Raw genomic sequence first — 107,794 nt, 5'->3', positions numbered from 1 at the left:
TTTATTGAATTCTGATATTCATGCTTGAATAGAGAGTTAGGTGCACTGTACTGCTCTGTGTGTGAGAGTTATATTTGAGAAAGACATGTGCTAGTTTATCTCTCCTCAACAGCAGACGAGCACAAACACAACAGCTTTTTCCCAAAGTCTGTCTTTGCCAAAACCAGCGCTCTGAGCTGCCAACTCACCCTCTTGTCTGCACAAACAAAACCCAAACCATTTACCTTTCATTCTTCAATAACAAAACAGAAACATGTTGGCTGAATCAAATCGAATCTTAGACCTAAAACTATTTGATAACTCACTGTTCTCAGTTTGATATATAGACTTGAGATCTCAAGTTGAATAGTGTAGTTCTTTTTATATCTTGCAACAGATGTTCTCAGATTTACAACTACAATTTTTGAAATCAGCAAGAGATGCCATTTTTTGATGTCAAAAACACCTTTTAGAAGTTAATTTCAAGTAGGGTAGTGCATAAAAGTAAGCTTTAATCAATGTACATTGTGCAATAGACTTTTCTTTGTGCATAGCACCAAATCCATGTTACACCCGTTGCTGATTTGCTTGCAGCAGGTATGACCAGATAACAGTTTTTTTTTTTGATAGGTGACAGTGTATTGAATGAGAAATGGGTAACCCTTGCTGTTGTACAAAGGAATTCTATCACAGTGCCAATTAGGCCAGCCCCAAACAGGAGCTCACTGCCGTACATTCGATGCCACATTAATAAAACATGGCCTCTGCTCTGTGCTTCGCTAGCTGGCTAATTGGCAAATTAGAAAGTGAGATGTGTTAAACGTGAGCACACTGCTTTCGCCTGAGACAGAGCCCCCTCACGCATACACATGCATACACACACACAAAGACATCTTCTCTGTCTGTTGTTTAATGTAGGTTGTGGCCTCTCCCATGATTTAGGCCTCATACTCTAGTTCAGGTCTGTAGGGACATAGTGTGTTCTTAGTATTTAACACTTCTACACTCACTCTCACTCTCTCTCTCTTACTTTTGCTTGCTCCCTTTTATCAGGGGTTGCCACAGTGGAGTAATCCGCATTTTGTTATAAAACAAAAACATTTTAACACACACGCACACACACATATTTAGTATTACTAATTTACTTAAATCTTTTATATTTCTAGTTATTTCTAGATATTTGGGATAATTTTACAAAAAAAAAGCAAAAAATCTTTCATCCATACCAAGGAGGCAATTTATTTTTTTTCAAAAACAGCAATGCTGTGAATATTATTACAATTTAAAATAACTTTTCTGTTTTGATATATTTTAAAATGTTACTTATTCCTGTGATAGTAAAGCCATTACTCTAGTCAGTGTCACATGATCCTTAGAAATTATTCACATTTTCTGATTAGCTATTATTTAAAATATAAATCTTATGTAGCATTATAAATGTCTTCACCAGTCAATTTAATGTCCCCTTTCTGAATGAAAGGTGTTAATAAAAAAAAAAAAAAAAATAATAATAATAATAATAATAATATATATATATATATATATATATATATATATATATATATATACACACACACACACATTATTTGCGTCTGTGGTCTAGTGAGGTGTCTGAGGTTGCGGTCACATTTCTTTAAAGAACCCTGCTGACCTCTAGTGGAGAAAATTATAACATACTCAATGCATTTCACGTTAATTAAAAATATTAATGGAAACATCAAAGCCCTCATGGTTTTAATTACTTTCCAGTAACTGTGTAATATGTTAAATAATTTACGCTGTGAGCCTGTGATGATTTTCAGAACGTGGATATGTTCTTCACCTTCCGCTACGTGCTTCTGTCCTCTGTGACCGTGGTGTTCTTGGCAAACCTTTTCATGTTGCTGCCCTTACGTTTCCTGGAGCACGTGTATGCCAAGCCCCTGAGAACACACTAGACCACGAGGCTTCATGTGCCAAACTCCTAGATATCCCGAAACGGGGCAGCCAACCTGGCAGCGCTGTCGATCAGCAAGCCCCACTCGAGATGAGAGGACAGCAGAAGGTTCCAAGACTTCTGTCAGAGATGTCCAGTTCTCTCTGAGAGCGCAGCGGTCTGCATGCAGTATGTGCATTGCCAATGTTTTCAAAATGGTGTGGTTGGGTATAGTTTTGTACATTCTGAATGTCATTTTGAATTGGAAAAGTATGTTTATTTTTCTGAGCCTGTTTTCTGTTTTTTGCAGTCTTGTAATATTAAATGTAGTGTATTTTTACTGCTGAAAATAATGAATACATCTTAATAATAATAATAATAATGTATTTTATTTGTAAAGCACTTTTCATATTTAAAAACAATCCCAAAGTGCTACACATAAACAAAATTAAAAACCGGAAAGAACACTTAAAAAGTTAGCAAAAAGTAAAAAAATGCTTGTTTAAAAAGAAATGTTTTTAGTTCTTTCTTAAAAGAGTCTATGGCTTGAGAAGCCCTTAGGTTTTCTGGAAGGGAATTCCACAGACGCGGTGCGGCTGAGCAGAAGGCTCGATCCCTCATAGTGCGGAGCTTAGTTCTGGATGGTTGAAGAAGGGCTTTGTTTCCAGAACGGAGGTTGCACCCAACTTTGCAACCTAAAAATCTTATTTTTATGTCAGACTTCTAATTTGTTAATTTCTTTAATTAGTGGTGTTTGCTAAGGAAAGTATTAACATTAGAGGTTTTTCCCCCTGTGACCGGAGTTAATGGGTCAAACTCAGTCACCAGTTTGTGATTCATGGATGACAACTTTAACATTTCTGATGTAAGGACGAAAGATTAATTTGCCAATCCAGCATCACTTTATTACTATTGCTTATATTTGGGGGTATTTTTTAATTTTTACACTTTTAACTATTAAACTTTAAGTTGAATAGTTAAGTGTTTTTTCAACTTATTTTAATGTATCATATAAATGGGCAGGAATAGGGTAATGTTTTTGACATATAAAAGTCAGTATAACTGACTTCAGTTATAATCAGTCCATATTTTCAGCCCCTTTGCTGCACAAAATCACATTCTAATACCCCAGTCCATTAACTGGTTATCCAAAAACTCAAATTTCACTTATTCACAGATAAAACCAGACCAATTTCATTTTCTTGGTCCTATATTGACATGCTATTTTTGGAATTATGGAAGCAGTCTCACCCTCCACTACCACAAAGACACAGAGAGCAAAGTTGGGTGGTCCAACAAAGCTTAAAGCTGCGCAAGTTGATTATTTTGTTCGTAACAAGGTGAATACTCTGTATGGGCTCTTTGTTGCCTCGGATGTTTACTTTCATTTTCATAAATTTCTCTTGGAGGCAAACTTCACAGGCGAAGATGGAGGTCATTATTTCTTATTATTTTCATAGGAGTGTTGTACATGTGTGCTGCGATCCTTACAGCATGAGGGCCATAAATAACAAGCTCCAAACTGGATTTAAAACATGTTCGCTGCAGTTTCACCTGCTAAGAAGTCATAAGCAGCTGATCAAATGTGTGTGACATGACAATAACAGTCCAGAGTAGAATCTGGGAGAAAGCAAAAGCAGCCAACTTAGTTTTTGTGGTCATGCAGAAAAACTTGCAATATCCGGGAACTCATCCCAAATACTCATATATCCGGAGGTTCTTACACACGGAGAGATTGTGGGAATGTGAGCAAGAAGTGCAGTGAAATTCCAACCAGTGCAATGACAGAGAATCTAATGAATCAAATCCAATCCTATTAGCCCACATCGCAACACTGAGGGCTTTCTGCTTGCTGATCAGTGAAGATCTACCAGAGCTTTTGAAACACTACCGGATGGATGGATGGGTACATAAAATGGTTTGTTTAATCAGACCAACGGATCACAGACACATTAAACGATGTCTATGTGTTCAATATAATAAATACAAAATTGACAGTGACCTTGAAACTAAAATCAATGTGTTCATGGAAGGTTTCCAAAAGAAAATCCGTCAGAAGTCATGTAAATACGCTCACATTTATGATCATTAATGTTTTAGTTATCAAATAAAGGACAACAGAAATAAGGAAGCTCAGAGTCAGTGGCAAAGAGGAAGTTGCATAGCGGCCGCAAGTGGTTGAATAGGCCATTACAATTACAATTCGCACTGTAAATCAATTAACACGTGACTTATTTCTGTTTCCTTTCCACTTCTTCCTGTCTTTCTCTCTGTCATTTCCCCTTATACCTTCTTGTTGTCCATACTGGTAGTGACACTCTTCAGGGAGTGGGAAAAACGGCAGAACAAAGCATCGGAGGGAGCAGGGCTCATTGGGAGTCTGAGCTGGAGGATTTGTAAAGCAGCCAGCTGGACATACAAAGAGAGTAAGAACGAGAGAGAGAGAGAGAGAGAGAGAGAGAGAAAGCAAAAGAGAGATGCAGAGCCTGAGAGATGTAAGCACAACCCAGGATATGGGTGTAGGTGCTGGCGAGGCTCATGAGAGAGGGGGAGGGACAAGGAGGGGAATGGGGTGAACACTAGACCCTGTTTTGTGATCCACTCATGCAAAACTTTTGCCCTCACATCCCTGGCCTTTTATTCTCCAGCTCTGAGCTCTGCATGCCCACTCTTCACCCTTAACACCCCCATCTCCGACCTTGAGAATTTTAAAATCTAATAGGTGTTGGGAAATGTTACTTGTATCAATTGTTCCATTTTGAAATCTGTAAAGGATTCCTAAAAATAATGTTGCAGGCATCAAATCCCTTTTGGTTTGGTTGTCATTGGAAGCAAAATGTTTTGGGTCATTAATGGGTGTGGGGTCGGGTGAGGTCAAATGTGGGTGCTAAACTGGAAGTCAAACAAAATGAAATGACTAGATTTTGCAGGAAATTAAAATATTAGGAATGCGTTTTGTGGATGTGCAAATTCAACTGCAAATGGACTGGAAAAAAAAATTCCAGTTGAAAGATAAAGACATTTGAATATTAGTATTCAAATTAGCATATTTATAATGTTTTATATTTTTTAAATAATTTAATAATTATTTAAAATTTTATTGACACCAAGAGTGAATATTTTTGGAAACATAAGTGGCAAACAAGTTTTTGATTTGAAAAATTTCATTCCAGTTGACCTATTTAGACCAGGAGGAAAAAAAAAATTGTTAATTTTTAATTCAATTTTATTTTAATAGGGTTTGAATATCGGCAGCTAACATTTTCCTGACTTCCTGTTTTGTTTTGTTTCAAATCAAACCAAGAGCAAATATTTGTTAGGAAAGATGGCAGCAAATAATTTTTTTTTTATTATTATTATTTTTTTTTACTGTATTCATCCATCAACAGACCAAGATTTTTTGAAAGGCTTTTCTTTTTGCCCAATAAAACTCACAGGCCATGATATAAGCTTTTTTTGTGCTTTGATTCAAGTATAATCATTCCCTACATATCCAGTATCCTATCTTTATTTATTATGGCATAAGAGTCTTGTTAAGTGTTAAGTGTTAAGACTGCTCTCCTCTGCTCGGAAGAATGTCGGGACCGCTCCGATCTCAAATCTGGGATATCCAACATGTTGGATTTATTTGGCCCGATTTCTTCTCGTGTGTGGTGTCCCCCGAGGACAAACAATCACGCAGCCTGTGGACTGTGGCGTGTAGCCAATCAGAAAGCGAGGTGACGAGGAAGTGATAGTACCGGGAAACAAAATCAAAACAGCCGGCGTATATAATATAACAAATACAAATAAAGTCGATGGGCATAACTACATCCACAACTGCAGTCCACCAGAGTACATGGAAACGAATATATGAACGTTTATTTCAACGGTTATTAATCTGTGTAGTACGTAACAACATTTCTATGAGATAAAACAACAACTTATCTCCATATTATGATATAGCAAGTATAGTCCATGCTCGCGTTGTCTCAACCTCTTTGACCATCACCTTTTCTTATGTTTTTTTTTTCCGTTAAAAACAAAGCACAAACTATGGCCAATGCATCCTCTTTGTTCGCCATGATTGTTTACTCTAAAGTCACGTTTGATCTCGAGGGATTTTGCGAGATTTCCCGTCTTACCTGGGAATGCTCGGGAGATAAATCGGTTCGTGTGTGATGTGTTGATATTGCCGTGTGGCTGCACCCCACACACGGAACGACCAAAACTGTTAGACCCGTGATTTTTTATCGCTGTGTGTGGGGTCTCTCATATTTGGAAAATCGTCCGACAATTTTAAAATCGTCCTGTGTGAACCAGGCCTTAGGAAGATTAGTGTGTTCTATGGGATCAGAATCCCGCCAAATGTATCACAGTCACAGATCGAAAAATAATAAGCATAAATCAAATATTTAAAAACACATGTAAAATAATAACGTACAAAACCGAAAAACAAGTGAAATTTTTTTTAGATAACAAACTGAGCAGTCATGGATCAAAAAATAAGCATAAATCAAAAATGTAAACACGTTTAAATTATATTGCACAAAACTGAACTGAAATTTTTTCCGGTTTTGTGCGTTATTATTTTACACGTGTTTTTAAGTATTTGATTTATGCTTATTATTTTTCGATCTGTGACTGCAATACATTTGGCGGGATTCTAATCCCATAGTATTCTCCATCCTCCTGAGTTGAAGATTAAAGCACAGTTTAAGGGTCAGCTTGAGCGTGAATAGCCCTTTGCAAATCCACCCTGAACCCCATGGAGGGCTGAAGCATGGCCCTTTTTGGGTCCTCACCAGGGTTGCTCAACCTGCAACCTGGCAGTGGGTACAGTGAAAAGAGAGCACTGAACGAACAAGTGACTAATGTTTGAAACCCAAGGTCACGGCTTGCAATATGGGTGATCTGTGAAATCTAAAATAGTAAATTTGTTTAAAAAAATGTGTCCTCATAGAATACATTGCTCAATTCTCGGAAGAAGCTGAACGAAAGTCAATGGGGTACACTTCACAATTAAGTAAATATGTTTTATGTTTATTTCTAGGCATTTTTTTTTCTTCTGTAGAACACGAAAGGTGAGTTTTGATGAATATTCTAGCAATTCTTTACAATATAATAAAAGTGAAAGGGGCTATCGATCTTTAAAATAACAAAAAAGCATCATAAATGTAGAATAAAAAAAGACTTCTCTGTATTAAAAAGTCTTCTGAAGTCATACGACAGCTTTGTCAAAGGAACAAATTAAAATGAAAAAATCATTATTACCTGAAATCTCTCCTTGACACATTCATGAGGTTAGTAGTGATGTTTAATGAATGAATTAATCATTCTTGAGAAAATTATATTTTAAATGAATTTACTGGCCTGATCCACAAAACTGGTCTGAATGTTGCATTCACAAATTCAACTGATGGAATGATCTGGTTACACCAGTTAAATAATTGATTATTAATCAATGACAACTTAAGTTCTGGTCTGTTTCACACACAAATCTATTGCATGTCATCAAAATATCTTATATAGAGAGCACAAGCTGTCTAATCCACTTTTTTGATACCTTAATCAGAGACTGAAGATACAATTTTCACAGAAATGGGTCCACACTGGTATTTGTGTAAAAGCAATGTGATTGTATATCAGAGGTAATATTTCCATAACCCATATCTCTGCCTGTGGCTTACAGTCTTAAATGAATTGGTAGGTTTGTAGAATTAAACCCCAATCAGGTCAGGTCTGTTAACTCAGCATGTTTCCTGTGTTCTTCTGTGCTTAAGCAGCAGGACTGGTGAGTGGAACACAAGACCAGACTGCAAGAGACAAATTGCTTTCTCGGTCCCATTTAATTCAGCCTCTGTGATGAGTGGGACACATACTGTGCAAGCAAAAGGTACAAATTTCTCCCTTTCTGCTTTTTGCTTTGTGAACGGTGAAAAAACTTTGTACGTATAAGAACCAAAAAAGAAGAAAAGAAAAGAAAAGCCCTGTGTTTTTCCTCCTCAGTAATCAAATTCAACCAGGTTTCTGTTGACTGATAATTGAAATGTTTAAGGGTGAAAATTTAAATGATCTCCACTTCGAGCGAAATGTCTTCACTTCGACAAATGAGAACGTTCCAGTTACATAAGTGATTCGGTCCACTCTCCTCTCCTCTCAGTGTAAAACAAGAAATTGTGTTGTGAAAGTGTGAATCCCACCCCAAGACAAAAGCCATCCTTCTCATGGCCGACAAGCAGCTAAAGCCATTGGAGAAGTTCTGTTTTGTTTGAAAACACTCCCTCTCTCATGCTTTTGAGAGAGTAGCTTGATGCAGAAATGAAGGGTGTCTACTCTTCCTTTTGTGGTAAAGACCAGTAGCAGTCAGGCAATGCATTTTCAGCCATTTGATGTTTTAAAGGGCAAAAGTGTTTGTTATTCTGAAGGATTTGATCAGTCGAATAGCAGACACTTGATTCATGGAACTGATCCCTTTCGGTATGGGAGATCCCCTTCAGTCCCCTCCACGTTCACTCCCGGGCCTTGTTTTCTGTCTTCGGGACGTGCAGAACGAATTACACAGATGTTGTTAGAGGAGACAGTCCCCATTCCTCTCCTCCTCTCCTGCGCTCCCAGCATGGAGCCTGAAACTTGTTTTTCAATCAGTTTCCACCAACTTCTTTCCAAAAAGAGAAAAGTGAGGCAAGAAAGAGGAGGGAGAGAGTGGAGGGAGTGCTAAATAAAAGAGGGAGGCAAAGTAAATACAAAGCATTGGTGGAATATAAAGAAAAAAACATTCTTTATAACAATCTCCTGATAATTTAGCACCAAAAGGACTGTGGGGAGAAGGGTGGATCGGTCTTAACCGCATTTGGGATGGTGTAGTGAAGGGTGCCGAGCCAGAGGAGAGGAGCTTTAAGCTGAAGATGCAGGTGTCAGCATGGCTTCTTTTGGTGGCATGGCTCTGTACCTGGACTGAAGCGGCTCGCCGGTGCCAATGCCAGTGTGTATGCCCACCTGAGGAGCAGATGGCACAGAGATCAGGGAAGTCAGAGGGGAAAGGGAACCTTCGCCATCGCCTGACGCATCAACGGGCATCACACAGGGACAGGGCCCATCGCAGGAAAGGTAAAACTAATGGATTTTTAGAGAAAGTTGCACTTTTAGGAAACTAAGTGGTGTAAAATTAATAATACAAATAGTATTTGCCTTTCAAATAAAGATTTTGCAAATATATGTATATATTTATGTTAAATCTATAAACTTGTGATAAAAGTTTGTCATTTTTATTCAGGACCCAATGGTGATTTTATTCAGATTTTATTATTAACCTAATGGCTTCGGCAGCCGATTTTGGGCGTATCAGCATGAGGTCCAAAGCATGAAATCAGAAAGACAGTGATTACTTGTTAAGTCTTTTTCAAGTCATTATTTTCACATGTGGACACTCTTGATTTAATTTGTATGGGAAGTGTGACAGTACCATACTGCATTCAGTTTGCAAGACTTTTTGAAGTTTTACTGTTTAAAAAAAACTTTCATTGGTGTAGTTTATAATATATTTGACCATTTAGTGAATAACTTTTGAAAACTGTAGAGAAATGATAACAGGGAAAAGGTTGCCGTTAAACCCATTTCCTCTTCCTCTGCTATTCTTGGTATAGTTTTTTTTTTGTTGTTCATTGTTGTATTTATTTGTAATAAACACCTGAATTAAACTCTAAAATCTATCAATCTATCTATATATACATATAGTTAAAACATAAATATCAAATATATATTAAAACCCTTTTTTTGAGCAGACCACTTGTTACTTATTAAAAGTATGCTTTATTCCTTTAGTCCTTTTTAGAATATAAATAAAATTACGCTCAAACACAGACATCGTTAAGGAATTCAAAAAGACTTGTTTATGAGTAAAACGTGTAGAAAAGTTACTCTAGGTGCTAAATCAGCCTGGAGATCTTTTGCGGTGCAGCTTTAATTCTGTGTTGTGGTATGCAGCCCCATAGTCCCTCAACATGTTTTGTTAGTCTCTGAATGCTGGTGATCCACAGGCCATCAAGGCACTGCTCTCTGGATCAATATATGTGTCCATCAGTGTGGCCTGCTCTTTTAGGCCACACAATGAACAGTTCTCTAAACAGCACTTTATTTATATGTGCCTTTCGAGAAAATGAACTGCCGCCACCTCTGCTTTTCTCTCCTATCCTTTTCTTTTTTGCTTTCGGTTTTCTCCTCTCTCTGTCTGACCCCCTTAGTGACCGTATTTACACATATAGTAATTGGAAGGAGCAAGTGTTGCTCCTCAGTATGGTAGCAGCTGTGCTTAACTTTCACCTTTTGTTGCCTCTTAATTTTTTTTCTTATATTTTGGTTGTATTATTTAAGAAACATGAATCTACAGCACAAGTATGTGATTTAATGGGAAAAGTTTCTTAAATCAGTTTCTTGAAACTACTGGTTCATGTCAGTATTAACAAATTTTTGTGGGATAATTTCATGCTGATTTTAAAGGGTCAGGATGGTTAGCAATAGCATCAGTTTGTATTCAGATATAATAGAGCAATTTGTGCAGATTACAAAATAAGTTTTTCTTGGCCGTGAGGTCTAATGCTTTCCTGCTTCTGTATGCTGTCATCACAAACATTTAATAGAGGTCTTAGCTCACACATTAAATTACTAGCTCAACTAATAGTGAAATCATACATGACCACCACCACCACCCTCCTGAAGTGACGACAAGAGTTGTCTAGAAGTTTCACTATGTAAAAAGTGTATGTAGAACAGAAGAAAAAACAAACCTCCTCGGTGTAACATACTGTAGGCCTGTGTGCAAATGTAACAAACACGATTTGGCCCAAAGTAGCCTACTATGTTTATACTACGTCGTCTTGAATTCAAAACAACACCTAAACAGAGGGCAAACGCACTACTCCGGGGGAACTTTATGTGTAGTCTCACATGTGTAGTTTACCTCACCAAATTGTTGGAGTCATTAGGTGGCACTGGCTCGTCCGTAAATCCGCTCGCCTCCAGTCATCATGTCATCATCATCATCATCATCATCATCAGCTCCTGCTGCTGCTGCTCCAGTCAGTCAGTCAGTCACTCACCGGGGCGGGCCTCAGTCCGGATGGCGCTCTGTTCAACACTCATACTAACTAAAACAACAGAGACATGACTGTGAAACCTGGAGATTTCAACTGAAATACCATTCCGTTATATAACCTAGAAACCTATTCATTGTCGTCGCGGATTTGTAACGCAGATAGTCTGACAAAAAAGCGATGCGTTTGTTTGTTTTCATAGACTGAATTCTACATCACACGTAAAATGAGATACTTTATCAAGCTTTTTTGGGTTTTGGGGATTATTTATAATGTTGAAGGTAAGTACAAAGTATATATATTCTTTTAAATGTAGAAACTAAATGTTTCAATCTAGAAACGATTCGTTTTATTTACTGGTTTTGATGCAATAATAACTAAATTAGAAATTGGATTGGATTATTTTTATATTATTATTGCGATGATAGTGGTATTTATTTATTTTTTTTGTGTGTGTTTGTGATTTAAATTATCACATTTAATTAAATTTTCTAGCGTTAAATGCGATCTATGCGTTCTCTCAAGAATAGATGTAAAAGATTTTTTATGCAAACAGTAACTTTATCTTTGAACCCCTTCATCGTTAACATTTCATTCTTTAACTCAAAAATTTGATACATACGTTAAAGGTATATGGTACGTTAAAACACCGCCTTTTAGAAATTTTATTTTGTGAAATTATGTTTCCAGAAGCCATCATAGACTGACATAAGCCTGTTTATAATCTAATGCAGAATCCATCTTTATGCACAAAACTATTAAGTTTCTCAAGACCCCATGTAGTATTTCACAATATACTGTGGAAAGTGCAGCTTTACTTTCTTCTTCTTCTTCTTCTTCTTCTTCTTCTTTTTTCTTGCAAACTTACAATGTTTTCCCCCAAATACAGTGAAAATGACATAGCAGGACTGTTTCTCTTGATTTCCTCTCTTTCAGGAAACCACCACATCGGAAACAATAGAAACTTTTAATAGCAGAACACATTTCTGCCAAGAATGAGATTCTGCTGAGATTCTCTATTGTGATCTTCACCCTATTACCTCCTCTTTTCATGCATCACGAAGACGTGCATTATTTCAGTTTGTTAAACAACATAATTGGAGTTTTACAGATTAAAGTTCCCCTAAATCCAATAGACAACAAGGACTTGTTATAAGACCAAACCAATTTTTTTTTAGTTTGTTAGTTTGTTTGTTTCAACGATAACATCTCATGCACATGTGATTGCCATGTTTTGGCTCGAGAGTACAAAGAGACAATGTAGTACACTGAAAGTGGGTCAATAATAGCAGAGGGCCATTCCCGCACTTGGTGCACAGGTGACGGATGTCCTGTTTGTTGGTCTATGACTTTGTTTGTGAGTGCTGGGCATTTGTTCCTCTCATAGTGGGAAAAACAGCCCCCCACTGCTTCCGTTCCATACAGGAAATGTGTTTCCTTTACTCATCCCAGGGTCATCTAGCCAAAATAATTTTCATTTCGGTTCTCCAGGTTCCAGGCCCATTTCAGATAGTGGTCTGCCTCGTATCATCCGCCATCCATCTGATGTGGTGGTCCGGGTGGGCAGTCCAGCCACGCTGTCCTGCAGGGCAGAGGGCAACCCTAAGCCCACCATCCAGTGGCTTAAAAATGGTCAACCACTTGATACGGACAAGATGGACGCGCATTCACAGCCTGTTGTTTTATCAGAAGGAAGTTTGTTCTTCTTCAGCGTCGTCCCTGGCCGAAAGAGTCAATCCCATGAAGCGGTATACGCCTGCGTGGCTCGCAACAGTGCTGGGGTCGTGACTAGCAGAAATGCCTCTCTTCATATAGCAGGTTTGATTCATGAGAAAGTGTGATCTTTTCTAATATTAAAGAGATAATTCACCTGAAAATGAAAATTCTCATTATTTACTCAAATGTTGTTCAGAACCTGGATGACTTACATTCTTCTGTGGATCATATAAGAACATATTTTAAAGAGCATTGTCAATACAGTGAAAGTCAGTAGGGTCTTGATGGTCAGTTGCCATCTAAACTCACCTGTTTTAGATCGACAGGCCTTGAAAACAACGAGTAATCCATCAAGACCTACTGGATGAGGATGAGGAAGCTTATTAAGATGATTCATGAGATTACTGGAGATCAGATGTCAAAGTTTGCCTTCCAGCCCGAAACAAACAGAGCACTAATTGAGCTCTGACAGCATGCTGTGTTTGTAGCCCAAATAGATTCCTCAGCTGGCTCGTTTCCATTCCACTGGATTGGAGCAGGACCAGATTGAGACATTAAATCAATGAAATAGCATTTTGCTTATACCGATTTAACTGCTAGATAATTTGAGACACCAACAAGCTATGTCAAGAGAGTTGACAAAAGACTTTGATTACTAAAGCAAAAGGGCCTTTTTGAGAAAAAGATAAGACATTCCTTCTCTGAAATGTAGCGACTGACCATTAGCATTTAAACTACCTTAAACTAAGATTTTTTTTTAAATAAATAATACAATTCAATTATTTTTTATATATACTTTAAAATGTATTTTACTCCTTTGATGGCAGAGCTGAATTCTCAGCATCATTACTCCTGTCTTCAGTGTCACATGATCGTTCAGAAATCATTCTAATATGATTATTTGGTGCTTCTTATTATTATCAATGTTGAAAACAGTTGTGCCTCTTAATAATTTTGTGTAAACTATGATATAGCATTTAATTATAAATATAAATATTTTGTAACATAAATGTCTTCTCTGTCACTTTTGATAAATTTACCAGACCCTTGCTTAATAAAAGTTCTTTCTAAAATAAAAATCTTACTGACCACAAACATTTGAACAGTAGTGTATATTAAGTTTTGAAACACACTATATGTATAGAGAGAGAACCCAACATATATATATGTTTTATTTAGCTAGTTATTATTCACTCATTCCACCCGCCTGTGTGATTTTTCAGCTCTGCGAGAAGAGTTCCGTGTGCAGCCCAGTGACGTGGAAGTAGCGATTGGCGAGGTGGCTGTGATGAACTGCAGACCACCTGTTGGATATCCTGAGCCCAACGTAACCTGGAGGAAAGACGGGACCCTAATCAACAGCAGCAATGAACATTACACTGTGAGTGCAAAATATACTCTAATAAGATTCTGTTTTCTTATTTAATGGGTTTGATTTATCAGTTAAAGTCTTCTCCATGAGAACTCGTCCCTGTGTATGTCTGTAGAAGGCAGTATAACACAGAAAGTGAATAGAGAGCTAGACCTGAACAGATAGACTGAACAGTGTTTTGTGTGCCTGGATTCTGTGTATCTGTTTGTATAGGAGCTGAATGGTAAACTGATCATTGCTCCAGCCCAGAAGAATGACTCTGGAGTTTACAGCTGTATAGCCTCAAACACAGCTGGAGTGAGAGAGAGTCGTGCGGCTCGGCTGTCTGCATTAGGTGAGACTATCATTGCTCTGAAAGATTAGGAATAACTCATGCATTTTGACTCATACATCTGACCTTCTTCCTCAGCTATGCCAGTGTTATTACGTAAACCAGAGGATGTTTCAGTGCAGCTTGGAGCGTCTGCACAGTTTTTCTGTAAGGCTGATGGAGACCCAATTCCTTCTGTAGAGTGGAGCCGAGAAAAAGGACCTTTACCCAGTGGCAGGTCAGATGCATGCACAGACCCTTCATAATAACCATCACAGTGATGCTCATTGTACATCATGTTTTAATAATATAGAATCAGTATAGTAATATAGACCCACTGCAGTACCTAAAAAGAACCTCCAGGGGTTTGCAGCCCCCTAAGTAAAAATCCCAGATGCATAAGGATTGTGAGATTCCTTATAATTTACATTCTTAATCTTACATCGCAATTGCATTTGCCAGATATTTAATCAACCCCGACCACAGTCTGCAAATCCACTATGTGATGGCGCAGGACGCGGGCAGCTACACCTGCACTGCGGAAAATAAGCTCGGGGTGTCTGTGGCCAGTGCACAGCTTCTTGTAGAGGGTAAGAATGCATGTAATCAGTCAATTAACAGCACTTAAACAACTTCCCAGCATGCCATTTGTATCCCACTCACCTTGTTTAGATAAGTGATGTCTTATGTGATGGCTAATATATGTAACAGATGCAGGAATCACCAGCCTGAGAGACTTACACAAGGAGCTGTCTGCCTTACGCGTGAGCCTGGAGAACGTCACAGTTATGAGTACCGCCTCCAACATGTCTCAAGTTACGTGGAGGGTAATACAGTTCAGTCACCACACTTTAAATAACTGTGTTTTCTTAAGTAACATTTTAAGATGGCATCACAAGTGTTCTGTTGTCTTTCTGTTTGTAGTTGCAGTCGTCTGTGTCACAGCCTCATTATCTTGAAGGCTTTGAGGTGCTGTATCGCTCTCTCCTGCCGGCCAGCTCAGACTGGACAGTTCAAAGGGTTCCTCAGCCTGGCCTTCACACACACGTGGGACCTCTGAAGCGAGGCTACAAGTACGAGTTCAAAGTCCGACCTTACGGCAGCAGCTTGTATGGCAGGGATAGCAACACCAGACACTTACGAGTGCCAGAGATAGGTGAGAATATAAATGACCTTATTCATATACAGTACCATGGCATTTGCAGGGTACTCCTAAGTACTTCAGTCGAGGGGTGGTATTGTTAACTAAGAGACTTTAAAATTGTATAAATTGTATTAACCCCAAACAATTGGAGTAAAACCAAACTGTAACCATGTGCCTGGTTCACAGTCCCCAGTGCACCACCTCAGGATGTGTCCATATCAATGCCCACTGACAGTAATGACACAGTGCACCTCAGCTGGGAGCCTCCGCCTCATGATGCTCACAATGGAATCATTCAGGGATATCAGGTATTATAGCGTAAAGACACTCGTTGTGAAACAATGCTAATATTGCCCTGAGAGGCATTCTCTCCAGTAGATATGGAGGAATTTTTAAGAGAAAAGTTTTTTTTCTCTAGTTCCAAAATATCAATTTAATTTTAGTTTAATGAAAATTCATGTTTAATCAAAAGAAGCCTGGAAGCAGTTAAATAATTCCTATTTTCAGCCTAAGACACTTCTAGACTGTCTGATCACATAGAAATTACATGACCCTGCCAAAATCAACCATTTCAGATCGGTTGACTGCTACAAAAAAATACACTGTTTCTAGTATGCCACAGTAGAGTCCTGCATGGGTCTGTATTTGGAGATCGGCGCCCACCCGTACCCGCAAAGTTCAGCACCAGATCTGACCGGTCACCCGTGATAATATAAAATCGTCCACAGTCCCAGGTTTAAGTTGCGTTCTCCATTCTTGAATTACAGATCCAGCTGTGGAAAAGTCTCTCTCTCTCTCCGCAGTGGCGGTGATGTGATGGGTCAAATGTCATATCGTTGTTGCATTTGTGTACAAATATTGCACATATTTTTCATCTGCGCTACTACCCGCCCGCAAGGAGTTAGTTATCCACCCTCATCCCCACCCGTGAATTTTAGGAATGTCAAAATCCACCCGTTTCAGCCACTTTTATGCGGGTATCCGCGTGTACCTGACCCGTTGCAGGACTCTATTCCACAGTTTAGTTTCGGATCACAAAACTGATGCATATTTTCCACTAATTTATTTGTTGCTATCTATATAAGCATTAGCAGAGACTGCTGCACCATTACATTTTGAGTTCCCACTTCAGTCTATTGTTGTGATAACATATTGACATGAAATCACATAAAATTCAAATATACATACATATATATGTAATATGTAGCAGCCTGCTTGATTTTACTAAGCTGTTCTACTTTGTGACAGGTGTGGTGTGTGGAGACTGAGGAACAGAATACTTTTAACTGGACAGTGGACAGTGGAACACACAGTATTGAGATCAGCACACTGCAGCCTGGCAAGCTGTTCTGGGCCACGGTGGCTGCCGTTAACGGGGCAGGAGTGGGGGTCCAGAGCGATCCATACAAACTGCTCATAGGTTAGTGAAGAAAACACTAAGGTATGAAACAATAATTTTAAAGTGTAATCTACCGGTACTCGATATGTTATTTTGTCGCTCTTTCTTTCCCAGAGTCGAGGCTGGAGGCGACACCTTATCAGACAGGCATACTCAGTATGTCTCACTTCCTTGCTGTGATTAAAAAGCCGGTAATCATTGGCAGCGTTGGCATCCTCCTGTGTGTTTTGATGATTACTGCCGTGTTTTTGTACAGGAGACATGTCAGACCCACCAACCTGAGAGGCAAACGCTCAGGTAATCTATAATAAAGTCTTGATTTATTTTTGTTTATCTATACACACATAATCATAATTTTCACTTTTTTATTTGTAGGCTTATATGGACTTGAAATTGAAGATCACATCATCAAACACAGGTAAAAATGTAGATGTTTGATTTAAAAAGACAATAATGGAAGCATTGTTCAGTGATAATACTATTGAAATTTGAAATATACCACAGTGCTGCATGATAACCATGTTCATATACAATTGTAAAAAAAAAAAAACATTTTTCCACGACACATTTCCAAAAAGTACACTAAATGTTGATTTTAATATATGGACCAGCTAGTAACTATGGAATCTAATTTCTATAGAAGCTCATCTCTTTATTTCACATGAGAAAAAAGCCATGCTTTGATAAAACTAACTTATGAGATAAAAAAAATCTAAATGATGACATACCAAGTTGCAGTTATGAGATAGTCTCCTTATAGTACATTTTAAATAATAATAATTTATTGTATCATAATTATGACAATATCTCATTTGTCAATTTACTTTTTATCTCATAATTTCAACAATTCATCATTTTTACTGTTTATCTCAAAATAGTAATTTACCGAAGCATTATTTTTTTTCTTATGTAATACTATACTTGTTAAATAGGCTTCCATGAGTAATTGCGACACCATCCTTATAATGTCATTTCTAGAATGGCAGCACCAGACTCTCCGTGGATCTCTGGAGGCTGGAGGCCAGATTCCAGCAGTGAGCCCAAGCAGGGCCTTTGGACCCCGAGTCAAGAGAACTCTGGCTTGCGGAGGACCAGTAAGTCATGATTTTAGTTAATATACATAGTCATAACCTTCTCACGAGTTTCAAACCTCACCTACTATTCTTTTTTTCCTCTCGTCATCTCTCTTGATGACAGATATGTCCGTAGAACCTTAAAAAAATGCCTGTCACCCCTGACGTCATGACTCTGCGGAGTCCTCTTCAACTCTAATTACCGTTGACATCTTGGCGCATTATGCAAATCAGTCTGTGTTTTTTACCCCCCTACTGACAGCTCTGCCCATTATGGCTAAAAAGGACACCAACCATGTACGGTCAGCCGTACCGATTGTACCAGACAATTGTGGCGTCTATGGCACCTTTTATATGGATCTTACCGGCAAGGAACTGCAGACATTTAATAGTCCAGGACGCGGTCCTAGAATGCCCCACAGCAAATCTCCGCTGCATAACTCCGAAACTGTTCGAATCACTGAACCCATCGTCAAAACTGCTGTTGTGAGGGAAGTGCAGGCATTGCCATGGAGACGTGTCCTCCCTGCCCAGCCCAGCATGGGAGTTCTGAAGGAATCATGGGAGAAAAATTACAAGCGTGGTGAGACATTCATTCATTCAGCGAGTTATTTGCATTTATTTTGTCCAGCACTAACACAATTTGTCTACTTTCAGAGCTGCATGCTGTAAAAAGTGCCCCACTAATGCCTGCTAGTCTGGCAGTGTGCAGTGCATCGAGTAACCATCAGCAAAGATTCAATCAGCACCCTGCAGGTTCAAACATTAGCATGTCCAAATTCTGTTATACAATCTATTTATTTAATCTGTTCAAAGCTGGTCTACATTCCATTAGGTGGTGTATCGGAGCCTGTGAAGCCGCTGAGTTCTTCACGTATCCTGCACTACTCTGCCTCTCTGCAACTGGTGGACATGTTACCCAGCCCTCCATCTCTTCCTGTGGAGGACAACTACAGCCTCAGCTCAGAGGACGAGTGAGAATCACATTATACCCAAAGCAAAATTTAAATCTTCAATGATTTTATTGCTCATTTATAACCCAGCAGAACTTTATAATAAGGTTAAATTGGTTAACTTTAGATAATGCATTATATATCTTTAAGTCACAATGAATTAAAGTTAAATGGATAGTTCACCCAAAATGAAAATTTGGTTATCTATTTACCTATGCCCAAACCTCAAAGACTTACTTACTACATAACAGAAGATGTTTTGAAAAATGTCTCTGGGTTTATTTTGTGTGTGTTAGGTGGGGGGGTATTTTTAGCCTATGAAGGTCAATGGGTTCCAGTATTCCAACATTCATTCTTTATCATTTTGAAGAAGTCATACAGATATGGAATGACATGAGGGCGAGTAAATAAATGATGACGGAATTTACATTTTTGGGTGAACTTTAAATGTTACTTTATAACTTTATAAAATACTGCATTTTAACATTTCAAATGATATAAATCGCTGTTTTGGTTACATAAAGTAATGAAACTTTACTGTAAAGTAGTGCCGTTATGTGGTTTAAAGGTATCGCCTCTGTGCCATGTTTCCCTTAAAGTAGAAGAAATAAAACTAAGCACAAATGAGACAATCATTGACATGCTAAAAGAGCTATAAAAAAATGTGGGAAACAAAATTCTTATGATTTGGTCTGGAAAGAGTTTGATGTAAGACTTTTGCAGGTGTCAAGGGAAATCAGAGCACAGTATTTGACATCTGAATCTATAAAGGAGACATGAGATCACTAGGGTCTTTCTCTGAGCAGAAACTTCTAAGAAGCTATAAATTCATCTATTTGCTATCCATTTGATCTCATAGCTATCTAGGAGAAACCATTAAAGATAAGAAAGTGATCTCATTTGTGATTTTTCTTCCCTGTAGGCAACAGTATTCAGCAGAACGCTTTGAAGTTTTAGGTTCCTGTTTATCAGAGTTCAGTTCCTTCTCAGTGCACAGAAACAAACTAGAACTTTAGATTGTCTTTCTTTTCAAGGCGGCTTCTTAAACGGTCATAAACTTCAGTTTCACCATTGTCATAGCAGGATGCGAGTAGTGGAAAATCGCTACTGCCACAGAGCTCAAGATTTGTGTCCATTTCTCATTATATTTGTCATTATACCATGAGAAGAGAGAAGTCTACTTTTGTCTCTCTACTCCAATTTAGTTTGTAGCTCAATTTTGTATTCTCGTCTATGGTTGAACTACTGATGGCAGATGGAATATTCTGATGATGCTTTTCTGGACTTTGACAGTGTTATTTACTTGGTAGTCTATGGGACAGTCTCAAGATTCCCGGTTTTTAGCCAAAATATCTTAAATTGTGTTCCGAAGATGAACAAAGCTTTTATGGGTTTCCTTTTGGGGTGGAGTATCCCTTTAAATGAAGGCCACAAATGAATAAAAAATGAAGCTGAATTAGTAAACCATGGGCATGACTTGCTAACAAGTGATCAAATGAATAAATCATGGGATGTCCTCTGCAGGGCTCCATAGTAAAGTTATTTTCATTAGAAATGCAGCAGACATAAACAATTAGCCTGCTAGCTTAGCAAAAACTCTACACATACAGTATGTTCAATTATACTAGAAAAGCTTATAATTGAACATTTAGGTTGGGTAAAGGTTTAAACTTACAGGTTAAATGTGTAACATTATGCTACGCTAATATGCTGATCGATTAGCATGCAGAAGTAAGATAACTAAAAAATATGAGAATTGTTTAATAACTTAGCAAATACCTTGCACATATGTTCAATTATACAATAAAACCTAATAATTTAACATTTGCCTGTGTTGAAGGCTGCTACGGTATGCTAAGCTAATATGCTAAGCAGTTATCATGCAAAACGAAACTAATCAGAAAGGTTAAGGTAAAAGGTAGGTAAAATCTATAAGTTTTATACTATTATAACAGCAGACGTAGCAATGCCAGAAATACTAGGTGTAGTATGTTAGTATGAGTGATATGCTAGTATTTAGTCACTGGTTAGAAAGGAAACATGATTATGATATGCCCATCTATATCTGATCCCCCAGGTCTACCAGATCCACCAAATTGACAGTTGACATCGGCTCTCTGCAGTCTGTGTGTACGGCATCTGGGCTCCAGGGTCCCGCTACGGCCACAACAGGCTGTCCAAGCCACCACAGTCCAGCCCAGCCAAGCCCGACCTTCAGCCACCTTTCCTCTGCCTCCTTATGTCTTTCCAATGATGACTACCAGGACACCACGCTCAGTACTCAGGGCCACACTCAATACATGGAGACCAGCCTCAAACCACAGGGGCAGAGGTAAAAGAACATCTGAAAGAGCATTTATCTGAAGAAACTATCAAGCCAAGGGCTAATTTTGATGTCTCCCAACAGTACGTCCCATCAAAGTTCTCCTTCAATGCCCCATCCGTTCTCTCCCACGCCCACATTTGGTTACATCTGTGGGCCTGCGGAACGGGAGATGGATGTAGAGCGGGAGTCTCAGCCAGTCGGCCTCAGGAGAGCTACCCTGAGGAGCACGCAATCAACTTGCTGTAGCGAATGGGAGGGTTCGTTGTGGAACGGCTGGGGTTCAGTGTCAGAGAGCAACATGACAAGCGCTCGAACGAGTATCATCAGCTGTTCTGACTACTCGTTCATAAACGATGCAAATTTTGCCCGCATCCTGGCTATGACAGCCGAATCCACGAGCGGTACTTTATCAGGCAAGATACAAACTCTCTTCAACCTCTGTAGAATTAGGTTGTTGTACTGTATTTTATTGTCTCCACATAATTCAAGTACTAAGCTGGTCAACAGCAAGTACAGATGTAGTTTTCAGATACGTCCACTAGGTGGAACAATCTGCTCATGCTATATAGAGTTTCATGGCTTTATCAGCAAGTCCACACAGATTCAGAGTTAGTTGACATGTAGTTGCAAAGCTACTTACAGTAAGTAGAATGTCTAAAGTGTATGCAGTGTAAATCTATAAAAAAAATATTTGCATAGTCATCAAAAAGTATTGTTTAAATATCTGCTTTCAATTTAGCTCATTTAAAATGATTCATAATTTTGTGTATACAGTGCAACCAAAGTATTTGGTCACTTAAAAATGTCTGAATATCACTGCATTAAATAAAGCGTCAAAGCAAGTGGCTTTTATTCTAAAGAAAGACAACACAAGCAAAAGATGTTGCTAGGTTTTAAATGAAAAATTAGGATTTTAAACACTTTCAGCTTGTCAAATCTTAATGGAACATGTTCGTAGTTAATGTGATAAATTACACCTAATTGTTATCTAATGTATTAACATTCAGACTATTTAAAATGGCACTTAAGTAGCTTGTTGCATAACTAGAGGGGTGAACTGTATTTGGGATGAGAAGTTTCATTGTCAAATCAGATTCACGAGGCACTGCAGCATTACTCTTCCCAATGAGACAGTGAAAAATAGCAGCGCTACTTTGGTACAATGAGAAATAAAGGGATTTGAGAGCCTGCCTGCAAATTGTCTGAGCTCCCCCATCATCCTCTCTGAAGTTTCAGCAAATCAATCATGGCTTTCAAAAGAGAAACCTACTGGGATTTTCCTCTTTCCATTTGCTGATTGTTTCCCCCTTTCTCTCGCTCCCTGTCTGTCTTTCAATCTCTGTGAATGCATCAGGTTATATGACTAGTACATTGTAACTGATGAGTTCAGCACCATTGTGCATTATCATTGAGTGTTATAATGGTAAAATTGACTTGTACGTCTTTATACGCGCTAACAGAATGCTTTTCTTTGTGTATTTTATACCTATGTGCACGCATATGCATTCATCTGCCTTGATTTCCTTTGTGATGTGTATGTGATCGTGCATTTTCTGCAGATTCCTCCCCGCCTGCATCCCCCCTGAGTGTTCTGTTCCCCCCTCGAGATTGTTTTGGAGAGGTGGAGCCGCTGCCTGTGTGGGACTGGAGCACAGCGTGGGTGGAGGAGTTGGAGGCCCGGTTAAAAGCCTCCAACAAGGCCAGAATCACTGCTACATCTAGCCGACACTCAGGGATTGAGCGCTGGAGAGGACATCTGGAAACCCCCTCGCACCGATGATCGACTTGCACATGCCTAGGGGTCGTTTATGGACTACATTTCCCTGTATTCCTCAGGGCAACCCCCATTTCTTGTAGTTTTGATGGGCTTGGGTATGTAGCAAGGTTAAATATAAGAACACACTGCTGCAATGTACAGTAGGTGCAGTTGAGTTGTACCACACTATAATAAAGACTATTGTACAGGATGTTCATATTGGCATTCAACGAAATGTAAATAAAGCAATTTTATTTAATAATACTCCACTTACAATTTTACAAAATCATATATGCTTTTATACGACAAGGAAAAATACACAAGAAATATTATACAAGATGCTTTAGTATTTTACAATTATTTTTAAAATTATTTTATAATTTAAATCTTAATTTACTTAAAATAATAGTTAATTTTGCATATAAATCAGAATGTAATTTAACTAAATGTTAGCAATTTTAGACCAATTTTTTAAAAACAAAAAGTAATTTTTATTGTTGATTGTTTTTTGTTTTTTACGTACATCAAATATTTCTCACAATTGCTGTACTAATAAAAAGTTTCATTTTAATGACTTTTATTTTTACTAAATGCCTTTTTTAAAAGTTAATAAAAAGATCATAAGTGGATATTTCATCACAAGTATCTGCCTCTCAGATTACTATGACATATGTTTGTGTTTGTTGCTTGTGTGTCCGACTGTTTTGTAGTTAAGGGAGCACAAGAGGTCTGTCAAGAGAACATGTACGGCCCTCCAGATCACTAATCCTCACCGCAAGCCAGCAGAACCAAATCAGACAACCCTAGACACCCGCTGGACACACACACACACACACACACTCACAGAAAACACAAGTGACCATGGCATGACTGCAGAGGGATTATCGCTTGTCCCCTTCTCTCTCTCCCTACAGCCATATGCTTGGCATAAAAACACACCTCCCCCATTACACACTTTTATGCGTGTGCACACAAACACACTGTTCAGATCTACAGGCTTGAATTAGTCAATGGCCAAAAAGGCATCTTTTTATAGCCTGCTGGTAATCTTTTGACCCAGTTTGCCATGCAAGAGCACACTAAAACGGTACCAAGTTTTGCTTCTCTCTTGCTTGGTTTATTTCATTCATTTGTCACAGCAGAACACCCCACATTTGTCTGCAAGGATTATTTTGCATGAAACAATTCTTTCTTATAAAATGATTAGGTTTTTAGAAGTTTTTCTTATTAAAATCCTTGCCGATAAGTGATTGAGATCAAATATTTAACTAAATTTGTGCTTTACCTTAATCCACCACGTAAAAACAGTCACATCTGTGAGATACGAATTCACAATTTTGAGAAATAATGCTGCAAATACAAGAATCTGTCACAATTGTGAGAAATAAAGTACCAATTCTGATATAAAGTTACAGGAAATTCACAAATGTTAGATATAAACTGCCAAATATGAGAAATAAAATTGCAGTTGAGAGATATAAAGCTGCAAATACAATAAATATCAACAAACTTGAGAAACCGTGTCAACAATGAGATATAAAGTTGCAACTGTGAGATCTAAAACTGCAAATAAAGTCAGAATTGTGTATAATGCATTTGCAATTATGAGATAAAAAGTTGCAATTGTGAGATTTAAAGTTAAAAATACAAGAAATTAAGTTGAAACTGAGAAATAGTTGGTTTTAGGACAGTTTTGGACACAATTGTGACAGTCAACTGAAAGTTTCAGTTGTGAGATAGAAAGTCACAAGTGCTAGATATTTAAAACATGCCGTTATGAGAAAAAGAGGCCACTGTAAGACATAACTAAAAATGTTCTATTATTATTACTACTGCTATTGTCATCTTGTAAGGTGGAAAAAGGCTTTTTTTTTTTATTACGACTGATGACCCCAAAAAGTAATCATAAAAATCTGTTCAGCAATCTGCATTATAAGAATTATCAGTTTGCACCACAAAATGTTACTGGACGAGTTCTGCACCAAACTTTAATACTTAATGTTAGGGGTTTGTTCAAATGTCAAACCCTAAGTGAAAGCAACAGCAATGACTTGGCAAGTAACATTAACAATTCACTTGCCAGGGAAATTTAAAACCAAACGTCATTGTATCCAAATTTCTGTCAGAACATTTCTAAGTTCTGTCAGCCCCAAATGTTTCCAGGAATAATTAGCACATGGGACCAATTTCCAAGGTAATGCATTGCGGCTCTAAATGATTGGCTAGATTGAAATTAATTTCCAACACCTGAGTCATCATCTCTCTCGTCTGCATCCATCAACACACTAAATGAAAATGAAAGCCCCTGTTTGGAGCGGCATCCAGTCAGGTGGGCTTACCCGAGGTCCTGTGCCCAGTTAGAGGTTCAGAGGCGGGTGTGTGTGGAGATGAGAAATTGCAGAGTGTTTTGCACAGGCCCCATGGGATCGAGCCTTCTGTTGGCCTTCACTGACCCAGATCTGCCCCGAGAAAGATTAAACTCAAGGGTCCTTCTGTTCCCTAAAGCCTACGCTCCACAGGCAGGGTACACAAATCCAAGCTAGTTCGACTGGAGCTGTGGAGAGAAAAGAAAAGGCATTTATGTGCAATTGGTCTAGAATTGCAGAGATTACACCAAACAGTTGACTGCGTATTCAAGAACCTCTCACGGGCCGATGGTTCGGTTTATCTCAGAGGTGCAAACATTGCTCACTTACCACATAAATGAGTCCTCTTACCTAACTAACAGCTCGACAGCTGCGAGGCTGTAAACACTAATATCATTCTTTTCTCATCTCTAAAGAGCATTCAGCCGTTTTAACCCAGAGTTTGTCGTAAAACATCTTGACATTGATTTCAAAGCCAAATGCCAAAGCCGCGGTTTTACTAGCTTGTTTGAACATTGTCCTCTTGTTTTTAATGTGCCAATTGCATGCACTTTGCATACATTAAATGAACAATGAGGTTGAAGGCATCCATCTCAGGGTTCTGTAATTAACATGGAAATGGGAGAATGGTATTTTGACTGCGATCTGCTCCCCTCTGGCCCTCCTGGGCGTATCTCCACTGACACAAAGCTAATGAATGAGCTAGTGATTTATGGGGAATGGGTCTCCACTTAAGGAACAGTGCAAGTCTTGACTACTTGGTCTGAATTCTAAGGAGACTTTCAAAGGTGAAAGCTCAGGTGATCTCTGTACCCCCTACCTCTCTCAAGAAATTGCTCCTTCCATGTGATCCACCTCTAGGATTGATTCATATTGAAAATGATAATCATGAGAAGAACCTTCGACTAGCTGCTCAAAGCTTAAATCATATTGTTTATGTTATGGTTATGTTGACAAGAGTGGAACATGTTCTTGGATCAACAGCCTTGTTAAAAAGGGGTGTTTGGTTCCAACTTGCTCCAACACCTGCCTGGAATGTTCTAGTAATTATACAGACCTTGATTAGATGGTTCAGGTTTGTTTATGTAAGGTTGGAGCCAAACTCTACAGGAAGCTGGACACACCAGGGTTATTATTATTTATTTATTTTTAATGTCCTGGCTCTGCCAAGATTTATAATGGAAGTGAAAGAGTGTTATTTTTCAATAGTCCAAAAGAAGCCAACTAAAGTGCATCCATCCATCATAAAAAAATGTCTTACACAGCACCATTGGATTCATCTGAAATAAGTCATATGCTCCTATGATGCCTTGAGGGTGAGTAACTCATGGTGTAATTACAATTTTGGGTGACCTATCCCTTAACGTTTTAAACTGTTTTATCACCATACAAAGGGTACATCAATGTAGTTCAAATACAGAACGAATGACTCTTGTGAGCCGGTTCTTTGTAGTGAATCAAATACATACAAATGCAGCTAGTGTAGTATGATTCACACATTAAAGGGATCATATGATGTCGCTAAAAACATTATTTTGCGTATCTGGTGTAATGAAATGTGTTTAAGGTAAAAAAAAAAACATAATTTTTCCACATAATGTAAATTATGGTTGCTCCTCTATGCCCCACCTTTCTGAAACGTATCAATTTTTACCGAGCTCATTGTTCTTAAAAGCAAGGTGTATGGCGATTGGCCAGCTACTGTATCTAGCGCATTGTGATTGGCTGAATACCTGAAGCATGTGATGGAAATGTTACGCCCATAAAGATTCCCGGTGTGATGAGACAAAACCAATAAAACCCTTTACCAACAAGGTATTTGCAGCATGCAGTGGGTACATAATTACTGATTATAATTTTTACACTTTGTGTTGCATCGTGCCGCGAAAAAATTATAACCATGTCTGCATTTGTGTTTGAAGAAATGACAAACAAGCGCTAAACTCACGTTTGAATCATTATTGGCAAATCCTTTAAATATGAACACGTACTTACAGGCTGTGACTCAAAATTATTTGTCAGAACATCAGCATTGTAGCCTACTCTCCCAGAAAACAGTCCTTGTCCTCTGTAAAATGTGCTGCACACAACTGAATAATGTTGGCTGAACTGTTCTTGAACAGTTGTAAATACAACTTAACTGCTGATTTCTAGTTGTGTCCTCCTTTGAAAGACCACACAAAGCAGCTTCGCTTTCACAACGGAGCAACAATACTACAGCAAGAATAAAAGTTAAGCCTTCTTTCTTTGCGTGAACATTTGGGCAGTGTTACGCAAAACTTCCCACACAGTGAAAATAAACTAAGAAACTCAGCAAATGTATTTTATTTATACAAAACAACAAGGACTACCAAAAAGTTAGTCAAAGAAACATAATTTTGGTTTTTAGAATGAAATACATTTCCTCACAATCTCCAAAACACACTCCTTAAAAAAGACAAGTACAATCGTTCACAACAGTCGTCAAATGACAAACTCTCTTGGCTTTGAAAAGAAAGTGGGGGGGTGGAACACATTCTCTGGTGACCGCAACGACGGGGATCCACAGACGGAGACGAGACGGGCAGACAGAAGCGTCCTCGGCTCAGTTAGGTCATGAGGCTGGCTGTCTAGCTGGCTGGTCAAACAACACATATTGTGCTTTCTATTATTTTATTTTTTTGTTGTTGTTCTCCAACACAACGCGAGTGCAATATTATTATGCTTTGAAATGCTGCTGTATACATTTCTACAAGAGGTTGGCACATTCAGACATGAACTCATCTATAATATCAGAGCTTTTAACATGATTTCATTTCTTCTTTCATGTATAAATACAATATACTCTTCTTTCCTGGCATATGGACCCCATGTAAAAAGCTTCCGCGGATGATTATTTACAGTAACAGCATGATGAAAAATGCCCCCTTGAAGGTCATAAATAACAATAATAATAATTAATAACATAATCAAAAGTCCCAGAATCACGCTCTGACATCTGTACACACGCGAGTGTACACCACTTCTCTTCGGTTCTTCTCTTCAGCTTCCGAACGAAAACGGAGGGATGTCCAAGTCAAACTTCCGGTGTCTCACAGCCTTCTCTTATCTCGTCTCCTGGAAGAGAAGAAAAAAAAAATATTATAGGCTAAAATATACCTTTCACTGGTAACCAGTGGTTTTAACTGGTCATTTAGACTGGTCAACCAGCTTAGCTGTTCTATTCAGCAGATAATGGTGGTCTCTCTCAGGACAAAAGAAAGGCTTTTCGGTTTGGGATGTCTATGGACGACTTAATGCAGCAGGGAGTGTCCATCATGTGACGTGACAAGATCTGAGGACACAGAATAAAGGCGATCTCAGAGGCAGACCTCTTCTCCCCTCTCGCCGTCAAGCACCTATTCACACTCTCTGTCCGACTGGAAAGATAACGCTAACCACCGTGACAGGACGGGGTAACCCGAAACTCTCTCCCCGGGGAACATATAGCCCTCTTTTATGTGGTCTGCCTTTTATGTTCCAGAGGGAGTAACCTGAGAGGGGGGTCAGACATCTGAAGAGATTCTTCAGCCCATATGGAGTGACCTTAGATGTGCGTAACCCAGTTCCCATCAATCCTTACTGATCAAAACTTATAATAGATCAATTCAAATCTATTGAGAAAACAAGTCTTAATGTAGTGTGCTATTTTCATAAATGAGCAATTAAATAACCAGTAAATAATAGACATGCATATTAAATAGAAAATATGACTCTTGTTTTAAGGATTATTAGATGTTTTTATGATTTAGTGAGTAGGAAAATGGTTTTGTACAGTGTGAGAAAAGTTACTCGGTCTTACATCGTTTCTCTTCCTGCCCGTTCCGTGCCCTCGTGATCCTGTTGACCCCCGTGATGATGAACTTCCTGTTGTGGAGCAATTGCTGGACATCTGACCCCGAGACAGGAAGTTGGGCTTGTTGTAAGGAACTAAATCATCCTCTGCTGTGAGCCACATGAACAAAGCCATAATGTTAGGGTTCAAAAGTGTATTGATACAATATAACTTTTATTAACTTTAAAATAGAAAGCAAGAAGAAGAAAAAAACACACACAAACACACCCGAACTGGAAAAAAATAATACATAAAAAATTATATATAAAAAAGAAAGCCAGCTAATTTAATTATAGATATATATATATATATTTTTTTTTTTTTTTTTAATATAAATACACATTTTTTATAGGCTATACAATGTAAAGAAATAACTGTGCTTTTAAGAGACAAAAAAAAAAAAAAAATATTAAAACAGCATTTAAAATGAGATTGTCAGGTGCTCCCTAACCATCTATCCGTCTATGAGAAGAGTTTTTCCGATTGGGTGTGCTCTGTTCTCTTCTCTCCATGGAGGAATGGGAGCTGCCCACTCTCTCGAGGGACGTCCGCCCACATTCGAATCCCCCTGCTTGAGCACAGTCGTCCTCATCCTCAGGAGGCGGCTCTGGTGGAGGGGGCAGATCTGCAGACATGTGACCAGCATGTTAAGTATGCGGGAGCAGGATAAATGATCAACTAACTTCAGTCAGTAACTCACCGCCTTGCAGTATATCTCTCCGGTATTGAGCGCTCTTGGTCGTTTTCTTCTTCACCTTGGACTTCTGCCCAGGAGGAGTGTGGTCTGCAGAGAGCCTCGCTCGACCTACAAGGGTGGATGAAATACGATGAAGCGTCTAAAACAATTGTAGCTAATCTAGAAGTTGCTTTAGGTAGAAAATGTGGATTTAAGATTGCTGGGAGCAAGAAAATGGCATTTTACTTCTTTTAGAGTAGCAAAACGTCTCTGGCACATTTATATAGAGAACAGAAACACACCTGGCGTGGTGTTGCTGATGTTCTCTACACTTTGGGCAGCTCCTTGGCTCAGGTCCTGTTTATGTGCTGAACGGTGTGGCACAGTGTTGTCAGGGCACTCCTGATTGGCTGACAGGTTTGGGTTGGACTGGGTTAGAGGAGGGCTTGGTGCTCGCGGAACAGGCACTGCTCCACAAGGCAACCGTCTGTCCATAACAAATATGTTCGGTCAGTTAGAACAACGTTTGACAGCATGAAATACAATCAGAAAATGACATTACATCTAACTGAAATGCACCCATTCAAAGGATCTCATTGTTTTAACCCAGAGCTGCGGCCAACAAGGCACACGAACACCATTATATGACCTCAAATTAAATGAAAAACGTAGTAAACCAAGATCAGCACTTTGTAAAAGTAAATTATCTTTCTAAACTTGGTGCAACTGCAGTCTAGCAGGAAGCTTAATGAGAGTCTCAATATTTGCTCTGTGCTGTGATAATCTACAAATACAGGATAAATTATTCATAAAACATGTTTTCTCCTGCAAGAACAAATAATAACACTACACATTCTCCTAAGAGAATGAAAACAAAGCATCTATTCTATTGATGCAGAGAACTGAAATGCAGGAGAGTAGTTTCCTGACAGATGAAGGATCGCTCATATTAAGTATTTTAAAGTGAACATCACCTCGAGAATAAAGCAAATGTCATTTATGCTGCATCTCAAATTTGTTTTGAAATGCACCATAAAGTTTAGAACGAGCACAAGTTGTTGACACATGCACAACTCAAGCTGTCAACAAATTAAAATGAAATAAACTGAAATGCTGACCTGACAAAAAATATACAAATACACAGAATAATGTGCAATAGTATTTGAAGGTTTATGCGTCTCACCGTGCTATCTGTGGCTGTTCGAGCTGATGTAGGCGGGGTATATCGAGGCAGTGGCCATCGTCTCTGGGAGATGGGGTTAAGGTGGCAGTGGACTGGTGGCTGTAGGACGTGGTGGGGGAAGAAGCCTCTCCTCTAGGAGGAGGAGCGGGACCATCCTCCATCACACCGTCCATGAGGTAAGTCCTGTCCGGGAGAGGAGGACACCACTCTTCCTCATCGGACCTGAGTGAGGAAAAAAGATGCAATATTATTTACAGGTCCATAAATAAAGTGCAGCCCTAAAAGATGACTTATGCTTAAACACACTGAAAACATAAAATCTGCCAGAGCACATTCTCTACCCACCATTTCTCTATTATTATAAATAACATCAACTTTTCTTATCACTCGCTTGCCCTTCTCACTTAGAGTGGGAGAATAAGTGACTTTGTTTCTGCTCAATATCTAAATCACCTCATTTTTAGCATAAGGTTAAGTAACTCCAGAACCTCTGCTAAATCAATCACAGCACACTCATTATGATCGCCTGCTGCAGTAATCACCAGGTCAATGCAACCGGTGGCATATCGATTCCTGCTGCTGTTGTGTCAAATGAGACAGGCTGGCCTCCAGATAACCATGTACGTGATCTCTTAGCTCTCGCGGGTCCAATCCATACAAAAGTGATGGAAAAGAAGTTAAATGCAGTGGCATTTTGAGTGACACTGACTCACTGTTATGCCTTGGGCACTTTGAGGAGAAACCGCTGAGCTCAATGACACCTATGCGGCTGCTTGGTGTTTCTGTTGCGTTCTTGAGCCTCGATGAGCTGAAGGGTGAGTTGTTAAAATTATAGTCATAATGCAGTGACAGAGACAATGTTCTTGCCTTAAGGCTGCCACAAAGGTTAACCTAATGAGCCACTAGTTCATCACACTTTTGAGGACTAGTGATGAAAATTCAGTCTGGCTGTCTGTGTTGCACTGCTTGCTTGTGCCTTGAACGACGTCTAATGCTCAGAAGAAGGAACTTGAGAAGCGCTGTACCTTTCACTGGCTAATGCGGTTACTGCTGGGGGCTGTGTCAAGGTTATCGGATTCACAGACCTTCACTGTGAGTCAGGGCTGGTTAACCGTTGCGGCTAATGTGACTCAGCCCCCGTTAGTGCCGCGCAAAGGCAGCTATTGGGCTGAAGTGGCAGCAGAAAGTAATAAGAGCATCTCTACCTGTCAGAGCCCACAGCTGGGGCATTCTGCGGCTACTGCTGACCGCACGCTTCACTAACAATGAACTAATGTGATACAGACCAGGAAAAGAAAACATAATTCAGTCACGCCGTCACGAGGAAACAGGCCAGATTCAAGTGTAGCATATCGCTAACTTTGTTAGCCTCCATATACGGCCTTGTCAACAGCTATCAAACTGCTCTGGCCTTGTGAATACTGAGACTCTTCCTAGAACAATCAACAAAACTTTGTCCAGAAGGCTAAGAGAGGCCATGTTCCCAGCTAGCTAGCATGCTGCAAATTGGTAAAAGATGTCATCATGTAGACATGGTAAATAATGAAGTTAAAAACTAAAATGAACTCCTGGTGTATAAGAGCTTGAAGTGAAATTTGACATTTGTTTTGTCTGCCAAAGTCCTGACTGGAACACTCTCTGGGCAGCTATTTCCTTCTAGCTCAAAAAAAATTAATTGAATAGAGACTGAAAGTTTGTCTCAAGATTGTTTAAATAACGTCACATCGCCATTAGTATTAAAATTGTAGATTTTAGTTTAAAAAATGCTACAAAAGCTGGCACAGCACTGAAATGAACCTCTAGCCTTCTAGTGAACTTTACCTCATGTCTTGGATTAGTTCATCTTCATCTTCCTCTTCACACTCGTCCAGTTCTCCAGAGAGAGGTGGTGGCGGCAAAGCATCCATCCAGTTGAGAGATGGCATTTTCACTGGCTTCCCCATCAACTTCTGCTTTGGTTGTTTTACTGTAGAAAGCAATTTTTATGTAATAAAATTTCTAAAACTGTAAATTAAAGCGGAATAAAAATATAAAAAACAATAACTATGACAAAAGCACATAAAACGACTAAAATGTAAATGAAAACTGAAAATGTAAAAAAACAAAAGCTATTTCAAAATATTAGACAGTACTGTAATAATATATAAATAATTCTAAAGTAACACTGTTATTCAGCCAAGCACAACATTCATATTAAGACTGAAATGATACAGATAAGACCGAAATGATACCGTTATCAGTCTTGGAGCGGTCTGGCTGGGCATACTGAGCGTTGGAGGTTCCAGGCTGAGTCATCCAGTGGCTGCCATCTTGTTCAGGGCTGCAGGGCGCCTGGTTGGTGAAAGGCATGATGGGAGTGCTGGCGTAGGGAGTGGCATGCTGAGAGTACTGAGCAGAGAAACTGTGCAGGTCCTCACTGGTGGGGTCAATGGTGCTGTAGATGGGGCCTTCGTTGGAGTCTGTGCTGTACTTGTCATTTTGGTTGAGGTAATTAGAGATCCCCGCCTCTGAGGAAGCGATGGTAAATAAATTAGGGTTTAATTAATGACACTGTGTGCTGTGGAAACAGTGTTAAATGAATTGAACAGTACGGCCAGTGGTGCTGTTCTATAAAAGCAAGTCTTACCATTATAGTATCTCTCTGGGGTATCATTTTTAGATGTACAGCAGTTCACTGAGTCTTTTCCGTTGTGTACGAGATTGGTAGTTGGCCATGAATCAGCCAGCCATGGGTAATTTCCCATGTTAGCACCCAGCATACCAGGCCTACATATCCAGAGATATCCAAAAATATTAATAACTATAGAAGGAAATAAATTCAATGTATTTACACTGTGAATTGAAGCTTAAGAACCTAAAAGTGCCATTTACCTTCCATTAAGTCCAGAACATTCTCCATGTGGAAAACCAACTGAAAGAGATGAACAAATATATATATACACATTACAACTGATCCTCAGGCAAACATAATAAAGCTAAATGTGAGTGTTGTTATTGTTATCTAAAATGATCTTCATTAACCAAAATAAAGATGAAAATCTAATATATGTGACCCTGGACCACAAAACCAGTCTTAAGTGTCAATTTTCAGAAATTAGTGAATAAATAAGATTTCCAATGATGTATGGTTCTAAAAATCTTAATACTGAGAAAATCACCTTTGAAAGTGTCCAAATAAAGGCATATTACTAATCAAAAATAAGGTTTTGATATATTTACGGTAGGACATATACAAACTATCCTCATGGAACATGATCTTTACTTATATATAATCCTAATGATTATATATACAATATTTAAAAAAAAAAGGAAATTAGAAATGCTGCCCCCTGAAATAAAATAAGCTTTGGTACTAAAATTACTAAAACTAAAATAAAAATACATTTCAGCTAAGAAAAATATTAGTAAAACAAAAAATGACAAAAATGACAAAAGCACATAAAATTACAAAAATGCAAACTAAAATGAAACTGAAAATATACAAATAAAAACAAATACAATACATGAAAAAATAAAACAATAAAAGCATATAAAATAATTTCTAAATCATCATTTAATGTCAAATGTAATTTGGTGTAATAAGTGCACACGTACCTGCAGGTGTGTATGCAAATGATGCTGTGTAATGGCTGAGCTCTTTTCTCTTCTTCCGTCTGCAATAAATCCACACACTGAATCCCATAAGGATTACCCAGCATGCCCCGCCAATGCCTGCGATGAAGGCAGGCTGCTTCACTACGTCTGAGATCTGCTCAGCCAGACTTACATTCTCGTCAGATTCGCTGCCTCCACCTGTGACTGTAGGCTGCTCTGCGGGCAATTCTGAAAACGAGAGAAAGAGAGAGAAAAAGAGAGCAAAGACAGATCAAAGTGTTACTCAGACAGATGTCTTAACAGGACTCAGCTTATTGGAAATAATTAAGCAATTTAGTCTCATAGCAGGACTTTAAAAAGCAATCAAAGAGAATTTAAACAATTTTTGGTACTTTTACTCCACAAGTCCATCACTCCACTCTTTAATTCTTTCAGTTTAATAGTCACTGCTGGGTTTTTTTAGCAAGCACTCACTGATAAGCACAGGTACAGGCTGGCTGTGTGTGCCCACTCCTGCACTGGTTACTGCCGCCACCTCCACCTGGTACAAAACACCGGGCAGAAGCCCCTTTAACAAAGTGGTCAGCACGTTCCCGTCCACAGTCTGATTGATGTGGTAGCGCGTCTGAGAGTCGTTACCTAGACACCAAATCTGAAAAGAGATAAGACTTAGGTCTGAACCTAAAAACTCCTGGTCATTGGACCTGTAAAATGTACATATGCAAAAAAAAAAAAAAAAAACACATTGACCTTCATTGTATTTTTGTCAATGTTTTACAATAGAAGTCAATGGGAACTAAAACTGTTTGGTTACCAACATTATTCAAAATAATGGGGCATAAGAAGTTTTGTTTCTGTTCTCTGAGTTTTACAATCTAATATATACCTTATACTCTTGGATGACTCCGTTTTGCATCTCAGTGGGGGGAGGCTGCCATGATACACTGATGCTTGAGCTGTTGCTGAGCTTGACTGTTGCCACGGTTACAGCACGAGGGGGGGCATTGGGAACTGGAAGAGAATTCAATTAAAATTACATTTTGAAAAGCGAGTAACCACATTAGCCCTCGCCATAATTTTATTTGCCTGAATGAAGCGATTCATCTTCATGTTATGAACAACAGAACAGAACCGAGTCAGGTTGGGCTGAATGAAGTGCATCAAATGGAAACTGAAAGAGCTGTAGATTTCTCACCCTCCTCTGGCGTGCGGAACATCAGCGGGCGGCTGTCCATGCCCTGGAACTCGTTAAAGTAGGGTCGTATTTTAATCTCGTACTCCGTGCCTTTGAGCAGGTTAGCGATGACAGCGCTACGCTCCGTCGCAGCTTTCACTTCCTGCTGGGACCAGGAGCCACCGGCAGGACGATAAAGCAAACGATAACCCTGAATGTACTGAGACTGACGATCGACCTGACAGATGGAAAGAGGGAGACCGAGACAGAGAGGTGAGATAAGGTGAGCCGGCAGGAGAATCGAGGTGCTGATTTGGAGCGCAGATATGAGCGGCACTCACATTCCAGCTGATCTTCACGCTGGATGCCGTCAACAACGCTGGTTCGTGAAGCTGCACAGCCATCTCTCCCAGCTCCCTCTGCACCTGTCGATGGTCCACACCTTGACCTGTAGGACTCACATCTGCAACAGAACACAAAATATTAACATCTTTAAACTATACAAATGTAGAATATATCATGAAAATGACCAAAACCACCAAATAATAAGTCATAGTATATAGATACACCGTATTTTCCGGACTATAAGTCACACTTTTTTTCATAGTTTGGCTGGTCCTGCGACTTATAGTCAGGTGCGACTTATCAAAATGAATTTGACATGAACCAAGAGAAATCATTACCGTCTCCAGCCGCGAGAGGGCGCTCTATGCTGCTCAGTTCTCCTGTAGCCTACACTGAGCAGCATAGAGCGCCCTCTCATGGCTGTAGACGGTAATGATTTCTCTTGGTTCTTGGTTCTAAATAAATGTGACTTATAGTCCAGTTCAACTTATATATGTTTTTTTCCTCATCATGACGTATTTTTGGACTGATGCGACTTATACTCAGGTGCGACTTATAGTCCGAAAAATACGAGATATATATATCGTATTTTTCGGACTATAAGTCGAAAATAAAATAAATCAAAATAAAATTCATTTTATATATATGTATATATATATATATATATATATATATATATATATATATATATATATATATATATATATAATGAATTTTATTTTGATTAATGATAATTAAGTAAATAGTTTTGACATTATTGATTTATGTATGGTGACTATTTATTGTGAAAAATGAATGCAATATGTTAAAACATTTCTTTAAAAACCTTTTTAAAAATGTATTTTAATTGTAACGTTTATATATCATAGTGTTTTGTTGTTTCGATTTCATTTTTGTTGATTCTAATTCAAATAAAAACATATAAAACAAAATATAGATCTTTTGCATTTGGTGTAAAATATATTTTATGTTTAAGCCCAATCCACACTGAATGCAATTGATTAATATGTAATATTTTAAAACGGGCACAATTTATTTGGCTTTCCACCTGTAATTTGATCGTATACTGTACTTACACAATATAATTTGTATTACACGTTCACACATTTTTTAAGATCTCTATTTCAAAAGGTCGTAATATTGATTGGTCCCCTGCGTACAGACCTTGTGTGCGAACAGGCTCTGAGATGGGGCTGGGGTCACTCAGGCCATAAGCATTGAGCGCTCGCACAATGAACAGGTAAATGGTATTCGGAGACAGTCCAGTGACCGTGTGCTTCTCCAATTTCACAAGATCTGCAACCGTCTGCCATGTACTTCCTGCTGATTGGCTGAAAAAAATAGATTTAAAGATTATATTGCTACATTAAATTATTCATGATATTTACATAAACATCAATTACATATGTGTTTATTTATGTCTTACAGTATCAAAACCAGCAGATTAATACAGCTGAATCTGAATAAAACATCAATACACCAATGTTTTGTCCTACGTTTGTCCTGAAGCTGTTGTATGGCATTAGAGAGAGGAGGGTTTAGCAGCAAAGTCAGTGTCATAGATGTTTATCTGCGCTCTTTTGATTGTCATTACACGTGTCTGTTTAATGACCCGGCTCTTCTGTGATGCTATTCTTGTACTCTTTGGCTTGACAGTGCATGGCGTGACTAGAAAAAAGATCTCAGTGGTGATAGATTTATTTATGGCACAGACTAGGCTAGTCATAATGCAGTCAAAGCACTGTATGTAATGGATTCTGAACTGAGAGTTTATTAAATATCAACCGAAAACATCGGCTGATTCTGTACTGGGATACATTTCAGCTTCAATTTAAGAACATACAGCTTTTTATTTACATCCAGGTCATGCCTAAACATACAAGAATCCCAGCTTAACTTAAAGAGAACCAGGAGAGCTACTTAGAAGTGGCGTACAGGTGGGCAAGACATCTGTCTGTGCCAGAAGGCTTTGAGATATTCCTCTTCACTTGTCTGTGGTTAACCATCACCCTTGTTTAGAGCAGCGGTCACGTGCGGCATGTTCAAGGTTTATTTCCCCCCCGTGGCAACTCCTGCCACAGACACAAAGCCAATAAAAGCCCGACCTGCACAATTAGGCCAAGCCATAAATGCTGGGAACCTCGTAAATATTCCTTCAGCGCCCCACCGATAGGAGCGATAAATCCAAGGTCACTTTGTTATCAGCTTAGATGGAAGAAAGGCTGAGGCATAGGCGATTCCTTTTTCTCCAGCTTGACCGTGTTTGCGCTTCTGCATGCACATAAAAGTGCGTACATTCTAAAATTGGGCTGAAACATAAACCTGTTTTTTTTTTCTGTATTGAGGTGTCATAATTTTAAACCCAAAAGCCTAAATCCTTCTCATCTGCAATCTCCGTTCTTTTCCATCCCTCATTTGTTCTCCACCACCCTCCTACCTCCCTTTCCAAGCGTTCCGTGTTCCACAGCACCTCAGGGTAGGAAATTTTACAGCAAACGCCTCTTTCAGTCCCACAGCACTCTATAAAGAATCAATTATAAAGATGTGGGGCCATGCTAACTGTTACCCAGGGGGGCAAGGGAGAGGACAGAGACACAGTGTGTGTATATGAAATACAGAAATAATGAAAATATGTCTCCACTGCTGAATAGCTGGTTTGCTGTCAGCCCTTCCTTCTAAGAACTGCAGGACCTTGGATCTGTAATTAGAGGTAGCCCCATTTCAGGCAGCTTACAAGTGTCTGTGTGGACTACATTTGAATTCATAAGCAAATCATACAGAGACCCTCAGCTTTCAGATCGAGCACACTTCTCAAGCTGACTTTGTATGAAGAAAAAAAAAAAAAACATCAAAACAGCTGGCTAATTTCTAATACCCAGGACATAGAAATATGATCCCCTTATGAGGGACCCTGTTTGAAAATGATAAAAGCCTTTTTTTACGAATGGCAAACCCATTTATATTGTGTGAGATTATACTAATTAAACAGTTGGCCTTTTGCTAATATAAAAGCAAATCGCTACGAAATAGTTTCCATGTTTTACTGACAAAATTTGAGGGCATGCATTTTTCTTGTTCATTGTATAAAAGAAAAAAAAAAGTTCCTATTAGAGCTGCCAAGAGAATAAAATAAGTACAATTAATCTCATTACTTCCACCAAGTCTTTAGAAAGTACAATTAAATTCAGAAAACATGTTTAAATTGACTGAATTAAACATTAAATTAACATACTGAATGTAAGTGAGCCTGCTAGATGCAAGATAGAAAAAATGGCCTTCATCAAATAACTGCAAACAAGTTAAACACACACACACACACACACACACACGCACACACGCACACACGCACACACACACACATATATATATATATATATATATATATATATATATATATATATACATAAAATATGAAATATTTATATTCAATTTTACTAAGAAAACTTCTTATTCTGACACCTTGTCCTTTATTGTGATTAACCAGGTTCACCAAGCACATTTATAAAAACTAAATTGAAATAAAACAGTTCAGAAATAGTGATGACCATGAACTCATAACTGCCCACTAACTTAGCCTGCCCTAAACTATGCCAATATGCAGAGGTCAGCCAATCAAAACCATTTACATAACAGGCAGTTGCAAGCCACTTAATAAGAGGGTGGAAAATGGTCACGTAAAGCTAGTTAACTAAACTGGCACAAACTTATATGTGTAAAATCATTCAATAATTCAGAAAACTATAAATAAGCCAGAGTTCTCCAGTCTGTGTCTGAAATTCAGTTGTAGAACACCAACAGAGTTTCTATTAATTTAGATCTCTCTGGCAGTAGGCTGCCGCCTGAGGGAAGTGATTCATGTAGCAGGCAGGATGTGGGATGTAAGTGCAGCATGTAGTTGCCCTCGCATGACTGTGAGGAGCAGTAGAGCGGGGGAAAGGGGTCAGGGACGGGGCAGCCACTCGGTGGTATTACCCTCTCTGTCACGGCTGAGCAGCGACGCTAAGACAGTGACGGGGAATTAATAAAAAAAAAAGAATAGACCCCTGTAGTAGCCTCTGGCAAGAAACAATATTATCTTGGGTAGGAAGGAAAACAAACAAGAGGGGACCAGAATGGAGATGCATAAAGTGTGCGCTAACTCACCTGAAAGCCTCAATGATGTAAGAGGTCACAGCCGCTCCGCCTTCATGTGCGTTTGGTTGCCAGGTCAGGGTCACACTGTTACGGGTCACATCAGTAACGACGGGCTTCTGGGGTGGCCCGGGCAGCTGGTAGGGCTCTGAAACCGGGGGTAGAGAGAGACCGCCACTCTCTGTAAAGATAAGATTAGGATATTAGCATGCCGTCTTCATATTGGTCCGAGTTATCACGAGTTACGGTTCTGTTTGCTGAATCTATCAGAAAACTGTTTGCTGTTTCCCTATTAGTCTAAATTTATAGGACATTATAACAGGAATCAATACTGAACAGGACATTTCTGATCTCAGGTCAGCACTTCTACATATGCTGACATCTGGCAAATGGACACGTACAGTATATCTGCCGAGCAAACTCGCAACAAAAGTGGCTTCCTCAGCTGATTGTAGCAGTTTAAAGAGGATATGATGCGGTTTGTCATAGATGAGGCCACATGAAGGTGATGATAGAGCACTTGAAAAAAACTGTGTGTGTGTTTTTTTTACCTTTTACTGTGAGTACACCACTCCAGCTCGTCTCTCCGCTCAAACTGGAGGCAACACAGGTGTAGGCCCCGGAGTCCGTTTCCTAGCAACAGCAGGTTCAGGGTCAGCGTTTGTACGGATATACTCGAGCACAATGCATTGCCTCACTCCACTTGGAGCATGGAAATCTTGACAAATGAGCACAAATTCCTCAAAATTGCCTATTATTTCGCAATAGTACAGGATCAACGGTAATTACTATTGAAGCTAGCGACAGGAAGAAAATAATGTGCTGCTGTGAAACCTAGCGAGCTGCATATGTTGGCATATTTCTACAGCATCACAGGCATATACCTAATGCAGAGACAAAATAATGACTTCTATTACAGGCGAACTATAAACTGTATCTTTCACAGAGAATGACGAATAAATGTTATCATTATCAACGCTGAAAATAGTTGTGTTTCTTAATTTTGTGGAAACCGAGACCGAGAACGTTCCAAAGACCTGGATTTATTTGAAATAGAAAACGTTATAAATGTCTTGGTTGCACTTTATTTTACAGTACGTGTACTTACATGTACTTAAAGTGTACTTACAGTGTATTTATGTAAGAAAGTTCTGGTAATACAAGGTAACTACAATGGGGTAGGGTTAGGTTTAGGGGTAGGTTCAGGGTTAGTACCTAGTTATTACATAGTTATTGTTATTACTATAATAAGTACATAGTATGTGCATGAGAAACAGGACTGTAAAATAAAGTGCTACCAATGTCTTTAAAGTGACTTTTTATCAACGTAATGCATCCAATGCTGAAAAGAAATGGTAGTGTATGCTAATAACATTAGACTAAAATCAATATGCAACTGCCTAACCCTTTAAACAATTGAAAAAAGCAAACCAGGCTGGACAGTTTAATCGGATGAATCCATCAGAGTTTGAGATTGTTTTCAATGTGGGAATTCAAGTAATTTTTTATCTTTCAGTTCGATTAAAGATATTTATGTGTATCATTTGCGCTAGCGCTAGCATGGGTGTATTGGACGTGCAGTAAGAAAAAGCAAATATAAAGACAAATTGGCGCACGGTGGGGAGGGCAAGGGGTATTACATTTTTACCAAAGGGCCGAGGGGAGAAGTCAGGCAGAAATTGCTTACGACAGTGAGAGATGTAGCAAAGCTCTTCTCTATCTATCTCTCCGTGACAGCGATCTAATAGTGCTGACAGCTCAGGGGCATCAATGACACGTCTGAGGATTTGACTCATCGGTGATGCACACATACATTCACACACCATGACCTCGAATTACTGTCGGCTTCCTTGTGATGTGTCTGTTTTGTCTTTAATCTAGTTTTTCATGTAGAGACTAGAATAATGCATGTTAGCATGAATTAAACAGCAGCTGTCGTAAACAGTAGATATTAGAGGAAAAGCCGGAAAACGTGTTGTCTGAAACTCAATCCACGTACTGAAGAGTAGCTTTATATCCTCAGGCAGTACAGGAGTGTGTTGAGAGCGTTATTTGGTCACTTATGAATCTCTCCTGGGAGGAGGAGGAGAGCAAACACAAGGTGTAGAAACTGTTTTCTCTGTGACCTTTTGCTCTTTTGAGTGGATAACCTCATTGGTTAGACCTCTGCTGTGCTGGCTAGTCATTGGTGGAAAACTGGAAGAGCTGAGAGAGGTAAGCAACTGGGGATCGACTGATTAATCATGGATGGCAGCTCTGGGCTCAGCGCTAAACACACTCAAAAATGAATGAGTGGAAAAAGAAATCAGGAGAGAAATACTTGAGTACTAGTTAGTAAGGATTGTGAAAGATTTATTCTTTTGAGTCAGAACTTTTAATGAGCTGGATGATTCAACATTAGTTGACTCAATTAACAATTTTGTGAAATGTGAACTGAATCAACTGAACAATTTGTCATGTATCAAGTATCACTATTTTCATGAACTCTTATAAAAGTGATACGCAATTGTTGCGATTGTTAACTAAAACCAGAAGTATATATGTATATATATATAATTAAATAGTTGGTTTAAAACAAAATCTAAATATTAGATAATAAACTTAAAAATAAAACCCAACCTTACCTGAAAGAAGAACTTAAGTTAAAGTACTAAAATGACTGAACTAAAACTGAAATAAAAATAAGTTAATATGAAAAAGAAATTAAGAAAAAAGAAAACTGACAAAAGCACGTAAAATTACTAAACCAAATTTAAAATAGAAATGGGAAAAAAAACTAAAGCAAATAAAAGTTTGTAAAATTGTAAATAGCATAAAAATAATAAACAAAAAACACTGGCTACTCAGGCAAAGCTATCACGACTTCATAAGACTTGAAATATAGTACACAACTCATATGATATGCTTTCATGGTTTTTCTTTTGTCATTTTGCAGCTTGAAAGCCCCATCCTCATTCACTTTTCACTATACAAAAAGTACTGGCCCAGGATATTCTTCAAAAATTCAGCCATACCATACAGCTTTGGAACAATGTACTGGAGAAAAAAATAATCACTGAATTTTGTGCTGAACTATTCCAAGCTATTACTTTTTCTCTGACTAAAACACACTCATTCTTTTTTTTCATTCTCCTGGCACAGATGAGAGCAGGCAGTTTCTGGTGATTTTCCCAGTATAATGGCACCCCTTCACAGCGCTCTCCCTTTCTCTCTCCTTCCCTCACACACTACCATCTGTGCAAACCCCAGTGTCCGTGCCCCCTTGTGCTCTCCCATCATGCCGGGGTAATCGTGAACTAAAGGGGGCCAACAGAAGCACCAAACCAGAGAAGACAGGGCCAACACCAGAGCCAAAGATGCCCATCTAAACAAAGCATGCAATGCTTAACAGGCCAAATAAACAAAACTCAACACAAAAGCCTAAATTCTAACTGATAAAGGAGGGTGCTACTTAAATGGGCACAATTTTTTGGCACTAGCTGTCCACAAAGCCACTGTACTGAATATCAAGGGTACATTTAAAGTTTTGCAAAAAATTGCAGAGGGTACAGGGTTGCTGAGAGGAGCACATAAACATTGCTAGACTCCCCACCTTATTCTATATCCCAGAATTTGTATTTAATTAAGGCACAAGTGACTGTCAATCATTCCAGGGCACGATCAATTAACACATCAGGCCTGTTCACATCGGTGGCACAACCTCAGGTAAAACCTGCAATCTCACACACCCCTGAGGCCTTGAGGAATGGATTTCATTAGGCTAGCATGCACTAACACTAACGACAGCACACGCTCTCATTACAATCATAATTACCAGTTTGATCACAGTGCACAACTCACTCATGAGCGGCTGGGTCACCCCAAAACCATCCACGGAGCAAGTATTAAAATCGATCTGCTAATTAAGCCTGCCTGTTTGCTGTAAACTCAATTGCGTGTTTTATCCCCAAGCCACTGATCCGATAGTAGTAATGACATTTTACAGCAATCATCTGTGTCTAAACGTCACATCGGCGTGTCTGAAAATGCACAGCAAGGGAAATTTGTTCATATGGATTATAGTATAATAGCATATGGTGTCTGTCAAGGAAGAGAGACAACATGCAAAGAAGAAGGGCTTGATAAAAAAAAACAAAAAACATATTACATATATTAATATCCATTAGGGATTAGCATTTTGGAAAATAAAAGCGATAGATTCTAAAAAACAAACCCTTATTAGCACACTTAAAAACTATCTTGACTGAAGTACCTGCAGGGATGTGATTTGTAAAGTGCCGTTTTCCATTAGGCTAATGCGCCCGTCGCTGCCCAGGATTCTCTGGCCGTCGCGCTCCCATTGGATGCTCGGAAGAGGGTTGCCCATCACATGGCACTGCAATTGGGCGGAGGTGCCTGGAACGAGCGTCTGGTTGGCCGGTCCTTGGCGGATGATGGGAGGGATCCGGTCGGATGGGGCTAAAGATGAAGAGAATGAGAGAGGCATGGGCCACAAGACCCAAATTCGCATGTAACACCACCATATCACCCACCTTGTTCAAATGATACACAAGAGATTGTTGGAAAAGACACACTACGAATTATGCTAATTGGGATTCTGAGACTAACATGATAATAAGATACAATATCATCGTGCAATATGACATATAATGACAAAAACAAATACATTAAGTACAAAAAACAAATCTAATTAATGCCCAGTGTTAAATTCATCTTTTTACTTAAGCATTCATTTTTTTTTTTTTTTGGATTTTAGATCAATGACACAGGCCTCCGGATATCATTTGATTGAGTTGCGGTGCAGCTATAAACTATTTTTGAAATTAATGTATAATGTTCACAAACATGAAAAAAATCTTACCAGCCTGAAGCCTGGTATGGTAGTGTAATAGCTTGAAATGGCTTTAAAAAATGTTTAAATACTTTTTTGAAAGGAAAACATGAAATCGTTTAAAGCTATTAAGAAACTACAATTTGTGTAAGATTATTTCCACAGTCTACATTAATTATCATATTTATGTAACCATGTGCATATACCTCTAATCACTTATGTTGTACAGTATGTTACAGCTTGGAATAAAAAAAAATAAAAAAATTTACTGCACTTTTCCACACAGGTGGTTGTAAATATTTTTCAGGTTGAAAGGTATGCGGCAATATAGCAATAATGCATTTCAATGAGGCACTCTAGAATAATTACAGTAGCTTGTGTTCTTCTACAATTTATTCTTCCATTTCCTGTACTTCAGCTGCATCTCCTTCTATAGACCAGTGTGATGGCTTAACACCGCCGTGTTTCCATGAATAATTTATTATTTGTTTGACTACAACTGAAAAACCTACTGTCTGTTGACCTAAGCGAGGAGAAATGTCCATATATAAATAATTGACAATTCGGTTACTTTAGCATTCTCATTTGAAAAAAAACCAAGCACCCGGGAAAGGCAGCATGCATCTCTGACATTTTCACTCCACTGCGGTAAGAAAAAGAAAAGACCATGAGGTCAGAAAGAAAACAAGGGCTGTATCTCTCAAACAAAACCATGTTGTGTTTCTACATGATGTGAAATTCATAGGCACGAGAACCACATCCTTGGAAGCAGTGACCCAGTGCTGCACTTGTCTTCTATAGGTCATTTTATTGTGTAACATGTAAGAAAATTACAGCAAATATCAGTCAGATGATGCCAACATGTCAGGGTCATCATCCTTAGAGGCTACAACAGGCACAGGGGTTTCTGGGAAATCATATCAGAGGTTGGATTTTTAGCAAACATACAGCAGACTGTGTTGATACTGGACTCTCTGTAAAGTTTTTTCAAGTACATTCACACACACGTGTTGTACACATAAAAAGTTTATTCTGTTACCAGGGAGCAGCATATGTTCCTGGGGTTATTAGCATAGCTCGATTGTGCCCTGTCCTTTCTGATCACGTCTCCAGGGCTTCCTGCTGTTCTCCCATTTGCAGAATGCAGAAATTTTAATCTGGGGCAGCTTTGAAGATTTGTAATTTATTTTGGTTTAGAGCAAAAAGGCTATGGCGAGCAAAGCGGCGATTTGTTCAAACACAAACAAAAAATCTGTGTTATAAGGCCTCACACAAGCAATTCAATTACATGTACAGTTCTGGACCTTTAATGTAGTTAGAGTGATATTAAAATATCAATACACGCCAACCGCCGGTGTTTGATGTAGCTGGTGGGGGTATATGAAAGGGCAACTGTGTGCATGTGTGTCCAAAGCTAGTTTCAAGTATTTACTCACTGCTTTCCACCTCCAGCAGGGCTTTGGTCAAGATGCTGCCCGCCACACTGATGGCCTGACAGATGTAGTACCCAGAATCCTCGCTGTGCACATCTGTAATGGTCAGCTCTCCGCTTAACGACACGGAAAAACGACCGGACTGTGAAGGCGGCTGACTGGGAAACAGCAGGACCTAAAACGAAAACAACAACAAAAAGACTAAACATGATAAATCACATTTAAAGCTGATGATCTTTAGCTATGCAGAAATAGATCAACTTACAAAAGACAAATATAAAACTTTTTCATTGCATTCTTTATTTTCTAAAAAATAACCACAGTCCCACCTAAATCGGATCGGATAAGTCATTTGAAGAGATAAAACAGCAGCACACGTCAGTTAAACTCTATATTAATACATCAACTATAAACAGGCTAGGATTTGATTATTTTAATTAATACATTTAATTATATTCTTACATTTTGTAAAATTATTATTTTCTTTTAATAAATACAGTTTAAAATACTTTACATTATACTTTATATTATATATTATATTTTTTATTTTTTTTTATTAGAAATAATATATTAGCATTATTTGATATTAATAGCAAGTCAATATAAAATTTGGTTAAAATGTATTAAAATGATCATTTATATGCTGTTATCTTATAAAAATAATAACTCATTGCAATTTTTTTTTACCATATGGAATATGATAACCAATATGTATACACTTTCATAATATAAGCATTTTACTGCTGTTGTTTTATTAAATCAAATAATTCACTCCAGCCTGTGAGCAAACATGATTTTACCACACCCTAAACAACAATAAAATCATATTAACATGCAGCCTCTTGTGGTTTTTCTTTACTGTTCGTGACTGATACAAATTACAAATAAATTAAAAAAGATATGGGATAATGTAATTTGTGACTCATCACAATCACTTAGATTGAAGAGCTTGGATGAAATGCCTGATTTGCATTTCCATTAATAGAAAATCACTAAGCATTCAGTGTGATACTCGGGTATAAATTTAGTTGACTGCTGAGATTCATGTCCACAAACGGGCCAAACAATAGCTGCAATATCTCAGCTGGTGTTTTAGAGAGGGGGGGTCAGGACGAATGCCAGACACACAAAAGACAAGGCCGAAGGATTTTAAGGAGTCTTCCTCCTTTAGCACGATGCTGCAACACTGACAGCTGCCCTATTGTTCCTATTTGGCAGTGTGTGTGTGTCTCGGTTTCATTTTTGGGGATAATCCAGTGGTCCCCTCACCCCGGCCCTCTGGCTCTGACTGGACTCACCCTCATCCTCAATACTGTTCTATATCCACTGACCTCACAGATCGGCCACACATGCACCCACAGGAAAAAACAAAACAAAGAATAGACGAGAGATTAACCGGAGAAGAGTTCATGGCCTGGTGTACAGCAGACATTTGATCACCTCTGGCCTATGACACACTCTGCTCAAAAAAAAAAAAGGAAGGATGGAGGGAGGGATATGGGAACTGGCTTCCTTCCTTATATCACAGGCTTATTTCTTCATTCTTCTGCTGTGCTTTATTAATTGGGACATGAGTGTGTTATCTAGGTGGGCCCAGGGACATGTTCTATCCTCCTCTGACCCAATAAGGAGACACGGATGTGAACAAGCTCCTGCAGAAACCCCAGAGTTCCTTCTAACCCGGTGAATGGCCTGTCACCAGTCTCGAAACTGGCTGCAAGGCATCCTCTCTCTATTTCTTTCCCTTTGTTTGACCCTGAAACACTTTGAAAAAAAACAACTGTGTAGTGCTTCTTGCTTCTTATAATGTTACACAAATAAAAATAAATACATTTTTTGAGATTCACCAACATACAGGTTACATACTGTTAACACACACAAAACTGATTCAAGTTCAGTTTTGCAGGAGAAAGATGCTGTCAGCGGTCAAACACATTGTATGTACTGTCACTTGAAATGATATGTTTGCTGTCATGTCAGCCAGCATATGATTACAAGTGACAACACTCATGAGTCAAAGACAGACAGCCAGACATTTGTTTTCAGAGCAAAAGTGCTTCTTGAGAAACTCATCCTCCAGGTGAGATCAGATGAATAATGAAAAATAAATCCATCAGATTGCCAGCCTATATGGGTACTAGACTTGCCTTCCCATGCACAATCTTTGAAGTGTCACTCATAGATCCACAGTGTGCTGACATCTTGCATAATAATGAATTTCGAGTGACCTCAAAAAGAATTTGGACAGTCTGGTCACACATTTTTTCCTCTATACCCCCTTTCCTCAAATCTTACCCTGGAGGTCCAATGCACTGCAGAGTTTAGCTCCAACCCTGATTAATGTCACCTGTCTGCCATTTTTGAATGATCCCAAAGACATTGATTGGCACTGATTAGCATGCTCAGGTGTGTTTGATTAGGGTTAGCGCTAAACTCTGCAGGAAAGTGGATCTCGAGGTCCAGATTTGAGGATCCCTGCTCTATACCATCCACTATATATATAATTAATTTTTTTTTTTTTTACTAATATCCTTGGTCAATACCCTAGAGTTCAACCCTTTCTCAATTCAGCAGATACCTTGACGTGTTTTGACACTGACTGTAAGGGTTCCCCGGCGTGCATCTATGTACTGTTGTCTCTTACCTGACTGCCTTCTTTCTGCCAGAACACAGCAGGAGGGGGATTTCCCTTCGTTCCACAAAGAAACGTGACAGTACGGCCTTGGGCAGAGATCTGATCCCGCGGACGCACCACGATCTGAGGAGGAACTGAAGAGGAGAAAAGAAACTTGTGAAGCTGCAGATCCACACACAACAAATCAAGACCCTATGGAGTCTATATGCGCTTCTGGAATGTTCTGCTATCTATATACCTCCTCCAAGGTGAGACCATCTTACAGTTACAGAGTCTGGCAGCTTTGTTTAGTTTAAACTTGAGTCTCCCAAGGAGTAGAACTGTGTGTGTGTGTTAGTTCTGCTGGCGGCATGCAGTAAAGCTGTCATAGCTGATATTGTACATAGTGTCACATCCTGGTACCAGTTCTGCACAAGAAGATAAGGTTAGTGTAGAGTGTCTTTACTATGCAAACAGCACTCTGAGGTATGAAGTCTGTTTAAACTTAAGTCAAAGGTCATACATTAATAACCCTCACTATATTTAGCGGAAAATATGTAAAAAAACCAACACTGACACCTTTACCCATAAACAGAATTTTACTTTGAAAAGCATGCCCAAAAATAATCCACATCGCATTTTAGGACTGCTTCGACACAAAGCAGGGCTTTTGAAATCTCAAGTAGGGCTATGACCAAATACATATAATTACTGAAGGTAGAGGTTCCAGTGCTGGTCTTTCTGAGCAAAGAGAGATGGATATAAAGAGCTTAATTATTATTAAAGTCTTTTCTTCTCTGTGCCTGCAGAGAGGCTTTAAAGCACATGATAGCACATCGGATACAGTGATGAAGAGCCCTTATGTTGTGGGGGGATATGCGGGTGAATCGAGAGCAAATATACATTAATATATTAGCAATCTGGCCTCTTTCGCCTAATGTACATTTTCTGTCCATTATTGAGGGTCTGGATATAAATGAGGACCTCTCAACTCCTAAGAGCATCATTGGGTGGCCAATGGGTTTGTCTCATTTATCTCTCTGCTGATCCATTCCTCCATCTCGTTTACTTTCTCTTTCTCAGTCTCTTTGATGAGACCGTGTTGGCTTTCTTTCTGCTGCAGCTGGTTGGTTCTTGCCCTTAGTGTGAGTTTGATCAATGGTTGTTCATGATGGATGCTAATCTGCTGGTCTTATCTTCCCTGGAGCCATCTATCTACCCAGCAACATCACAAGGCCTTGAACAGTTTCAACCAAGACCCAACACATATTGTGTGTGCGTGTGTGATGAATTATATCACTTAAATCCTGTTAAAATTTGTTTAAAATGAAGCAATTTTTTAAAATGTTGCCCAAGACCTGTGTTCAGTTTCGTTCTGAATAACTGTTTTCATGCACAAGAAATGTCCCTGAATGAGGTCAGATGAACCCAAAAGAGTTACGACTAACTAGTCAATTGGTTGTACTCAAAGAATTTTCCCACTTATCTTTTTTTTTTTTTTTTTTGGTGTAGGTGAATGGATGGATGTTCAGTGTATTCCATTTTCTGTCATTTCAATTCAGCTTTCTATGAGGTTTGCCCATTTCAATTCAAATTCTCACTCAACAATTGAAAGGAAGCCAATTCTTCCAATTTTAACTGTGCCCAAGCCTGATACTTTAGTAATATTAGTTCCCCTATTAGTAAATGAAGCTGCATGATAGATGGGGTTTGGAATTTGTAGCAGCGATGGTGGAATATAAACTAAAGTGATGATCGGCCTTCAGTTGTCGGAGCACGGCTGGGCTGATGGGTATTGATTATTTCCGTGCTATTGCCCTTTATCAGGCGCCTGTGAATGTGCAATGCTGTCACCTTTAACCTTCACCGGCTAATTGATTTCGCATCCTCCTTCCCAATCCTGTGCAATTTGTTTTCTGGTGTTTCACACACGATTAGAGTGACGCGTCAGCTCTGACAACATGCATTTATACTCAGGAAGTTCTTTCTCCTTTAGCTCACCTTAAATTTCCCACTAATTCATCAAGCCGAAGGGCTGATAGCATTTGTACCTTCCCTACTAATGCGCCTAACAAACTGAACTCTGTTTGTCTCACATTCTACTTCTTGTCTCACATTTTACTTCAGTCACTCTTTTATTTCACCCCACCACTGACTTAGTCTCTCCCTTTTCTATTTATTTTTGTCTTTTTCATCACAAAAGTCTAATACAATCCAAAAGATGCAATCTGCATCAATGCAGCTGTCTCAGATCAATTTTCTGATTGGCTCCCTGCCTGCCTGCTGGCTTTTTCTCATAGAGTCGTTGAGCGTAGGCTGCACCACAGCTTGGAGGCGACATGCATGTTGAAACAGAACAAGGCCCAATAGGGAGCTTGGCCACAGGGGTCATTGAGGTTGCTGTCAAGAGGTCAAGCAGGATCCATATTACTGACACTGGAGGTCAAATCTGAAACACATCCATTGTCACTTTAATTTAGAACACTAGTCTAGAGAGACCTCAAAGCAAACTGGAGAGGTAATGATACCAATTTCCCATTCCCTTTGCATTACGGACTATAATTCTAACCTGGAGCTTATGCAAGGACTGAAATATTGACTTAATGATATGTAATACTATGAATCTTATGATTCCTCTCTCTCTAGATATAAAAAAATGAATATATATGTGGAAAATGAGATGTTACTGAAACACGCTGTCTCAAGAGATTTCACTCTAAAAATATGTAGCAACAAAAAGTGAAAGCAACTAACAGAATGTGCCTTAGGCTGTGATAAATAATTACCAGTTAAAAGAATGTTACAGAAACAGCATGGCGTTTGGAGAGAATGGAGGTGTCATATGCATGCTAATGTGGTATGACAGGGAGAAGATTTAGGGAAAGGATTTAAAAAATACATAATGCCTCTACCAGCACCAAACAGGCCATGATTTTCAAAGACAAAGCAAGTGGATGAGGATGCCAGCTCTTTGAAATATGGGCCAAATAAATTCATATAATAAAATAATAATATTGCAAATGAATATATACGTGTGTGTGTGTGTGTGTGAGACACATCCAAAATAAAAGTTTGTGTTTACATAATACATGTGTGTGTACTGTGCATATTTATACATATATATAAATACACACATATATATATGTATGTATATATATATATATATATATATATATATATATATATATATATATATATATATATATATATATATATCGATGAAATTCATACTTTAAGGGCACAATAAATTAATCAAAAGTGTAATAATATTAATAATAAATGTTAACAATGTTAACAAAAATAATACTTCTAACAATCTTAACAAAATAATATCAATTTGGTTGTTAATATTATTGCCAGGGAAAATTCATAAAGTCACCTGTAACTTCCTAGTTTAACTCTAATCCAAGTATCTTCCTCAAAATGTCACAGATTATACAAACAATATCATAAAAAAATCTTTACTACTACTACTGCTACTATAATAATATATTTTCCATTTTAATTTATTATAAAATCATTATCATAGATAAACATTCATTTATCTTCTAAAGTTAGCTATGGAGAAAAAAACACATAACTGCTCAGCCATAAAATCAACTACAACTATTACAAATTATAGATAGAATACCATCTGTTAAGATATCTATAAGTCTTTCTGGACATCTCTTCCTGGAAGTATCACAGATGGTGTATTTGACAGAATAGCAGTAGACAGAGCTGTGAAGGTGCCACACTGGCTGGCTGGGTAGAGACAGGTCAGAAGTGTCAGCCACTCACACAGGCTAAACAAAAGTGCTGAAGCTAAAAATTATTCATGGAACTTCATTTTCTCCCAAGTCATACCACGTGCAAGGATCCAACCCCCTCACACTCCCTTTGGGAGAGTTAGTGGTTAGTGAATACACAGCCACAAACTCGTATGCAGATTCATCGCCAAAAAAATGTGTCTTCAAACACTGCGTCTATCCCCAGAGAGACTCGCCATGACAGGCAGTTGTCAGTGTCGAACAGTCATGCAGACAGAAAGTGTGGAAGGGCCATGCTTCAGTGCTCAGCACTGCAATTAAAACCCCCTACATGCAATTAATACAATCTTTAGAGTGTAACCGATTAAACGCTTTACAGCATTGCAGGTTATCTACACCAATACAGGGCACATGTTTACAATGCCTAGCTGAGCAGCCGTTTCTGTCTGGCAATACCTGCCAAATTCATAAACTGTATATTTACTGCATAATTAAAAACACTAACGTCATCTGCTTAAATGTGGTTACTCAGAGAGCTTGTGCTGTTTTAAATACTCCCCCTTGAGGATCCAGTAACATGCATGGGTTAAAATCAGTCCTGTCAGAGTTTGGAATAGAACCCACTTTTTTTGGACAGCTTAAAATGAGCACAGTTGAAGAAGCGTTTCAGTGCATCGGGATTAATCTGGCGTAAATCGCTGCTACATGGGTTTATTTCATATTTATTGTCTCAGCTCTTAGACATGCAAATAAAGAGGGCAGTTGAGGAAACATGCCATGGATTATTTCACGACGCTGTGCAAATGATGAAACTAATCCATCATCTTTAGTGGAAAGAAGACAGAATCTCTTCTGGTTTCTCCCTCACACAAAGTCTGACTAATCTAACCCGGTGTGTATTAAACGCATGGCTTTTCCACTGAATACAGAATGTTCTGACACACTTATCTGGCTTAGAAGCCTAGAAAAGTTCATTTTATAACTGTTGCAAAACCCAAAATCTAGCTTTTCACTGTCTACATCGGCATCTACTTTTAAGAATGTGTGAAAAACACAAGTTGATTTCAATAGACTTACAATAGCATGTTGCTACCAACTTGACGCTCTAATAGGCATACAGAAATCACATTGAAACAAATATTAACTATTTTATTTTCAATTAGATTCAATTATTGTATTGATATTATCCAGTACTGGATAAAATAGACTTTGAAATACTAATAGCAATGCTTTCTGGAATTGCCTTGTACACTACCGTTCAGAAGAAATTAATACTTAAAAAAAAATAATAATTAATACTTTTTTTAAAACAAGGACATGTTCAATTGATAAAAAGTGAAAGACTTTTACATTGATGCAAAAAAAAAATGCTGTTCTATTATATTTATTAATGAATCCACAAAACTTTTAAACAGAATTTCTCAATATGTTCAACGTTGATAATAATAAGAATTGTATTATTTGAGCACCAGATCAGCATATTCGAATGATTTCTGAAGGATCATGTGACACTGAAGTATGGAGTAACAGCTGCTGAAAATCCAGCATTTCCTAACAAATGAATAAATTACATTTTAATATACACTGTAATAAAATAGGAAACAGAAACGCCAACTTAAATTCTAATAATTCTAAGATTGGAATTATAATAATAGCATTAAATTCTAAACTACTATTCTTGCTGTATTTTTGATCAAATAAATGCAGCCTTGGTAGGCATGAAAGACATGAAGTATGGACAAAACAAGATTGCCTAAAAAGCTGCTTCTTATTGATGAAATTAAACTTAGAGCAAATTGAGATGTTGGCATAAATCTCCAGCATTTTGGATTTTTTTATGAATTCATCAGTCACACTTTATTTTAGGATCCAGTTCTCTATTAACTAACTATTAACTATGACTTTTGTCTCAATAAAATCCTAATCACTGCTTATTAACATTTAGTACTGTATTTGTTAAGTTTAGGTAGGATTTGGGATGTAGAATATAGTCATGCAAAATATGTTCTTTATATTTACTAATAAAACAGCCAATATGCTAGTAATATGCATGCGAATAAGCAACTAGTTAATAGTGAGAATTGGCCCCTATACTAAACTGATTCCCAATCATTGAATTCTTTACAGATATTCCAAAAACTGGAAATATTTACATATATATATATATATATATTTTTTTTTATAAGGACTTGCCTTGAGCTATTCATAACAAACCTCTGAGCAATAAATTATTCCTTTAGGTACATTTACATTACATTTACATTTAGTCATTTAGCAGACGCTTTTATCCAAAGCGACAAATGAGGACAATAGAAGCAATCAAAAACAACAAAAGATCAGTGATATATAAGTGCTATAACAAGTCTCTGTTAGCTTAAACGTAGAATAAGAATAGTGAGTGCTAAAGTTAGAGGGCCAAATAAAGATGGAAGAGATGGGTTTTAAGGTACTGTTTTTAACAGCTTTGACATGGATTTCTTTGCTTAAAAACGTTGTGTATAGGTGGGCAGCTCACTAGGTTTTGTATGATATTTTATGTCAGGCTTAAAAAAAAAAAAAAAAAACACTTCCATTTAGTAATTCATCCAAGACACAACTAACAAAAGAAAAAAGAAAAGCACCAAAGACCCAAGCCGGGCTGTATGACAACTTCCACCCTGCAGGGAATGGTTTCCTTTTACCCGCTTGCTTGCCTTTCTTTCATTCTGTCTGTCTGTCTGGCTAACACTGAAGTGCCCTGTCAGCATCAGTTGTTCCCCCTTGTGAAAAAGCAGTGTTTTTCCTTGACAGAAATAACATATCTGTACTCCTCATTGTGCCTTGAGTTAAATACAGGTCTTGCAAGAAAAACAAAGCAAGGGGCATACAATTCAATTTCTAAAAAAGCCCAAAGTGAGAGTGTTCATTTTATGCCATTTATGAACACTTTTAAGGGTAAAACGATTGTGGGCTTCGTGACTCCGCAGGGCTTCAAAGCCAAACGCAAGAGGTTTCTTCTGACAATATGGAGTTGTTCTAGCTAACTGACTGGCCCACACAGCACAAAACCATTGTGGAAAAAATCAGTTCCAGATCCCTCAGATCTTCTAGATCTTACATCCACTAATGCATTATGGGTACTACAGTGGTAATGTTCAAAGCTTCGGAGCAGAGGACCTTTTATTCAGTGTCTCTGTAATCTGATCATGCTTTTCTCACTGTCTGGAGTGAAAGGACTGAGGTCACTCCTGCACTGCGCTAGATAATGACCTTTTGTAACTCTCCTCAGTAAAGAACATCCACAGCAGTCAAAAGACTGCATTTTCGATGCCATTTTTAACAGAAAACCAGTATCACTGCTCAAAGTTAATGAGCTGCACTAGAATAGAAACTCATTACTTTTGTATGTAGAGGGATATTTCAACCAAAACAGAATTCCGTAATTATTCCAAACCTGTATAAAGTTCTTAATTCTGCAAACTACAACAGATTTAATTTTTTCCATACAATGAATGTCAATACGTTTCAGTGTTGTTTTGGACCACACTGATTTACATTGAATGGACAGAAACAGTTTCTTCAAAATGCCTTCTTTTGTGATTTTCAGAAGAAGGACACAACATGACACGAGGGTGAATAAATAAAAATTGTCGTATTTTTGAATCATCCTTTTATGCGGAAGACTTTGGCACAAATGTATGGCCAGCACAGGGTCTTAACCCTGTCACAAGCAATTACAACCTCCAAAACCTGACGCACAACCACACACATGCAGAGAAATGAAATGGAATGGTACTTACGAGATGGGCCCACTATAATGGAGGTGAGGGTGGAGAGAGAGAGAGACAAAAAAATGGACAAAAATGAGATGAGTGAACTGGAAAGTTGGATTTTGATTTGTATTTAGAACATGAAAGAAAAAAAATAGTCTTGAGTGATTAATGAAACACAAGTAGGATGAAACAACAACAACGGGAGGCAGCGACAGGAAAAGGAGATGAGGAGGAAGTGATGAGAGAAACTCTAAATTATGTTTTGTCCATGTCATGTTGGAATTACCATAATTACCAGATGACTCTGAGCTGTTGACATCCTTGGGACTCACAAAAATATTTGTTTCTATGACAACACTAAAAAAAAGATGCATGTGCACTTTGTGGCTGATGGACTTTGTTTAAAAACACTTCCAGATATAGAGACAATACTTACTATAAATACTTTAATATGTTAATATAATATTTATTTATTTCATATTTTACTAGCTATTTTATTACATTTGTTTGTTCAACGTCTTGATCAAAGCACACTCTAAACAACGATTATAATAAAAATATAGATTCTTTTAAGTATTTTCAACTCAATTATACAGCCATTTTGGTTGTTTCTACGTGATATTAAAATAAACAAAAAGTGAAGAAGTCGAGTCTTTTTAAACCAAAATAACAACTAGTAATTTTGACAAAAGTTTTGACAAAAACGTGCAGTTTCGCAGTTGGAAAACTCAAAACTACGCTAATTCCAGCATGATATGAACAAGAATGAACTCGTGTTATAGATTCCTTCTGTCTGACAGTGAAGCCTACAATGTTTCTACAAAGCTGTACTAATATTTCAGTTTCACTCCCACGTTGAAACATCTTCCATCAGCTGTCAGGTGAAATCATTCACAGCAAGTGTGTTGCTATAAACATCTATTAAGTGTGTGGAATGTTCTTAATGCGTGCATGTTCCCAAGCCCACAGTCATGTTTTATGAAGCAAAATGTGCTTCTAACCAGATGGAATTATGTTAATTGCATCTGGCAGCTTTAAATAAATGGCTGTTGCCATAGCACTTCACTCCTGTAATCAGCAAAATGCAAGGCCAGCATGTGTGTGTGGGTTCTGGCTAATACAATTCAGACTCGGTTCAGTGTGTGTGAGAAAAATGCTAAAGTCAGAGAGAAGAATATAATAGAATTATTGTTGAATCTGTCAAATGTGCTGCTGTGTGGACGTGTATGTGCATGTGTGTGTTTCAGAGAGAGTTACTGAGCTAAGCAGCATTTGTGCATCTGCACAGTTGTTGTAGCTCACCGTGGACCTGAAGTGTTCCGGATGCTTCGGCTTTGCCCACGCTGTTCTCCGATAAACAGGTGTACGAGCCCTCATCTTCAGCTTTTACCTGAGTAAGACGTAGGCTGTTGTCGGCACGGATCTCAAACCTGCCAGGAAACACACACACACAACAATGTTATGGTCTAGTTTTTGCCTATAAACAGTCCCACTATTCTTTGCCAGCTGTATCAGCAAAGTTTTGCTATATTGGATTATAACTTCAGTGCTGCTGCTAACAGTGTGTAATGAGTTTTTTACTTTTATATACATATATTTAACTTTCATTTACATTATTTGCCAACATAATTAATATAAATATTAAATAAAAATATATTAAAGGGTTAGTTCACCCAAAAATGAAAATTATGTCATTGATAACTCTCATAACTCTCATGACCCTCATTTCGTTCCAAACCTGTGAGATCTCCGTTCATCTTCGGAACACAGTTTAAGATATTTTAGATTTAGTCCGAGAGCTCTCAGTCCCTCCATTGAAGCTGTGGGTACGGTATACTGTCTGTCCATGTCCAGAAAGGTAAGAAAAACATCCTCAAAGTAGTCCATGTGACATCATGTGTTCACCAAATCGAACTGAATCGTTTTAAACGGTTCGCATCTCCAATAAGCATTAATCCACAAATGACTTAAGCTGTTAACTTTTTAACGTGACTGACACTCCATCTGAGTTCAAACAAACCAATATCCCGAAGTAATTCATGTACTCAAACAGTACACTGACTGAACTGCTGTGAAGAGAGAACTTAAGATGAACACCGAGTCGAGCCAGATAACGAACAACAGACTGACTCGTTCTCGAATCAAGAACTGTTTGCATCGGTTTTTGGATCACCAGTAGTGATGGGAAGTTCGGTTCTTTTCTGCGAAGAGGTTCTTTCGGACAGTTAGATTCAACAAACCGGTTGAAAAAAACCCTTCATTCAAGTCTTCGGTTTACCCGCGCTCTGTGTCAGTCTTCTTCACGCTCAATCACACATGCGCAGTATCATCAGCTCCCCAGTTCTCGAATCGATTACGTCCGACAGAAACGGTTCTCGGTTCAGTGTACTGGTGATCCAAAAACCGATGCAACCGGTTCTTTCGTTCGTTATCTGGCTTGGCTCGGTGTTCATCTTCAGTTCTCTTTAAAGGGACAATAAGTAACTTTTTAGGTATTTTATTATCTAAAATCAATATTTTTATTCATAAATATGCCCTCAATGGTGTACAAATACCTATGCCAATGTTTAAACTAATCCTTGTAAATGAAGAATTTATTATCTTTATATACATGGGACGGGTAGGTTGACGGAGGCTTCCATGTAGTTCCGCCATCTTGCAAAACTATAATAGCAGAGAGGGACAAAAAGTACTAAGCCAACGCGTTTCCACAGCGTGTTTTCGGTCAGAGCCAGAAACGCAGGTGCAGAGCAGTGAGAGGCGCTTGAAACTGCACCGGCAAGTTTAAAAGTCTGGATTGCATTCTTATTATGGACCATACATATGCCGCGCCACAGGAGAAGAAAACATCGTCGCCAAAACAGTCAAAAATAGATCGTAAAAGGAAACGTGACCGTAGATTACAGAAAACAAGAGTTAATGTCGGGGAAGCTTTTTCTAGGTGGAAAGAGCTAATGCTGGATAAAGATTTCAAAAGAGACGCTGAAGTGGCCAGTTTTCTTCTCGACAGGTAAGTCAGTGTTACAGTCTATATTATAATATTTTTTTAATATCTAACAATGCATATAATTCAGAAAATATAACGAATAAATTAGACATAACTACTAATTACAATATTTCATGTTTTCCACAGTCAGTAATTCATACTGTAACATTCGTTTGTTAGTTGTCATGTTGCAGTTTGTTTGAAATAACACACCTGTTCACCTGAAGGAAAACTCGACGAAGTGCTATTAGAAGACATCCCGTCAAAGCTTTTTGGTACATATCGCCTACCGTAGATGCAACGCGCATTTGAAAAAGCGAGGCGCTGGAGAGCAAAATTAGTTTGAATGCAAAATACAATTTCACCACTAGATGGGAGTAATTCCTACTCAGTGTCCCTTTAAGATTAAACTAATGTTAAATAAAAATACTGTATTTAAAACAGCTAGTTCATATATAGTCTAATTCTAACTGACCCTCTGATGTCACATGGACTACTTTGATGATGTTTTCCTTACCTTTCTGGACATGGACAGTATACCGTACACATAGCTTCAATGGAGGGACTAAATTTAAAATATCTTAAACTGTGTTCCAAAGATAAACGGAGATCTCACGTGTTTGGACTACATGAGGGTGAGTTATTAATTACATAATTTTGATTTTTGGGTTAACTAATTTAAGTAATGGTTTGCTCGCTCTCTCTCTCTCTCTCTCTCTCTCTCTCTCTCTCTCTCTCTCTCTCTCTCTCTCTCTCTCTCTCTATATATATATATATATATATATATATATATATATATATATATATATATATATATATATATAATTTACATTAAAATGTAGTTATTTTATTCAAATTTATATGTATTTGATACCTTAAAGGTATTATTATTAAAAGTGTATTATTGTTGTAAAGTGTATTTGTGTTGAAAAAAAATATAAATCAATTTAAAATCAATTCCATATATTAAGTAATGATAATACATTAAAATTATTATTGCTAGTGGTATTATTTCTAGCATTATGCATACATTCAATATAAAATAATGAGTAACTGTTTATTTTTATTAATCAATTTTTGTCTTTTATTATATTGCTGAAGCCACCGTTTTATTGCTTGTGACTGATCTCACCTTCCCCGAGGCAGTTCTCCTTCCTCTTTCCTCCAGCGTATGGTGGGAGTGGGGTCTCCTTGAACCTCACACTGAAAATCCACTGTGTCATCGGCAAGGACCACCTGATTCACAGGTCTGCGTACAAACATGGGCCGCTCTACCAGAGAAAGAATTCATCAGAGACATCAACGTGAGAGCGAAAGAGAGGAGATGAAAGATATAGCATGAAGACGAATTACAAACCTACCAAAAACTACAAGCTCAGCAGGGTCACTGTCCTTCTCTCCAACCATATTAGTGCCGACACACACATACATTCCTGCATCGCTCTTCCTTGTGTTTGAGATCATCAGCTTCCCACCACGGATCTGTAAAGATAAGTCAGGGGTACGCATTTAGAAAACCTCTAAGAGAAAAGACACTAAAAACGGAGTTGGTTCCCCTTGGAAGCCAAACATGTCGTGATGATGGATTCTGGGCTCTGGAAAAATGTAAATATTAAAGCAAAAGCCAGTTTGGTTGTTTATGAAACACTTGACACAGAGAGGGCAGCCAAACTGATACATTTAATAAAAGTGCTTTAATAGCCCATTTAGCCGAGTGGCTGATAAGAGAGTCATAGAATGGATAAATAAAAAGAGAGAGACACAAACAAAGGGATGGTGTTGTAATGTTGAGAGAACATAGAGATATATAAATATTAAAATATCTATTTAATAGTTTGTGCATGTTCGTTTGAGTTATTAATAGTAATGTCCTCTCTGAACTTCTTTTGTTTTTCAAAATGTTACCATATATATGTTTTGTTTTCTAGATTCAATAAAAATGTTATCTTTAGTCTTTAATATTGTAAGTCTTCGGTCTTCAGTGTCACATGATCCTTTTGATATGATGACTTTGTGATCAAGAAACATTTCTTATCATTATTATCACCACTGTTGAAAACATTGTGCGGCTTAATATTTTTGTGGAAACCATGATGTATATTTTTTTTAGGATTCTTTTGGATAGAACAAGAATGGTATTTATTTGACAAGTAGGCCTGTTTCAAAATGTATAGAAAGAAAGAATGGAATTATGACACTCACCGTTATCCTCTCGTCCTTGTCGTTCACTTTCACGTTGTTCCTCTTCCAGGAGATAGTGGGTTCTGGGTGTCCTCGTGGAGGGATGCACTCCATCACTGCCGGCTCCCCTGCTGCCACCACCACGTCACTGGGGGTCTGTCGGAAATCATCCCGGAGAACTGAAGAAACCGGGAGAAAAGACTCAAATGATCAGCAACTGGGATTGACGATCACTATGAATATAATAACTCCACAAACAGCTACACTTTATAGTGCTATGCATCAGCATTTTGGGATATTAGTTTATCACTTTGCAATCATTTTGTTAGTTCGTTTTTCTAGTTTCATTTGTTTGCATTGTTGTCCTGTTCTCCCCCTAGTCTTAATTTGCTCACTGTCCATGTCAGCCTGATAAATAATGCATTGTTTCCTCAAACACATGACTATGAATAATTAAATCAGTTAGACACGGGCAAAATCACCCTTTTTTGTTACTGATACTGGCAAAAAACGTCACAAACAGAACACAAGAATGACGGCATGGGCAAAAAAACACACAGAGCACTTGCACACACAAAAATGGCAACATAGGCAATAACCATCAGCACAAATATCCTTCAATCGACCTTCCTGCACCTTTGTGGCTGATGATATCAGGTCCCCTCTCAATCTGGACTTCCATTTTATTGCCATTTATCAGATTCTTTAGTGCCGGCACTGGCAATACTTTAATCTGACCCGTGCTTTATCAGCCCCTCTAAATCGTTCTGCAGCTGCACGTTTCCAATTGGTGTTTGTGGCCCAGAGCGAAAGGTCTGCATTCAGATGGAGCGGCTGAAGTGGAAGGCTTTCGATATTGTGTTGGATCAGATCCAAAAATGAACCAAACTACGGCTCTCTCACTCAGAACACAATATCCAGAGCTCAGACAGCAAATACATCCACTGAAATAAGACACTGTTTTAGTCGCCAAGTCATGAGAGAAGAACATTTTTAAAGAACAGACTGAACTCGAACACTAAAACAGGCAGCAGACACTAAATAGTGCCTGAAGAAATTCTGCTAGCAAAATTCTATTGTTTTTTTCATATCTTGATAAAAACGCAAATGCACCTTTGCTTTTTTTTCATTGACTAATAATTGCTTTCTGCTTATTCACACAGAAAGAGTTTATTCCAATTTCTGTCAGCATCACAAAATGTATAGAAATCTGTTTCTGCATCCGAATAGAAACATTCAATTCGGAATATTTTCACAATTTTGTATCTAACATTTGTGTATTTTTTCTTGCAATTTTTCTTTAAATTCTGTCTGAATTATGAGAAAAGGTTGCAATTACCTTTTTTTTTGTTTATCCCATGGTGGAAGCAAGCTTCCATAGAAATTAGTTTTCATCCTCTTTCTTTGTTGATGAATTATTCTTAATGAGGGGGGCGTGTGCCTGCTGTTGGTATTTAGCATAAGTCACACCCATTTTCATTTAAACATTTACCACACAACCTCTCAACTTAGCAAATTTATCTCAAGGCTAAGATAAACACAACAAAGCATTTTCATATGTAACATTTTTGTGCAAATGTATCCAAGACATTTATTTTTTGCTACTCTGAAATAAGAAAGACATACTGTTTTTTTTATGAACAGACTCAAAAACTTGAAATGGCATCCTTTCTTGTTCTGTTTTTCTCTTGACTGACCTGAACCTCTCCAAATTCTGTAATTCAAAACTCTAAAAAGTTTCAAACCATTAACTGAACTGAACTTTTTATTTTTATTTTTGAAAATTATTCAGGTCAAACAATGTATATTGCATATAACAACAAATCAAACGTTCACAGTCCCACTGTCCTTAAAATGATCCCATTACACATTAGCATTTTAAGATAAATGTGTATGAATGTTATAAATACTCTCATAAATGCGAGTCATTAGTCTTATCTGATGAAATCTATCATTGTCATGCACATAATAGATCGACGGCACCACAGTCAAGGTCTGCGGCTTGGGGACACCGTCTGTCCTTCAGCTCCGCGAGCAGTTACTGAGAGTTTGATGCTATCTCAAGGTCCCTAATACTTCTTGATGAGCAGAGGAACTGGAGTGTTTCTGCGGCAGATCCTCAAGATCAGAGTCACAAATCTTTAAAGGTGTTGTGAATCGATTTATTATGGCCAAAAAAACTTACTGAAAATCCAATCATGGACAAAAAACAACCAGACACCAGTTAGAATCAAATTTGTTGTTGACTATTAATTACTGGTGAGAATTAATTGGTGAATAGGATGTGTTTACGTGGGTGTGAGTGAATCACCGTGTACTCTTCAGGATGAATAATGTACAGAAATTACATCTAAATTACTGTGCTAATGTCGCTACAATGTCATCGCTGCTGGAGAGTTTGGTTTGATGAATGAAGCTCTCAGAGCATGTGCTAGTGAATATATATTGTTGATGAATCTAAAGCAGGACAACAGAACAGGCAGATATTAGTGTTAGCTATTTGGGGCGCCACTCTTTGCACCTCTAATGGATGTCTGTCAGCTGCCGCTGTTTTAATTTCCTTCCCTTCAAATGTATGCGATAGAGTGGCGTCAAGCTTGAATATACATTACACTTGGTGAGGATGTCATGGTGAATGATGGTGACATTCCTCCTTGACAAACATGAGTATAATTGGATGTCTACTGACGTCGCATTTTGAAATAGGAAAAAACCAAAGCCAGTTGTGACAATCACATTTCATCAAGCTATTTGAAGGTTTGCTTTTTTCTTCTATGATGCTTTTTTTGTAATCATTGTGCACCGCTAACAAAAAACACTGAATTTTATTTTAAGCCCGGTTCATACAAAATTACACAAATTTTGCCTGATTTGGCATAGGATGTCGTGGAGATTTGTGATAATGGGTTGTTGGGAAGCAAGATTCAATTGGAAATGTTTGTGGCACTATGGCAATAATCCAGCATTTATGCATAACGCATTTATGATGTTTCCTCGAGGGACTGTCAGGTTTTCTTTCTTATTAGGGCTTTTTTGACGACAAGACAGGGCAAAACGCGCTCTTTGCTAGCCATTGTTTGTTTACTATCTGTTTAGTCTTACCATATCGATGACAGCATGCATGCCGCTTAAAACGGCAAGCGATGAATGTTCCGGTAGCAATGTGTAGTCTGACATGTTTCTTCTTCACAGCACGACAAGATTTTTTGTTTACAGTGACCAACAAAAAATTGTGTAGTCTGAACCGGGCTTCAGTATACTACTATAGTAGGTCCCCCCCACCCCCCTTTATTTGCAACATGGGCAACAACGACATACATATATACAGTACATATAATATATATCATGGTAAAATAACTGTTCTGTGAGTCCTCTCATGGTTTACTGCTTTATTAGATGCCAAAACAACATTAGTAATGTTTCAAAGCAAGCCCTAAACATCTTCACAAGATTTTAGTCAGCAGGGCAGTTTTAGCCAAATCTATCTGAGCAAGTTTGAATCCTTGGCCCTACCTGCAGCTTTCATTAACCCCAATGAACGGTCCCGAAACACACTGTATGAGAGCCTTCAACTAATTAATTTACACACACACACACTCACATGCATTTAAACAGCATTAAAGAGGAGAGTCCTGTGAGCTTATGGAAATGTAATGTTGCCCTGTCAAGCCAACAACAGATCCAGTTCCCCTGAGAAAGGCACCCGCTGATCTGAGGGAAAATTAAGTTCTTGTGAGCTTTCCCATTCTTGCGGCTTCTAGTAAACAAGCAAACTTGCTATAATTATTAAAAGATGCTTTCTAAGCCAATAAAAAGTATGTATCATCTTATCTTGTTCCTATCTTGACAATCATGACCTTAAGATAAGGTACAAATTACTCTTTAACAGGTGGGAAAGGGTATAATTTCAATCTAGTTGGACCATTTCTGAATAAGAGAGCTTCTATAAACCCTGATTAGAATGCCAATTACCCATAAACCCTAGGGATGAAGGATTAGGACTATGACCTTCGACCCTTACGCCGGCCTCGAGGGGAAACCCCCTCTCCTTCTCTCCATCACTTCTATCTTCTCTGAAAACAAAGTCAGTGTAATCCTACCCGTGAGCGCCGCAGTCCACTTCAATTACCTCCCTCGGCTGCCACTATAGCTGCATTCTGTGGGGCATGGCTAATGAATCCCCCGACTCGCAACCTTTCCCCTCTCCAAAATCAATTCTTTATCCCCGCTCCTTCATTAATTTTAAAGTCGAATCTCTGACATTGTAAGTTATCCGTTAAAACCAGCAGCATACGACTCTGCTGGGGGCTTTCACTTGCACCCAATGCAGCTGTCTATAAAATCATGAGTCTGTTTGTTTGAGTCACTCACTAAGCGGCAGGTGAAACGCTTTACGAAATCAATTCAGAAGTGGAGACTGGTCTGTTTGAGGTCTTTTTCAGCATTACAACCAGTCTGGATTGCTCAAATGTGCATTTTAAAGTAGCTCTAAACACGACCACAGGTTGTCTTGATGTTTTTTCGAGGCCTTCAACAAAGCAGAAGGTTAGACTAAATGCACAAATGCATCCACTCAGCAATCATTCACACCTAATGAAATGGTTTAGCGTCAAGCGTGGTCAGGCACTCAAAAGCATGTTACTCTGTTGCCTGAAAGCTTGTGTGTTTTATGAGCCCTCGTGGATGAAATCTAATATTCAAATGTACGAGGAGAAATGACGAATGGCTCTCTCTCAGTGATGAAAGGTTTATGTTTGCAGGGGTGCTGTTGGCATTTGAGTCGGTCATCTGTCAATCTGTCCTCTCCGCATGAAGCGATCCGTCACATGCTCAAACATACACATATAGACAAGCGCCTGCTGAAGATGGCTTCATCGAAGCAGACACGGGCTGCAATCTCAGCGCATGATCATTAATCTTGCAAGGCATTAATCTTATTAAATTCGGGTCAGGAATTCATGAACTGTGTCAATATCACTTTTACAAGCTCTAATCCGTGTGCCTTGATATTAAAAATCTGCACCACTTCCTCCAAGGTGGATTTGATTTACGAATGGACAGGTGCCCAATGATGCATCTTACATGTTTATGATTTCATGCCATTTAATTACTCTCACTCCATTCACTTAAAATTCAAGCTATGTGTGTTTAGCATGTATAATCAGGTGGACAGGTGGTAGCTGACTGGCAGGCTATTGATTTATCTGACTGATGAGGTATAATGCTAATCATTATCCGCGTGTGTGGACATATGGAGAGCTTTGGGCCTGTCCGCTGGCCCCTCAACCCTCTCATCTTCTTTAAATGGCCACATTTGTCCTCCAGCCCCCTGAATGTCCACTTATCCACAACAGACCACCCCTGACCACCCTAGACCAAGACCTGAGGCAGAAAAAAAAAACCTTCCACTCAGACAGACACCCACCACCACTAAAAGAAAAAGCCCTGGGGGACTCTTGGTTTTTGAAAGAAGTCTTTTTAACTCATCAAGGGTGCATTTATTTGATCATAAATACTGTAAAAACAGTTAATATTTTGAAATATTATTATTCCTGTGATGGTAAAGCTGAATTTTATTCAGCCATTCCTCCAGTTTTCAATGTTAAATGAGCCTTCACAGATTTTTCTAACATGCTGAGTTATCATCAATGTTAAAAACAGTGCTTACTCTTTGATAAGTAGACAAGAACAGCATTTATTTGAAACAGAAATATTGTATAACAGTATAAATTAATGGAATGTCATGTTTGATAAATGCAATGCATCTCTGCCAAATAAAAATATTAATTTGTCTATTATATAATCTTACTGACCCCAAACTTTTCATCTGTAGTGTGTATATATATATATATATATATATATATATATATATATATATATATATATATATATATATATATATATATATATATATATAGATAGATTACACAGATATATACTAAGAGTTTGAAACACTGAATTGGGTGCATAAAATGTAGAGCTTTAACAGTGTGTACAGATCCTTTTTACAAGAAAATTGAAAAACATGCAAACATATTCATAAAAATATGTCCTGGGAAAAAGATGGGTCCTCATGGGCAGCCAAGTATTGGCTAAAAATATTACAGCGAGACATTTAATGGGTTTCTCTTGAGCGGTCTCAGTGTATGAGTGATTTCCTTCTGTTCTCTGTAGTGATTTGTGGCTGCCACTAAGAGTTCCCTTGTGGAGTCAACACAATTACAGCAGCTTTGAGAAAGAGTGCTTCTCCTGAATACACCTGTCTCTGGCACACTTGAAAGGACATCTCAATATCTTCCTCCAAATCTCTGGATAGATGTGGCTAAGCCTTTGCCCTGCAGTCAGTTATGGCAGGAAACAATACATCGGCCAACAACTGCAAGTGAAAGAACCCGAAGAACTTGTGACATTTTGAGGATTTAAACTCTAATCTTCTCTGCCATCAATGACACTTCAGAGGATAAGAGGATCTAGATCAGGTTTCCTATCTTCTGGCTATCAGATGCCACAGCAGCTTGGAAGTATTTGGATTTCAGAGGTCTTCTACAGTCACATTAGCATCAGTATGGCCCAGTGCCGAACACATCTGTTGCCATCGATGGACCCACGGGCTGGACCAGCTCCCGACACAAGTCAGGAGTGGGGGGGGGGTTGTGTGGTACAGGAGCGAAGAGGGGTGAAGAGGTAACAGGGGAGCTGGGGGGTTGGATCTGAAGCCTGAGGCACATTCAGCTTGGACATCTTTCCTTTTCTCCTACCCCCACCAGATAACATCCCCTCTACCACACACAAATACACACTACAGTGTGCGCTCACACACACAGCGTTCTGCTGTCTTCGACGTTTCATCATACCAAACCCCGATAGGATCAAAGAGGCCTCTCTAGACATAATGAGCCTAATGCGAGCTCAGGGCAGAAGCCCAGACCGATATTGCCTTGGGGACAGTGGGAAATCAACGCTGCTTGTATGCCATACTCACTTTTTTTGGTCTCTTTCAGCTTTTGTTTGCGGTGGCATTAGCATGTGCGTGTTTGTCTTAATCTCGAGGTTCATTTAGATGCTGTCTCTGCTGCTTAGCCATCACCTGAGTCCACAGAGCTGGGATGCCTCACGCTCTCCAGCTCTCTCTTCCACAGATGACTGAAAAGCATCTGGATGCACTGATGTGGTGACTATGCACGAAAAAATACTTTCCTCCATGTGTGAGAAACGCTCTGACCCACCAGGCTGACATTAACATTCACGTACCGTCACAGCTTAAGGGCTAAATGTATATTAAATGGGACAAACAATCCAAGTGGAAAGGCTTAAAGCTAAATTACCAATTATGTGCGGTTTCACAGATCAGCCCAAAAAGATTAACAATTTCTGACAACTTTGGTTTAAATAGAAAAAACCTGAAGTAAAGCTAAACACAAATATAAGCAGTAAAAATATTAATTTCTTTGTTTTCTACATAAAATAGCATCTTCTGTACAAGCAAACAACCAAGCAACCAAATAAATATAATTAATCAAAATAATAATAAAAAGAAATAAAATACTAAACTTAACAAATAAAGAAATAAAAAAAGATTAAAGGACTTATTTGTTTTTTATTTTTTGCAGCAAAAAATAAATAAACAGCATCTGTAATCGCAGGCATAAAACATCAAAATAAAAAGTAAATAAGTAAAGAAATAAATAGCACTTGTAATATCTGAGATAATATATATAATATAATATATAATATATATAAATAAATAAATAAACATATTCTGATTTATCTACAAACCATACAAAAACAAGTAAATAACTAAAATAAAAATAAAATAATAAATGTTTGTACCACTGCAATCTTTGGCTTGCATGTTCTGGGACACAAGTCAGCTTTACAATACTCATCAACCCTTAGTTGTGGCGGCAGACACCTTGTCAAGAAATAACAGTGATATTTCATCTTTTTACAACCCAAAAGCGCTCCCAGCACACCTATCCAGCCTGATGAAATTATATGCATTCTACATGAGGGACGGAAAGAATGAGAGACGGAGAGATGTATGAGACATGGTGCCACGGTACATAATTTCAAGGCTCTTAACTGCTCATAAACAGACCCGTCTGGTCTTCGCCGAAACCTTTTAGCCCTCGCCATGTCAAGGCGACAAATTGAAGTTATAAATGATTATTCTTTATGGACAAGGCCGCATGTGCATCACTGGAGGTGGGGGTCATTATCCAGGAAAGGAGGAGGAGGAAGAGGGGGAATTAGACCGACGGTGGGATCCAGAGGCACAGAGCCAGAGGAATCGACTCTAACCTCCACCCCATTCTCTGTTAATCACTGTCCCACCAGCAGCTGTCTGAAGCAGCCCTTGTAAGCTACATCAGGGTACACCAGCCTCATTTAAATAAAAGAGAGTTGGTGTTCCATACAGAGAAGACTTATAAAGAGACGGTCATCAGGAAGGGAAACAATGTAGTAATTTCAAATGTGCACTCAGATTCAGTAAAAGGTTTTTTGAGAATATTCGAATAGTTGATGCCCATCACACATGATCTTTCTTCTGAAAACGGTCTAAAAATGTCTAAACCCTTCAGAGCCCTCAATAGGAAGTATTCACATACACAAGATTCAGCTCTATCATCAAGATATCCGCAGGCTCTCTGGTCTGATGCTAGAAGGGGTCTTTAAAGGGGTTGTTCACCTAAAAATAATCAGTTTGGCATTTACTTACCCTTATGTCGATCCAAACCTCTACAGCTTTCTGTGTTTCGTGGAACTCAAACGATATTTAGATTTTATGTCCAATGTTAATTTGGGTGCAGGGTCTTCCTTTGCTTGAATAAACCCTTTTTATTCGAATAAATTATCTAAACTAAATCAGACAAGCCTAAAAGTTTCTCATCTTTGAAGCCTAATAAGAGGTCAGCTCCAAACCATTTGCATAACCTCCCTTACGTCCCAATTTCATTTGTATTATGAAGCGTTTCGCAACAACTGAAGCTACAAAACCACTTCAATCAAGTGTTTTGGAGGGAAACAGCTGCTCTGTGGGTGGCTGACTGTCTAACACATAAACCCTACTGTAAACTCATCATTATTCAGTGCTTGTGTGCGTTGCGTGTGCAAACCGTTACCAGCCCCTGCGCCGCTGGACACAACGCTGGCCCACAAAACGCCTGAGTGGAGAACAAAAGCAGAGGAGACAAGGGGATGAGGGATGGGAGGATCTCTGTATTGATGGCACATCCAGGAGGAGAGCCCCAGGACCCCCCATAGCTGGTCTTTTTGAATGCAGATACCGACAACAATAAGTCCATTAGTGATGTGGTCTAATCCGGAGCGTGTGGCAAACCACGGTGGAGACTAATAGAGACATGGTCTTTGGAAAGAAAGAGGATTACTTTAATCTAGTGATGGTCTGCACTTCTCAAGCTTAATGAGAGGATGGAAACAAACTTTGTCTTTGTCCATCATCGCCCCCCTTTCCGCTAATGAAACGTCCCCCAATAGTGATCCACAGCCATGGAAACTGAAATGTCCAACTGCCTAAAATGAGCCAGCGGGGTGAATTAAGGTGATTTGGGACTTCTTTTTAACTTACAAATGAGGCCTCAACCACAAGATTACAATTAGATTATGACAATAGTCCTACAGACTTGCTGGAATCGAATATTTAGACATGCAACGATAATAAACAAAACTCCATATTCCATTGTGTGAGAATTTTTAGTTTTTACTTATGATTAGTTAATTAACTTGCAAAAAGTTTAACTTGTGTAACACACAGAGAAACACAAATGTGGACTTGGCACTTCCTTTGAAGGAGTTAAATGGCATGAAACCTGCATTAAACATACTTTCAAAAGCTTTTATGCTTTTGTACAAAAACAAGTAGAGCGCTTGTAAATGGAATTTAACAATGACGAGAACAATGTCTAAAATAATCAATGTGCTACCAGCAAATGTTCCTAGTTTAATGGATTCTTAATAGACTGCAGAAATTGAATGGCGTATGAGCCTATGAGGCAACTACAGAGCTCTTTTACCACACCACACGTGGTACTGAAATCATAAGAGGAGACAGGGCTCAAACTCAACGCTCTGCATGATGCGTCAAAGCATAGCAGTAGGACAGGTCTCGGGATAAGGTTTGACATTGAAGCCTGTCCTCGCAGGGGTTTGGGGAAGCATTCTTGTTCATCCAAAATCCTCTGATCCTTCAAGGTGAGCCCGTCTGCTAAAAGGAGCTAGGTAGAGAATTATACGCTTCTCAAACAGACGTCACAAACATGTGCAGGCTGAGCCGTGCACCGTCTCCTTTTTTGATTACATTGACTGGGGAATTTGATTGGTTGAAGCTATTTAATAAAATTGAAAAGTCATCTTTTGTTCTGGAATCTTTGTGCGTTCAGTTTTTGTGACCTTGAATGTTAACATTGACAGGAAAAGAACTGTGTTACTGTAAAAGACCAAAACCAGTAAAAGGAATTAAAGCAAGTATTGCTTTTGCTGGCCGTGCGTGTGTCTCTATGCTCTTCTACCTTCTAAAGACAGACCAATATCCTGGCCCATTGCTCTCTCCCATCTCTCCGATGCCAGCTGGCAATGCCAATGTGAGAGAGGCAATCAATCATCCCAGGGCTGGTGCCTGCACAAACTCTCGGGGTATATGGATTGCACAGTCACATATGCAGTGGAATGAAAATAATTTAGCATTCCAACGACCGGTTCCCATCAATCACAGCAGATAAACAGGCTTACTAACTTCATTTTAAGCTTAACTGTTGTTTCCCCACACTACAGATCTGAGATGTTTTAAAAAATAAGGCTTAAATTCCGATCTGGATCATGGGCATTTAAAAAGTGCTATAGGAAGCCCCTTAAAATCACCTTGCAAATTAGTATGCCAATAAAATGGACAATTCCAATTTTATGATCTATGGCAGGGAAATAAATAGATGCAATTAAACAGTCCCTATGGTGGTCAGGCTCTCCTAAAGTCAACAACAATGATTACACATTCATTTAACCACAACCACAGAGTGAGGGAAATGACTGAGGGGTATGAGGGATACGAGTAAGCAAAATTGCAAATGAAAAATGTTATAAACCAGAAAGTTCACTCTAAAATCTAATTGGATGAGCCACATTCTGCGTGAGATGCACTGTAATGTATATGCAAGTATTATGAACTATATTACTCGGCAGAAATAAATATTATTTATTATTATCATTGAATTGTATTTATTTGAAATAATAATTATTATGTATTTAGATATTATTATTAACATGATTTCCATTTTATTATTACTGTATATTTAGATGATGATGATGATGATTAAATGAACTAATAATAAATGTAACTACTAATTTAACGTTCAAACCAAGTAAACTGTGGTGTAACTACAGAGAGATGAATGAGAGTTGCTGATGTCTCAGAGTTGGTGGCAATGATTGAAAGTGGATGGTGGCCCTATGGTGTCAGAGGTGGGCTGCATTGTCCCTTGTGTCCTGTCTGCTCGGGTCATAATCCTGACTATACAAAAGCACACAGATGCACCCCTGCTCAAGTTGAGTGGGGGTTTAGTCCAAACTCCTCCTTGCACCACCTGTTGCTCATTCAGCTAAACACTCTCTTGTTTCTTTTACATCTCCCTCTCTTTTTTTCTTTCCGTCCCCCGACAGTTTATTATGACTATCTGTACTGCATATCTCTCTTCTCCCTCCAAGGTGGCCTTGTGTTTGTATGTCTGATCTGTGTTACTCGTGGCTGGCTTTAATTAAATCATTAGGTAGTGAGAGAGTTAAATAGCCCGGGGCCAGAAGGCTTGTGTCACCCCGTGTCCGAATGTCCCCACCCTGCCAGTGGTAACCCTGACCCCTGGAGTTCGACGGGGCTAAGTGATCTCATTATTACTGCACGGACACACACACAGCCACATGCGCGTCTGGACAGACCGGGTCGGCTTTGAGGGTTAATTCTAGCATTTGCTAGAAAAATGGACTTGGCGCCTCTTCAATATTTTGGGAAATTCAGGAAGATTAATAGCTCACATATACTCAATGATACTCAATAATAAATTTGCTTTGTGGATGCATCTCATCAAAGTCTGTGTAATAAAGTTTTACTAAAATTGTCTTCTGAGCCAGAAATCTGATTCATGCAGTTTTTATAGCTGCATCATGATGTATCGGTGCATTAGAGCTACAGTAAAGGACTGCTTAGATTGAATTAAAAATCTTTACAATGCTTTTTTACAGTGCTCTTTTCTGCCGGTTTCACAATCAATTTATACTGAGGAGTTTCAAAGTCTTAACTGCTCCGGGCCACCCTTCAGCACTTACGCAGAATCTAGATCCAAGGCAATAAGGCTAATAGCACAGAGGGCAGGCGGCCCAGAGGGGGACAGCATGCCCTGCTGAACATAAGCCACTATTACTTTAGATTTGTCCTGGACTGAGGGGCTTGACCCACGCAAGTGCAAGAAGGAGTTTAGACTAAACCCCCACTCAACCCCCATAGGCTTATCTGTCAAGATGTCTCCAGCTTAAACCCAGACATCATTGCAATCCTAGATAGAATTCAGTCCAAACTGGTTGCTGACCTGTGTTTTTGCAGTACAACTGGTCTTTGGGATCATCCCCATAAGTGGAAAAGTTTGAAAGTTTCTTGTCTCTCACAGCTAATCAAAACGGAGAACAAGAGTATCATCTCTTCCTTTCACCTGTTCATTTACAACATTCCACAGAACAGCTGCTCTTCACTCTTCACCTGTTCTCCAGGAAACCAGTTCTGACCCCCCCAAAACAACTTTGACTAGAAACCCCAAATGGCTGATGTTGACCCATAAGCCATGTAAAAGTATGAAGAGGGATGACTCCAAATGCTGAGAACCATTTATAAAGTAATAAACCACAAATCACAAATGAACCATCACAGATGCATTCCCCTTCATCTGTTGTTTAATGTGTGAGAATTATGTCACTGTAAATTATCCCACCTGATTAATGTAACCGTGCATATATAACACATCACCATGACCATATATACCGCCTTAAAATTAACGAATATAAACAGGCTGTTAAACACTCTCTGGGAATTCAGTCCCTCCCACGCATACCGGGCCAAGAGCCTGTTTATTCTCACCAGAACATCTCGCGTTTGACCGAAGATCTGTGCCCTCCTAATGTACGACACGTTGCCTGCTGATGGCAGATCAACACGCCTGGCATATGTGTTCCCTCCTTCTCCTTTCTATTTATCTTTCTACCTCCCTTTCCCGCTATATATATGCACATGCCTCTCTGCCAAACCCCTAAAACCTGTGAACCAGACAAGCTCTGTGGCTGGCAGCAGACCCCTCATCCCGATCTCCCGCCCACCACCTGGCCGATGGATCCATGCCACGATGGAGAAAGATGATCTCCATGCAGAGAGCTGGCATTATGTGCACAAATCGCATCACCACAATGCCCACAGAGCTTATTCCATCAAAAATAAAGCTATTCTGAACTTTTATTCCATTAAAGGGATATTAAAGGGATATATCAACCAAAAATGGAAATTCTGTCAGCATTTACCCACTCCTTACCACCCAGTGTGACTTTTTCATTCCTATTCCGGTTTATTTTTCCCCTTTAACAGTCAAAATGTAGTTTTGGACCCACTGACTTATAATTAATAGACAAAAACAGTTGAAACAAGTCAGTCATACAGGGTTGGAACAGCAAAGCTGACGAATGAGTTGGTGTGTAAATGTGCACAGTCACATGTTAATGCACCCATTATGATGTCACAATAAGTTTAGTCTTGCCTAAATGCATAAACATTTAAAATTTTGAAAGGAGGTGTATATATACTGAATATAGCTCGTATTTTTGACCAAGCTATCCAATCAATGTATATTATATCTATGTGTTTTTTTCTTGTTTTTGGCCACCATTTTTCCAGACTTCCCTAGAGGAAATGTCACATTGTTATCTCACAGGAGAGCCTAACATATCATAACTAATGATACAGGCTTCCTGGATGATAGGGGGCATGGATGGAGGACAGGACGGACAATTGCACAGTTCAGGAATCTAAACCTAGAATCTAGAAACTCCTGCGGGGTTCTAAAACTATTGTGTACCAGAATTCTTTCCACTGCACGCATTAAGTCTACAGTTAACGATAATGATAGTCTCATATGAAAAGCATAGACTGCAAACAGTTCTGTTCAATGTGAGAAGAACTCATCCAAAAACCTTTCATTTGTAGGGGTAAACTTGGGAATTTCAGATGTCTGATTATGCGTTTAGCTTGTTTTCGGTTCACTGAGGTAAAAACATATTTTTTAGACACTGCTGTAAAAGTAGTTACCGAGACATACAAATTTCCAAGCATAAAATTGATAGTCTCTATCGTATTCTGGATGAAAACCGCCATTTGTAATGCAACTTTGGAAAACTAATTTTCTCAGCAACAGTATAAAATGTTTTATTCAACAGACCATCTGTTCTGCAACCTTACAATGAACTTGGAGTTTTGAAACTGCGCAGTGTCTTTTAGGAGCCGGATATCACTAATAAATGAATCCGAAATGTAGGTTAATGGTTTTGGTGATAGCATCACAGTCAGTCATTGTTTAAATCCAATCTAAAATCTCAAAAATTTTTGATATGAAAAATCCGATCTAAAAAAAAAAAACTATATATATATATATATATATATATATATATATATATATATATATATATATATATATATATATATATATATATATATAACCAGCTAATAACCATTATTTCCAGCTTTGGAGAGCTGCAACAATTTCAATTAATCTTGAAGACATCAAAAGTAATAGTTTCTTTGCTTTCCCTTTTAAAGAAAGATATTGCACCTTAACAGGGAGGTTCAGATCCTAATTAGATAGCAGAGTGTGGATGAATTGTAAATGCTTTTGGTTTTGAAGCATTTTGCAATAAGAATGCATGGAAGAAGGATTTAATAGACAGGATTTATGAGTAGCTGGAGACAAAATCTCCGTTTTGGCTTTGAATTGTGTGAGAACGGTGCTATTCTTTCCAAGCAGTGCCAGGTACTTTTATGTCTCGCTGATATCTCAGAAATACTCAAGAAGGTGAAGGATCTTTCCATTTAAGGTCTGCAGGCCACCTAGAAATGATTCTGTATACGAAATCACAGAGCTCTGAGGTCGCATGACAAAAACATTTTGTTGTGGAAGCATAATGAAATTGCAGATAATCTAATGACCAAAATCAAATAGTGCCATCAGCATTTAATTAGTGTGTATTGGATTTGGGAAGCCCTGCTGTTAAAACCTGGAGCCATTCCATGAGAAACACTGAAATGCTGGTGGATGTTTTTAAGCTAACATCTGTCACCTGGAAGCAACCAGCATTACGCTCCTCTCTTGGCCATTTCTAGGGTAGAATTTATCTTGAACCACAGCTTCCATCCATCTATATTAATACCACAAATCAGATTACCTCCTCTAAAACTAACAATGACCTCAGTGCTTTACTCCATCCAGGGACGATGGTTATGGGCCTCTGCAGTGAGTGGAAGACTAAACAAGATCGAGTGGAGATGGAAGAGAAGGGAAAAAGATGAGGAGAGCAGGACAAAATGGGAAAGCTTAATAGAAGCAGCGGAAAAAAGATGAGCACTGCGGAAATTTGCAGCCGGAGAGATTGAGGAAGAGGACACGAGGCAAGGATCAGAGTACAAATGAGCTGACTTACTTGCGACCTCCAAAGAGGCATTACGGCTGACGGCCTCGCCCAAGTAATTTCTTGCTACACACACGTACACCCCTTCGTCCGGCTTGCTTCGCCTTCCATGAACGATCCGGAGAAAGAAAAGGGAACCACTGGGTAGGAGCATGCGGTGGGAGCGTGGATCCTCACGGTCCGTTTCGACTCGCTCACCATCTTTGTACCACTCCACCACAGGGGTCGGCCGACCTTCGGCCTTACAGTTCAAAGTGGCGGGCTCGCCTTTGGAAACAATGAGGTCTGACGGGTGTTCAACAATCCGTGGTGCGGCATCCTCCAGCCTCGGTCGAGATCCTATTAGAGAGAGAAAATCAGTGGTTATTACTTGCATTACATGAGAGAATTTGGTATAACAGCAACTGCAATAACACCAACACAGTGTCTTAACCAGATATGCCTCAATTCAACACGCAGTACAAGTACAGTTGTGAATCTCTGACAGCAAACTGATTTGATTTATGATTCACTGCCTTTCAGTTTAAAAGTTGCATATGCACTAGAGCCCGACCAATATGAGATTATTTTGGGGCTGATGCCGATACCAATATTAGGGATTCAAAAATGCTGATATCGATTGTGACGAGTAGGGCAGGGCCAAGAGCCGTGGGAATAGGTCGAGGCCAGTGGAGTAATTGGAAATGAGCGACACCTGCACCACTCACCAGTCTCAAGTCCCATGGAGGAGCTCCAAAAGGATAAAAAAGAGGAGTTACAACAGTGAGGAGAAAGGACCAGGCCTGGATTTTATTTTGCGCTTTGTTTTTGGTTTTGTTTTTGTGCGGCAGTTGTCCGCGAGGGGCTGTCGCGTTGTTTTGTGTTTATTTTATTATTAAAGTTTCATTTGAATATTCGCTGGTTCCCGCCTCCTTTTTCCCGTGATTATGAACATTTTTAGTGTTACATCGATATGTCAGCCAATATTCTTTTTGTATGCTATATTATAGTACAGTTGTATAGTAATGTTAGGAGAATATATATACATAAACACATTTTTTCAATGATAACTCAAATGTGGTCATCGAACACTTATAATGATGTGACAAACATAAGCCTATGTAGTGGAAGGAGTGTATTTAACACTTAATTTCTTAATTTAAGAAATTAAACAAGGTAACTGTGTAGGGCAAGCTAGTTACTACCAACCCAACAAAGGCAGGTTTATGCAAGAAGCACAGCTCTTCTAAAATGAATAAGTAATAATAATTAATCATATTTTTTCACCAATTCTGTGTCGTGTATTTTCTGGTATTCAAATGAATTCCGCGATTCCATCCATGTTTTCTGCATCGCGGAAATCATAAGGCCCTACTAATGTGGCAAATTAATATGATAATAATAACATTGTTGTTTATTTACTTAGCATTGAGTCTCTCCAACTGTAGTTAAATTAAGAAGTTATACATACGTATTGCTCATATGCATGTCATAAACTGGCAGTATGAAAATTATATGCTCTAAATTCAACAGCTATCAAAGAAAACAGAAACTCATTTCAATCCCGCAGTAGCTGGAATGCTGGGATATGTAAACATAATTTGTCTTCTGTTTTAAGGCACATATGAATTCATGCTGACTGCCAAGGGTTTTTTGTTTCACACAGTTGTTGAGGGGAGGGGGGCCGGGGGAAACCGCTGGTATGGTAATTCAGGTAGGCTTTCAGAAAGCTTTGAAATTGCTTTTCTCTCTCCCAATTTGAATGACAGTGTGGTGGTGGGACAATTACAGATGAATAACAGCAACACAAACTGATTCACAACAAGACCGGGGAATTTCAGCCATCGGGAGATATCTGGGGATGAAAGTGAGTCATTGTGCATGGTGATTTTGGAAATAATTACCAATCCCAGCGGCAACAATTATATTGGGGTTTAAAATCTGTGACAGGAGAGAGACTGTGATTTCCAGCAGTCAGAGTGAGAGATGGTGAAAATATCCTTCAGTTGGAAATTAATCATGTGTGATAGCTCTAACAAAAAGCTATAGACATCCCCCAGGGGAAACGTCCATCACCACCTCCAAATACACAAAAAGTTACACAGGATTATGAAGAAAAACAGTAATGCAATTCACACACAGAGATAAACTCTAATCTAACAGTTTACACCAACAAAATTGCAATCAAAATAGTGCTTTTAAGGATTATTTCTAACCATTCAGATCTGCAAGGTTTACTTTGCTTTATTACTTCATATTCAGTGGAGTGGATAAACACCCCTGGGCCAGAGACTAATGCAACTTAAAACAAACCCATTTCCCAACCACTTTACCCCGGCCATGAATAACATGACCTTACAGTAGTAGTACATTGGGCCCCATCCGCAAGATATGGCAAAGGCAAAACCGCAAGCTTTGTGTTCACCTCCGAATCCCCAGGACTGTTGCCCTTCTACTTTTCGAAAACAAATAGCCCCGTGGCCCCGCTGGGTTAAGGGAGCGGAGACCGCCAGGGTTTGGCTAATAGCTTTTAGCGGACACTCATAGACTGCCGAACAGACTGCGGTTGGCAGGGAGTGGAGGAGAAACAGTGGGGTAAGAATCCAAGAACAGGCTTCTAAAGAAAACAAACCAAACACTGCCGACTTGCCACAGAGGAGATGTAAGGCAGGGAAAGAGATGGAAAATAAAGCCTGAGCTAAACTTCTAACAGATAATAGGCCTATCTCACCGAAATTTGACCTTGAGAATACCAGGGGGACTTGGGACAGTCTAAGAGAGCGACCGAATGTGCATAAAGAAATGGAAAACAACATCTGGAAAGGTTGATTAATCTCTTGCCCTTAGCATTCCAAGTGTTCTAGATCAACGAGTCAGCCATTACGAGGAGCTAGAACTGCTACTTGAGAAAAAAAAAACAACAACCAAAAATGAAACCCGTAGTGGGCCTTTGGGGGATTTTGACGGCTCTAAGGAACTTTGTGGTCTCACATGTCAGAGAACATCAATCCCTCTGGGAAACAATGCACTTTAAGGGTCTTCTGAGGCAGATGACAAATGTCCAAGAGCATCTTTTATATACAACACTTGGAAACTAACATTAAAATGTCTCTAGTACTGACAAGGCAGGAAAGAATTGGTCAAATATGGAAGTGAATAAGGCAGAACAAAGGTGATATAATTTTTAATAACCTTGTCGCAAATGGCTGCTTGGCTCCAGTGCGAATTGAAAGTGCTTTGATTTCTGGTCACAGAGTGAAATAAAACTGAGACCATCTTGCCTGCATTAATTATTACTGCTGTTCGCCACGGCAAGCCACTCTTTTTCAAGTATGACTGTACTACAGACATGAATGGTACTTCAAACCATGTGGCTTGTTAAGGATTCAAATTATTAGTTACCAGACTTACGATTTTCTCAGCAGATGAGAATATCCCTCCAAAAATATTCTTATTAATTGGTCATATTGAAATTATGCCTGAATTTTGCACAATTCTATCATAGCACAAAAATCTTGGCTAATTCTACACTACATCAGTAGCAAAACTTCAGTCCAGCTGTTAAGGATTACATCCAGTAAATGCTGCTGAAATTACAGCATGTCCTATCTGGAAGAACCCATACAAGTGGCAGTCTCACTGGGTGACACGCTAGTAATGGTTCCAGCAGTTAGATTGATTCGGATAAAAAGGGAGGTGCTGCAAACTACAACTCATCTGCTCTTAAAGGTATCAAGCCCTTGTACTGTATTAGGAATTTGACCTTGTTATGTGAAGGAAGGGGGTGGGGGGTGAGCCAGCGCTGGTAGGAAATACATCCATCTGGCTAACTTCTGATCAATCCCAAGGGGCTTTTAGCACTAAGAATATTTATCTCCAGTGTTCGGGGGAAGAAATAAGATCTCTAAACACAGCCCGGCTAAACAAAGAGAGATGATACAAGCCATGTGGCTGTAACAAGACATACTCTGCAAATTATTCACAAGCTGATTCAAAACAGCAGGTATAAGCAACATAAAGGCAAATATAAGCAGCAATTATTCCGAGTCTTTCAAGAGAAGGTGTCAATGCCAAAGGATCTCCATGACAACCGTACAAGGAAAGGTCAGATGTCAATCTAATAATTGTCTCCATCCCTTGAAGTATGTGTGAAAACCTGGAGGTCACAAGAAGAAAGATAAATGAAGTAGGCCTAGTTCTAAAGAAGCGCAGATTAAAATGCAGGAGGAATTATCAGCGCAGGACAAAATTTGTAGAAAATCTTGAACAAAAGTAATTTTTCCTTAGATGAATAACAAGATCCAGAAGAACTTTGAAATCTGAAACAATTTTGCAGCATGTCAAAATGTGGTATTAGATAAAAGCGCAAAGCTTTGATGCTCAAAGCACAAAAATGGCCAACTTTTTTTCTCCCAATCCTCATCTGCAATTCTTTTGAGAGGCTTCCCGCCCCCCTTAAATAGATGATTATTTAACAACCTCACCCCTCCTTTTTCACTGGAATCTGGGGATTGATTTGCAAATGTGCATTCATTACCCTAAGTTAAATTAAGAAGTGGGGGCATTCCTTTCGCCACTCTTTCTTATTCCATTTTATTAACTTTAATTTTTGCATTTACAAACAACAAAGGGGCTCTTGAGAAAGAACACAAACCCAGGGTCATAAAGCTATGCTCTTTACTCCTGTGGCTCCTGACAGTGAGAGGACAAAGTGAACCTGGTCACATGCACAAAGGAAATTACACAGGAGGGCTGCTGTTTTCCTCTGGGATGAGCGTGTTTCTGCCAGAGTCAATGCTGCCAGTTGGGAACCAGGATGGATTAAGCGCAGTGGCAAGCGCATAAATTCCATGACAGCTTCTACAGAGGCAACCTGACACCTTTAGGGGATGTAGCAAGAGCTGCTTATGTGCTTCCTGCTTAAGAAACAGCAAAAGATGTTGTGTTTACTGCAGGGGATGAGGAGGATTTCTCATTCCAACAAAAAGAGACAGCATCGAGTCACGGAGCCTTAGCAAAACAAAGTCTACGTGCCATTGTGGGTTCAGGGGCTGTGTGTCCACTGCATGAGCTTTGATGTTTTTCAAAGAGACAAAATACTCCCTTTGTTAAAATAGATTTCCCATGAATGCAAAAGGTGCTGGTTAGTAAATAGCCAGATATTCCTACTTTGAGGAGAACAGCACAAACCTCTTTGTGATATATTACTCAACCCAATCCCAAATCCTTAATCTTTAGAGTGGTGCAAATGGGACTTCCTGATATATATCAGATTTTATCTTCCCGCAAAGGCTCATCTGGCCACTCCATTGCTTTAAGAACCTTCACACTTCACAAAATAAACAGCACACACTGGCAACGTCCAGCTGAAGGTATTGATCCCTTTGTGGATTCCCGAGAGAAGTCGTGGTGGAAAAGAGAAGGGGAGTAAGCATGATTCTTTCAGTGGTTCAACCTGTTAGTGAGAATCTCTTTAAGTGCTGACCCTAAACCCTACGATCTCCAACAACACAAAGCTCTGAGTTCCCTCAGGTGATCAAGCCATGAAGCGTAAAAAATAACCTTGGTCACCCTGGACTTGCCAAACTAGCTCATTCCTTTAGCGTGAGGGCATTTTTAGTACAGGCTGTGAGGAATAACTTGCTTTTCTCTGGGAATAGCTGTCTTTTTGTGTTGCCATATTCTTAGATATGTATCAGTACTCTGAGACACATTCGCCCAGGTTCATTCAGATTCTGCAAACCCTTTATGGGGGCAGGACAATAATACCACAGTCTGTTTTCCCTGACCTCCTGTAATTCAAACTCTCCTCACCAAAGAAAAACACATCTGGAATACATGTCAATGGCATATCACATATCTCAAGGGGGCGTCAAGTTCTCCCATAGAGGAAGAAGTAGGGAATAAAAGATAAATTGTGCATGGTGGCGACAGTGGAGCTCCGTCCCAGCTGCTCTGTGTTGTCTGGATTTCTTCAGTGCCCCGCTAATGGAATTGGCACGGGTGGGGAGACCAGCATACCACGACTGGTTGAGATAGCATCAGCTTCCTGGTCCTCCTAGCGGTGCACCATGTTCCGCTTGATTAATCCCACCACGCACTTTCCGCTTGACCCCAACACTGCCAGATGAGGCCCACACAGAACCACAAATTTAGCAGGAAGTGAAGTTTCAGGCAGAGGAATCTGACTGTATAGCATATCTAGATGTTTTGACAAACCTGATCTTATTTCTGCTATTGACATCAGTGGCTTTAAAGCACAAGCGAAGTTCCCTCAGAAGACTGCCTCATCTCCTGATCCCTTAAGACTGCCATATTTCAGCTTCAGGTCAAATTCCAGTTAAAAGGTAAAACAAAGTGTAAGTGGGCTTTGAAGTCACTTTCTTCTCATCAAAAATTATAAAGCCGCTTTAAAAATTCTTTCAATCTTCAATGGCTGGAGCCAACCTGACTATTCGGACTACGGCGTAGTCTGCACTGTACGGACAGGCTTCATGTTAAATACATGCTCGGGGAAAACGTGCATAGAATGAGTCGATGATTAGGCCTATATTCAACATTTGTCTACTCCCGGAACAGTGGAAATCTGCATATCTCCCCCCTGAGGTCCAGAAGAAAACATATCAGATTCAGGATGTGTTCTTGTTGCTTTGATGGCTGATGATTGCAGGAGGAAATGACCAAAATAAGGGGTAGGGAAACCCCTAGGCTTCTCTTAGCGCTGGACTTAACCTGTGAATGTTTCGGAAGATCTGCAACATATGGCACTGGACTGGTGAAATACACAGCTGAATCGCTTTCAATTAGTGATTCACACATTTAACAGGTTTAACATTTAAGTCGAGTGGCGCTCGTCTAGATGGTGGGTGTTTTGCATAAGAATGACTCACGGGGTCGGTCATAAACATGAGCAGCCCCGGCACGAGTGGACACATGACTGACATGTAGGGAGGGAAGAATTTTCTACTTGAGAAAGGCATATGAGATAAAAGACTAATTAATGGACTGCATAATGATGCGGTGCATTCATATGCTGACAAAGTGAATGCTTAACTTTAGCAGCCCAATTAATAAGACTACTGCGCATTTTTAAATTTAAAACAGAATATAATATTATGACACATATCAGATGAATTCAACTGGATGCTATAATTGACCGTTTCAGACTTTCATGCTTTGGTAGTGTATTATATAAATATCAAATGTTTGATACGAGATAAAAGAGAATTCCCTCAGGAAGTGCTTTTGCCCTATTTAGGGTAACTGGGGCATTTCTGTCACTTTTAGTGGCAGTTTGGCCCAAAGCATTGGAAACCACATTTCTGACTCTGGTCTGAGAGCTAGAGACTGAAAATGCTAAATTTAAGATTTAATTTGCATTAGTCTACTGCACAAATCACTAAAATATTTTGTCATAATAACTGACCAGATATGTGACCCTGGACAACAAAACCAGTCATAAAGGTCTATTTCCTGAAATGTATACATCTATAAATTTATACAGCTTTCCATTGATGTATGGTTTGTTATGATATGACAATATTTGGGCCGAGATACAACTATTTGAAAATCTGGAATCAGACATTGAGAAAATCGTCCAAAGTTTAAAGTTGTCCAAATGTAGTCCACTCCTTAGCGATGCATATTACTAATGATAATACATTTTTTATATATTTATGGTAAGAAATGTACTAAATATTTTCATGGAACATCATGATTGCTTAGTATCCTAATGATTTTTGGCATAAAAGAGAAATGTATAATTTTGACCCATACAAGTATTTTTGGCTATTGCTACAAATCATACAGAAAAAAACTCTCTAGCACTAGCCAGCAAAAAGCATAAGTCATGGTATTTTCAGCAGGGAAAGATTCCTGCAGTAAGAGAAACTATTCTGCATAGAATAGAGCTGATAATATCAAAGTTTTGCCACACGTCTGTGGAGACACAAACAATCGCCCGTTAACTTTTCAATCGCTCCGACAGAGACAAAGACACAGAATACTGACACCATGGAAAAAACATTCACAACATTCTTTGCATTGCACTCAAGGACCAATTCCAGCTCTGCCAAGCTGCGATTTTGATCTACACGCCCATTAAACGACTACTGCGCACGTAATGTCCATGTCTAATTGCCCTTTGAACCTGGCAAGTGTTATTTACTGGAACAACACAAAGATCACGACTGATGAGGATAATGGGGTCTCAAAGTCAAATAGGAGAAGAGGAACGAAGTTGAACAGCATGAAAAGTGTGTACACATAGGCGCCGGGAGGGAGGAGAATGAGAAAGAAGTGTGTGTTAATGAAGGTAATCTAATAGCAGTGCCCATGCAAGATAGAGTCTGAGTCATTAAATTGGAGCTCCTGATGAGACAGCACACACGGCCTCTGGCCCTTTTGTTTACAGTGTGCCCAAACACACACTTATATACACTATTAGCCAGGTCTGTTTGCATCAACTAGTAAACAGAGCGAATAAAGAACAAACCAGAGGTCTCGGTTTCTCCAAGGACAACACAGTTGCATCATGTAAACACTCAAAGCACAAGCCAGCTGTTTTAGAGTTGGAGTGAGTTGTTACTCAGTGTGAGAGTGTGGTAATCTAGGCTCAGCAGGTCCTGATAATGAGCAGTCATACTGTGTTGTTTGTCAAAAGGCATGGATCAGGAGAAATATCGAAATTTTTCGCCCAAAGGTAATCCGATAATTAAAGTGGCTGAGAATTCATGCCATGGGAACTGTGCTCCAGGGCTGGAGATACTAAGGATTCTTCGTCTGGGTATGTAAGTGGTATGTCGCCTTGGCATGCAGGTGGCCCCTGCAGAGCCCCATAGATGCCCACAGCTTCTTTCCACACACTGGAACACAGATAAACTGCAGAACCCACTTGAAATGATCCAAAGTCTTCAACAGGCTTATCTTAATGGATATATTTACATGATGGGAAGAATGAGTATTCAGGATCTAAAGTTAAAAAGCAAGCACAAAAAGTGTGAAAAACTTGCTTTGGCAAGTAAACTAAAGTTAAACTTTTGCATGGTTTAACAACTGTTTATCCATTTATCCTTTAAATAGTACAAGTTGGACCTTTAATGTATGTATTTCACTGCAATTTTTAAGAGTATACCAGTATTATTGTGGAAAAAAACAAAGATAAAAGAGTTTTGGGATTTAAAAAATATATTCGAATTATTCGAAGAGGATTACTGTGATACATTGCTGTTGGATTGCAAATGCAGCTAATTTGTGTGTTTCAAAGGCTTATGGACTTTAAATAAGTGTGCTGCTTGTGACACTCTGTCTGTCTCTCTCTCTCTCTCTATTAATACATTACACTCAGTTTCAGGGCTTCCCAAATTTAATAAGAATATTTTTGCCATTTTAGGTACACGGATGGATGAAGGGTGAAAAGAAAGGGATGATGGGGAGAAAAGAAACACCTGCTACTGTTACAGCCTGACGTGCGAAAAGCCCCATACTGAAAAGATCCTTGGAACAACCATGAACTTCTTTTATTGTATTATTGCTGATATAAACCACACCGGCTACTATCCAGTTATTGGATGGGAAAGAGAATCACTAAACCACTGCTGTAGGGCATGTCAATATCGAAGTGATGAGAAATTTTCTGATTAAACAGGGAGGCAGCTATATTTCTTGACAGAAAAGATAAATATCGAACTCAGTCAGGGTTGGATTGCTAGATAGAAAAAGGCATTCATTAATGAAAGATACGATCTATAGTCATTTAAAAAACAGCCAAAGAGAGTCAAAAGTGGGTTATGTACTTTTCCTATCGACGGCCATCTAAATCAATGACGTATTTGCAGAGACAACCTATTTCCTTAAACCAATTAATCCTTGTATGTGTGTCACTTTTTTAAATTAAAGTTTCCACACGTTCAACAGTTCTGCAAATGTAAAGCAAGCTACCTCTTAAAGGAAGTAATCCCAGATTGCATATTTCAGAAAGCTGAAAAGCTAACAAATTATAATCGATACTACTTGTCATATAAACACACTCAGAGAGTTTAGTCTGGCCTCTCTGATTCTTTGTATAGTGCTTCCCATTTGGAACACGGCCTTGAAGGTCACCACAGCCACTGGAACTAATGCGTAGGGCCATTAAACCGTCTTCATCTGCGGCCAGAGACACAAGGTTGGACAGATTGATGCCAAGGCATTGTGTTGTGTCCCCATTCACCCCCACACAGCTGGAGCTGCCATCTTTAGGGTTCAATTCAAACTTCCTGTCAACGCTAGAATAATAAAACAGAGCTGTATGTGTTTCTGGCTTCCTTACTTGACCAATTAATACCTGCCACAAAGAAGAGGTGATAAAAATGTGCTATTTTTGGAGATGAGCTATGCTCTTGCATAGTGAAATGTATGCTTTTAATTAAAGGGTGTCTTTTATAAACGCACATTTGTGGTGCAGCTATAAAAAAAAATATAAAGAAAAGAATCACAAAAAAAAAAAAAAAAATCTTTAAGTAAGATCTCAGCAACAACAAAAGATACCGAAAGATACAAGATGTTTTGTCTTCTCGGCAAGGATCTGGTAAAGAACCTGAATGTGCCGGGACAGAAATCAGACATCAGAGACATCAGAACGTGCTCAGTAGGAGATGCAGCATTTATCTCCCTCCTTATTGACAGCCTCTCGACAGCACACCGTTTACACAGAGGAGACGGGGAGTAACTGTGCGAGCGAGCGTGCGAGAGGGAGACGCAGGCTTCTCTGAGTCACACCCCTCATACACACGCGCGCACATATGCTCCGCTTCTGATCTAAGGAGCGACGACAGTCCTGGAGACGTAAGACATCAAAACAAGCTGTCGTGCATGGAGGGAAAACCCTAAATGACACGCTTTATGCGAAAAGTCGTAGAGCTTTTGAAATGCTGCCAATCAAGCACTTTTTACTGTATAGGACGTATGGCTGTAGATCCTTGTCAGTTCATTGAAAAATACAAAAGAAATGTTGTACTGAAAAGTCATTTTTTTCCATTTTCCACTAAGGTTCATCTGGTTTAAAAGGGTGTGATCATTGAATGAGTCAAAGGCCGGCAGTCGTTAAATGCTTGTTTGGGGACAATCCGGGAAGAAACAACAGCTGTTTGTGGCTGTTTAAAATGACTTCAAAAGGAGGCGAGCAAACACACGTCCTACTTGAGCTACAAATGTAACTTAGACAAACAACAACCACACAACAATCACACCCAGAAAGGATCAGGCACCTATAAATGAAAAGTTGAAGTGTAAATCAATGCATTTTCTTTCATAACCCTAATCAGGTGGGAGAAGGCGAGAGGAGATAGGCAGCGGCCCTCACCACAACCCTGAGCTGGATAAAGTCAGGTGTGTGAGAAGAACGGGGCAATGATAAATTCAGCTACACTTAACTAACCAAGCCTCACTTTTAGGATGGCTTTGAGCTTGTTATAAAAAACGGAATTGGTTTTGGTTTGGCCAGATCTGCTCATGAAACAAAAGAAGAGCAAAGTATTGTCGACACAATTTAGACTGGACTATGGATCTGGTCAGATAAAAGCTTTGCATGTCATTTCATCCCTCGTCTGGCGGCTGTGCTGCCCTTGATTCAGTGGCAGATTTTGTCAGTGGTTATATTAGAGGACAGATCTCAGAGGCAATGTTTACTGCCCCATAAAACAGAACTTCTGTTGGCCAGCACTGCCAGCAATACCACTGATCTAAGCACGATTCAATTCAAGCTATGCAAGTGTTTGCGGCCAGGGCTCCTGAAGGTAGACACGTTTCCAAAAGAACATTTTAATGGCATTTCTAACTCTTAGCTAATTTGTACATTATTTCTAACTAATGATCTATCCTTCCTCCCTGAGCTGGTTAGGAGTCTGAATGAGGGGTCTTTGAGACTGTAAGAATTTTAAAATCCCTAATACAGAGGAAAAAGTACTTGCAATAGATTAAAACAATTAAATAATGGGCTAATCTATCCAAAAGTGAGGGTATTTACTGTAAACTGGGTCAAGCTGGTCTGTTTCGAACATATATGTTCATGTATAAACAACACTATGTATTGAGGATAAATCTATAAATCATCTGTTTATTGTTTACATTAAAAGCATTGTGTATATAGGCCTTAACGCCTTCTAAGGACACATGAGATGTGTAATTCAATCATTAAGGGGTTTGACTTTACTATAACTTGAGATAAAGAACATCTCAGCCAAAACATATCGACTGTTTGAATATTAAAAACAAATATTATTAGAAAAAAAAAACTGTTCTGCTGCTTTGTATGAGTTCTGTAACGTTATGTCCATTATCACCGAACAACCTAAACAACACCATCCATAAGAAAATTATTTACGTTTAATTACACCAGAGAAGGTGTCGACAACTATTTCACAATGTTTAGCAGTTATAATCCTTATATCGCCATCTGTAGTGTAGTATTTTCTCCACCTTACCTTGAGACACGCATATGATGGCAAACACAACGAGCAGCGCATCTAAAGTCCCGCGAAACTCCATCACCCTCAGATGTAGCCTACAGTCCACTTCAGTCGCCTTTATCCGGACAAACAGTCCCTAAAATCACCTCAAAAGCGCTACAATCCGGTACAAGTGCGAGGAGACGCGTTTGAAGAGGCGGTCACATTGAAGAACTTTACAAACTAGACCCAAAACACACAAAAACCTGTGTCGGTTAATCTGATCATCACAAATAGTGCAGTGTGCGTTGCGCTCGGGCGCTGATCTGTATACGGTTAAAGAGTCAGTGTAACGGACAGATAAGATGAGATGCTCAAAGTCCGTCCAAGATGCTCTTAATTCCTCCAAGATTCATTTCACAGGCAGAACATCTTTCGTTTCTCGCTTTCCTGGATCATTGAAAAGTATCCGTTCTTTAATAGCCCATTCAGTCAGATTTCCACCCCAGCCGCTGCCCTGCACTCTTCCCTTCGCTGTGAATGAACGGATTTACTACTGTCGCGTCTCCGGGCGACTGTCTCGTGGCTCAAGCCCACCCCCCGACTACCTTCAGCAGTTACCCACACTGGGGTAACAGCGCTCTTAAAGGGCCAGGCGCTTGATTTCGCACAGTCTGCAGATACCGCTGTATATAGTGAATAAATGAAATTCTGGAGTAGTTGTGAGAGATGGTTCACTCCATACAATGAAAGTGAATGGAGACTCGGGATGTCATTCTGCCTAACATCTCTTTTTGAGTTGAGACCTTATGAAGGATGAGAGTTTCATTTTTAGGTCAACAACTTCTTTATCACAACATTTTAGTTGATCACATGTTTTCTGAGAATAATGTCTAATACAGCATTTTAGCTCATTTAGATGAATAGTTTACTCAAAAATCACTCATGTCCTTCCACATCTCTCTCTCTCTCTCTCTCTCTCTCTCTCTCCCTCTCTCTCTCTCTCTCTCTGTGGAACACAAAATTAGATTTTGTGGTATGTTTAATTCTGCTCCATACAACGGAAATTAATAGAGACAGGGTTGCTCCAAAACTGAAAAAATTAAAGCACCATAAAAGTATCATGAAAGCAGATCACTTGTGCATTATACTGCAAGTCTTCTAAAATCACGTGATAGTTTAAATATATTTATTAAGATATAGCTAAAATGTAATAATAATAATTACAATTAATAATTAAATAAATAATTGTAAATAAATACTTTTTGACTGAAAATCTTCCCTCTCTGCTGTATGGGTTATTTTTATAAACTGGCAACCCGTCATTGTATGGAAAAGCGCTGCCAGAATATTTTATACAATTACTGTTTTTGCATTCCACAGAACAAAGAAAGTCGACATAAATGATGACATGATTTCCATTTCTGGATCAACTGCAGTATATATACACACACACACACACACACACACACACATTTATATATATATATATATATATATATATATATATATATATATATATATATATATATATATATAAAGACCTATAACACTAGCTTGCTCTATTCTTTTTTTATTCTGTTTTCTTTTTATTTATTATATTATTTAAAATCCCATGTTACGTGCATTGTGTTAAGCTAACTGAGGCTTGTTATAGTACTATATCACTGCTCTTTTTGTTGTTTTTGATTGCTTCCACTCTCCTCATCTGTAAGTCGCTTTGGATAAAAGCGTCTGCTAAATGAATAAATGTAATGTAAATATATATATATAGGCCTACATCTAAAAATCCTCATTAAAATGAAGAGCTTGTAAATAATGGTTCCAAGGTGCAAGAAAACTGTGCAATTAATATTACTATTACCTTTAAATTCTGTTCTGCTCCAAAAAAAAACAGCATCGATCAGCTGAAGAACCCTGAAGATTCTGGGCTTTAAACAAATCATATATCACAGAAATGCCATTGTTTTATGGGAATGTCTAGATCAGAAGTGAAAAGCAATATCAGAGGTATATCAGTGTGGTATGAGGTTCAGACAATGAGACACGACACAGAAGGCCCTATGTCCACAGCAGGTAATGATGGATGATAAAAGTGGATTCAGCCCTGGCAAATAACAGCAATGAATCACTAAAAAGGGAAAAAAAAAAAAAGAGTTATTTTGTACTCACCGCATTTCACCATATCAATCCCAGTCATTTTCTCCACTATAATGAGACTGTATTTGTTAAAATATTAACCAACAAATTGCATTTCATGTTAATTTGAAGACTGAAAGCTCAACATGCAAGTTATGGGTTGTATTTATCTTAATTCTCCTAACGTAATATATTCTCTTTCATTATGTTCACACTGAAGGACAGTCAGAGCCTGGAGTATGCAGGGAGCTTCTGGAGCAACTACCCTTGATAGTGTCCTCATGTATGATGCATGAGCAAGTTTAACTTAATTGCAAAAACTGATTAATTGAGATTCAGTGTGTAATTGAATAAAACATGATTCCGTTTTCCCCTAAATACATTTCATCTCTCTTATGACTGATGGAGCTTGCTCCAGCTACCATAAAACATCAGCTGGATGCGTCAGGATGAGCGTGCAGTCTGTAAATTTAGCTGAATAATCACGTTAGTGTGAGAGTTATGGGGACATCACATCATCATCACGTCTTAATGATGCCATTAAGCAAGAGTCGCAGGAGTACGCCAAGAGTGGGAGTTCGGGGCACATCGCTGCAGATGACACATTATCACTGAATTTATAAAAGCTTAATCTTTCTCACATTGAGGAGCACAAACAGTCTGCTGTTGTGTCATTTAACATCTGCTTTATTTGTCTGAGAAGTATAAAATATTTTATGCATTAAAAATAGTTAAATCAGTTTCTTTGCTTTGTTTGTACAATTATCTTTTTATTTCTTCAAAGAAGATAAATGGCCGTGAAAAGCATGCCTGAAGCAATCCCTTTACATGAGACATCCACTAATTTACACATCCAATTGAAAGTTGCAATTAAGTATAGCCAATAGAGACTTTAGCAATAGAAATTAACTTCAAATAATGTGGCAGCAAAACTGGCATCAAATTTCTCAAGCTACACTGAGATTTTTTTTTTTAATCCGCCTTGGTGGCAAAGTATCAGACATCATGTCAGTGCTGAGCGATCAGCATTGACAGCAGAAAACGTTCTGAAAATGCTATAGCACTATAAGTAATTAGCCCATCCACCATACAGCCATTTGAGTCTGTGCCAGCAAAACGTGATTTATTACACTGATCAGCCATGAACACCTGACAACTCACACTGAACAAGGGCCAAGCCATCTGACACTGAGAATTTAAAGCTCAGCTTATCCCAAAAAACAAATGAACACACAAATGTGACATATTCAAGTATTTAATGGAATATTCAGAGATTAGTGGAAGTTAGGATTAATACATTGATTTTGTGAAGATGTTGGTTATTGGAAAATAAAATAAAATAAAAATAAAAAGGAAATCTGTAACTGTGACTTACTGTACAATGGAAATTATTGGTGCCATTCTGCAAATATTATAATACTGACAGTTTCAATAGTATAGCCACAAAATGTAAAAATTATTAAATAAATACATAAATGAATAAAATATGAGCAATAACATGTTTTCTGCTTACAACCCCGTTTGGTGGGAAGATACTGTTCATCCAATTTTATAAATTCATTGCCATTACAACATAACACCAGAATTATTTACACCCTTGATAAATATGAACAAAGAAGCCTGTGAAAATATATCTACATTGTTAATTCTTTTGATCTTTTATATAAATAGATGTTTTTCTCAGATACACATTGGACACAGTTATATAGTGTGTATACCTGTATATATATATATATAATATATAATATATAATAACAATTTTTAATTTGAGCAGAAATGTAATAATTATTTTAAAATATAATTATAATATAATGATATATTATTTTATAATACAAAATATGTTTTGAATTATGAAATGTTGTTTTTGTTGTAAAAAAAAATTATAAGTCTTAAGTTTCAAATTTTAAATCCTCAAAATCGTTCTTATAAAATACTTCTAATGTAAGTGCTTTTAAATTAAATGAGGGACAAGTCTATTTTTATTATTACATTTCTTTATTTCACATTTCTTGTTAATAGTAACAGGTAATGTTAATATGAATAATAAATACTATTGATTGAATTTAACTTCTTATATTTGGTATTGAACCCAGAATATTCCTTTAAAAGAAACCAGACAGACCAGGTCAAAATTAAAAGAGATTTTTTAATGGCACAAAAACAAAAAAATAAGCTACATCACATCCTGGTGACATTCACAAAGGCCTAAATCACATATATAGACATGATTTGTACACATGTCCGGCATCTGTTCCTGATAAAATCCCCACAGGAAGATATCGACTGCCCATCACACTGCAGTCGCCATGGAGACTGACAGAACGCTGAGACTAAATGACCTTTAATGTGAAAAGCAATACACAGAGTCCTTATGTAACGGAAAAGTATCTGACTCCCCCACATGCCCAAAGCAGTGTTGCAAATGAGAGTTGATGGGAGGATGCCAAAAGTCAGATGGAATGAAAAGAAAGTGCACAAAGGCTTAAAAAGAAATAAAAGACCTGGCAAGGATGTGTTTATTTGCTGCCCTTTAATTGAGAACAATTTGCTTGATTAAACACAGTGGCCTGAGCATCAAGTCAAGCACAATGAACTATGTTCCATCTTAAACCATTCAATGGGGGAAATTTATGAAATGTATTCCATCTCAGATGTATGAACAGAAACAACACAAATCGGGATCCTCAACAGAAACCTGTTAATTCTAGCACTGGCCTTTTAAGATGCACCCATCTTCTTATAGATTAATTGATTAAGAAGGTGCAGCTGGAAAATGACAATATATCTCCTCATTGATCTGCTTCTGAATGAGACTGGCTGCTACTAATCATCCCGGGGGACATTTAGACGCCCAATTTCCTGTTGCTCTTCAATGCATTAATATTCCACTTTCCCCAACTCTGCCTGCCTGTCTATCTCACTCTCTCTAGTTTGAGGCCCCCTTAATTATAGCCCCATGAAGCGAGAAGGTCCCTCTGTTCTCCTCCACCGTCCTGAAAGGAGATGAAATTGGTGTGTATCAGACGGCCGAGCCCCTTCTGTTAGCGTCATATGCTTGGCATAACACTGCAAACTTGATAGGAAGTCTGACATTAACCCCTTATGTTTTAAAAAGGTACGGTTTTCAAAGGAAATGACTGGTTTCAAGAGTTAATTATGTAGTATGGCCACATTCACATTCAGCCTCTCAAAGATGGCTGCTAATTGGAAAGCTTTGAGAATATTCTAGCTTTTTGAGTCAGATGAGCTTATGTTTATTACAGTGCAGTCAAATTAGCAAACTTTCTGTGAAATTTCATAGGAAAGACAGGTCCACTGTCATGTCAATAGTGTAGTGATGGATGAAGCACTACTCACACACAAGTCACTTTTAAACCAAGAAGCTTTCTGTTGGTCATCGTGGTGATTCTGTGAGACAAACCTAAAACAGTTGAGAAACTCTCAATCATCCAGATTCCTGCTGGACTGACTGAATTTTGCCGTCAAAATTTCACTTAGCAATAGTAAATATTACCGCAATCACATTTCAATCACAAAGCTACCAGAGAATAGAGCGTATTTTTGGAACTTTTCTCGTAAACTACCTGAAAGTGAAAAGGAAAATTTTCTGATGGTTTCTAAACTTATTCCATTGCTCATTTTTATGTTGAAATTTCAACTGAGCTGTGCTAAGTTGCACTTGAACCCATAGTGAAATCTGTGAGGGTAAATCTTTTACCCCTCGAGCCAAATTCCTAGTTGCGTACGATTCCTATTGGATTTTGCCAGGTGAAAATCTGCAGAGAATCAGTAAAAGTGCCTGCACCTTTAGCATTTCAATCACACAATTGATGGAAAATATTGCATGATTTTGCACACAGGAACTCTCTAGATCACTCAAAGAACTACATTTTTCTAAAGTTTTCTAAAATGATTTCATAAAACACATTGAGTTTATGCTGTGCTCAGTTGCATTTTCACCAATTTCGAAATCTGTGAGGGGAAATCTTTTGCCCTCAAGCAAAATTCCCAATCGCAAATGAAATATCTGGATTGCACCGGCAAAAAGCCACCAAACATCGATAAATGTGACCGCACCTTTAGTAATTGTTGCCTGCTTCTTTATACACTCCTGAGGAAGACATTTGCAGGTTGGCTAGTAATTTTGGTCTAAAGATGTACTAGCAGCTCGCTAATGATAAGTTCCGCGTCCTCTTTTTGTGCTGGAAAATTGGAGCTCCCATCATTTTGTTTCCCTGGAGATGAAATGACTCTTCCAATTCCCACAGTCTGTAGCTGGATCCAGGAGGGAGGTGACAGCAATTACAGTCCTCAACAGCTTGCAGCACTGGGGAAATATGCTCTGACACTCAGTCTTTGGATATAGCCGTGTCCAGAGAAGCCTGGTTTGACACTAACTATCTCATCAGAGTGGCCATTTCTCTTTTTTGGCTGTCTTTGCAAAATACATTAAGTTGAAATGAGCTGTTTGAATGCCTACCCTCATGTGTTTAAGTCAGCTCACAATATGGATGTTATATGTCTGAGAATACTCGTTGCAGGCAATGGCATGCTTTTTGCATCGGGTTAACAATGTACAATAGACAAACGCCATCTCCATCAAGGACGAAACCAATTTAAATATGCAAAGGCATTTGACTGCATTGCATTGCATATTGACTAAAATGCAAATAAGTGTATCACAACATGACTTCTGCTCTCGGTTTTGGTGTGGGAGGTGACACAGAGACAGTGAGGAATCAATGTTATCAACTTGCAGCTTATTGCACTTATGCAGGTGGGGATTAGTAGCTGATCTGGAGATGGGAATTAATATTCAACACCATGCTGATTCTGATTTAATGTCAATGAGATTCAAACTTAAAATATGCAATTCATAATTTTTAACTTTCTAATAATTCATGTCTTTTTTTTTTTTTTTACAGTAAATTAAAAGTTAATGTGCTATGTATATGTTACACAACCACTGATAGCAGTTTTAGATAATTATCTATGAAAAAATAATAATAATTACTTAAATTACAATTATGAACTCCAAGTTGGTATTAGCTATTAGCAATATTTGGACTGGCTTAAAAGTGTACATATAAGGCAGCTTTCTTCATTTTGCTCTCACAGCATTTCAGTGTGAATTCTCTGCAGCTCTTTCTCCGGTGATCTGGTCCAGTGGTGTGTCAGAGCTGGAACGCTCTGGTTGGTATAAGAGTGACACTACTGTTTTATCTCTCTCAGGTTGTTAGCACTGGATGAAAACTGCTCAGGGGTAAAACTCAAGATGAAGGCAGGGTGGGCTCAGAGTAATCTAGGACTGGAACATTCCTAAAGCCTGTTTACAACATGGAGAGACTGGCCAGGGGGACTTAGCCGGGACCCAAAGAATAAACTTACTCTGACACAATGGATAAACACCAGTGGGAAAAGAGAAAGAAGTTATGAATGTGATGCAGGGAGTGAGCTGGGAAATAAAAATGAGAGTGAAAGGTGTAAATGTAAGCAACATGAGTTTGGTGAGCACAGACACAGTCGAGGAAACGACTAGAAATCATATTTATATCACGTTTGTAATGGGTTTTATGTATGTCTCATTGATCTGGCCGGACAGGGCATCACAATATGTTGAGGGGCATAACATTTATGTCACACATTTGAGGTATTCGGCCAATCACAATGCACTCGATAGCTGGCCAATCAGAGAACACCTCGCTTTTCAACCCGATGATCTTCGTAAAAATCAATGCATTTTAGAAGTAGGGGTATATAGACGAGAAACAATAATGTAGAGTATGTGGAAAATAATGTGTTTTTGAACCTTAAACCGCATAAACACATTTCATTACACCAAATAATGTTATTTTTAGCAGCATCATATGACCCCTTTAAGCCTGTGCTAGCTTTCACCATTTGGCCCACATGTTGTGTACCACTGATCACGCTTTATGTAATAAGCAACCACGCATGAAGACCAGCCCCATCCCACTGAGAGATACAAACCCTCATGGTCCGCTGTGCAGAATAAACCCCTGCATGCTTTCTATTGTCCCAATACACATTTCCTCCCATGTGAAGAATTCTGTTTCCTCCTGTTCAAGAGTCGACAGGGATTCCACTTGTGATTCGGGAAAGAGGGTCCTTCAGATGCAAAGTATGATTATGAGAATTAGAGAAAAGCAGTGAAGCACAAGTAGGCCTACAGAACAACATTTTTTATAAAAATAATAATCCCTAACCATAGAAGAAGAAAAAAATTAACTATGCAGGTTTTTGAGTAGAGAAGTTCTATTAGTTTTTTAGGCGTTGGATTTACACTGCAGGTTTTTGACGCCCAATTCTGATTTGTTGACTATATCCGATTTTTGGGACAACCAGCCATATCTATATTACAAACAACCCAAGAAAGATATACAGACCTGGAAACAGGGTCGCCAGGCCCGCGAAACAAAAACAGCCAAAATTCTATTCAAATCAGACCAAAACTAGCCTAGTAAAAAAAATTCTCTGGTTTTCCCCTCTTTCATGGGCATCCTCCATCAAAATCATGTTCCAGGTTAGGCTTTGATCTGTGTCAACAGTGTAAAAGTAGCCAAGTTCCACAGGAAAACCACAGACTTGGCAACAATGCTCAGAAAAGCATCCATCTGAGATGATGTTATTCACCACCATCCCTTTTCACTGACATATGACTTGCATTGACAGGGGAATATTTAATCTGTCCGCTTACATGGCAAACACAAATGCACATATCCCATCATATTTATTTGTGTTTTAAGAAAGTTTTCTCTATTATTTCCCTTTTTAGTTTGTCTCCTTTTTTTGTCATCCAGAATACCTTAGTAAAACACCTTGGCCTCCAGACATCATGCATTTTCCATGGATCAAAAAAAAAAAAGTTTATTTTCTTTCATAATTGTATTTCAAGGAATTTTTTCATTTCCCTTTTTAGACCATCTGTGTCACCTTCTCTTGTGTCCTTTTTTTGTCTTTGTACACCACACTTTCTTAAAATAGTGACATCAGAGGTGGCCTGCTCTAGCCGTAGTGTCACCAACACACACACACACAGCTTTCTCTTGATTTACAACACCTCAATATGCTGGACTCTTGTGTTATCTCTGTGTGTGTGCTGCAAAGATGTCTCTCTTATTTATGGAACATCGAGCCCTGCTGAGAGGCTGTGATGCCTTAGGGACCGTCCAAAGATTGGGACAGAGTGCCAGGGACCGTCCCCCAGGCCACCGGAGGCCAACTCCAAGGCTGCTGTTGTTTGGGAGACAATAGCCCATGCCTATCACCGACTGGGAGTCAGATGTGCTAAACACAGCAGAACGGGCCTCAGGTCCAACCCAGAGCTCACTGCCATTGTGGATTGTTCTTACTCTGAAATATATGGTAATGGCTGGACACATAGGCCGCCTCTCAACCTCAGTTACAGACAACGGCACTGCCTGTAACCCTCCCTTTGGGAGTTATAACAAGTTTAAGGCATGTCTTATGCTTTCACGCAAGGACAATGTTAGTGTAATGACACAAAGAGGAACAAACATTTCATTTCACAGGGCATAGAAAAGCAAACAGACAAAGAAAATGTAATCGAATTGGTATTTCATGTCATTACTGCCGTATTAATTTCTATTTTCTGTCTCTTTTAATATATGGGTCAACACAGAAGGAACAATGGATGCTGTTACGGATAATTAGCCTTTACATCGCAAACACTACCAGGCTTTTAAAGTCGTAAAAGGCTGTGTTTTAAATACACTACTCTGCGTCTGATTGGTCCACACCTGTTTGGGCTGCGGAGGGAGCAGGTGTACCTAACATTTAAGGGTTCAGAGTTCAACATCCCTGAGGTCACTGTGCCGAGAGTGAAAGCACAAAGGTGATGCTAAACCAAAGACTAGACCAAAAAAACGCAACGCTGGTGAGCAACCGGAGCTCAGCAGGTCTAAAACACTGCTGACAGGGTGTATGCACCGTGCAGATGTCCGGTTTGTCAGTGGGGACACATTTAGCTGAGGCTTTCATCACCAGCTGAACCCTCAGAGCCTGTGTATCGCCTTATCGTCACACTAAACTCATGGTTAAGGCTTACAGTTGAAACACAAGGGATGATGGGAAGGAATGTAAACAATCTGGGAAGATGTTTCATTAACAGATCTTTCATCACGAGGTCAATGTATGCACACAGCCAGAGTAAGAGTAGCAGAACATTTCCCTTATTTTATTTGCAATACTGATAAAACAGTCTAAAACAGTCTACACTTCAATTAATACGACACATCTGCTTGTGTAAATATAGAAGAACAGATCTGTATGCCTTCGGAAATGCATAATTACTCAAATAAGCTTAGCTACACCTACACAATTACGAGCTAGTGAACTTAAATGTAACAAATAGAAAACGGGAAATCACGTCTCTGTAGACAAATGTACTGAATAGCAAGCAACATTTCTCAATACATTAAGACTTCTTGTGCAATGTGTCCTCTGCTCATAAAGCATTGATATTCACAAAAATCTGGTACCTTTTCATGAAATCAGTGGAGAAAAAAAATGGTACAGTACACCATATATAGCAATAAGTAAAATGTAGGATAATAACTTAAGTGTTAATTTAAATAAGAAAACAAATCAACATAATATATAATGTATTTTTTATATTTTCAATATTTGTTTATAATACTATATAATATCTTGCATAGAATAATGCATCCCAATATTTTTAATCACATTAATAAAACTTTATTTCTTTTTTTTATCTTGCAAGTACCCTTTCTTTAAAAAAATTGCACATCTAGCCAAACTGTGTAGTAATGTGCTTCAAGGCCTTCGAGCGCTCTGCCAGACTTGAATATAAAAGTGCTATTTCTAAACCGATCTTCTACTTTCATTGCTGTCTATGTATCTGTCTTTCCTCCACCTTCTCTCCCCAGGCCAGCAGGCAGCAGACAGTTTTAAGTGTGCTAATGAGCCATATTAGAGTAAGAACGTAACAAATGCCAGAGGGAGCTTAAGGGGAGACTAATAAAAAGATAATAAACTGTATCTGGGAGTTCGTTCTGCTGTAACAGCCTCAGCACTGGTGCAGAGTTTATTATAAGACTGACACAAGTTTTGTTTCCCTAATCAGACAGAATGACCTAGTTCGAGTCACCCCAAATACATCTTCATCAAAAACCAAATGCGAAATGGAAACTCACACACATCAGCAACCAGCTTCAGACCAGGGTGCAAAGTCACAGACAGAAAATGAGAGTGCTGGAGTTATTATGTGTCTGACCTGGAAGAATCTGCTGTGATCTGAAGCTCTGGCCTGTCTGGATCACAGCAGAGGACGAATGGAGGACGAGCGCTGGATGGTCATATAACTCAAAGACTTTTATAGTGCAGAAATAAACAATGTGCTCGAGGAAAGAAATGTTCTCAAAAAACACAAACAATTTCTCTGAGCAGTTGTGAGATTTCTGACCAACATAAATCATCATAAAATGAGTCTTGAAGGATGTACAGTACTTTACAATTTTTATTACAACTTTTATTACAAGTTTTAGGTCACATATTTTATATGAATGGTTTTATTCAGAAATGACACATTAAATAGATAAAACACTAAAAACTTCACATTGTTTAAAAAAATAGTTCAACAAAGAATATTGGGGGAAAAGTATATTGATTTCCAAAAAACAATTAGGCAGCAGCATTGATAATAAGAAATTGAGTAGGAAATCAGCATATTAGAATAATTTCTGATCATGTGACACTGAAGACTGGGGTAATGATGCTGAAAAAGGTTATTATAACATAATAATAATAATTTTAATAATATAACCTTTTACTGTAGTTTGCATCCAATAAATAACATTTGGACTTTGTTGAGACCCCTAACGATTGCTAAAAACCATATCTAAAGCCTAGCAATATTTCATTATTGTTAAATAATATTCAAATTCAGCTATGAGAACTGGGCGTTTTAACATTCACCTCAGAATGTAATGTTTGGAATTGTTTTCGAACACACATTTGCTAGCCATGAAAGCCACATAGAGGGACAACGGACACACAGGGAGGGCGAGAGAAAGCTGTGCGGTGTAATGTCAGGTCGCATGGATCAGCGTTTAGACTGACCTATCCACACATGGGAAGTGCTATGTTTGCACTGTTACGGGATAGCTGAGATACCCAGCTGTCTGTCCATCTCTTCACCCTTGTGTCTTCTTCTTAGATAAAGGCCTGAGGCCAGCTGTACACTGCCAGTCACTGTCTCTCATATTAAAACACACGTATTATCTCACACACACACACACACACACACACTAACATGCTCTTTTTATTTTTGTATGACGGTCACCAAACCTATTAGTCCATCTGGGTAGCTGGTGATGCGCCGGGTTACAAATTACATGCGTCTGTCCCACCCACACGAATAAACAACAAACAAAGCCCTCGCCTAACGAGCTCATTTGCATGTTCCCTAAATCCCAGCCAAATTGAGCAGACTGCATATTATTTTTCCCATGGCTGCTGAATACTCATGAATCCTTCTGCACTGCGGAGTCGAGTTTGGACCGTGGACGCACACACGTACAGAAGCCTTCCGTCACATGACACGTGCCTCACACAGACTGCTTTTGTCTCTGCTCCTGTCAATCACTCAAGCTTCCGCTCAAAACACAGATATCACACTGGCAGCTGTCTCGGTTTAACCCCCTCCACTTTTGCTCAGCTAGCCATTCCTGACCTTCGACCCCTGCTCTGTGAACAGCAGACTTGCACAGGCACCTCTTTATATGGAAATCATTTTTAAAAAAGGTGAACTGAATCACCTCATATGAACAGAAACAAGAACTTCCTTCACTTGGACCTTTCTGAACAACAAAAAGCTAATTTAAAAGGCACTCTGAGAATTTCTCTGGAATTTAAATTTTTTTATTTTTATAGGAAACTAAAAAAAACAACAACTTTGCTTTGATTGCATTCATACACTCGATTTCCCTAAGGTAAAGATGTTGATGGCCTTAATGGATTTTCTTGATTGAATCAATGTCCTCATGCAATTCTCTCTTTTATGTTGCCAGTTCAAGTCTGAGATCAATCTGCAACACTCTTACAGCCTTCCTGAATAAACGTTATTCCCTATATACAGCCATTTAAATAATGCAGCTAGGCTTTGCTTCTGAATGCCTAGAGCCACTTCTCTTTGAGTAGTAAGTCATGTGGCTTTGCACTGAGGCCATTATTATGTTTGAATACCATACACATTCATAAAGGGAAGTAATTCTACATTAGAGAGCACATTTAAATGTGCAACTGGGCTAATAAATGGCAACTGTTGTTTTCCAGAAGAGGAAGAGTGGGTTTTTACAGCAAATGAGAGCCAATTTTATTTTAACACAGCCAGTTTGTATCTGTGTACATTTAACCATATGTTTACTGTGGTAACAAACATTTTAGTACTGTTATTCACATCAAGTGTAAGTCTATGCCATGCCGCATATATATATATATATATATATATATATATACATATATATACACACACACACACACACACACACACACACACATATATACAGTACATACATACAAAAATTATACAGCTATACAAATTCAGAAAATGACAATTTACATTTAAAGCATTATATAGATATTTTCGAAATAAATGATGGAATTTGCAAATTCAATCTGATTGCATGCTGAATTTAAGAGTTCAGAAAACAACTCAACCTGTGCTGTTTTATTTTACAGATTTGTTTAGTGTGAAGTTAGTGAGTTAGTATTCATCAGATGAAACAGTGTTGTTCCAATGGTTTATCTTAGCCGCAAGCAGACATGGGGACTTGTGACTTGGTGACTTGGACTCGAGTCGACTCGAGTCGCTATTTTTAGGACTTGAGACTTGACTCGGACTTGGAAGTTAAAGACTCGGGACTTGACTTGACTTGAGACACGATGACTTGAATGACTTGAGTGTTAATCACATCATGTTTTCATTTTGAATATAAAATATATAAATTATTTTTTAAAATAAAGTTGATTACTCAGCTGGAGCGCAGGCTGAGAATAGCGTCGTAACTGGATCAGGACACTATCATCAGTCATGCCCTCTCTACCTTACACACACCACGCCCACTTAAATCAGATATCACATCACATCAACATGTCAGCCTGAGAGGTACAGAGGGTCATCGCTTTTGTCTTCAATAGTTCGCGCCTAAAAACGCGTGGAAAACGCTAGTCGCGCCGCTTTCTCCTTGTTTCCAAAGCGCTCGGGCAGAAGTGCTCCTGGGGCGTCTGTCGTTGCTAAGCATCCATGACACACTCTCTCTCAATGAAAACGCGGAAATTTCAGCAAAGGATAAATGGATTTGCAGCACTAAAAATCGCTCGCAGTAGCTCTGCTACTAAATTCATTTCAAAATGGCAATCCATATACAGCTATGAACAGCTGTTCCTTCATCTTAGCTGAGCTTTCAACGTTGATACGAGAAAGGATGAAGCTGATTGGTTAGTTATTGTCACATGACCTGCGGTGCGCTTGCGGCATTCTGAAAAGTTTAGATGTTGAGCGCGTTGCTTCCATTATGAGCGCCAGGCCCGTCGTCAAGGGGGGGCATCGGGGGGCAGTGCCCCCCCAAATGACTTTTTGTGCCCCCCTAAACGTAACGCACAGAACAATTAACCAAACTTTCATTACTGTGCATTCACACCGCCGGCGTCGAGAGCGTCAAAGTGGCCGGAAGTCATTTATTTTCAATGTAAACCAGCGGCGAGGAGCGCCGCGGCGCGACTTGGCGTTTGAGAGCGTCGAGCAGAGTTTAAATCAAGGCAACTTTATGGTAATGAGCTATGACGCGGCTGGGCAGCAACCAATCGGAACGTAGAAGTCAACCGCTTGAGAGGATTCCAGAGGACGCAGCTCCGATCACATTAGTTCCCAAGCAAAATAGAGGACAGGTTGATGCTGTTTCGCAGTAATCTATGATGTGTCCCTGTTTGCGTACAGGGACATAAAAAATAATTAAAAGTGATACGTGGACCAAGGTGTCTGACATCGTTCATTTTAAGTAAAGGACCTTAATATTTCGTCCACAACAACATTTAATGAGATCAAACTTATGACGTTACCCTCCTTGTGGGTTAGTCTGCAGAAGATCAACAAATCTGTTTTCTTTGCAGCTACTTTTAAGACAAAATAAGCATTCGGTCTACGTCTAAGCATCTGAGCGCTCACGAATCTTTCTGCAGCGTCGTGAACAGAACGGCAAAAGCGATTTTTGACGCTCCCGACGCCGCCGGTGTGAGCGCGCAGTTAGACGTTTGATATTGAATGTTATTGAATTGGGTCATTGCAATAATAAAGTTGTTTCAGCAGAAATTGGCTCACAGGAACAGTAATCACTACAACGGTAACACTAGAAATGCATGACACATTACCTTCAGAAATGATTCAGACGATTCATTATTCAACGCATTATTACACAGAACATAATTTTAAATATAATTATATTCATAAATGACTGTTAAAACATCCCAAAACAGAAACCATACCTTGCAAAGACCTACCTCATTAATTATTCAAATACAACAGCCAATGGCAAGTCTCCAGCAGCAGACCTTTCAATATGTTATTTTTGTGTTAGTAGTTTTATTAATTCAAATTACAATATGCAGTTTGTGTGTAAGTAGTATATGTATATGTATATATAAATCATGCAATTCATTTAGTTAAGCATACAGTATTGTATTGTTTATTCGCAAATCCTTTGTGCAGCTGAGCTGCGCGTTGCATGCCATCTCAGAATAAATTTTTGGCGGTTTTGGAAATGTTAAGAGACAATAAACAGAGACGATGAGATCAAACGGTGAAGTATTTTATTTGAATAATTCAACAAAACAAGACTATTGTGGTCTATTTTAGTTATAGCCTTATATGGGTTTATGCTATGGTCTGTCTCAGATCATTAAAAAAAGTGTGCCCCCCTATGAAAATTAAATGCCCCCCCATTTGGTTTGTTCTGGCGACGGCCCTGATGAGCGCGCATACCGCGCGCCTACATTGGAAATAACGAACTTGCGCGCACAGAAGACGTGATGTGAACGGCCCCTAATGATCCGCTAGCAGGCCGTCAAAAAAAACGCATTCCAGGGGCGGCGCTAGGGTTGGGCTAAGGGGGCATAAGCCCCGAATATTTTGTTACCTTGTCTTTCTCATAGAGCAAAACAATTAATCAGAAAAACAAATGTAGCTGCCGCGATTACCCAATCATGACAAGTGCATATTACATATATATATATATATATATATATATATATATATATATATATATATATATATATATATATATATATATATATATATATATATATATATATTTATATATACACACACACAGTACAGAATATAAATATGACGTATTTTCAGTTGTTTCATACTTTTTTGTTATGTACAGTACAGACCAAAAGTTTGGACACACCTTCTCATTCAAAGAGTTTTCTTTATTTTCATGACTATGGAAATTGTAGAGTCACACTGAAGGCATCAAGGGCTATTTGACCACGAAGGAGAGTGATGGGGTGCTGCTCCAGATGACCTGGCCTCCACAGTCACCGGACCTGAACCCAATCCAGATGGTTTAGGGGTGAGCTGAACCGCAGACAGAAGGCAAAAGGGCCAACAAGTGCTAAGCATCTCTCGGGGAACTCCTTCAAGACTGTTGGAAGACCATTTCAGGTGACTACCTCTTGAAGCTCATCAAGAGAAAGCCAAGAGTGGGCAAAGCAGTAATCAAAACAAAAAGTGGCTACTTTGAAGAACCAAGAATATTACATATTTTCGGTTGTTTCACACTTTGTTATGTATATAATTCCACATGTGTTAATTCATAGTTTTGATGCCTTCAGTGTGGATCTACAATTTTCATAGTCATGAAGATAAAGAAAACTCTTTGAATGAGAAGGTGTGTACAAACTTTTGGTCTGTACTGTACATAACAAAATATGAAACAACTGAAAATATGTCATATTTATATTCTATACTCTGAGAGAGAGAGTGTGTGTGTGAGAGAGAGAGAGAGAGAGAGAGAGAGGAGAAATGTAACAGGTTAATGTTGTATGTAAACTGTGTTTGAGAGAGAGAGAGAGAGAGAGAGAGAGAGGTGTTCAGAGAGGAGTCTGTTGGATGTTTAGTTTTATGGACTCAATGTTGAAAATGTAAAACATTTCAAACACTGTTGGCAGAAGTGAAAAATAAATAATTTTAGGAAGTTACAATTTTGTTTGATTCCATGATGTATTTTACTGAACATGAGTATTTACAATGCAAATCCAAATTATTTTAATTTACTGACAGTTACTTATATCTTGTCTTTTAACTTTATTAAGATCAGATTCTGCAGGTAAAATAACAATATTAAGGTGACTTGACTTGGACTTGACTTGACTTGACATAGCTTGTGACTTGACTTGACTTGACTTGCCCAAGAAAAAAATACTTGGGACTTACTTGAGACTTGAAGGTTAAGACTTGAGACTTACTTGAGACTTGCACATGTGTGACTTGGTCCCATCTCTGGCCGCAAGCATCATTAGTCAAATCAGATCCAAATGCAGCTGTCAATAAAAGAGATTTTTTGCATTGTAAACACGAGAT

The 107,794-nt window shown here is 38.7% G+C and overlaps 2 protein-coding genes and 1 long non-coding RNA gene across 7 annotated transcripts; 1 reads left to right on the top strand and 2 right to left on the bottom strand.

Annotated features, from left to right (window-relative positions):
• Positions 1–7,703: 7,703 nt before the first annotated feature.
• Positions 7,704–10,957, bottom strand: LOC128021108 (uncharacterized). The gene is made up of 2 exons (XR_008185468.1): positions 10,833–10,957; positions 7,704–8,872 (listed from the first exon to the last, which is right to left on the bottom strand). It is a non-coding gene; the product is annotated as an uncharacterized LOC128021108 (long non-coding RNA).
• Positions 8,782–23,525, top strand: LOC128021107 (roundabout homolog 4-like). 2 transcript variants are annotated; one of them, XM_052608045.1, is made up of 19 exons: positions 8,782–8,983; positions 12,457–12,783; positions 13,905–14,062; positions 14,267–14,387; positions 14,463–14,601; positions 14,826–14,953; positions 15,075–15,190; positions 15,288–15,519; positions 15,694–15,815; positions 16,756–16,927; positions 17,021–17,203; positions 17,282–17,324; positions 17,885–18,000; positions 18,242–18,562; positions 18,637–18,735; positions 18,815–18,953; positions 21,010–21,264; positions 21,340–21,671; positions 22,818–23,525. In XM_052608045.1, exons 1-19 carry the CDS (start codon positions 8,782–8,784, stop codon positions 23,036–23,038), a joined length of 3,426 nt encoding a protein of 1,141 aa, XP_052464005.1. In that variant the 3' UTR covers positions 23,039–23,525. The 2 variants fall into 2 exon arrangements, with proteins under 2 accessions (XP_052464005.1, XP_052464003.1); XM_052608043.1 differs by lacking the exon at positions 8,782–8,983 and adding an exon at positions 10,983–11,246 and having other exon boundaries at positions 22,818–23,524.
• Positions 23,526–27,690: 4,165 nt separating this feature from the next.
• On the bottom strand, positions 27,691–90,593 carry LOC128021105 (roundabout homolog 2). 4 transcript variants are annotated; one of them, XM_052608039.1, is made up of 28 exons: positions 90,046–90,593; positions 77,618–77,944; positions 61,904–62,061; positions 61,063–61,183; positions 60,834–60,972; positions 58,018–58,145; positions 56,743–56,754; positions 49,245–49,369; positions 46,604–46,775; positions 44,589–44,794; positions 40,888–40,969; positions 40,349–40,517; positions 37,370–37,536; positions 36,202–36,323; positions 35,882–36,098; positions 35,573–35,697; positions 35,161–35,338; positions 34,687–34,914; positions 33,964–34,003; positions 33,719–33,858; positions 33,324–33,599; positions 32,914–33,058; positions 31,093–31,314; positions 30,212–30,396; positions 29,934–30,038; positions 29,685–29,858; positions 29,201–29,343; positions 27,691–28,476 (listed from the first exon to the last, which is right to left on the bottom strand). In XM_052608039.1, exons 1-28 carry the CDS (start codon positions 90,107–90,109, stop codon positions 28,465–28,467), a joined length of 4,182 nt encoding a protein of 1,393 aa, XP_052463999.1. In that variant the 5' UTR covers positions 90,110–90,593; the 3' UTR covers positions 27,691–28,464. The 4 variants fall into 4 exon arrangements, with proteins under 4 accessions (XP_052463999.1, XP_052464000.1, XP_052464001.1 ...); XM_052608040.1 differs by having other exon boundaries at positions 29,201–29,340; XM_052608041.1 differs by lacking the exon at positions 56,743–56,754.
• Between the last annotated feature and the right edge of the window lie 17,201 nt (positions 90,594–107,794).

This window comes from Carassius gibelio, chromosome A10, assembly GCF_023724105.1.
Source record: "Carassius gibelio isolate Cgi1373 ecotype wild population from Czech Republic chromosome A10, carGib1.2-hapl.c, whole genome shotgun sequence".
In the NCBI taxonomy this organism is placed as follows: domain Eukaryota; kingdom Metazoa; phylum Chordata; class Actinopteri; order Cypriniformes; family Cyprinidae; genus Carassius; species Carassius gibelio.
This window is presented reverse-complemented; position numbering and strand designations above follow the sequence as displayed.

Bases quoted from the DNA above. Each gene is read 5' to 3' on its own strand.
- LOC128021105 (XM_052608039.1), bottom strand. From the start codon at position 90,109: ATGGAGTTTCGCGGGACTTTAGATGCGCTGCTCGTTGTGTTTGCCATC. The intron at 35,339-35,572 runs GTATATATTAGA...ATCTCTTTTCAG, and splicing joins GAGTCATCCAAGAGTATAAG to ATTTGGTGTCTAGGTAACGA. The intron at 30,039-30,211 runs GTGTGTTTCTGT...CCACCCTTGTAG, and splicing joins CATCAGCAACACCACGCCAG to GTCGAGCGAGGCTCTCTGCA.
- LOC128021107 (XM_052608045.1), top strand. From the start codon at position 8,782: ATGCAGGTGTCAGCATGGCTTCTTTTGGTGGCATGGCTCTGTACCTGG. The intron at 16,928-17,020 runs GTTAGTGAAGAA...TTTCTTTCCCAG, and splicing joins TCCATACAAACTGCTCATAG to AGTCGAGGCTGGAGGCGACA. The intron at 18,736-18,814 runs GTTCAAACATTA...ACATTCCATTAG, and splicing joins ATTCAATCAGCACCCTGCAG to GTGGTGTATCGGAGCCTGTG.